This window comes from Hermetia illucens, chromosome 1, assembly GCF_905115235.1.
Source record: "Hermetia illucens chromosome 1, iHerIll2.2.curated.20191125, whole genome shotgun sequence".
NCBI lineage: Eukaryota > Metazoa > Arthropoda > Insecta > Diptera > Stratiomyidae > Hermetia > Hermetia illucens.
The window spans coordinates 746522-890700 of NC_051849.1; the positions used below are offsets into that span (position 1 = coordinate 746522).

The following is a 144179-nucleotide window of genomic DNA, read 5'->3' on the forward strand; positions in this document are numbered from 1 at the left end:
CTGCCCGGGTTTTCTCCTCCCGTGGGTTCAGGTCTGGGTTTTTTGGGAGCATTCCCTTCATGCGGGCTGATCTCTGCTGCTCCCCGCTTTCTCGGCTCCGGTAGAGATGGCTTAGGTCTGTCCTGAGCCTTCTTAAGGGCCTCTTCTGGTTTCAGGCCTTCCTTCAGATAGCGCAGGTACCATTTAACCCCGGCGCCACTGAGACCTGTCTCCTTCCTGACGTCTGTTATATTTATCTCAGACGTGCTTTTGCTGGTCCCTGCTCTTTGAGCAGTGGTGTTCGTTGGCTGTAGTCCATGCAGTATACCAATGGTCACCTTGGATCCACTGCTTGACGTCCCAACTTCTCCCTTCTTGGGTGTTGTCACCTGGCTTTCAGTAATTCGGAGACGTGCCTCCGCCTGATTAACCAGTTTTGGTGCGGTACGGGGCCCTGCTTTTTTGGATTTTGTTTTCTTTTCTAGTTTTGTACTCATTTGATTCCCACGAGTATGGGGGTTAAGAGGTCCGCCATGCCATAGCCCCCCGTAGCACGGTAAGATCTAACTTACTCACTGAGGCGACCAGGTATCAGTGAGGCTCCGTTCGAATACAGTCAGTTACCCCCGACTGCAAACTATCCAATGGGCACGGTTCGCATGACACCCTGGATTGGGGGAGGTGTTTTTCGACTCCCCAGTCTAGATCCGTAGCGTTTTGTTAATAGTAGGGTCACCTCGTACAGGGTGTGGCTATCACCACTCAGTAACGGTCTTGGTAGACGAGAGGCTTGGCCCCTGAAAAGGCACACACCGTCCCAGAGGAGAGACAACTCATCCTTAGAGAAAGATAGGTTGGCCTCAGGGAGCTATGTTCCGCATCAGTCTATCCTGCAGTACACTGCTTGACCCCACTGCTGGATTACTGGAAGAAGTGAACCAATTTGGTAATACACTTATCCTTGCACTCTGGAGCTCTGAGATGATGGTGAGACAGACGGGGAACTAAACCTGTTGGCCAAGCTAAAACAAGTGGCCGAGGAGAACCTCCATAGTGGTGCCACCGGGAAACACTGTATTCATTTTGGTTTGCTGACCGTGATGCAGTAGGCAAATGCTCCAAAGGTGTATTAGGGCGTTCAGACTCGAGTCTGCACGGAGACTGATCTGAAGTAGCAGTTGGCCAGGAAACGTCACCAGGAGTATACTAGTACCGAGAGAGCCTCTGAATTCACATGTCTCAAGAGGATTCCCGTCTCATGTGCGTTTAGATCGGTTGTTGCGGTTGGTCCGGTTGCGATTACGTTCAAGCGGGCTTCGGGCTTCAAACGTGGTGTTGCGTTTCAACACGAGTGCCGTAATCCAATGTTTGGTAGAGATTTAGGTAGGTCTTTCATCCACCAGTATGCATAAAGTGAGCCATCCACTCAATAAAGCCTGGTACCGCTGTGTATTTCTAAGCGGGGCTCTGATTGTGGTCACAAAATCAATCCGTATCTTATGAAGACCGTGGCGAGACAGATACACACGTGAAACCATAGAGACGTAACGGTCCTTACACTCTGAGTGTGGGTGTGAAATTATCATATTTTACAATATTCGTTACTCTGGTGACTTAATCAGTGGTGCGCAATTGACTTTGCCAACACAACGCTCTGCATCTACAAAAAATAAACGAAAATGGCAAAAATGGAAAATAGTTTCAGAGCCTTGGGGCTCCATGTCCATATTTAATAGTCAAATCTGTTTGTATTTCCTATTTATGGTTGGGGAAAATCGCTTGCATCCTTCTTCCAACAACCACCCGATATATAATCACATATTCGGGAAGGTATTGGAGTAATGATCGCATTCGGTAGTAGAGCTATCGATGGCAATTATCGAAGGCATTTCACCAAATTGGTATTTCACCTATAAACAGCACTCTTCCATCAAGAGTACTATTTCTCAGCCATGATTCTGTTTCGAATTTACATATAAACATTTATATCAAATATCCTCTTCTAAACAGCAGAGTCAGCGTATTCCATCAAAATAGTTGGAAAAGTCATTATGGATCAATGCGTCATTTTATAGATAAGATATATTTCGAAGTGAGATACAATATACTTTTTAATATATCAATGTTGATTCATAAATGCCATTCAACAAGTGGTTGGAACTTTGGAAGAAATGAGAGAACATGCGTACCAGCTCTGTCTTTTCAGAGATTCATTCCCCACGTATCTGAAAGTTTCACATATATTACTGGGAATACTATGAAATTTTCGGATGTTTACTTCAAAAGGTTGTAAACACGTCGGATAACTTATGCATTTTCTAACCCAATAAGCATTTCAATAGACGTCCTTGATTTTTTTGACAATCTGTTAAAACTAATGAGTAAATAACCATCCCATGTATGCCAGGATTAATCTGATTCTATGATAATATAATGTGAAAAGAATTTTTGAAAAATTCTCAACAAAATTTTGCCAAAATATGAAACAAATCAGCACAATCTGAGTAATGAATTGAAAATGGAAATTATCTATATATATAAAAGAAAGTGGTGTTAGTTACACTATTTATAAGTCAAGAATGGCTGAACCGATTTGGCTGAAAATTGGTGGAGAGGTAGCTTAGAACCAGGAGACGGACATAGGGTACTTTTTATCCTGCTCGACCGTGTTTCGGTGAAGTCCCTATAAAACGTGGTATAACAAAGACGCATCTGACATGGAATAACAAAACGCAATTGACAGCTATGTCTATGGTTAAGTAGAAAATTTGATAATATAAAATTTTGTCAGAAATATATAATCATCAGTAATTTGTATTCTCTTTGAATCATTATTAACAATGCCGCGACCAAGACGATCGAATCTTTCCCGACAAAGCCGTAATGCAAGAAGGATACGAAGCATTGCGAATGAAGTGACTGAAGAAGCACAAGGAATTGCCCTGAAGAGCGCCGCGTTAGTATGGCCTGACTTCGTGCTTCTCAATCGCAAGAGCAAAACAAGGCAGCCCGTAAAACGGCTCGGTTGGCAATGCGAAATCGTCGAGCGAATAACTGTGACCAACAAGTAGATAATTTTCGACGCACAAGAAGAAATTTATTAAATGCTGATTTGAATCGAGCAGCGTTTCGATATGATCGACGGCAAGTATTCCAAACGATAGCCACGAAAATTAACGGCAGAGACCGTCACTGGTTATCCACTGTATCGCCGTCGATCACCCGATGATAACGGTCGAACTGTCGCAACAAAAGTGAAAAGAATGGCTTTCGTTGTCGACAACGGTTGGATTGTTCCATATTCGCCACTTATTTCCAAAACGATCAAGACAGATTGCAACGTTGAGTATTGCAAGTCAGTAAAGTCCCTAAAATACATTTGCAAATATGTCACGAAAGGTATCGCTGCCTTTCGGTTTTTGGCATCCAATCCTCCAATACCAACGATGAAATTGCGCGCTGTCAAGTTGGTCGTTATGTGAACTGCAATGTGAAACCATAACTTTTGTTTCGTGTTTTGGTCGCCTCCTCCTCCTCCTCCTCTGAGCATTTCGAACATCTCAACCGCATTTTTCAACGTCTCCTTCAGGCTGGTTTTGTAGTTAATTTTGAAAAATACAGATTCATTCAGCAACAGCCACAGTTTTTAGGCTACACGATTTCTGCCGAGGGAATAAACCCGGAGCCGGACAAGTTTCATGCCATCACAAACTTCCCACAACCTAAAACAGTGAAGGAATGCGAAGGATTTTGGCCATGTTAAACTTCTATAGTCGTTTCTTGCCCAAGCCGCACAACATCAAACAATCCTCAACACCTACTAGTCTGGACTCAAGACCGTGATTGCGTGGTCCACAGGATTTTGAGCTAGCCAAACGACAGCTGGTGGACGCGGCACTACTGGCACTCCCTCAGCCATATGCACCCCTAGCCGTATTCGTCAATTTCCTAGCCATCGCAGTAGGTGCTGTCCTTCACCAAAAAGTTAACGAAATCTGCCAGCCGTTGAGCTTCTTTTCCGAGAAATTGAATACAGCGCAACAAAACTACAACATGTATGATCGTGAGCTATTAGCCGCGTACATGACATTAAATGCTTCCGATATTCCATACAAGGCAGGCCGTTCTCAGTGTTCCCGAACCACAAGCCTTTTGCCTTCACTTTTAAGCAGACAAAGCTTCCCCTCGACGACTTCCTTCCTTCGCCACCTGAACTTCTTAAGCCAGTTTGCTTTGGACATCCAGCCCGTGTCCGGCAAAAATAATGTAGTTTCAGACGCTTTGTAACGCGTTTAAGAAATTCAAATCCTTGCCACAGTCGATTTTTTGGCAATCGCCGTGGCATAGAAGGATGACGCAGTGCTTCAGAGCCTCAGGGACAACTCCAGATACAAATTTCGGGAGTTTGCCAATTTCGGCTCAGCCTCTGAACTACTCTGCGAGATCTCCGAAAGGGACCTAGGCCACATATTCCGGTCACTTTTCGCTAGGAAGTATTCCATGTAGTACACAATCTTGGCCACCCAGGCATTTGAACAACGACTCGGCTGGCCATAGGTAAATATTTCTGACCTTCAATGAATAAGAATGTTAATTCCACGTACAGAAAGAAGTAGGCTCATTCCCAAGGTTTATAAAGCGTTTTCACACGATCCACATCGACATAATTAGCCCTTTGCGGAATTCGCATGGATTTAAGTATTGGCTCACAATCATCGATAGGTTCACGTGATGGCCTGAAACAACACCTCTGTCCGACATTTCCGCCCAATCATGCGTCGAGGCCCTTTGTCGGGAATGGATCCCACGCTTTGGAATTCCAGCCGAGGTCATTACTGACCATGGAATATAATTTGAGACTACCCTGTTCTCGGAGTTAGGCAAACTCCTGGGCTTCAAACGACACCGGGCGACTGTGTACCACCCGCAATTAAATGCGAAGCTGGAACGCCCGCATAAGACACTGAAGGCCTCTATAATGACACACGATGACTCTTCGTGCTCGCAAGTCATGCCTTTTGTTTTACTACGTAAAACGCATCGTGAAGAGTTTGTCGCCAGCTCCGATGACCGGCAATACGGAGAGAATTCGAGACTTCCCCCTTTCCACCACTGGGCTTTCGAGCTTGCTCCGGACACCTTGTCCAAATTAAAATCACCCCCGTCATCCCGTCATTCCTCGACAAAGGCTAAAACCCCCAAGGGCCTGGACGTCTGCACACACGTCTTGGTTTGCGTGGGCGCTTCCCAGAAGTCCTTGCAACCACCATATGAGGGCCAATATGAGGCAGTACTTCTTTAGGCTTGATGTCGACGGTAGGCCCAAGAACGTCTCCGTGTCCAGGCTAAAGCCTTTTGTAGCCGGGGCGGAAATCTCGATGAAGAAAGGTGCACGGCGCGTGAAATTCGATTTGCGCCCCTAAAATTGGTGAATTAGGAGTCGGATTTGGTCGCTGAAATCCAGTATCAACTCCGTGCAGGGGTAGTGTAGAGGCGCTGCAGAGTGGAGCTGCTTAACGGAGATTCATCCGAGAGAACAATCAGCTGGAGTCGTGAAAAAAATAAAAATTGCGAATAACATAAAAATTAAGACGCATCTTAATAGCTGCAGTCTACGTAAAATGTAACTCTCCCTATGAACAACTGGGCCAAGATTTACAAATCTTGAGCGACCTCCAGTCTAAATCTAAATACCTAATTTTTGGTGGAGACTTTAACTCACGGCACACTTCCTGGGGCGATTTGGCAAAAAACCGAAATGGTGTTGCCCTCGAAAAATGGATCCATAATCAAAGTCCATTAAACCAGCTTGAGATGATCTTGCCAGACACACTCACAAAGCCTGCAAGTCAGTCAATACTTGACTATTTTCTAATGTCCGCAGACGCCACTCTCACACTGCAGGTGTTAACGTGCAAAACTTTACCAGGGATGTCCGATCACTATACTTTCCCTAAACTCTCAACTGCTAAAGCGAGTACCCAGCACAATAAAATCATTCGCCCTTACTAACTTGAATAAATTCTGGGCAGAATTAGCACCACAGCTAAACCCGAAAAAAAAATCATTGTCTCGCAAAACCTAACGGACAAAGAAATCGATGAGGCCATCATCTTGGCTACTGATGCCATCAACTCTGCTACACGCAGAAACACAAAGCTCCTCAAAATCGATGAGATTCAGTTCAATAAACTGCCGCACGGGATAATGAAACACGTGAAAGTCAGGCAAATCTGCCGCAGAAATCTCAAACGGAACTTCCACAAAAATGGCAACAGAACTAACACGGAATATAAAGTGTTAATTTCGCGGATTAACTGCCTTAGTACATTAATCCGTCAAATGGTGGAACAATTCCGTAGAAAGGAACTCACCCGCAAGTTAGCAGATATGAAAGGCGGATCTAATATGTTTGAACACATAAACAGGCTGACAGGCCGCAACAAAGACTTTCTTCATGAACATTCACTCAAACTAACTACCTGCTCCACCTTTAACCCATCCTGCAAACCAAATGACCCAAAAACCTTTTTGAGCTTATCAGAGCTCGCAGCCATTACTAAAAGCCTTAACGGCAAAAAATCAACCGGCCCAGATGACATAGCAAATATTGTCAAAAACCTCCCTAGGGCATCAATGAACTTCCTTCTTGCAGTCTTCAACAACTGCATCAATAATGGTTACTTTCCCACTACTTGGAAAGTAGCAAAGATAATCGCCATTAAAAAAAAAGGCGGCTCCCACGAACCACAAAACTTCAGGCCCGTCTCTCTCCTCTCCAACTTGGGCAAGCTCTTCGAAAAAGTATGGACAGTGGGATTAGTCCAACATTGCGATCGGAAAAACATTATTCCGAACCATCAATTGGGGTTCTGGACAAAGCACGGGACCCAACACGGACTAAGCTACCTTCACGATTCAGTGAGTAGTAGACTTAACGTCAATAATAAGCGCACAGTAGTGTGTGCATTAGACCTTCAAAAGGCATTTGATTCCGTGTGGGTCAACGGACTTATCTTCAAATTAATTAGCCTTGATTTCCCTATCCCGGTGATCAGACTTATAATAAGTTTCTTCGACGATAGGCCATTTTACGTCAGCGTGAGAAATGATTATTCCGATCTCCTACCGGTCGCTTCTGGAGTCACAACAAAAGTGAAAAGAATGGATTTCGTTGTCGACAACAGTTGGATTGTTCTATATTCGCCACTTATTTCCAAAACGATCAAGACACATTGCAACGTTGAGTATTGCAATTCAGTAAAGTCCATAAAATACATTTGCAAATATGTCACGAAAGGCAGCGATATGGCGGTTTTTGGCATCCAAGTCTCCAATACCTACGATGAAATTGCGCGCTGTCAAGTTGATCGTTACGTGAACTGCAATGAAGCGATTTGGCGTATATTCGCATTCCCTATTCACGAACGTCATCCTATTATTGTGCATTTGACGGTGCATCTGGAAAATGGTCAACGAGTATATTTCACGGCTTCGAATGTTGTTCAACGTGCTGAAACACCTCCAGCGACAACATTGACCAGTTTCTTTGCGATCTGCCAAAGCGATCCGTTTGCACGAACTTTGCTTTACTGGGAGGTGCCACGTTATTACACTTGGAATGCTTCATTGAAGAATTTTCAACGACGGAAGCAAGGCGATACGGTCCCTGGTTCTGCGGATGTGCGTTCTACGGATGCTCTTGGTCATATGTATACAGTTGATCCAAAGAATGATGAATGCTTCTATTTGCGGTTGTTACTGGTAAATGTGCGTGGATCAACATCATTTGAGTCACTAAGGACTGTTAATGGTACAATATTGCCAATATATCGTGCTGCAAGTGCAGAACTCAATTTACTAGAAAACGATACCCATTGGGATACGACAATCGTTGAAGCCATTATTTCTGCATCTTCAAATCAGATACGCACATTATTTGCTATCATCATTTCGACACGCTTTCCGTCCCATCTAACCTGTGGCATAGATACCAGGATAATATGTCAGAAGACATCAAATACGTGTCAGTTCCAGAAATCCTGATCTTGAGATAAATGAGGAGATACATAATCGGGCTTTACTCTTGATCGAAGACATGTGTTACCTTATGTGCGGTAGGTAGGAATGCCAGCGCCAAATTGCGAAATGAATGACGCATTTAATCGAGAATTGGAACGGGAACGTGAATATGATCACCAGGAATTAGATTTAGTAGTTCAAACGAATGTACCACTATTGAATCCCCAACAAAAGGAAGTTTATGATACATTAATGAAGGCAATTGATGATGGAAATTGTGGTTTATATTTCCTGGATGCCCCTGGTGAAACTGGCAAGACATTCCTCATATCAGTAGTTTTAGCGACTGTTCATGCGAGATCCAACAATGCGCTTGCAGTTGCTTCTTCTGGAATAGCAGCCATATTTTTTGAAGGATGCCGTACCGTCATTTAGCATTAAAATTGCCGTTAAATCTTCAAACTATTGAAGAATCAAAATGTAATATTTCAAAAAACTCCGCGATGGCCAAAGTTTTATCAGTATGACCATGACCATTAATAAATCACAAGGTAAATCCTTGAAAGTTTGTGGTCTGAATCTGGAAAATCAATGTTTTTCACATGGTCAATTATATGCGGCATCTTCATGGATCGGAAGACCATCTGCGTTGTTTGTTCTTGCGCCTGATTATAAAACAAAAAATGTCGTATATCACAAGGTGCTTAACTGAAGAGTGCAACCTAAAATCATTGAAATACTTGATAAATAAAAAAATTAACTTAATAAAATCAGAAATCTGCTTAGGTTTTGCCTCTAAGGCGGAGCAAAGTTCGCAGGGTCAGCTAGTTTACATATAAATCAATCTAGACAAAAATATTCCAAGCACTGTTTCTCTTTTCAGATACCGAAATGAATATCTTTTCGCGAAATAATTAACGGATTCATGGTTGAAACATGCACAACTCAGAATGTATTTGCTCGTGCAATTCAATTCAGTAAAAATCACAACAACGTTCTAGATCACTGAGCACTATCAATACCTAATCAAACATTGTGGAAATTCATTAGATGTTAATGATTGGTCGCAATTGCAGGCATTTACAAGTGTTTGCAACTTGTCATCATCCATGTAGTATCAATCCAACGTTTGACGAACTTATACGTGTAAGGAAATCCTAAATAAATAAAGTGCCCAAGAAGTGAAAAGTGCAAAACAGTAGAACTTCCAAAAATGGAGAACTCTATTTACGTTGTCGAGGACGCATACAAAAACTTCCAAGCCTTCGTTAACCATGCATTTCAAATAGAGCCAGAATTAGATATCACGGACAGTCGAAACGGAATAAATCGTGAAGGGCACCCGTGGTAAATATTTAGGATTAGGATTTTGCCATTATATATGTTTCTTTCATGTTTACGCGTTTTTATTTATTCGTGAACTTTTTCTTTTAGATGTAGAACCTTACATAACTCTTAAACGCATGGGAGATAGACTTGGAAGGTTTCCTTCATGGACCTTTCGTCTTCCACTTCCAAATATTAATAATGGTTAAAGAGTAAATCATTAAGAGTTAATCCTTAGAAGCATTCGATAAGCATACTAAATAAATTTACTTTGCATTCGCACAATTGTATAGTTATATACCCTAGCGACCTTGACCGAAGTTAGCCTAACGTTTCGGGAACCACTTGTTCCTTTCATCATTGCTAACAAGTCCAAGTTATTGTGGGATAAAGTACCGGGCATACCGTGCTATTCTTTGATCTACCCTGAAGCTCTCAATCTCAACAGTGAAGGATAAGCTCTCGGAAAAGTAAAATAACACCTTCCCGTTGGCAAGCAATACAACCAATAAACAAGTCGGGAAACCAGTAGCTTCGGATGTGAATGGTTTTGTGTTTTTCTTCTATTTGCACATATCTAAAAATGAAAAATATTCCTTCATGCAATTCCAAATTCCAAGATGCGTGCGTAGATATTTCTTCTTCAACCTTCGTCCCGTTCAGAAACGGGTTAGGGTCATCTGGATCATTTGCGCCATTTTGTTCGGTCAAAAGCCTGATCTGAATGGAGTCGCGAGGCTCTCAAATCACCATCCAGTATATCAAGCCATCAATTCCGTTGGCTTTTTGGTCGTTTCCCGTCCACTTAGATGTTCAAACCAATCTTGACAAGTGAATCCTAGTCAATGCGAATTACGTGATCATACCATAGAAGACACCTCTCTCGCAATTTTTCTATGATCGGTGCAACCCCATATCGATCGCGGATATAGTCATTTCGGATGTGACAGTGCTGACAGTGACAGCGCCTGTTTCATTCATGGGTCGCACAAAAATACTTTTTTATTCAAATCTAATCTGGGACCGTTTTGCAGGAGACGATCATTCCATTTTAGAATAGGTTGCTCTAGATCAACTTTGCTATGAGAGTGTATAGGGCGCTAGAATTTGGATGTCCCGTGTGACACTGTCCATTACAAGAACAAAAGAAGTGGTGAGAGGGCGTTTCGTTGATGAACACCAACAGAGAAACGAAGCGGTTTTAATAAACCTGCCATACTTCGAACTTTACTTTTCGAATCGTGGCAGAGCCATTTAACCCAACGCACAGGTTCTTTTATGTGTTGTCGCAGAGCATACTAGATGTTTTATGTGGCATACGGTCTAACGACTTTTCTAAATCCAGGCATGCTTCGCATGGTGTTTCTCCTTGAGTAACCGCGCAGTGTGTAGTTCAGTAGTTCCACAGTTCTTGGAAAACACCGATTGATTGACGCTTATTTGAACGATTCCGCGAAAATGGTTATCAAGAATGCTTACAAAAATCGTCATGGTATTCGACAACAACCGAATTGGACGGCAATTTGAACACTCTGCTGTAATACCTTTCATTTTTCATATTGATGCGATGTAGCCAAGTTCCGTTGCTTGCAGATTGATTTTGTGATCACAATCAAAGCACAATGGAACCAGTCTATACTGAGTGCATGGCTTAGTTTATTCATACTGGTGTAAGACATACCTAAGTCTCTACCGAACTTTGTAGTACGGCACCCGTATTGAAACGCAACACAATGTTTGAGCCCCGAAGGTCTCTCTTCACTTGGACGTAACCACAACGTCCATGACCAACTGCAACAATTCGGTTTAGAGGCTACCTCGATTCCGATGGTACCACCCCTGGTAAGGTTTCGTGACCAAAGCCACTTCAGAGAAGTCGCCGTACAGAATTGGTCTCATCGACCTGATAGGACTTGGAGCTTTCGCCTACTGCATCACGGCCAGCAAACCAAAGTGAATACAGCGTTTTCCGGTGCCACCTCGGCCAGAAGTGTTCAATATGCTGTGTCTGTTGGTGACGACTTTGACAGGTCGATAGTAATCTCTCTCTTTGTAATGGACCGCTCGGGTAGCAGCGATCGCGTTCTTTGCTTTCCGATTGGCATTCTTGTAAATTGCCAATTAGCCAGCTTTTTATCGTCGGGAAACCATACAATACCATAAGTAGAAGCGTTTCTTTTCACAGACCTTCATTTCGACATTTTCATTTCAAAGCCAAGTTGATGAACCGCTTCCCAAGTTTGGTGACCCCAGAGGTTGCAAACTTGCTTTGCCTGTTTCCACTATAAAATATAGAAACATGAGACAATCATTTAATGAACCAAGGGTGCTTGAGAGTTCCAGTGAGGGTACCAATATTTACTGCAGTGCTTCGAGACTTTTTACTCAATGCGATCATTTTTAAGGTTTTGTGAGAGAACACGAAATTTGATGGAAAGGTGGAAGGTGGATTCTGCGTCCGACCCGAGTAAGTTAATGTTATCCATTGCCTAGGTTCTATGTTCGCCTCCTGGAGGAGTGTTGAAAGTCGCTGTCTTGAGACCTAAGATACTTTCTTTTTGATTCGGTTTTCGATGAGGTTCCTGTTGTATCAGTTTTTCTTAGCTGTTTCCAAGATGTAGTTCATTTCTTTATTTCTTCCCTCCTCGTTGAGCGGTGTTGTGAATCATAAAGTTGTATGCCGCCATTTTATGGTGGAAATCGTGGTTTGAGATTTATATGATGGTTCGTTGTGTCTTGGTCGGTTTCCGGTTCAAAATCCCCTCTTTCCCGGATTACTTTTAAGTCCAAGAATGGTATCTCCCCTTTCTTTTCGATCTCTATGGTGAACTCAATGTGTGCCCGGTTGAGTTTCTCGAGGATTGTTTCTGTTTCTTCCCTTTTGATGATTGCTAATACATTGTGCACGTATCTGATCCAGAATCTCGGGAGTGCCCCAGGCCAATTCGAGTTCATTCTCCAGGTTCTCCATAAATACCTTGCACAGCAACAGTGAGACGGGATTGCCAATTGATGCCCGCAGGTTGTTTTATAAAATTTGTTCCTGAATGTGAAATAGGACTCACTTATGCATGTGAAGGCCAGTTTCTTATACAGTTTAGTCTTCTTTCTCCGTTCGAATGAGTTCTCGTGTTTCGTGATCCATTCTTCGAACAAATATAGGGCTTCCTTTATCGGTACGCTTGGAAACTGCGTTTTTACGTCGAATGATACAAGTATTTCATCACTTTGTATTCCCCCCGCCTTTGCAATATTTTGGGCTGGTGAATTCGTTGCTGCTATTATCTCTCTGACCTCGTTGCCTTCTTTATGTATTTTGAGGAGGCATTTGATTCTAGGCAGAGATGGGTTAGGCATTCTTAGTTCGATTGCTTTCTTAATAATGGGTTTGCATTAAGCCAGAGCCTTTTCCACTCTTTTAACGAAGTCTGGCAGAGAGTCCTTCCTGATGACGTGAAACTTATCTTCTGCTAACTTTTTTCGTACTAAGTCGTCCTATGCTCCTTTGTCCCTAATTCAAACCATGAACACAATAAGTGCAGTTTACTTGCGTGTTATTCACGAGATCCTTTCCTAGAAATATTCTGAGCAAATGTTATTTGGTTTCTCATCGATATCGCTAACCGTAAGGTTATTTGTCGCCACTAATGCTATAGACTGCTTGGTTATTTGTTGTTTTTAGTAGAAATTTAAGGTTTCGCAGTTTCCTGGAAGAATGTCAGCTTTTCATAACTGCCACATTTAGTCTTGGCCTTTGGTTAAATATAATTGGTCATGACTCTATCCACACCCAAGTTTCTTATAGCATTCACCCAGTTGATTTGGAATTGATATCTTGTAATCACTGCCACGTAATGAAAATGCTACTATCTACTATCTCTTCCTGCTTGGTGGTGGTAGCACTTACTATTCATCATCATCAACGGCGCACCAACCGGTATACGGTCTAGACCTGTCTTAATAAGGAACTCCAGACATCCCGGTTTTGCGCCGAGGTCCACCAATTCGATATCTCTAAAAGCTGTCTGACCTCCTGGCCTACGCCATCGCTCCATCTTAGGCAGGGTCTGCCTCGTCTTCTTTTTCTACCATAGATATTGCCCTTATAGACTTTCCGGGTGGGATCATCCTCATCCATACGGATTAAGTGACCCGCCCACCGTAACCTATTGAGCCGGATTTTATCCAAAACCGGACGGTCATGGTATCGCTCATAGATTTCGTCATTGTGTAGGCTACGGAATCGTCCATCCTCATGTAGGGGGCCAAAAATTCTTCGGAGGATTCTTCTCTCGAACGCGGCCAAGAGTTCGCAATTTTTCTTGGTAAGAACCCAAGTTTCGGAGGAATATATGAGGATTGGCAAGATCATAGTCTTGTACAGTAAGAGCTTTAACCCTATGGTGAGACGTTTCGAGCGGAACAGTTTTTGTAAGCTGAAATAGGCTCTGTTGGCTGGCAATAACCGTGCGCGGATTTCATCATCGTAACTGTTATCGGTTGTGATTTTCGACCCTAGATAGGAGAAATTGTCAACGGTCTCAAAGTTGTATTCTCCTATCCTTATTCTTCCTGTTTGACCAGGTTTGATGTTGTTGGTTGATTCGTCCTCGGTGCTGACGTTGCCACCATATATTTTGTCTTGCCTTCATTGATGTGCAGCCCAAGATCTCGCGCCGCCTGGTCGATCTGGATGAAAGCAGTTTGTACGTCTCGGGTGGTTCTTCCCATGATGTCGATATCGTCAGCATAGGCCAGTAGTTGGGTGGACTTAAAGAGGATCGTACCTCTTGCATTTACCTCAGCATCATGGACCACTTTCTCGAGGGCCAGGTTAAAGAGGACGCATGATAGGGCATCCCCTCGTCGTAGACCGTTGTTGATGTCGAATGGTCATGAGAGTGATCCTGTTGCCTTTATCTGGCCTCGCACATTGGTCAGGGTCAGCCTAGTCAGTCTTACTAATTCCGTCGGGATACCGAATTCTCTCATGGCCGTGTACAATTTTACCCTGGCTATGCTATCATAGGTTTTTTAGTGTCTATCTTACGCCGAATGAGACGATGCCGGACTTTCGTCGGAGGCTTGAGGCTTTGGAGGACGCTATCTTAAGCACGGATGGGCGGATCCTGATCGGGGGTGACTTCAATGCTAGGGCACTTGAATGGGGCATGCCTCACACAGATTCCAGAGGGAAACGAATTCTGGAAATGGCGGCGAGAACAGGACTGGTAGTTCTAAACACCGGATCCACCCCAACGTTCCGGCGCCCGGGCTGCGAAGGAAGCATTCCAGACGTAACCTTCGCATCGAAATGACTGGTGTCGCTGGTGGATGGGTGGCGAGTTCTGGAAGACTTTTCGGCAAGTGACCACCAATACATTGCTTTCGAAGTGGTGGACACAAACTCTCGGTGTGCGCCACCCCAGCGATCTTTCTGTGTATGGAACGTCGCGAGAGTGAACACCGGGAAGTTTGTTGAAACTCTGGGAACAGGTGGGGCCACGCTGAAGGGTACTCCTGGGGGCGGTGGCGCCGCTGCTGACACTGTCGTAAATTCAGTTATGAACCTGATAACGACGGTCTGCGGAGCCTCCATGCCCAGGAAGACATCGAGGCGCGGCAAACCTTCCATGTATTGGTGGACAGTGGAAATCGCAGAGCTCCGGAAGGAGTGTCACAGGCTCCGCCGCTTAACACAACGTCTAGGCGACCGGGAGGAGGCATGTACCATAATGATGGAGTACAAATCAGCCAAAAGGAGACTCCGCAGCGCAATAAACAAGAGCAAAGCTCGCTGCTGGCAAGATCTGATCGACGAGGTGAATGGGGATCCGTGGGGACTCGGTTACAAACTGATAACCCGAAAAATCGGGGCTCTGCGGAAACCCTGTTCACTTAGGGCCGAGTAGATGGACCGCACTGCAAGGGCCCTCTTCCCTGCACACCTCGTATGGGATGGCGACGTCGTCGCGGAGAGCGCAGAGGACTGTCCACTTTTCTCTGTAAAAGAGTTGGAACAGGCAGTCCTCTCTATGAAAAACAAGAAGGCGCCAGGACCCGATGGTATTCCAGCAGAGGTATACAAACTGGTATTCCAACACCGGCCAGACCTACTGCTCGGCACATTCAACGCTTGCCTGAAAGAGGGCATTTTCCCTGCTCGTTGGAAAGTTGCGAGGCTTGCGCTGATCCCTAAAGGGAAAGGGGATCCCGAACTGCCGCCTTCATACCGCCCACTATGTATGCTTGATACTGCTGGGAAAGTGCTGGAAAAGCTCATCAGAAGTAGACTCGCTGAAGCGATACGCGCTGCCGGAGATTTATCTCCCCGGCAGTTTGGTTTTAGGGCAGGGAGATCGACAATTGATGCTGTCATGCAGGTCGTGGACGCCGTTCGACGAGCAGAAGCACATAGCCGCCGAACTCGACGGGTGGTGCTCCTCGTAACGCTTGACGTCAGAAACGCCTTCAATTCCGTAAGATGGAAAGACATTCTAAGCACACTAGACAATACCTTCAACGTGCCGAACTATCTCTTACGGATTTTGAGGAGCCGCTCCCTGCTCTATGAAACACTAGAGGGTCAAAGGTGGATGGAGGTCACGTCGGGGGTAGCACAGGGATCCACCCTAGGGCTAGACCTCTGGAACGCTACCTATGACAGTCTGCTTAAACTCAACATGCCAGAGGAGTCGCGCCTGGTCGGCTACGCAGATGATGTCGCAGCTCTTGTTGCTGGACGCACTGTCGAACAGGCGCAAAGCAGACTCGGCATATTGATGCGACGGGTAAGCGGATGGATGACTACTCATGGTTTCAACCTTGCACTGGAAAAAACCAAAGTAGTCATCCTGACTAAGAAGAGAATTCCGACCCTGCGTCCCATATCGCTCGGCAAGTCGATAATCGAGTCAAAATCAGCGGTAAAGTACCTCGGGTTGACTCTTGACTCAAAGATGAGCTTTTCTGGGCAAATCCAAGCAGCAGCGAACAAGGCTGCGGCTGGAGTTTCGGCGTTAAGTAGGCTAATGGCAAACATTGGGGGTCCTACGTCTAGTAGGCGACGTCTCCTGATGAGCTCAACGCAGTCTGCCCTGCTATACGGCGCAGAGGTATGGGCTGGCGCTCTTAACAAGGAGGTATATCGTAGACGCCTCGCGCAAGTACAGAGACGGGGAGCTTTACGGGTGGCGTCTGCGTACCGCACAGTCTCTGAACCGGCCGTGATGGTGATCGCGGGAGTTATCCCCGTTGCCCTTCTTGCTAGGGAGCGTCAGGCCATATATGATACAAGCGGAAGGGAGATGAGCCAAGGGAGGTGGTTGCTCGCGAAGAACGGCAACACACTCTAGACGAGTGGTGGCTCTCTTGGCAAAATGAAACTAGAGGCAGATGGGCTGCGCGGCTCATCGGCAACTTAGGTGCGTGGCTGAATCGGAAACATGGTGAGACTGACTATTTCCTTACCCAATTTTTAAGTGGGCATGGAAATTTTCAGTCTTACCTGCACAAGATTGGAAAGACGCGTTCTCCGGATTGTGTGTTTTGCAATGGAGTTGTAAACGACGCCCACCACACTTTTTTTCTTGTGGAAGGTGGGATGAGGTTTGTCAGCAGCTCTATTTAAACACAGGGGATCTCTCTCCAGACAACATTGTCGAAGAGATGCTGAGAACTGCTGACAGGTGGAACCGTGTTGCCCATTACGTTCGGGCCCTTCTCGTTGCTAAGAAGATAGAACTCGACCGGTGGAGGAGCCGGATGGCAGGGGGTTCCTTGAACTGACAGTTCCCTTCCTCCTCTCCCCTCCCGTTGGTGAAAGGAATTCCCTGATTTGAAGGCCCCGCAGGGCGGGAGATTTCGGGGGCTGGCCCGAAGTAATGTGACAAACGGTTCCAGGCTAGCTCTCTGACGATGGGGAGGTGTTTAGTTGGTAGTCTGACGACGTACCGAATCGGGAGCCCAACACTGTGTGCGTAAATGCATTCACCTACCCTACCCCAAAAAAAAAAAAAAATGCTACCCTAGGCGGCTTTAAAGTCGATGAATAGATGGTGCAACTGTTGTCCATATTCCAACAATTTTTCCATCGCTTGCCGCAGAGAGAAAATCTGATCTGTTGCTGATTTGTCTGGAGTGAAGCTTCTTTGGTATGGGCCGATGATGTTCTGGGCGTATGGGGCTATCCGGCCTAGCAAGATAGCGGAGAATATCTTATAGATGGTACTCAGCAACGTGATACCTCTATAATTGCTACACTGTGTGATATCTTCCTTTTTATGTATGAGACAGATAATGCCTCGTTGCCAATCGTCAGACATTGATTCGCTGTCCCATACCTTGAGCACAAGTTGATGAACCACTTGGTGTAACTGGTCGCCTCCATATTTAACAAGTTCGGCTGTAATTCCATCGGCTCCTGGCGACTTATGATTTTTTAGCCGATGAATTGCACGGACTGTTTCTCCTAAACTTGCTGGTCGCAGTATTTGTCGGTCGTCTTCAGTTGGCGGGACCTCCAACTCGCCGATGTTCTGGTTGTTCAGTAGCTCATCAAACTACTCAACCCATCGCTCTAATATGCCCATTCTGTCGAAAATCAGATTTCCCTCTTTGTCTCGGCAGGATGAGCATCGAGGTGTATAAGGCTTCATCCTGTTGACTTGTTGGTAAAACTTGCGCGCCTGGTGCGGTTGCTCCCTGTACTTTTCTAGTTCACAGACTTGTTGGTTCTCCCAGGCTTCCTTTTTCCGTCTGTGAAGTCGCTTCTCCGCTCGACGGAGTTCGTGACAAGTCTCTGCGCGTGCCCGCGTTCTTTGAGAATGCAGCATTACTCGGTATGCGGCATTCTTCCGTTCCGTTGCTAGCTTACATTCATCGTCAAACCAGCCGTTCCGACTCCTTTTGCGGCTGGGGCCAAGTATGTTTGTGGCCGTATCGATGATAACGTTCTTCAGGTGATTGTGAAGATCATTTACTATTGCTAAACTTATTAACCATATTGAATTTCGCATATACCAATAGGGCCAAGTGATTTAAATATGCAAATCAAAAACACAAGCGCTGCCATCTATGCCTTCATATCGATATACCACGCTAATTTGCTAGCTTTCTGGTTCGTGTGCACACTGGTGGCCGATCATAACAAATCTTCTGTTTTAGCGTTACTTTCGAGGTCAATGGAGTACTTGATGCTTTTCAATTAGGCTTGATGCCTAAAATGTTGAATTGGTGCGAATTACGAACGAATTAAGTGTAATCGAAATCAGCTGGTTCCAGCTTGGCTTATACTCAAACCTCCCGGTAGCCGAGACTCATTTTTTGACTGTGATTCATTTGCCTTCGGGATGACTCGTGCCGATGCGCATGGAATCGTTCTATTCTGGGTCAGTGCTGCCGTCTTTCTCCTGTAAACAGAATCCCTGATTCCTGCCTTTGTCATGTTTAAATTTCATAGGATTCTCCTCAATTTACTCCAAAATCGATTTGCTTACTATGAATGTTTCCACAAGTCTTCTGGATATATCTTCTTTCCGTTGCCGATATATCGACGAAAGCACGAGCACTGCTGTTTGTCAATTGAATGGCAACACAGTGGACAGATTGACAGTTGACGAAGCAGTCGCTGAATCGCCATTACCAAAGTGGTTGTGTGAAGTGGAGGCGGTGTCGCAGTTCGTGTTCCCAATTTTTTTTAGAAACGCAGTACTGAAAGCCCTTGCCGTTTGGAGCTTGCTTGCGTTCCACTCGCCTTTTCCTGTCACAGTGTACCGACGATCAGTGAAAGCGATCAGCCGGATTTCCGGGCGCTGACATCGTCAATTGAGGAACATTGCGTGAATTGAGTTATCGATTTTGTGCAAAACACCCTTGCAGTGTTCAACCCCGTCTGTGTCGCCGTTCTGTCTCCGGGCTGATATTTAGGTAAGTTTGCTGTTAAAACGAAATCATCACGTAACGTTGCTTGCCAAGCCGTCCGCTGGCCCCCTTTGCTTGCACTCATCGTCCAGTACTTCACCGAGCTTAAAATTAGTGGAAATGCGACGCTAATTGACCCAGAGTCGTACCAGACCCCTCCCTGTCCTTTATAGTCGATGCTTTGTAGTTTAGTTGCTCATATGCTAATGAATGAGTAGTCGACAATTCCACTCTGTCCAGCCAACTGCCTCTGGCACTTCATTTCGCATTTGAACTCATTTCATTTCTAGTGCCCACATCCCCGTCTTTATTCCTTCATATCGATTGCTCTGTTGACTCGAATGCAGCACAGTTCCCTGCACGTTGCTTATCGATTTTTTTTCAACCATCAATCACACAGCGACAAGAAATTGTTCAGCCGGCAGCTCGGCGTTTGGCCCCTCTTTCCAAGCGGCCTTATAGTCCTTCTCTGTGGGACTGTTCTAGCATGGGGACTTCAGCCGCCACCCGCTCGGGCAGTCACGCCAAGGGGAAGCGCAGCAATTGCTAAAGTGTCCTTTCCTTGCAACGATTACATCACTTCATTTTGAAGAAGTCATTCTCCTTTCGAGAAAGTATGATAACAAGGGCCAAGTGCTCCCGTCTCTAACAAGAATGGTGTTACGTAAATCCACATCTCCAAGTAGGAATCGATGGTTCCTTACTCGATACTGTTCATTATTTGCATAGTTTATGGCTTTGGACTCGTTTCGACACAATTTGAAGCAAGTGCTAATTTCCTTTTCCAAGAAGTCGTCCAAAAATCGACTTCAATTTTCTACTCCTTGTTTCGGCTGCACAAGAACTTCTCATTATGTAATAAACGCTCGTTTCCTAGTTCAAAATCATCATCGTGTGAACCCCGAACAAGCCTTTTGTTCATATTGACGGTGCTTTCCTTTTTAGCCCTTTTTAGCGAACAAGCAGGCTTTCGTATTGCGACGATTTATAATATGATACCACTGAAATCCAGTGCTCCCTAAAAGTATATAATACGGAGTAATCATCTGTTAGCAGGAAACAAAGGATTGGAATATTTTACTCGGGAAAACTCGCACTAATTCCTGCTATGCTGCTGCTCGGGCTATGACTGGCGAGTGTAGATGCGTACATCGGTGACTCTGGCTTCCATCGGGAAAAACCACAGTTCGCGCCGGGAACATTTGCTGCAAATGTAGAATCCATTTGCAATTCTGATGCAAATGAGTGTTCTTTTAATTATCGACTTGGCATGAATTGTATGAGTGTTACTTGAAATGCAGTCGATAAAGAAAAATAAGTTCTACATCTCCAAGATCCAAAAGTGAAACATCATCGCTGCACTTAAAATATTGAAAGAGTTTTTCACGTCGGTTAAAGCTTTTTGGGTCTTCATTATAAATCCGCATTGTGTGCCAATGTCCGGATGGCTCAAGTGGTTAGAGCGCTGGACTGTCGTAGCGAAAGGTGGCGGTTCAAATCTTACTGGTAGCAGATGGATCTGTGACCGTGACTGTCGCTGTGAATGAGTACCTGAGTCAAATTAGGGTAATAATCTCGGTCAAGCGCAATCCTGCCCACATTGCCTCCTGCGATGCACTGTAGTGTGCCGTTACGGTCTTGAATGAAATGCTCGAACTTCAAGACCCTAATCCAATATGGATTGTTGCGCTAACGATTATTATTATTGTGTGCCAATGTTTTTGTAGAGGACAGTGATCGGTTATTAGACCAGCGTCCTCGTTCTCAGTTGACCTAGTTTCAGTTTCGTCTGTTTTATCCTGCAATCTATCCTGTACTATTCATTTGATATGCTCATAGTACATAGTGATGAATCTGATAACGACGGCGTGTGAGGCTTCCATGCCCCGGAGAGGCCCCAGGCGCGATAATCCTTCTATGTACTGGTGGACGGCAGAAATTGCCGACCTACGGAAGGAGTGTCATATGCTCCACCGTTTGGCACAACGTTTGTCCGCCAACGAGGAGGCATATGCCATAAAGGCACAATATAGATCAGCAAAAAGGAGACTCCGCAGCGCTATAAATAAAAGCAAAGCTCGCGGCTGGCAAAATCTTGTTAATGAGGTGATTGATGACCCGTGGGGACTTGGCTATAAGCCTGTCACTCGGAAAATCGGGGCTCTGTGGAAGCCCTCCATATTGAGCACCGACCAGATGGACCGCATTGTGCCGGCATTGTTCCCCAGACACCCTGTACGGGTTGATGTAAATAGCGCGGAAAGCGTCGTGGATTGCCCCCTTTTCACAATGAGAGAAGAAGCAGGAAGCAGGAAGGCGCCAGGTCCTGATGGCATCCCCTCGGAAGTTTACAAACTGGTGTTCCGCCAACGGCCAGAATTGCTGCTCGAAGTGTTCAACGCGTGCTTGAAGGAGGGCATTTTTCCTTGTCACTGGAAAGTGGCCAGACTCGCGTTGATCAGTAAGGGTAAAGGAGACCCGGAGCTCCCGTCTGCATATCGACCACTGTGTATGCTTGACACGGCCGGAAAAGTGCTGGAGAAGCTCATCAGGGGTAGACTCGCTGAAGCGATCCGTGCTGCCGGGGACTTATCCGCAAGGCAGTTCGGGCTTAGAACAGGGAAATCTAGAGTGGATGCTGTTATGGAGGTCGTAAATGCGTTTAATCGAGCCGGGGCACACAGCCGCCGATCTAGACGGATAGTGCTCCTCATTACGCTTGATGTCAGAAATGCCTTCAATTCCGTAAGATGGACAGATATGCTAGGCACACTAGAGAACTCCTTTTGCGTGCCAAGCTATCTCTTGCGGATATTGAGGGATTATCTGAAAGACCGTTCCTTGCTCTATGAGACGCTAGAGGGCCAGAGGAGGATGGAAATCACGTCGGGAGTAGCACAGGGATCCATCCTAGGGCCGGACCTTTGGAACGCTTCTTATGATAGTCTGCTGAGACTCGATATGCCCGAAGAGTCGCGCCTGGTCGGTTATGCAGACGACGTTGCGGCACTTGTTGCCGGACGCACTGTTGAACAGGCGCAAAGCAGACTTGGCATATTGATGCGACGGGTAAGCGGATGGATGATTGCTCACGGTTTCAACCTTGCGCTGGAAAAAACCGAAGTAGTCATCCTGGCCAGAAGGAGAATCCCGACCCTGCGTCCCATATCGATCGGCGAGTTGACTATAGAGTCAAAACCAGCGATTAAATACCTTGGGTTAATGCTCGACTCGGAAGATGAGCTTCCTCGAGCAAATCAAAGCAGCCGCGGACAGGGCTGCAGCTGGAGTCGCGGCCTTGAGTCGGCTCATGGCGAATGTCGGGGGCCCTATATCAACTGGGAGACGTCTCATGGGAGCAACGCAGTCCGTTCTTCTCTATGGTGCGAAGGTATGGGCTGATGCCCTTGACAAGGAGGTGCATCGCAAACGCCTCGCTCGAGTGCAGAGGCGGGGAGCTTTGCGAGTGGCGTCTGCTTATCGCACCGTCTCCGAACCGGCTGTGATGGTGATTGTGGGAATGATCCCCGTTGCCCTCCTTGCCAAGGAGCGCAAAGCTATCTATCGCCGTAAGTGCGAAAACTTAAGAGAAGTGGTTGCCCGTGAAGAACGTCAACGCATCCTTAGCGAGTGGCAACTTCTTGGCAAAATGAGCCAAGGGGCAAGTGGACTGCGCGGCTCATCGACAAATTAGACCCATGGTTGAACAGAAAGCACGGTGAGATTGATTACTTCCTTACCCAACTTCTAAGTGGGCATGGAGGTTTTCAGTCTTACCTGCACAGGATTGGGAAGGCGCGATCTCCTGATTATGTGTTCTGCAATAGAGTGGCGGATGACGCTGAACACACTTTTTTCTCTTGCGAGAGGTGGGACGGCCTCCGCCAGCAGCTTTATGCAGACACAGGGGAGCTCTCTCCAGACAACATTGTCAGAGAGATGCTGAAGAGCGCTGGCAGCTGGAATCGTATTGCGCATTATGTTCGGGCTCTTCTTACTACGAAGAAGATTGAACTCGACCGACGGAGGGATCGGACGGTAAGGGGTTCCCTGAACTAACAACAACTCCCTTCCTCCCCTCCCGTTGGTGAAAGGAATACCCTGACTTGAAGGCAAGCAGTGTCGAAGAGAGAGACAATGGCGGGTTTTAATGCAGAGCTCACAATTTGGCAAAGCCTTAAGAATGTGGCCAATGGGGTGGAGTTACCCTCCAGATAAAGTTGCCTCATGAGTGGATTGGGGGGTTTCTCCGTTCTTTCGAAGAATATTTCTAACAGGTTGAGAGCGAACTCTCGAAGAGGTTTAACTTTTGCTCGCCTGTACACTTCGGCGTTGCGGCCGCACTTCTTGGTTTTCCAATTGTACGACAAGCCAACGCAGTGTCTCAAAATTTTTCGCTCGAAGGACTCGCACTTCTTCATAGCTTTGGTCGAGCAAGAGATCCATGTAGGGGCTCCGTACCAAAGAATCGGTCTTATGAGGACTTTGTATAGGGCCAGTTTAGATTTAGTGCAAAGTCCTACTCTTTTCCGAAGAATAGAGATTTTACTTAGTGCACCGCGTGCTCTGCTGAGAGCAAGATTAAGGTGGGGGTCGAATCGTAGGTGTTCATGAAATAGCATTCCCAGGTATTTCATTTGTTGTGAACTGTTTACTACGGTATTCCCGATGTGTAGCTTTAAGCGTTTAGTTTTTCTGTGGATAGATCTAGATCCCAAATATCTGGATTTTCTCCGAAGAGTAATAACCTGTGTTTTGGCCTCGTTGATGTTTATCCTCCAGGTCTGGTAGTACTTGCAGAGATCTGTTAAGTATTTCTCTATAGCATTAGCTGCCTTACCGGGTCGGAGGCTCGACGAGAAGATAAGCGTGTCGTCAGCGAACTGTAATAGTTCTGTGCCGCTCTCTGGGATTGGAGCGTCGGCCGTGAAAATGTTGTAGAGTGTAGGTCCTGAAATGGATTCCTGCGGTACTCCAGAAATGACCGGTAGGAGATCGGAATAATCATTTCTCACGCTGACGTAAAAATGCCTATCTTCGAAGAAACTTATTATAAGTCTGATCACCGGGATAGGGAAATCAAGGCTGATTAATTTGAAGATAAGTCCGTTGACCCACACGGAATCAAATGCCTTTTCGAGGTCTAATGCACACACTATTGTGGGCTTATTATTGACGTTATTCTGCTACTCACTGAATCGTGAAGGTAGCTTAGTGCGTGTTGGGTCCCGTGCTTTGTCCGGAACCCGAATTGATGGTTCGGAATAATGTTTTTCCGATCGCAATGTTGGACTAATCCCACTGTCCATACTTTTTCGAAGAGCTTGCCCAAGTTGGAGAGGAGAGAGACGGGTCTGAAGTTTTGTGGTTCGTGGGAGCCGCCTTTTTTTTAATGGCGATTATCTTTGCTACTTTCCAAGTAGTGGAAAAGTAACCGTTATTGATGCAGCTGTTGAAGACTGTAAGAAGGAACTTCATTGATGCCATAGGGAGGTTTTTGATGATAATATTTGCTATGTCATCTGGTCCAGTTGATTTTTTGCCGTTAAGGCTTTTAGTGATGGCTGCGAGCTGTGATAAGCTCAAAAAGGTTTTTGGGTCATTTGATTTGCAGGATGGGTTAAAGATGGAGAAGGTAGTTAGTTTGAGTGAATGCTCATGAAGAAAGTCTTTGATTGTCATGTCTACAATCGAACTGACGGCTCAGTTCTTACTAGGTGAAGGGGAGTTTAGTTGATTTAGGAAAGACTCCGCGAGTATTTGAGCTTTCCTAGCGTCACTGCCGATGTTTTCATTGTTCTTGGTAAGAACGAAGTTTTTGGATCTGTTGCGGCCTGTCAGCCTATTTATATGTACAAACATATTAGATCCGAGTTTCACATCTGCTAGCTTGCGAGTGAGTTCCTTGCTACGGAATTGTTCCACCATTTGACGGATTAATGTACTAAGGCAGTTAATCCGCGAAATTAACACTTTATATTCCGTGTTAGTTCTGTTGCCATTTTTGTGGAAGTTTCGTTTGAGATTTCTGCGCCAGATTTTTCTGACTTTCAGGTGTTTCATTATCTCGTGCGGCAGTTTATTGAACTGAATCTCATCGATTTTGAAGAGCTTTGTGTTTCTGCGTGTAGCAGAGTTGATCAGTAGCCAAGATAATGGCCTCATCGATTTCTTTGTCCGTTAGGTTTTGCGAGACAGTGATTTTTTTCAGGTTTAGCTGTGGTGCTAATTCTGCCCTGAATTTATCCCAGTTAGTATGGGCGAATGATCTTATTGTGCTGGGTACTCGCTTTTGCAGTTGAGAGTTTAGGGAAAGTATAAGTTCAACTGCGAAGTGATCGGACATCCCTGGTGAAGTTTTGCACGTTAACACCTGCAGTGTGAGAGTGGCGTCTGCGGACATTAGAAAATAGTCATGTATTGACTGACTTGCAGGCCTTGTGTGTGTGTCTGGCAAGATCATCTCAAGCTGGTTTAATGGACTTTGATTATGGATCCATTTTTCGAGGGCAACCCGATTTCGGTTTTTTGCCAAATCGCCCCAGGAAGTGTGCCGTGAGTTAAAGTCCCCACCAAAAATTAGGTATTTAGATTTAGACTGGAGATCGCTCAAGATTTGTAAGTCTTGGCCCAGTTGTTCAGAGGGAGAGTTACATTTTATGTAGACTGCAGCTATTAAGATGCGTCTATTGTCGTTAGTTTTAACTAAGACCGCTGCCGCGGAACAGGTCTGCAGGTTTTTGATGGAGACTTCCTCAAATGTATAGTCTTTTCTGGCTAAAAGGGCGGAACCGCTGTTGGTGTCGTCCTGGATAATGTTATATCCGGTAAAATTAAAGTTGTGCCTGCTTTTTAAATGTGTCTCTGAAACACAGAAGAAGTCTGCTTTCAGGGAATCGACCAACTCTTGTGCGGTGGCACATTGAGACCAAGGACGCGGAGTTAAATGTGACGACTTTTAACTCCATAAACTCATCAAAAGTTGGATAGCGGCTAATTGTCGCTGCTCATTTGTTTGGGCCGAAGCGAGAGTTTCGACCAAGTTTTGGAAGGCCAATTTGTTGCCTTGAGGGGCTGTAGTTCTAGGAATAGTGTTCCTAGTTGTTTGGGGGCCTGTAGCTCTAGGGAGAGTATTCCTAGCTGCTTGAGCGTAATAAACGCCCGGTTTGGCCAAGCTTTGTGACATCTGAGTCACCGCCTGTTTGGATTTCATGGTCTCGGCATTTTTTTTCGCCCTACCAGCTTCCCTTCTGGCAACTATGTCCTTGTATGCCGGGCATTCGCGGTAGTTGGCGGGGTGTCCGGACTGGCTGCAATTGCAGGAAGTTGGTTTGTCTGCGGTGGGATTTGAGCACTCCCCTCGCACATGGGTTTTCGTGCACCTCACGCACCGGTGTACGATGGAGCAATTGATGGCGATATGCCCGAAGTTTTGGCAGTTGTAGCACTGCACTTCTTGAATCGGCTTGACTTTCTCAAGCGAAATTTTCTGGTGAAGGATATATTTCACTTTAAATGCTTCATTTAGATCTTGTTCTGGCTCGAAAGTAGCCATGAAATTTTGTTATTACAATCACCTTACCTTTCTTTTTTGGAGATTTTTGTATGCGGCTACGCGCGTATATACATTCGGAAATTCGATCCACATTCTTGGCGACAGATAATATAATTCTATTATTGATTATAGGAAGCGTTTCTCTATGAAATTGAGTATTTATGAGTCGTTTTGCGAACTTGGTAAAAATACTGTATTCTTTCCTGATATGTCATTTTTAACGCCTTTTAAGAAGAAATTGGTTCTTCCTTCTGCAAATGAAGTTAACTGCTCAGAGCCACAGCAAAACAACATGTTTCATCAACGAATGTCACAGTAACAACTGTTCTGAATCTTATGACGAATTGCCGAGATTCAGCTACTCAAAAGATGCTTCTGCGAAATTTTCAAAGTAATTTCAATATTATTCCAGTTGGTGTCATTTAGTTAACTTAAAAATTAATTTATCGGCAAATGTACCCAATTACAAATGATGCTTACATGGTTATATTCTATTTCGGTTCACCGTTTCCACTTCTCTTTCGAAGGATATTACGCACAACATAATGTAGAGCCTCGCCCTTACGATTAGCCGCCCAAAAGTCGCAATTTCGTATACAATAAGGTATAGAAGCAAGAACACGTATATATGTATAAAACTTACAGTTGTGTAGATTGTCCTGTCCGCGGCAATCAGTTTTTCCCGGAGCATTTTCTCTTACTAGACACCACACAACGACATCCTCCTTACTTTCGCCCAAGTTCAAGGACGATGTTCAATAAGTTGTGCGTGGTTCTTGGATGTTGGTTGAACTGTCGAGAATTGTTGTGCGTTATTTTCGGCGTCAGTCGTATTTCGTGTTAACAGTGGTTTGCCTATCAGAAGCTGGCTCCAGATAAATTTCAGAATAAAAAAATCAATTATTGGACATTTAGTGGAAATTTACAGTCAAGTCGAAAGAGAAAGTGAACTGTAAGGTGGACTTCGTTCCTAAGAAAAGGTATTACGTCCTCTGTAAATAGTTGAAAGCGGAAATGTGTTTTGTATGTTAAATTTTTGAAAGAGAAAGTGGTTTGGAATCTTACAACTGTACTAACACGCAATTTAGCCGATAGTGCTACCAGTTCTTGACCGTTTTAGTTTGTGGTTGATGGCACTCATTCATATATGCAATTGTTTTAGTTCTTTCTCTGGTCGGCGTTAATTTGTCTAAAATGTGTTAGTGTACTTTACGATATTCCACTAAAATAAGGCGATTTTAGTTAATTTTTTAATTTTTACAACATTGCATGAACTCCAGACAATCATCCCTACGAAATTATGTAGATTCAAGTTTTGAACGCACTAATTTGAGAGTAATCGATTTAAAATAAATTTCGTAACCAGCAGATTGGAAAAGCGTGCTGCTATGATAAGTTTCGAATGGGCAGAGTATTGCGCTTATTAACGTCTATCAGCTTCCTGATAAAAGCACTAGATTAGCCACAACCTAGACAAATGCTTACGCTAAAAGTTGCGCATTGAAGCTATTCCTAAGGCTCATCACATTTATCAGTGAATGAAGCATTCTCTTTAATATACCCATTAGTTTATCAGCAATATCTGACTAGCAAGAGACGGCTATCAAGGCAGATATTCTGTTGAAATGCGCAATAGCTTGTAATCTGTTTAATAAATGCACTAACAGGGGTATGTTTGCTAGACCTCTTGAATTCATGGGGGCTGAAATTTAAATTAACGACGGCTAGAGCGTCGACTACATTGGTAATTACACACTTTGTCTTGATGTAGGATGTAGGTCATAATCAACGTTTAGTGGCATTTCGCTTTTGACGGCACGGGCGACCGGCTTATACGGCTGATAATTATTTCAACACGAAGCGTAATAAGTAGTAAAAGGAATATATTCCTATTTTCGAGGTCAAAGTAACTCACAAGAAATCAGGCCAAATTTCTCTGTAATTGTCGCAATAGAGAGCGTGTTCCTTGGCAAGAAATCCGATCAAATTTTCACAAGGAACTTTATCCTATTGTTTTTAATCAATATATTTACTGAGTTTGTTACTTGCTCTCTTCCAGTAGTGCTTAAGATTTAATTTGGTAAATTGAAGAATTACCTGCTACCAACAAATGGGGGGAGAAACACATTTTTTTTTTTTTTTTGAGAAACACATTTTTTTTATTAAATATCGAAAACTTGTACAACGCATTCTTAATTCTAAACATGTGAACCTTAACAGTTAGCTACTTAATCTAAGGTCTATACTAAATGTTGAAATGATGTAATTGTGTTGATTGATGATGATTAACCGACTCTGAAAGAAACTGGAGGAAAACCTGGAAAGAAAACCTCCAAACTGTGGTAGTAGTAGATGGGGACAGGGAAAGGGGAGAGAAAGAATAGAAAGGTAAAGGGGAGATAGTAAGAGAAGGTGATAGAAAGAGGGTGAAGGTGAGAAAAGGGGGAGGGGGAGGGGATTGTTATACGTGGTTCATAGTTGGTTAGGGCTTCACGTATTGTGAAGGGGAATAGGGGCCTGTGTACAGGGTGACTCTTCCTTCTTCGTCGAACACGTCGCCGCGCTCCAGAAGTTCAAGGATGAGTTGAGGGAACTTACTGTGGTTTCAGAAATTGTCCTCGGGGCAAATGATGCCCATCGAAAATTTGACTAAGGGGTTTGTGTGATCTCTGCACTTCAGCTCTATGAATCTAACGTCCATTGTTGGAGGCTAGAGAGCTGACCATCATTGTAAACATGTCGAACAACTGCTTCATGTTAACATTGGCAGGTATAGCGTTAGAGGATCTGGTGTGTGTCGAAGAGGTCGACTGGGCGCGTGCGGCGTCTGCATACGACACAGATGGACGCACGAAGGAGGGAGTATTGATTGGGCGAGGTGTCTGTCTGGGTGGTGGTTGAGGAGTACGAGTACGTCTCTGTGCGTTGCGCCTAGACGTGACCAGCGTAAAGGTGGGGCAATTTCTATAGTTTGCCGGGTGCTCGTTAGAGCCGCAGTTGACGCATTTCGGCTTTTCTTCAGCCGTTTTGGGACAGGCCGTTGGTGGATGGACTTGGTCGCATTTCACGCAGCGGTAGTCGAGGTTACAGTTTGGCGCGGCATGGCCAATCCTCTGGCAGTTCTTGCACTGCAGTAATTGTCTGTTTCGAATTTCTTCGAAGCGGACAATGGTTCGTTGGATGGCTCTGACCTTTTTGAGCTGCTCTTCGGCGAAGGTATCGTCAAAGGTGATGAGCCAAAGATCGAGTGTGCGGTTTTCGGTTTTGGCACGTGTTGTCTGGTAAGGTTTTACCGAGAGGATGTTATGGACGCCTTGGTCACGCAGGTCGTCCATGATTTCCTGGGGGGAAAAGGTGCGATCCAGGCCTCTGATGATGAGGCTGGTTGTTTTTTCGCTAGGGAGTGTGTAGGTATAAAACTTGGTCTTGCTGTCGACCAGAAGTTTTTTGGTACTATCAAACTCCTCTTTGGTTTTAACGAGGATTTGATGTGACTCGGGACCGGATTTTTTTATAAGGAACTCGTGAGGCAAGGATTTGTGGAGCGTTCTCTTTGTGGATGAGAAGTCACTGGGGGGGCCTACTACCACTAGGGGGGGATTTTACTTACTCTGGAAGTATTGCTGCTGGTTGAGGTGGTGTTGCGACTAATTGATGAGGCTGTCTGGTTTGGCTTCCTGGTGGGGCGGTGTTGTTGCTCGATGGCCTCGGGTGGGCTGCTTGAGGTGGCGGGATGCTGGGCCTTGGAATGGCCGTTGTCCTTGGTGCTGTGGTTGTCGCTGCGGTCCGGTTGCCGGGAATCGCTAATTTCAGCGCGTTCACTTGCTGCTGCAGGTCGCGGATGATCGCGTGGAGTGATTCCACCTCCATTTCTTTGGCGCGTAGCTTGGATGCTAGGGCGCGCTTCTCTTTCTTCACCCGTACGAAATCTTGGATTTCGACGGCCGGAGCGCTGGCGCGTGACGAGGTAGAGCTATCGGAGTCCGTCGCATATTCAGAATCGTCTTCGGATGGCACGGAGGACTCCAACTCCATGTCACCCTTCGGGACTTCGCTGTTCGGGGCGTCATCGGTGGCGCCTCCGCTGGTTTTCCGGCGTTTGGAGCCGGTGGGTAACTCATCCTGAAAAACTTTTAGCACTTCAGCTAAAAGTTGAGATCTGAAAAGATATAAGAAGATAAATTAATTGCTTACCGTCGCCCAGAGTGGAACTCTTAGCGCGCTTTTAGTGCGGGATTTCCTTTTAACGCTGTTCTAGAGGACTGAAGTTTTGTCGTGACCGACTAGCTCCAGTGACCGTCTTGAACTGTACTGTGACTGAGACTGAACAAATGGGGGGAAAATCGGAAGACTGATTTAAGTACTTCAATTTATTAGGTTGCAAATGAAATGGCCGTTTTGGTACTAAAATTCAAAACGACTGTAAAGCTTACACAAATTTATTTATTTAATCAAAATAGGTGCCAGTCAATTCAAAATACTTCTTCCAACGAGATTCAAGAGCATGTATGCCAGTTTCGTAGAAGTCCAACTGTCGGGTGCTGATAAATTCGTCGAAGGCAATTTTGACAGCGTCTTCGTTGCTAAGTTGTTTTTCCGCCAAAAAAAATGATCCAAATGCTTAAGAAAGTGGTAGTCGGTTGGCGAAAGTTCCGGTGAATACGGTGGATGAGGCAGAATCTCATACTGCAATTCGTTCAATTTTTAAACCGTTGTTCTGGATACATGAGGTCATGCATTGCCGTGAAGGAGTATCACACCATCTCTGTTCACCAATCACGGTCGTTGAATACTCAATTTTTGATGCATTTCCTCGAGTTGGACACAGTATTTCTGTGCATTTAGCGTTTCTCCAGGTGCCAAAAAAGAATAGTGGATAACTCCAGCTGTAGACGACCAAAGAGTCAGCATTATCTTCTTCGGATGGCGGCTTTGGCATATGTTTCGATGGTTCATCAGCATCTAGCCATTGCACTGATCGGCGACGATTGTCGCATAATATCCACTTTTCATCACATGTCACTATTCTGTGCCAATTGGGATCGCTTCTGTTGCGGGAGACTAAAGAACTGCAAATGTTCATTCGAAGCGCCATGTTTTGCTCCGTAAGGGCTTGCGATACCCATCTGTCGAGTTTTTCAACTTTGCAAGTTGTTGCAAGTGCCGGGAAACTGTCGAATAGTGTACGCCCAGTTTCTCTGCACAGACTGATGTGTGTCGGATTCGCCTAGCACACGCAGCTCGTCGTTATCAATCGAGGGTCCTCGATGTCCATATGGCTCACTTTGAAGGTTTACGTCACCTGACCCGAATTTTTCGAACCACCGCCATGTGGTTCGTTCGCTTACCGGATCAGCTCTAAATGCGCTGTTAACATTCCTGTTCGCCTCCGCTGCTTTATGACGGATTTTGAACTCATACAGAAAGAGTATACGTTTTTGGCTCTTTTCCAACCTTTTTTTCTTTTTCACTCACTGTTATCATAACGATGGTCAAAACTGAAATGACTCCTTGATTAAATGTAGGAGTATTATCCGATACTAACAGCGCCAACTGGTGGTGGTTTGATACAGCAAAATCGCAACTAACTTCACTTGTTTGCTAAATCGGCCATTTCATATGCAACAACCTAATAAAATTCGAAAGTGTTGTAAAATGAGAATAGAATTTAATGGAATGCATTGAAAGTTTAGTTATATTTGGCCGTTTTTATATAAGGCCTACAAATAAGTTCTGTCGGTTTTTTTTTTTTAAATTTGAAGCTTTATTGGGAAAAATTGGTTATACATTCATTGTTCAAAGTATTGCCCATCGCTAGCCACAACTTTCTTCCATCTTTCAGACAATTCATAGATACCATCGCGCCAAAAATTGGCCGGCTTAGCCGCTATCCACTCATCGAGCCATTTTTTGAGTTCGTCGTAATTGGAGAAGTGCTGGTCAGTCAGGCCATGCTGTATCGGCCGGAACAAATAGTAATCAGAAGGAACAATGTCTGGAGAGTACGGCGGGTGGGGTAGGACTTCCCATTTCAACGTTTCTAGATATGTTTTAACGGGCTGTGCAACATGTGGACGAGCATTGTCATGTTGGAAAATAACTTTATCATGCCTTTGCTGGTATTGCGGCCGTTTTTTCTTGAGTTCGCGGCTCAAACGCATCATTTGACGTCGGTAGAATTTGCCCGTGACCGTTTCGTTCGGTTTTAACAGCTCATAGTATACCACACCCAGCTGGTCCCACCATATACACAGCAAGATCTTCTCACCATGAATATTCGCTTTGGCCGCCGATGATGAGGCATGGCCGGGGTATCCCCACGTTGCCCGACGCTTGGGATTATCGTAATGGATCCACTTTTCATCGCCAGTAACTATTCGATGCAGAAAACCCTTCCTTTCTTGTCATTGAAGCAGTTGTTGGCACGTGAAAAAACGGCGTTCGACGTCTCTTCGCTTCAGTTCATATGGAACTCAATTTCCGATCATTCCCATTGCTTTTAAACGGTGGGAAATGGCTTGCTGAGTGACTCCAAGTGTTTTTCCAAGTTCTTCTTGCGTTTGCGATGGATCTTGGTCGAGCAATGCCTCTAATTCTTCATCTTCAAAAAATGTTGGCCGTCCGGTGCGCTCTTCGTCTTCCAAGTCAAAATTGCCACTTTTAAACCGTCCAAATCACATCTGACACGTTCGCTCAGATAGAGCATGGTCACCATAAACTTCCACCAAAATGCGATGACTTTCGATTGCTTTTTTCTTCATATTGAAATAATGAAGTAGAACTCCCCGCAAAAACACATTATTTGGTACAAAATTGGCCATTTTCGTTGATGAAAAAAGTATTGTTGTTTACACTTCAATTAAATAATTTATACTGACGTTTGTGCTTATTGACAGTAGCTTTCCGATGAATGTTTGGAAATGTGGATCAATTGAATAAAAAACAAGCTACGCCATCTATTGTGAAAACCGACAGAACTTATTTGTAGGCCTAATATGTCCCATTCCGATATCTGCTCAAATAAATTTATTAATAGTACATTGTCAACTTTTAGAAATTGACTAAGAAACTCACCTTAAGTTCATCCTACGACATAGAGGACAGCCTCGTGCACACATGCCAAGTTTCATGAAAATCTAACTATTAGTGTCAAAGTTATATCAGTTCAAACTTATCAATTTCGTGCGAATTAACAGCATCCTAAGCCATACAAATAAAATGCTGACGTCATAATTAACGAGAATAATTGACATTCGAGTGAAATATTAAAATTCCATTCAAGAAGAATCTAATTCTCCCCAGCCCGTTTTTATATTTGATGTAGGTTAAATTCTTGGCATTTGCTAATAATATTAAACTCAGAGTGTGAAGCATATGGGGTTGACTATTATCAATACAGGGGTTTCCATCAAATGATTTATTTAAATCGCTTTCTAAAAAGTAGAGGGCAATGGAATTTTTAGCTATGTGACACGGAGCTGTCGTGCACACGTCGCTCCTCACATCTTTTTCTTCAGCCTTTGTCCCGTTCACAAGTGGGGTCGGCTCGTCATGATCGATTTCGTCATTTTATTTTATTAAATGCCTGATCAGGATGTAATCGCAAGGCTTTTAAATCCCCATCCAGCCTTTAAATTCCCTGATGTTTCGGCAGCTTACTATCGACTTCGATGTTCACACCAATCTTGGTAAGTGAATTCTCGATATTGCAAATTAGGTGAACCAGCGAAAACGCCTCTCTTGCAGTTTTTCCATGATCGGTGCAAACCCATATCGATCGCGGATATTCTCATTTCATACGTGATCAAAACGTGTTACGCGACCAGTGCAATGCAACATCTTCGTCCCCATGACCGCAAGACGTCGTTCGTTGTCTTTTATAGTCGGCCAACACTCAGAACTATAGAGTTGTGGAAAGCCACTTCATCCAGGTTGCGTTAAGGCGTGAAGTAATTTCATTACGCAGTTCTCCATTGGCAGACAGCATTGACTCGAGATATTTAAATCGCTGAGTTCTGACAATGGCAGTAACGTGCCCCTCGAAATATTTAAATCGCTGAGGTCTGGCAATGGCAGTAACCTGCCCAGAACTGAGCGATTTAAATATCTCAGGTTAATGCTATCAATGAGGAAGCGGAATCCACGGAGCATTTCCTATGTGAATGCCCCGCCTATGGACGCATCAGGCATCAGATCTTTGGTGCCGATGTCCTCCAATTGCGACGGGTAGCATCACATCCACTAACGGAAATCCTGCGATACGTTAACGAATCCGGAATATTCCGTTAGACGTGGGAGACGAGTACAATGGGCCAACACGGCCTGAGTGCTCAGAAGCTGTAGCTTCTCCCCCACCATACACACACACAGATAACACATCGTTCAATAAGTCCCGGGACTAACTATGAAAACAACATTTTATCGGCAAAATTCTTTATTATTCATCAACATAATCTCCTTCAAGGGTTATACAATCATTCAACGCTTCTCTAATTTTTCAATGCCATGTTTGTAGAACGATTTGTCTTTTGACTCAAAATGAGTCTCAGTAGCAGCGATCACCTCCTCATTTGAGCCAAATCTTTTTCCCTGGAGCATCCTTTTGAGATCCGCAAAGAGCCAGCAGTCGCTGGGGGCCAGATCCGGCGAGTACGGAGGATGAAGAAGCAGTTGGAAGCCTAATTCGTTGAATTTGGTCATCGTTTTGATTGACTAGTGGCACGGTGCGTTGTCTTGATGAAAGATGACTTTCTTCTTCTTCATGTGTGGGCGTTTTTTCGCTATTTCGGCCTTCAAACGATCCAATAACACCATGTAGTAGTCGCTATTGATGGTTTTTCCTTTTTCGAGGTAGTCAATGAAAATTATACCATTCGCATCCCAGAATACGGACGTCATCACTTTGCCGGCCGACTGTTGTGTTTTTGGACGCTTCGGGCGGCTTTTACCGGTCGTACGCCATTCAGCTGACTGCCGACTTGACTCCGGAGTGAAATGGTGAATCTATGTTTCGTCCACTGTCACATATCGACGCAAAAAATCCTGTTTATTGCTAGTAAACAGTGCCAAACAGCTCTCCGAATCATTGATACGTTGTTGATTTTGTTCCATTGTGAGCAAACGCGGCAGCCATTTGGAAAAAAACTTTTTCATAGCCAATTTTTGGTGCAAAATAGTAAATGCACTACCAGTTGATATGTTCACCATCTTAGCTATCTCACGCACTTTCATTTTGCGGTCACCCATCACGATTTTCAATACTTGCTTGGTGTTTTCGGGAGTTACTCCCTCATTTGGCCGGCCCGAATGTTCCTCATCATTTGTATCAGCACGACCGCGAAAACCACCGACAAATGGTTGTTTTCGACGGAGTAAAGTCCGGATAACGTTTTTCAAGCCATTGCTGAGCTTGAACAGTGTTTTTTCCCCATTAGAAAACAATATTTTATCAACACACGAAACTCGTTTCGGTCCATTTTTTCACGATTGCAAAGGTAGTGTCACTTTAACCACTATAGCTTTCTTGGTTATGTTTCGAATTACATCAAATTTTGACACATCTTATCTGAAGGTTGGTACTTCTGGACCTTGGTATATAAATGGCATTATTAGCGCCATTTCTACGCTAGTCCCGGGACTTATTGAACGATGTGTTAATGCTATCAGTCAATGGAGAACTACGTTATGCTCCTCACATAGGGATACACAAAACCTTTTATACCTAAAACGCCAAGCTTCCGATTTCCCGACTTTTTTATAGGTCTCGTAAAGTTACAGAGAAAGTAAAATTATTATTAACGACCTCTTACCATGAAACCATCCCTAAGTTTCGGCATATCTGCTCGTAAAATCATACGTGCATTTTTCTGGAGGGGAAACTGGTACAATATAAATCGCACAATATTTGAAATTTAGATGAATATTTATATTTAGTATTTTCCGTTTATGGTATTATTGTAGATTAGTTTGATGATGCTTTTATGATAGATGTGTGGACTAACGTTAGGAATGTACATTGCAGCCTACTAAATGTTTAGCAAATATTCAGTGTTTCAATTGTATATAAGCAAGTTCCGCTAATCCCCCACACATTGGCACTTGACATAATATAAACACGGTTCATCTTCACCACTGATTTGGATATTCATGCAGCGATTTCATTTGATTAATATTTTCGAAAATGAAATTAATTTATTTTGTTTCTTTTTTCTTTTCTTTTTTTCATTTTTTTGCGTTGCACTTATGTTGTTGCCTACTACAATGTGCTCTCAACTGTACACCACCATGTTAATACCCGTTTGGTCACCACTATTGCTACCACCACCGCCACGAAATCACGTCATGATACGATTGGGTGCATATTTTTTGAAAATAACAACACTTAAACGTTAATTTTTCTTGCAATAAAATGTTAAATTACATCATAATATTCGATTAATACAATATAATGTAAACATCACAATTTGCTTTGAATTGCGCTTAACTACACGAAATATTTATTGGGTTACAAAACACGAAGACACAATTGAAAGAAAAGACACCGCCACATTCAATACGCAGAAAAAATATAAAACTAGCGCATAATGCCCCAGGTGGAGGGCGGTTATATATCATTGGTCAATGGGACCCAAAATGTCTATAATGAAACGACTGAACCAACGGGGCCGCAATCAGTCTTTGATAGTGTCAAACGCGCCATAGGGCAAGTAGTTGGTAGCAATGGAGGTCAGGACGTTGCTCTTTTGCCTACGACGAAAACCTCACAGCCAGTCATTGTCGGATCAAGGTAAGCGTATAGTGTTCTATTTTTTACACTTATTTTTTCCAAGTTTCCAGTCAGTTTTCCACTTGAATCCAGTAAACTAATATTATAACTTTATGTGTTTCTTAATTATTATTTTGCACAAAAGTCAAATTTTGTCCAGTTATTGCTTTACGAACATTCAATTTTTACTTAATAATTTATGAATAAATCGAAATATCTAGATAAAAGTAACTAGAAGCAACATACTATCTGAGATGCTGTATATTCTTCTCCAACCTTTGCCCCATTCAGAGGCGGGCTCGGCTCGTACTTGAGATGTTGTATAAAATTGACAAAGGCTCTAGGGAAATATCAAATGACAAAACTCGAGAAAAATTATCAGATCAAGCCATCAAATGACCAATTTGATTTAATCTAATCAACGTTAAAATCGTGATACTTTCTAGACTTTTCAGTTCAAGTACACCAATTTGATTGTAATCGAAACGATTTGTAAAGTGTCAACAGAGTTAGCTGGGATAAGTTGAATTTTTGAAAAAAGAATTTCCAACGAAGAAGGAAAATTTACAATTATTGAGCTTTCTTAGTCGTCGAATGGATGGAAAAATAAGAATTTAATATAATATAATAAATTCATGTCAACAATTGGGTAAATTAGTATTTGGTGTGGTGATCATTAGCTTTTAAACTGCGGGAAGTCTTCTTTTCATCGACCTTACAAAACTTTCGATGACTTCCGCAGGAATAGAGCTCCAAATATCCTTTATATGATATTCTAAATCCTTTTTGTTCTTTATCTTTCTTTTCCGTAGCTCCTTTTCAACGTGTGCCCACAAGTGCTCTATCGAATTTAAATTCGTGGTAGAGCAGCTATACCTTAACTACCATGGCTGTGTGTTTCGGGCCGTTGTCATAAACTAACACATCTTCACATCGGAGGTAGAAAATCTTATCAGCGGGCGCGTGTGGGATTCGCACCCACTAAAAACCACCCCCGGTCTCTCCAGCCCCAGCCCCGCGGGACCACCATTGAGGTATTACTTCGTGGGGTAGGTTTGCTCTTAGGCACTCATCCTTCTCCTATTTGCAGCTTTCCTCCTTCTTTGTTCCTTCAGCAACTCCTCCTGCATTTGGATGATTGCGGAGCCAACCGCAAGCCACTTCTCCTCGGACTCCAGCATCTCAGTAACCAAGCTCTCCGGGGTCCCGCTCCTGCCCAGCACCTGATTTAAGCTCCTTCTCTCCATCGCAAATCGTGGGCAGTGAAACATCACATGCTCTGGATCCTCCGGTATGCCATCGCATCTGGGACAGTTCGGAGAATCATCCAACCCAAAGCGGTGCAGATACTGCCTGTAGCAACCACCGTGCCCCGTGAGGAACTGGGTGTGGTAGTTGGTCTCCCCATGTTTTCGCTCAAGCCACACCTTAATGTTGGGAATGAGCCTGTGCGTCCACCGACCTTTCGCAGACTCGTCCCATCTGCGTTGCCAGAGATCAAGCGACTCTGACCTTGCCACATTTCTACGCTGTGCATGCTCCTCCATATGTCTTGCACTGTGCAGAACACTCATTTCTTTGGCCAGAATGTCAACCGGGATCATGCCTGCCACCACCAATACTGCCTCATCTGATGTGGTTCTAAAAGCACTGCAAACCCTCAAAGCCATCCGCCGGTAAACCGAGTTCACCTGCTTCCGTCTCTGAGAGTTTGCAAGCGCCTCTGCCCACACAGGCGACGAGTAGAACAGGATGGAGCGCACCACTTCGGCTAGCACCAAACCTCCGGCAATGTTTCGGCCCACCAATATTTGGCAACATTTTTGCAAGCGCCGTGGTGGCACTGGCTGCCTTTTGGCATGCATACTCTAGGTGTTCCCTAAAACTCAATTTGGTGTCAATTATTACCCCCCGGTATTTAATAGCCGACTTTGATACGACCGTATGTCCACCGACCTCCACTTTCACAGTGTTATTTTTTCTGTGGTTCGTTATTAAGACCTCTTCCGTTTTCGCGTCCGCCAAGGTCAGCCCGACCTTTTCTAGCCAGGACTTTACCGCTCTCACTGTTTCTGTTGCGTAAACCTCCACATCTTTTGGGTGTTTTGCTGCAACAACCACAGCTAGATCATCAGCAAAGCCAACAATCGTAGTCCCTTCTGGGACGGGAAGAGCAAGCACCCCATTATACATGATATTCCACAACAGGGGACCAAGTACCGATCCCTGTGGTACCCGGGCTGTGACAATGTACTCTTTGGGGCCCTCATCCGTCCCGTACTAGAGAGTCCTCTCTGAGAGGTAGTTTTCCACCAAATTCGCTAAGTATCCGGGGACACCTATGTCAGCCAACGCCCCTTTAATTCTATTCCAGTTGGCCGAGTTGAATGCGTTTTTGACATCCAACGCCACCACGGCACAGCAGCCGCCAGAAATCAGTGCAGCTTTTGCCAGGTTTACCACCATGTTAATTGCGTCCACCGTAGAGTGGGCGCGTCGGAAACCAAACTGGCGTTCCGACAAACCATTGCTGGCTTCGACGACGGGCAGGAGTCTGTTGTAGATGACTCTCTCCATCATCTTCTTCATTGTATCCAACAGGCAGATAGGACGATAAGGCGCTGGGTTTCCAGGTGGCTTGCCAGGCTTCGGAAGCAACACCAACTTTTGCTTTTTCCACTGGGCAGGGAATATTCCTTCTTTTAGGCACGCCTCGAAGGTGTTGGCGAAAAGTTCGGGCCTAGTCTTCACTGCCAGTTTCAAAGCTCGGTGGGGGATGCCATCCAAACCTGGGTCCACAAATCTGATGGCAACCCTGATGGTATGTGCTGCCTTAGTACATTAAAATAGCCCACTTTAGTGAGGTTTTCCTGGATTATATATAGTGACCTTGGTCCTTTAGATGCCATAGCAACGTGCACCATGATGCTGCCAACATCGTGTTTAACTGCTGGTACAATGTTACCGTCTTCTAAGGCAGTGCTTACTCTTCTTCACATCATCTGCGGGCCATCGAAACCGAAAATGTTGCATTTCGACTCATCGCAACAATTAACTATTTTTTAAAACTCTTCTGGCTTATAAATGAATTTTCGAGCATATTCAAGTCATTTTTTAATATATTTTTGAGAAAGGAGTGACTTCTTCCTCGGAGTATAGACCCTGTATGAACTCACACTATACCCTTGTTCTTCAAATTATCATATATGCAATATACACTGCAGTTTTCTTCGAATTGTTCCTTATGTCCCGCAAGATTTGTCTTAATTTAATTTGGGCATTTAAATCGTTCCATAGATGCAAGTCTGCAGGTCCGGATGGCATCATCTCTGCGCTAGTAATAGAAGGAATGGATGCCTTGGGTCTACACATTCGGAATATATATCGTGCATGCCTAGCACATGCTTATATTCCAATTAAATGGCGGGATGTGAAGGTGTTGTTCATTCCCAAACCAGGAAAACCCACCTACACAGACGCAAAAAAACTTTCGACCGATCAGCCTAACGTCCTTTCTGCTAAAAGGACTAGAAAGACTAGTAGATCGGTTCATAAGGGATACACACATTGCTAAATGGCCACTTCACCATAGGCAACACGCCTACCAGAAAGGCAAATCCACGGAGGCAGTACTCCATGAACTTACGGCAAAAATTGAAAAGACGATGTCCGAAAAAGAATACGCCATAGGCGCATTCCTGGACATCGAAGGTGCCTTCAATTATGCCTCATTTGCGGCAATTTGTGATGCCGAAAGACAGCATGGAATCGAACCGCTGCTAATCAGTTGGATCCTTCACATGCTAGAGTGGAGGAAAATCCACATATCGGTCGGCCAGAAGTCTATTGAAACAGGAAGTCTCAGGGGCTGCCCACAGGGAGGGTTTCTCTCTCCACTGTTATGGCTCTTGGTGATGGATACCCTGCTGTGGCTCCTGGAGGACAAAAAAGTCTTCGCGCAAGCATTTGCGGACGACCTAGCCGTAATAATTACCGGCAAGTTTGCGGACACAGTATGTGACCGCTTGAATGCAACTCTGCATGTAATCCACAGGTGGTGCCTCCGCAATGGACTCACGGTGAACGCTAGGAAGACTGGACTAGTTATGTTCACTAGAAACGTCAGGTGGGGCAGCTATACGCTACCCACCTTAGCAGGGGCGGAAATCCAACTGGCACAAACAGTCAAGTACTTAGGAGTACATTTCGACTCCAAGTTAACGTGGAAGCATCATATCCAGGAACAATATCAGAAATCCTGCAGATTGCTCTGGTGCTGTAGGAATGCGATAGGTAAGACCTGGGGACTTTCACCTAAACGGATATATTGGATGTATACATCCATAATAAAACCCATTTTGATGTATGCATGCATCGTCTGGTCGCCAAGACTGAACTTTGCTAACAGCAGGAAGCTGCTAACGCAGATTCAGAGACTTGGTTGCCTAAGTATTACTGGAGCAATGAGTACTACGCCGACTGCGGCACTTGAAATTATCCTAAATTTACCCCCCATTCACTTGGAGGTGAAACGGAAAGCAGCTAACGACGCATATAGGCTCGATACCATTGGGGCGTGGAAAGGCGGCCAATCCAACGGTCATGCGTCTATCTAGAAATTCCTTGAAAAACATCCGGTAGCCCTGACGCCGACCGATCATATGGTTTCCAGATTCGCCTTTGAAAAGACATACACTGTCGTAATCACTGAAAGAGAAGAATGGTCGATAAGTGGCCATGAGTCTTTTCAGATTACAGACCTAATAATCTTCACCGACGGGTCAGTCACGGAGGATGGATCGGGTGCAGGTGTGTTCTCGGAGAATCCGATTATAGAACTGGCCCGACCCCTCGGAAAAATGACGACCATATTCCAGGCGGAGATATATGCGATTTCATTGGCAGCAGAAGAATGTCTGCGACAAAAATGGAGGGGTCGCACCATTCGAATCTGTTCCGACAGTCGGGCGGCATTATCAGCACTAAATGGCAACAACATATCAAGCCAGTTGGTGTGGAGTTGTCATCAGGTGCTGCTGAAACTTGGCCGACTGAACGAAACATTCCTGATGTGGGTGCCGGGGCGCTCTAACATCGCCGGTAATGATGAGGCTGACAGACTGGCTCACCGAGGGTCTGGACCCACAATGGTGGGACCAGAACCAGCTCTTGGAATCCGACCATCTACTGTCAAGTCTACTCTGAACGGTGAAATTGCAAGGATTCGCGCAACCGAGTGGAGAAATTTGGACTGTTGCCGGCAAGCGAAAATCCTTGTGAAGGAGCCTAGGGCCACTAGAGCGGCATTTGTGTTATCTCTTAAGAAGTGGGACATGAAAACCCTACCGTATGGAAAAGATTGTGGTAGTGGTTTCGGCTGTGTGCAGCCAATGTGAGGAGGAGAAGGAGACAGCCCTGCACTTTTTATGCAGCTGCCCGGCATCCTCAGATCTCAGACGAAGACAGTTTGGCAAGGTTTTCTTCAATGAAGAATCTGCACACTCTCTGCCTCTTGAGAATGTTCTCAGATTCGCTAAAGCCTGCGAACAACGTAGGCGGGAAGCCATTGAATAGGCAACTTACGGGGATAGTACAATGGGCCTAATAATGGCCTGACTGCTCGGAGCTGCGGCTCTCCCCAGTTAACTAAACTAACTAAGTATATTTGGCGAAAAGTGGCTGCCCTTATGTGTCTAGGTCCGGTGACTATGGTGGATGCTCAATCGCCCCAATAACGCTAAGTAATAATGGCTGTTTTACCATTTTCAAGATAGTCTATAAGTATAATATCGTGAAAATCCCAAAATATAAAGGCCAAAAGTTTGTTGCGTTTTCGGTCTCTTCCTTCACCGGCCCTCTCCTTCTTTCTTCTTCGATTCTAGTGTGTAGTGGTGGATGCAGGTTTCGTCTATTATTATACACGGACGGAAGAACTTCTTTATCTTCTTCTTTTTCTTCAGCCTTTGTCCCGTTCACAAGCGGGGTCGGCTTGTCGTGATCATCATCATCAACGGCGCAACAACCGGTATCCGGTCTAGGCCTGCCTTAATAAGGAACTCCACCTGGTCCACCAATTCGATATCCCTAAAAGCTGTCTGGCGTCCTGACCTACGCCATCGCTCCATCTTAGGCAGGGTCTGCCTCGTCTTCTTTTTCTACCATAGATATCGCCCTTATAGACTTTCCGGGTGGGATCATCCTCATCCATACGGATTAAGTGACCCGCCTACCGTAATCTATTGAGCCGGATTTTATCCACAACCGGACGGTCATGGTATCGCTCATAGATTTCGTTATTGTGTAGGCTACGGAATCGTCCATCCTCATGTAGGGGGCCAAAAATTGTCGTGATCGGTTTCGCCATTTGGGGCTCTAACGTTTGAAAAACTTCAAACAACAGCTCATGCACAGTAGTAAAGACATTGCCTTTTGATATTTTTTGAAAGCCTCTCGCCTCATCGGTGCTCTTACTCCAATCGTTGATTTTGACCGGATAACCCTTTTTAATCCATTTTAGTGCTTCCCATCAAGCTATGATAAATCAAAAGAATTCCGTCAAATCCATTTGTTACTAATAAAACCAATTCCCAGGGAAGCACGAGTAGATGGAACGACGTGAAGTTTTGATAGGAATCACTTAAAGGCTAACAATTTTCAAAAATGGGATGCTCTATTTCGCAGTTGTGCCATGTGTCTGTTAGCTTTGGGACTAATTGACTGATATGTTATTGTTTTAGGCATTTGTAACTCTTAACAAAACACAATAAACGAAGTTTTTTACCTTTGTTTTTCGCGTAGCAGTAGGAAAGGATCAAGGACTTTTTAGAAAAAGCCTGAAGTCGTGCAAAGTAAAGAAATAGTTTCTCAAGTGAAAAAAAAACACGGAAAGGTAATCCTTTTATATGAAATATAAATACTATATTCGTTTTGAGAATGAAGGGGGTCCTAAGTCCGCATCAACTTAATGCAGGACCGGACCAATTGAGGAGTAACTTACTCCTTCTTTTCTGGTCCACGGACCCCTCGCTTAGGGCTTGCACCCAAACTTTTTTTAAAAAAAGTCAAGCGACGACGGCTTTACGGTTTCTTACCAGGGCAGAGGCAAATCGTCAGACGCTGCCTCACCTCTGCCGAATTATATAAAGGAGCATTCAACATCTGCGAGCCGCTACGGTCACGTTGCTCCCAGGGCAGAGGTGAGGCAGCGTCTGACGATTTGCCTCTGCCCTGGTAAGAAACCGTAAAGCCGTCGTCGCTTGACTTTTTTTATAAATGCTATAGTTTTTTTCGTCATATTGGGCGAAAATTAAACCCGGTCCCATTATGTATGATGACGCGATGAACCACTCCTCTTTGTTATCTAGGATTTCAATAAGGTCGCTTTTCATCATTCCCCACTAGAATCAAATCCTCTCCTTTGCTAAATATTTAATTTTTCAGCTCTCAATAGCTACCATGAATGAACGAGAGACATTTTCTTGCGTTGTATGAATTTAATTTTCTGGGGATCAGAAATTCATCAGGCTTACATTTCTAATGAACAAGAACCCTAGACTATCGGCTTTACAACACTACCAAATAAAAAGCAAAACGATGTAACACTTTTTGGAAGTGTGGTTATGACGTTGGAAACCAGAGAGCCATGCAGAAAAGGTCAAAAGGCGGGTAAACGTACCCTCTTCCTCGAAAGGTGGGCACGCATCCCACGTTGGCCAGCACGATGTCCAACTCCGCAAAGGACTCCAACAGAATTTGACCTCTGGTGTTTGTCGATCGGCCTCCCCACTCCAGGGCCCACGCGTTGAAATCGCCCGCAATGATTTTAGGGCTGCGGTCTCTAGCGTCCAACACCAGACTGTCTAACATCTCCTTATATTGTGCTAAGGTTGCACTAGGAGAAGCGTAGCAGCTGTAAATATGGACACCGTTGACCTTCGCCCTTATAAAACCGGCTGCCGGGGGGGTCATGACTTCCTGTCTTCCGCACGCCCAGATTGCGGCGTAGATGTTGATCAGTAAAAATTGCCAGTGCATCCAAATTGCATTGTTTTTTTTTTTTAATTGACATCATTTTTGCCAGATCTGCAGTAAACACCGGCACAATTTCCCTACGAAATTACAGACAAAACATGGCCTCACTCTTCATATCTCTTCAACTCCCATTAAGAAAAAGTTGACTGGAAGCTATATGGGCTTCCCTCTATTCTCTTTTTCCTTTACAATCTGTTACATATAGAGCGTGGTCACTGTTAAATAATAACAACAATTGATTTTTCGAAAATTCGCAAATTTATTGATAATTTGGTCGTCAATACTCAATGCAAACACCTCAGTAGCAAGTCCAATCTCCTGCATTGTCAATTATGGCCTGGCACGGTCGGGGCATACTCTCCACTAGTTTTTCTGCATATTCTACCGGAAAAGACCTCCGAATTTGTCGAGAAAATTAATCTAAATTGAATGGCTTGCATCTGCGAAGCTGCATTTTCATCAGAGCCCACACATTTTCCATGGGATTTGTATCCGGTGACTGAGATGGCCAATCTAAAGTGACAACTCCGTTTTGCGCCTTCCACTCGCTACACTCTTGACTCTGATGTTGTTTTGAAGGATCCAGCTTTCATTTTCCTTGATATACCATTGCTTAGCAGATGGTAACAAAGCCTTTTGATATATTTTATTCATTTTTTTGGCATTTAAATTCTCGGTAAATATGAACAAAGTACCGAAACATTTGTTTGAGAAGCACCCCCAAACATGGACCTTGACATGGTGTTTAACAGTCCGTTGAACCATCCTATTGGTGGAGGTTGCCCAGGCGTGTTTGATGCTCGGCAATGCCCAGAAGGAGGATTCATCAGAAAAAATTACGTTGCTCCAATCACGGTCCAAGTTTTCCTTCACTTGTTTTTCAACGTGTTTTGCACTCAACATTGGTTTTTCGAAAGTACTGCGATATTTCAGTTTATTGGCAAGCAAGTGCCTGCGAATCGTTCTATAAGATATGTCAACACCCTTTCCTTTCAATTTCACAGCAGCTCCACGTAAAGTCAAAGTTGAATCTTTCGAGAACAATGCAAGAATCTTTTTTTCGTCTTTTTTTTTTGAGACTTTGCTTGCACTTCCGCGATCAGGAAAATCATCAACGTTACCGACCTTTTTATAGTGATTTATCTACGTGCTAACGAACTGCTTCGACTTTCCCATATACAGGGGGCGCCATTTAAATTGAAGGGATGTTTTTTTAAAAAAAATATAAATAAAAGACCAAATATTTTCAATTTTTTTACGTAGTCATTTATTTTGCTTCAGGGAGATTTGTTTTAACTACTTTTTGAAGATGATATCGCGTAAATGTTGGCCTTTGGACTTGATGGACAAATTGGTCCTTTTTTCGGCGTTTTGCATCACTTTGGCCAACGTTTCAGGCGTAATGGCGGCGATTTCGTTTCGAATGTTGTCCTTAAGTTGAGCCAGAGTCTCAGGCTTTCCAGCGTATACTTTGGATTTTAAATAGCCCCACAAATAAAAGTCCGGTGGTGTTAAATCTGGAGAGCGCGGTGGCCAGTCAAAATCACCATTTTTCGATATTATGCGACCAGGAAACAATGGGCGCAATAAATCCATTGTAGCACGAGATGTATGGCATGTGGCGCCATCTTGTTGGAACCAGAAGTACTCCAGAACATTTTCACGAACAATCGGCATCATAAAATCGGTTATCATAGCTCGATTACGGTCGCCATTGACGGTTTCGGTAGCACCAGCACCATTTTCAAAAAAGTACGGCCCAATGATCATTGTTGCACAAATGCCGCACCAAACTGTGACTTTTTGTTCGTAAAGAGGCTTTTCATGAATTATTTGTGGGTTTTCAGTGGCATAGAATCGACAATTCTGTTTATTTACACCTCCAGATAATGAGAAATGTGCCTCATCCGACATAATGATTTTTTGCCAGAAGTCACTTTGATTTCGAGCCATTTCCACAGCCCATTTGCCATAATTGACACGACGCACATAGTCGGCTGGATTTAATTTGTGTGCCATTTGAATTTTGTACGGAAATAACTTCAAATCTATACGAATAATGCGTCTCAAAGTGGTTTCCGGGATGTTCAATTCCTTAGAACGGCATTTGGTCGAAGTTGTTGGAGTGGCATCAACACTGGCTTGAACGAGCGCGATGTTTTCATCGGAGCGTGATGTGCGCATTCTGGACGCGTGGCTGGCATCATTAAGATTGCCGTGATCAATAAACTTCGCGTAAAAACGTCGTATGGTAACGTCAGTCGGTGCAGTTTTCACTTTCTTTATTTTTCGATATTCACGTTGTGTTTGCACAATTGAGAAGTTATTTTGAATGTATAGCTGCACAATTTCAGCACGTTCTTTTGGAGTGTATCTGTCCATGGCGAAAAATCTCCTAAGACTGACGTTTGTAACGCGGTATTTGATTAGTCGATTTGACAGTTCTGTCAAAAGTTATAGTGTTGCCAGATGCCTTCAATTTAAATGGCGCCCCCTGTATTTCGCAGCAGCAGTTTGCGTTAATTTGGGTCCTTTTTCATGCAAACATAGAAAAATTGCCTCAAAGCGAGAGGCGTAAACAGCACTCATTTCGAAAAACCACTCAATTGAAGACTAAATTTGACAGAGAGCTGACTTTTTACAAAAGAGCATGAAGAACTGAGGTGCCCTCTATGTCATAGAAAAAGAAACAGGACGCTCTGATTTTTTATCTACGTGTAACAGTGACCACGCTCTTATGTAACAGACTTCAGGCAGTTTAAGTTGAGTTGAGTCACATTTGTATATCTGCAAAACTCTCACTTTCTATATTCCCAATGGCCCAATTTGAATCGAATTTAATTCTTTATTTTTCTGAAATTAATTAGCACCATCTACTGAACGAATATCTATGACTATATAGACATAGGCATTAAGTATTAAACATGAATATGCCTCCAGTGTCATATGGCCGAATCGATTTGAATTTTAATATGAGAACCACCTCCATTCGCCTGTACACGTTTTTATTTAGTTTGAATCGGTATGTAGCGCATATTGTCAACAGTTAGGACTTTGCGTAAACGGCGCATGACTTTCGAATTGGATTTCTACTTTTCCTGATATAGCCACACAACCGAAAAGTAAATTGAAGTCCCTCAGTTAAAGTCAATGCTCAAAACGGGTAACATTTTCATAGTGGTCGTATAATATTACTCTCCTATCGTCCTTTGCTCGTGTTCATATCGCGGTCATTTAGATTCTTTATCGTCACGAAACGGTAATTACGCTGTGTCCCATGAAATTTGTTGTGGCCGATCAATAACAAAGTGACCAAGTATTCCTATTCTTCGAAGTTCTTCAATGCGGATTCCAAGGCTTCTTAATTTTCTGTAAGATCAAATTATTTGTTTGAAATCATTTTATCATTTCGTTCTAATGCACACATTTTATTAATTGTAATAAGTTTGCATCGAAGTGCGAGGGATTGAATCGCATGAAATCTGAGAGCACGTTCCAATGTTTTGCGTCACTATCGAGAAAGATACTATGCTGAAGAAGTCAATTAGATTTGATTATTTCTAGATGAAGCTGGTTTCAAGCAGCATTATTTCGGTTGGATTGTCTAGTTGCTTGAAATTCACTCAAATACAGGGTGCGGCAGCATAACTTCCTGTTTTCAAAACTCAATAAAAACTATTGTATTCATCGGAAAATATTTATTTATTTTTTATAATATGGGTACATGTCTAAAGTTTTTATTTACATTGTTTTGAAGATCAAATCTGTTAGGTGACGTCCCCCATTCTCCATACATTGCGTAAACCGATTTCTGGCGTTTGTCATGACTCTTGCTAGCATAGCAGGTGTTATGGTGGCAATTTCTTCTTGGATGTTGGTCTTCAAATCTTGTAGGGTTCTTGGACGGTTCACATAAACACGGGATTTCAAAAAACCCCACAGAAAAAAATCACAAGGGGACAGATCGGGAGAGCGTGCCGGCCATTCCAAATCGCCTCTAATTAAGATAAGGCGCTCTGGAAAGTGTTCCCTCAAAACAGCCATCGATGCTCTTGAAGTGTGTGCTGTTGCACCGTCTTGTTGGAACCAAGTGTCCTCCAAATCCAAATTTTCTAGCCGTGGGAAAAAAAAATTCTGTAGCATGTTTACATACCGGTCCGAATTCACTGTCACTGTAACCTCATTTTCCTCAAAAAACCAGGGACCAATAATTCCAGCTGAGGAATTTACACACCACACTGTGACTTTGGGTGAATGCAAAGGCTTTTGATGCAATTCTCGAGGCTAAAAAAAACAATAGCACCCTCGGGAACGACATCAAGAAGAAGCTCACACGCGTTCATCCGAGAATTGAAGTCACGTTCTGAAAGTTCCTGCACTATCGCCATCTTATAGGGATGAAAATGAAGATCATCACGAAGAATTCTTCTCACGATGTTTGCGCGCAGAACGCCGTGGCGATCGCAATATTGGCGCTTTGGCTTTGAAATGCGAGCTTTGTCATGGGCAGCATGAAACAGTATTGCATCCCGGCAAAGATCGATCGGGCGGGTCATACATGCAAGGGAGTATTTCTCATCACGCGGAAAACTCTACAAAACTTGCCCATTCCGAAACTATATTGCCCACAGCTCTAATAAAGATAAAGGCAAAGGATGGAAGTGTAATTTCAGTTCTGCTCTGGCTACCCTGGTGGACCAGTTATATCACTGAGGAGTTAGTTCAAAGGCTGCGACTAACTAAGAAGAGAACCAATGTAATGTGGAAGTATCCGGAGTGGGAGGAGTATCCGCAGGAAGAGTGTCTTCAATTGTCGGGTTGACTCTTAGTTTAGAGGATGGTTCAAACGTGGAAACGAAGGCGCTGGTAGTCAAGCGAGTTACCAAAGGGAGTCTTCCTCGTCCACCTAGGGGAATAAGCTCATTGTTCCCAGGGAAGAGGCTGGCAAATCCGGTTACAGATCACGTTTCGCATGTTCCGGTTCTTCTAGGTTCCAATGTCTTTCCTCAATTATTTTTGGAAGGAGTGCAAGTAGTGGAAGGATTTTTAGCGCAAAATACTCGACTTGGATGTGTAGTATCTGGTTCTGCAGCATTGCCTGCTTCTAAAGTTACGGCCTCATATGTCTCCTTGGAGGAACTTGAGCAAAACCTAAGATCTTTTTGGGATATGCCCATTGACAAAAATGAGAGGGTTGAATTGGATGAAGAGCGATGTGAACATCTATTCCAATCACAGCACTATCGAACTGAAGACGGTCGGTATGTTGTACCAACCCCGTGGCGTCAGGAGGATATTCAGTTGGAAAACTCGTTTAGCAAAGCAGTTTAGTATTTTCTCGGCCAGGAGAAACGGTGGTTAAAGAACGCCGAACTCAAAACGAAATCGGACGAGTTCATGTCAGAATATCGGGACTTGGGCCATATGGAAGAGGTCCGTACTGAACTCCGAGGTGATACTAGTGGAGACGTTTATTACATACCATACCTGAGTGTGATTCGCAAGGATGCTACCACATCGAAGCTCAGGAATGTTTTTAACGCCTCCAGTTCGACGTCGAATGGCGTTAGTTTCAATCAAGCAATTCTTCCTGGGCCAAAGTTGCAAATCCACATCTTTGACATTGTTACCTGTAGTCGGAAATTTGAGTTTGTTTTCTCCAGTGATATTACTAAAATGTATCGCCAGATTTTGCTAAGACCAGAGGACCAGTTAAGACTGAGCATCTTATGGAGATCAAACCCGAAGGAACCTATTCAGGAGTATTTTCTGAAAACAGTGACCTATGGGATTGATTGCGCTCCCTGGCAGGCGATTAGGATACTTCATTAGGTAGCCGAGGACAACGCGCCCGATGAGGAGACAAAATGGGTAGTAAAAAACGCCTTTTACATGGATGACTTGTTGTATGGGGCAACAAGCATTGGTGCTGCCAAGGAAATGATTAAAAAAAATGGAGTAATCGAGATTGAACGAGCGGTCGAGTAGCTAGGATAGTTAGAAAGTTGGTGTAAGATAAGGAAAATTAGTATATTATTAAAAAATTAATAAAGTATTAGTGAAACCAGAGAAGAGTGTTTGTGCCTTTATTGGAACCGCTGGAACTTCCAAAACAATTGGTAAGACCCTAACTTTGTCCTATCCACAGCTTTACTCGACAGACAGGGATAAAGGGCCAGGACTCCATCGCTCCCAAGAATTAAGCGCGCCGAGTTTAATACTGGGCTGGACTTGGGTGCGACCTGCGCCCTATTAGATGACTCCCAAGCAATTGGTCCCATATGCTATGGTGCTGGTGACGACATCGCTCAGTAGCAAGCCGGAACACGGAATCGCTTGCATGTTGCACATTAGCACATGGGCAAGGTTGCTGTTGTTTGTTGTGAAATTTAATTAGTCAACAACGCACGCTGACCTTGCAGCAATCACTGCCGGTGATTGCTGACGCTGTTGATGTAGACTTAGGCGATCGATGGCTTGTGGGAAATCACTCAAACACACTGCTTCAATATTCTCAGGTGATCTAACGGGCCGAGGGATTTCAGTTCTTCCTTTTGTCGCATTTGCAGTTTGTCTGAATGTAGTGACCCATCTAACAATTGATTTGGGGTCTGGAACGGGAGCCAACGGGGCTAAATTAAAGCGATTCCGAAATGCACGCTGTGTTGCAATAACCGAACATCCGCTTGAAAAGTAAACCTCAACGGCAAAGGCACGCTCCTCACTATACCAACGCATGATGGCGACTGAACCGTGTCGGGACAAAACTTTACAGTATCCCCTCTTGAACGAGACCAATTGCAAGCTCTTGGCCGCGTTCGAGAGAAAAATCCTCCGAAGAATTTTCGGCCTCCTACATGGGGATGGACGATTCCGTAGCCTACATAACGACGAAATGATCGTCAGGTTGTGGATAAAATCCGGCTCAATAAGTTAGGGTGGGCGGGTCACTTAATCCGTATGGATGAGGATGATCCAGCCCGGAAAGTGTTTAAAGCCAATATCTATGGTAGAAAAAGAAGACGAGGCAGACGCTGCCCGAGATGGAGCGATGGCGTAGGTCAGGACCCCAGACAGCTTTTAGGGATATCGAATTGGTGGACCTCGGCGCAAAACCGGGATGTCTGGAGTTTCTTATTAAGGCAGGCCTAGACCAGATACCGGTTGTTGTGTCGTTGATGATGATGAATCATTGAACTTGCATTATCCAGAACAATTCTCTATATATCGTGTAACTTGGTGTTCTCGAGGCTGAAGTTAGCTGTTAAATTTTTACTACTTGCAGATGCATTTTTGAAGATTTGAGGAATTTAAACATATCCTTCGTTCGCAGCGGATCTCCAAAAGCCTCCGCGTTCTTTATGATAAATGTCTTCCCAAAATGTTTAGGATCATTTAGACCACTCGTAGATAATTATCGTCATGGATTTTTCACATCAGTTTACACATCTCGCAAAAAAAATTTAAACGACAGATGTAGGACTAATAAATGCTCAAAAGATATTTAACCTTTTAAATATTTTCCATCGCATCACATCGAAAATTTTAGTATTTTTCCGGGAATTTTAAGTTATACTATACGACAATAGTTAAAAAAACGGATACTTGATAGTTGTAATTGCAACCACTAATTAATGACTACCATATTCCAGGCAGAGATTTATCTATTTCGTTGGTGGCAGAAGAATGTTTGTGACAAAGAAAGTCGGGGTCGCACCATTCGAATCTGTTCTGACAGTGAGCAGCATTAGCAGTACTAAACAACAAAAATATATCAAGGCTGTTGGCGTGGAGTTGTCACCACTTGCTGTTGAAATTTAGCCGACTAAACGAAATATTGGCTACCAAAGCACTCGAACATCGCTGGTAAAGAGTAGGCTGATAGACTGGCTCGTCAAAGAAGTGGATTCATAATGGTAGGACCCAGCATTTGTCAAGTCTACTTTGACGGCTGAAATTGCAGGGATTCCCGTAGCCGAATGAGGAAATTCAAATTTCTGTCGGCAGGCGAAAATCCTTGTGAAAGTACCCAGAGCCCCGGGAGCCGCATTTTCACTACCCTTTAAGAAGTGAAACATGAAAACTCTGGCAGAGCTTTTAATATGACGCTACTCCTTAAACTATAACATGGAAAAAATTAATATAGTGTGAGGCCCTGTATATCAAATGAACCTGCCCCGCCTCCTCAGATCTCAGAAGAACATGTGCACTCTATCTCTGGAAGATGTGTTCAGATTCGCAAGGTCTGTGAACACCACGGACGGAAGGCCATTTTAAGCGACATTACAATGTACCTAACAAAAGGTCTGAATGCTTGCAGGTGCGACTTCCCTCTCGAAGCTAAACTAAATTCATTTTGCCAAACTCTGATTATTACAATTAAAAGTTTAGATTCAAATTTATTGTCGTGTTATTAATAAATTATTTCCGGTGTAGTCAACGGTGTTGATAACTCCACGTTGGCCAGACAATTGTGCAGATCTTAAATTAAGTGCGCACTAGACCTAGCAGAGTTCCATCAAAAGGAATGAATCAGAATAGGGAATTAGCTGCCAAAAGCAATTACAGAGTGGTAATGAACTCAATTACTGCTTATTGTCGCAAAAAAAAAACAACTGATAATAAAAGATATACAATGCCCGACAAAAAAAATGTTCGCACAGCGAATGTGGAAGAAAATCCAAGTTCAAAAGGGGATTTTTCGGGTTTATCGTGAAGCTGGAGAATAAAGTTGTGCTTCGTGTGATTGCATGTGAAGTTCTTATTATTTACACCAGCAGAAGTTCTATTCAAAGAATATGGTGGAAAGGAAAATTGAAGTTTTGACGGAAATGGTACGTTCGTCGAAGATTTGTGTGTTAATAGTAGAGTACAAAAAAAAACGTCGAAAATAAACATACACACAAACAATTTATTAGACGATTTTTTTTTAATGAAAGTACATTTTTTTTTATTTTCGGTCTTTAGTATTTCGTATGACCGCCTTTCGTCCTAATCACCTCTGCAACTCGTACAGGCATCGATTGGTATAAATTTTCAATAAAATCGTTCGGAATTTCCTTAAGCCATATCTTTTCTAAAGTATTTTTCTAGATTTGCTTTGTTCCTTATCGATTTTTGTTGCAGTCGCCGCTTCATGAACGCCCATAAGTTCTCTATGGAGGTCAAATTTAGACTGTTTCCCGGCTATAGTAGCGACTGTATGCCAAGCTCCTCTTTCCAAGATGTTACCCGTGAATAAGAACCATATTGAGGGTAAAACAAATAAAAAATTTGACACGGAAAAAATTTCGTTTACTTACAGTAGTACAGTACAAGCTGTTTGGACTGTTCCGAATCGTCCTGAAACATTACTTCATTAAAGTGAACATGCAGTCCTTCTACCGTCTGAACAACGCAATCTTCGATAACTTTTTTGTACTTTTCTGTATTGACAGCATCGCTTAGAAACGAAAAACTACCAATTCCTTTGGATGTTATGCATCCTCACATCATTACTGAGGGAGAATGGCGTGAAGTTCGTCCAACACACTGGGGATCAAATTTATCTCCTTTTTTTCTTCGCACTCGGAACAGACTGTCAGTTCCCAGCAAATTGAATTTCGGCTCATCAGAGAACACAACTCGCCTCCAATCGTCCACAGTTCAATCACAACGTTCCAATGCCAAATTCAGCCTTTTTTCGAACATAGCCTTCGTTAGAATCGGCTTTTTCGCTGGTCTTCGAGCTCTGAGTCCTAATTCATTCGACAGTCGCTGCACCGTTCTCACATTAACTGATACATTTTTCTCGTCCAGCAATTCAGTACGTAGTTGACGAGCATTTGTAAATCTATCTCGTAAGGACGCTCCCTCTAATGACCTCCTGGCCCGGGGAGTAATCACCTGCTTCCTTGTTTTCGTTCCAGAATGCCATCTCTAGCATACTTTTTCAAAAAAATTCTAATACTTGCCTCAGAACAATTAAGTTTTCTTCCTATTTCCCCATCACTATCACCACGTTCCCACAAAATCAGAACACGGGCCTTTTCCCCAATACTAAACTTTTTCCTTCCTGACATTTTTTTCACACAAAATTAGGAGTTTCACTCTCTCTCCATCATAATTTCCAAGTAAACTGATACTGAACTAAATCTAAATATGGCAATCGTTTTATAACAACAATATTTAACTTTAAATCCCCCGTCGGCGTGAATTACATCTCCGCCAAAAAGCTAATTTCAAAAAGTCGCGTAAATAGTTCCTCAAACAGATTTTCTTTTTTGCTAAGTTGTTAGAAGTGTCGAACCTGGTATCAGCTGAATGTTATCATTAGTAGTTTTTATCAGTCTGCATTAAGTTTCTAGAAACAACAGTTGTTCTTCTTCTTCTTCAGCCTTTGTCCCGTTCACAAGCGGGGTCGGCTCGTCGTGATCGGCTTCGCCATTTGGCTCTATCGAATGCCTGATCTGGGTGCAATCTCGGGGCTTTCAAATCCCCATCCAGCGTATCAAGCCACCGTTGCTTAGGTCTGCCTTTTGGTCGTTTACCATCGATTTCGATGTTCAGACCAATCTTGGCAAGTGAATTCTCGTTTGCACTAATTGCGTGACCATACCATCGAAGACGCCTCTCTCGCAACTTTTCCACGATCGGTGCAACCCCATAACGATCGCGGATATCCTCATTTCAGATGTGATCTAAACGTGTGACGCCACTAGTCCAACGTATCATCTTCGTCTCCATTACTGCAAGACGCCGTTCATTGTCTTTTATGGTCGGCCAACACTCAGAACCATAGAGAGCGACTGGACGGACGACATTGCGATAAATTTTGGATTTGAGGCGTTGTGGAGCGCCACTTCATCCAGGTTGCGTTAATGCGTGAAGCAATTTCATAACGCAGTTCTCTATTGGCTGATAGCGTTGACCCGAGGTATTTGTTGGAACAACAAATTTACCTAATTTTGTTTACAATGGAAATTCTTATGTCGAAACATTGAGAATGTTGGAAAAAGTTTACGGTGTCTCAGTTTAATCCAAACCAAAAGCTAGTGAGCGATGCAACTCATCAACATGTCAATGTTCTGGCTATCCAATATAATTTTCAAGGAAAACGTTGATGAAGTAAAATAAGTAAGGAAACCGGAAGCTGGACGCTTCAAATATAAAAGGCGTTGTGTAGTTCTTATATAAAAATATTTGAGTAGACATTTGTTCCATTTGTACCTAGCACGTAATATATATGCATATATTATGTTAGAATTGACATTGACTTTCAAAGTCTTAGAATTTGCACTGAATCGACAAATTTGAACTACCATAACTTAGAATCATGCCTCATATTATAACTTATATTACTGCAATGATTTTAGGATGGACTTAAGGGTATAGTGACAGTTTCGCGGATTTTTTTTTTCAGATTTTTCGGTTGAGAATGGATCCGTGAAATAAATGATCGCTTTCCTGCCCCACGCCTGCATTAAATGTCAGAACTGAGGCCAGCATTTAAAAGTACTAATCGAGGTCTTTCATTTGACACACCTTATGACCACATTTGACGAAAAAAAGGTACACCTTTTGCCTGTATAACGAGTCTCTCCCCCTAAGTTCCACATAAAACGATGCAACTCACTGCATGTGCAAGCATTCACCACCACCATCTCCTCACTACATTTGGTGCCAATTAGTACAATAGTTTCTGATCAAATTGCGTGTGATACTTAAACCATAAACCGAATGTTTTACACAAAATTTTAAAAATAGCGCTCAAGAACAGGTGCCGCATCTTGTGAACAGAATGACTTCCACTAGGCAGTTAGGGATTCCGTAGCCTACACAATGACGAAATCTATGAGCGATACCACGACCGTCCGGTTGTGGATAAAATCCGGCTCAATAGGTTACGATGGGCGGGTCACTTAATCCGTATGGATGAGGATGATCCAGCCCGGAAAGTCTATAAGGGCAATATCTATGGTAGAAAAAGAAGACGAGGCAGACCCTGCCTAAGATGAAGCGATGGCGTAGGTCAGGACGCCAGACAGCTTTTAGGGATATCGAATTGGTGGACCTCGGCGCAAAACCGGGATGTCTGGAGTTCCTTATTAAGGCAGGCCTAGACCGGATACCGGTTGTTGCGCCGTTGATGATGATGATGATGAATCGAGATATTTCATTTAATATACCACGTGACCACATTTGGTGAAAAAAGTTTTACATCTTTTGCCTGCACAACAGGTTTCTCTCCTTAAGGGGGTCATCCCGTGTGAAGGCCGTTTTTTTGTTTTGGCTATGCAACTCACTGCATGTGCGAGCGTTCAGTTTCCATCTTCTCACTAAATTTAGTGTCAGTTGGTACAATAGTTTCAAAGAAAAGTGTGTGTGATTCTTAAACCGTAAACCGAATTTGATAAAATTTTGTTTTACACAAAATCTTAAAAATAGTGCTCAAGAACAGGTGCCGCATCTTGTGAACTGAATGACTTCCACTAGTCAGTTAAGGATTCGAACGTGGCTGTCTGAGTTTACATTCAAAAATTCAAATTGCCACTTCGTGGAACTTGTTTTCATACTATTGAAAGAATAGAATTTACATAAGAGACTGAAAGCAATCCGGAAAGTGCATGAATGTCTATGGAAATCCTTCTGTTCTGATCTAAGACAAAATTTTGGGTAATACTTCGGCATGGAAATCAAATAAATTGATAACAACTTCAACGAAAGGTAGAACTGGAGTTTCTCGCAACAATTTGCGTTATCGGGCATTAGTAAAGGATTGTTTATTATTTTGAACAATTTTGAGAAAAAATGTTTTTACCTTTGTAATGGGAGAACGCGGGCACAATTGTCTGTTGCAGGTTGCGTGAATTATTCCAATCACTTAAAGAGACCAAACTTCCGCCATGCTATTAACATAGTATGCTGGTCCCAAGCCCAGGTAAAGGAGGAGGATTTGAGGCAACGTACTCTGTACTATCCTCAGTAAAACAAAAATAAAATGCTGAGATCAGGGAAAGAGATAAATAGAGTATAGTTGGAGTTATTCTACTATGCTAAATCCTACCTGATCTCTCTTGGTGACAGGCCCCGCGACAGGTCGACCAAGAAAATGCATAGAATGTCGTTACAAACATGATGATCGGATTGAGTCACAAGCCTCGGAGAAATGCTAGGGCGTCCACCTCAGTCGACGCGGCAGGACGGGCCCCGGTCCTGTCGAGAAATGGGCAAGGGTTCTTGACGCATGGACGGCGTCAGGACGTAAGCAAGTTAGTCTGCACACAACGAACAAAACAAATACGTGTCTGCACGCTAAATGTTGGTACCCTAACTGGAAAGACCGAGGAACTCGCAAGAGCCCTTCGGAAAAGGTGCATTGACATCTGCGCTCTGCAAGAAACCCGATGGTCTGGTGCCAAAAGCTGCGACATTGAACGCGAACGCGGTAAAAATGGCTACAAACTTCTCTATTTTGGTAACCCACACACTCAATATGGTGTTGGCATTGCCCTCTCAGAGGGTTTCCGTGATGCCATTAAAGAAGTCGAACGATTTGATGATCGGCTGATGAAGCTCACCATTATATCACCTGATCGCACTATTCACTTCTTCACCGCGTATGCACCACAGACAGGTCGACCTGATGCCGAGAAAGATGCCTTCTGGCAACTTCTCGATGAAAAGACTTATCACGTGCCTGCTGACGATTACATAATCATTGCCGGCGACCTTAATGGTCATGTGGGTGAAAAGGCAGACGGTAACAGGTGCCATGGGGGAAAGGGGTTCGGAGCGTGCAATGAAGGTGGCGAGCGTATAATCGATTTTGCGGACACCCATGACCTTGAACTTATGAATACATGGTTCATCAAACGATTGTCTCATCTTCCCACATTTTATAGTGGGAACAATAAAACGCAAATCGACTATATTCTCATAAGACGCCAACATTTTACAGCTGTCACTGATTGCAAAGTCGTTCCCTATGAGACCATCGCACCTCAACATCAGCCGTTGATTGCCGTCCTGCGAATTAAGCCACCGATAAAACGGCGTGAGGAACGCACTGGCCCGCCGCGCATTAAATGGTGGCGATTTGGTGAGAAGAAAGAAGAAACGGTCTCACTCATACAATTGCCAACCATTACGAATGTGGAAAAATCATGGAACCAAATAAAAGACACGATCCACAAAGCGGCCTCTGCAACCCTCGGGGTCACCAAGCCGGGTAAGCGGTACATCAACCGAGATACTTGGCTTTGGAATGATGATGTTGAAATGAAGGTCCGTGAAAAGAAACGCCTCTACCACAAATTTCTCGACGATAAAACGCCTGCTAATTGGCAAATTTATAAGAATGCCAACCGGGAAGCAAAGAAAGCGGTCGCTGTCACCCGAGCGAACCATTTCAAAAATCTTTACGATAAACTGGACACTCGGGATGGCGAGAGAGATCTGTATCGACTTGCTAAAAGCCGTGATAAACGCACACAGGATATCGAACACTTCTGTTGTGTTAATGACAAGAACGGTACTTTGTTTACCAATCGTCGAGACGCAACGGATAGATGGCGAGAATACTTGGAGCAGATTTCAACTGAAGAATTTGCTCATCCTCCACTTCCACAATCATTGCCGACATTTGGAGCAGTTCCACCAGTCAGCGCAACTGAAGTCGAGGAGGCAATAAAACAAATGAAATCGGGGAAAGCAACAGGACCTGACGACATCGCATCTGAGCTCTGGAAAGCGAAGAGCTGCGACCCAACACTGTGGCTCAGTGAATTCTTTAACCGGGTTATTCAGGAAGGAAGAACACCATCTGACTGGCAAGAAAGTACCACTGTTCCAATATGGAAAAAGAAAGGTAGCCCAGCAGAATGTTCAAATTACCGTCCGATCCGGTTACTTTCCCATACCATGAAGATTTTTGAACGTATTCTTGACAACCGTATTCGCGAAATCGTTGAAATAACCGTGAATCAAGCCGGATTTGTCAAGAACTGCGGAACTACTGACGCAATACACGCTGCGCGGTTACTCACGGAGAAACACCGTGAGAAGCATCGCCCTCTTTACATTGCCTTTCTGGATCTAGAGAAAGCGTTTGACCGTGTACCACACGAACTCATCTGGTATGCTTTACGACAACACTTCGTGCCAGAAGAACTCGTGCGCTGGGTTCAATTGCTCTACCACGATCCGAACAGTAAAGTTCGAAGTATGGCGGGTGCATCAAAACCGCTTCGTGTCTCTGTTGGAGTTCATCAAGGAAGTGCCCTCTCACCACTTCTCTTTGTCCTTGTTATGGACACCGTCACACGGGATATCCAACGTCCAGCGCCCTACACACTGCTTTATGCAGATGATGTTTTCCTAGCATCTGATAGCAAAAATGATCTCGAGCAACTTGTTCAAAAATGGAATGATCGCAGAATTTTTGACGAGCGATCCCCATGAAACAAGCACAATCACTGTCAGCGGCAGTGATCTGCCCAGAACTGAGCGATTTAAATACCTCGGGTCAACGCTATCAGCAAATGGAGAACTGCGTTATGAAATTGCTTCACGCATTAACGCAACCTGGATGAAGTGGCGTTCCACAACTGGAGTTCTTTGTGGTCGACGTATCAACGAGCGTCTCAAATCTAAAATTTACCGCAATGTCGTCCGTCCAGTCGCTCTCTATGGTTCTGAGTGTTGGCCGACCATAAAAGACAATGAACGGCGACTTGCGGTAATGGAGACGAAGATGCTACGTTGAGGATATCCGCGATCGTTATGAGGTTGCACCGATCGTGGAAAAGTTGCGAGAGAGACGTCTTCAATGGTATGGTCACGCAATTCGTACAAACGAGAATTCATTTGCCAAGATTGGTCTGAACATCGAAGTCGATGGTAAACGACCAAAAGGCAGACCTAAGCAACGGTGGCTTGACACGCTGGATGGAGATTTGAAAGCGTCGAGATTGCACCCAGATCAGGCATTCGATAGAGCCAAATGGCGACGAGCCGACCTCGCTCGTGAACGGGACAAAGGCTGAAGAAGAAGAAAAAGAGACCAAACTTATCCTTTAATTGACTTCGAGCGTGTGTTTATCAGCTACTACGGTGTTCATCTAAAATTATTTTATTCAAAGAAATTATTCAATTCGAAAGCAATAACTGCAGAGATGACTTCACATGACATTGCATGATTTGGCCTTTGCATTTACACTTTCAAATTTTCTCTCCTTACACTTTGTACAGTCTGTGATTATTGTATATTTCCCTCGCTTTTACGTTGTTAACGATAATCGTCATGACTTCTGTGCACTTTTTACTATTATCTTTTAATTCCTTTAACTCGTAACAAAAAAAAAAAGACTTTTCCTGCATGTTTTATAGTATTTATTTCAGAGATCGTGACAAGTTTGGTCTAAACAGTAAAATGCCATCAGCACCTACGCAAACTGCCGAGGAGGCACGATTACTCGGGTAAGAAGCAAAGCAGTCGTTTTCTTATTATTTTTATATTTAGGTTTAGTTCAATTTGATTTGTTTAATTTTTTACATGGGTTTCATACTATTAAGTATCAAAATAGTATGTATTTTATTCTACACAAACCAAACTTCTATTTTCTTTTGTTTTGCTAATTTACATTGTAATTATTTTTTAAAATCTATAAATTTCTTATTGGTTTATGTACCAATTTTAGGTGAATATCATGTCCCTCTGAAAATTATACCACATTTATCAATCGTTAGACGCCTCATATAAATATTAGTAAAAATTTATGGCACTGGCGAACTGTTTAGAAATTTGTTTGTGCAATTGATTACAAATGGTATTACCCAATTAATGAATAATTTAAAAAAGTTTTGATACACAAACTGTGTTGCGCATTCATTGTCTGTGAACCGGTTTTTGTGTAAAGACTGTCAATTTTAAGGTGTCCCACAGCACCAATAATTGGGCAATAATACAGTCCCATATGGAAAATATAGTTTCGAACACTGCAATATTTGTGAAAAGCATTCCCTAACGTTGAGAAAAACATTAGAATCGGATATTTGAATTTAGAATTTTGATGAATTTAAGGGTAACCTCTGTTTGCGCAAAACAATTTTCCCAAAATTCACCGCTATCATGCAAAAATATCATATCGTAGATGTAAAATAGTGCTTTCTAGAGATTAAAATATTGGCTTGCGGTAGCAAACTATCAAAGTATATTCTATACAATAAATATTTAGTAATTTGTTGTATTATTTTTGTGATATATGAAAGTGTTACATGCGTACCTGAGAGCAGATTTGCATGTAAAAACTGTTGCCAAGCAATTAGGGTAATTTGCCACATTTAAAGATGATAGGAAAAATGAATTGAAAGCTAACGCAAGCTTTTGATTGTACAGAATTTGAATAAATAGAAGCAGCTCCCTTTTTTGTACCAATATCATATTTTGGGGAAAAAATTTCTTTATCAGTTTGAGCGGAAGAAATTTTTACTTTTATCCTGAAATATGAGGATGACACACTACTTTACGTGTCAGCGCTAGTTTTCAAATGAAAAACCACTGATTCGTGAACAATATAACAGAAACAATCGAAACATACCAGGTGTACAAGCTTAGATCCGTTTTTTTTTTTTTTTTTCAAGAAAAAAGCAAATAAAACTTTATTCAAAATGCTGGCTAGCCCTTGCTATCTACGCATTTTTCCACCTCTCGGGTAATTTATGGATACCATGCCAATAAAATTGTTGATCTTTCGAGGCAAACCACGCCATCAAGCCATTTTCGGACGTTTGCGTAAGAAGCGGTTTGCTGCCGAGCGAGCGAGTGGCTGGCCCATCAATGAAAACAGATAGTTGGATGGGGCCAGGTCTGATGAATAAACGGGGTGGGGTAGTATCTTCCAGTTGAGCGTTTCTAAGTAGTTTCGAACTTTTTTCGACGTGTGCGACAGAGCATTATCATGGAGGAAAATCAGTTTTTAATGTCCGTTTTTCATTCAGAGTGTGATTAACGTTTTAAACACTTCTTTATTTTTATCTTAACAATTCTTTATTTTTATCTTCTCTAAATGGTCTAACGTACGAATGCCAAACTATGTTACTTTATTTTTATAATAATAATAAAAATGATAAAACAACAACAATTATGTAGCAGCGCACTAAAATCTAATCAGACGAGGAGTTTGTAATGGTAAAAGTGGATATAGGAAATCAGGTCGATCATCCTGAGTGGCCGATAACGACCTAGAGGGCAGAGCTATCCCAAAAATCTAAACAAATTGGCTAAATTGACCGTGAAGGTCCGCCCACAAAGATTGAAGCTCCATCAAAGTGCTCGGTCGACACGTTCTTGCACGCCTCTGTGCTAGCCAGGCTCGGGAATGTGGGGGGGTCCTTTAAGCGCTTTGATCCCTCACGCTTCACTACTACAAAACAACGTGTCTATTCCGATGCGTGGGTTCGCACCGGATTCTACAATAGACGTTAATTAGGATTTCGCGACGGCCTATCGAATGATAAACAGAACGCGAACTAAAATTGGAATGTAGAAAAAAAACGGCTCAACCGCGCGCGTGAAGCCGTAAGTCTCCGGACCCGAGTGCCGCGATCAAGGAGGGGAAGATCCACGACGGATCACCGTCCCTATTATTGTGTCTTCCGCCTCAGATCTTGTATGAGGCGCGGCCTCTGAGGTTCCCACCCTTCCTCGACATCCTCAGGACAGTTATTCATTTTGAGAATGTCCCTTTTAGAAATTCCGCGGGAGAAAGGAGGATAAGAGAGGGAGGAAGTCCTCAAATTACGCTTAATTTATACTCGATTCATTTGATATTAAAAAGAAAAATAAATTATACATATGTAAGGTAGCAAAGAAATAGAGTGAAAGAAAAAAAAATTAACTTAAATCATGCAATGCAATAAGAAAATAAAAACAAGAAAAAAAAAACTAAAGGAAAAATAAGTAATGCAACAAAATTTAAAAATACTCACTGAAGCCGTCAACTTCGAGCTCGAAGGTTGGTGCTGTTGAATATTAATTTCATTAAATATGATGATGATAATCCTAAAAGTAACATTAAATTATTAAATTATTTTTGCTTTTCTTTCGTCAGTTGTCCTTCCGATTGGTGAGCGTGTAGTGGCGGGCAAAACTATTCTATATCCTTGAAGGCGAACCGCCGACTACATACAAATAACTTTTATAACTTGACGATTCCTTCTCGTACAAAATATGAAACACTTGGCACCAAGTAGGCGTATTGCTTAAATTCTTACAGAAACGATTAATATATTATGCTAGAATCTGCACGTTTCTTAGCTGTTCAAAATCTCTCGTTTCCTACGAACGAAAATTTTTCCGGAATTTCTTTAAATCACTGTGTATTTTTCATTTGTTAATCTTGTTAGCGATTTGAACTTATTCGGAATATTTCCTTTAAAATACACTTGAATTTTGATTTAGCACGATGCGGTGTTAGTTTTTTTGGTCGGATTCCTCTATTTTCCTCGCGAAAATCTTCACTTCTTTTTCAAACCAAAAAAAAAAAACGATCTTCACTTTTCCCATCCAACTGTCACTTCCTCTATCCCCCGTTCATCAGCCAAAAACCTCCTCTTGTGCACTCCTTCAACGCTCCTCCACCTTCTCAGAAAAGACTCTCTTCCTTACTCCCTAAATTGTCAACTCCTAAAATTAACTCTCGCAAAATTCTCGGATGACCAAAAAGCCATCCCAACCTCATAAATTTTTTCCATCTGTGTGCAGAAAACTTCCACACACAGTGTTTTTTTCTTTTATCATGAAGAGACAACAATCGAGTTGCTCCCCGTCGCAGAATATTAAATCAAAAAAAAACAAGCAAAAAGGGATCGCGAAAATTCAATCTTCCTCGTCTGAAGCCAGAGAACAAAGTGAAGATGAATCATTGAGGACGGAACGGCACAGCATATAGCCGACTACCTCCGTATTCCATCAAGGACTCATCTCACCCGTCACTTCATCCCTACGAAGAAGAAAGTTTATTTAATTTTCTTCAAATTCTGAAACGAAGAGATAGCCGTTTCACATAAAGGTAGGGAAGGACACTCCTCAGAAGCTCGGACGGCAATACCTTTCAGCTTATAGCCGCAAGGGCCTGTAGATCCAGAGGCTTCTGGGAGGCAATCACCTACGAGACGTATCTCAAGACAAACACAACAAACGACTAGCTCTTATGGTATTCTACCAAGGATAGGACAGGAAACTCTACGTTACAAGGTGGGAAAGGAAAATGAGGCTTAGGAACACTTGCTTCCGGGGAAAAAGGCGTGAAACCTAAAACTAGAAATCTGAAGGCAAGTGTACGTAGAGCCTAGCCGGGAACAATATTGAGAATCTATTGATTCTCTATCCGACACGAAGTTGTGAGCCGGAATAGGCTATCTTCCACTTGATTCAGAAAACCTGCAAATAAGAAATTAGGCCTGAATCCAGGAAATGTTGGGCTCCATTTTTAATGATAAATGTTTAAATTTGTATATCCACTTTTATCATTACAAGTTCGTAGTTTTCTATTTTTTCTTACGCTTTTGTCTTTTTTAAAATATGACATCTGTCGTCACCTACTCTGCTCTTCACTCCTGTAGCGAGGTTTAACTGAGTGGAGAACGCCGGTGGCGTCATCTGTCCGCTGATATTCGCAATAAATAAATTTCGAATGCCGCGAATCCTGTCGCGCCGCAAGAGCACGATGCAATTTGATGTGCTGTTGGTGATAACGGTAAGCATCGACAGTTTCGCCAGGTTTCAACATTTCATAGTAGACAATACGCTGCTGATCCCACCAAACGCACAGCATCGTCTTCCGTCCGAAGCGATTTGGTCTTGCAGAAGATGTCGCTGGTTGGCCGGCACCAACCCACGATTTTTTTCGTTTAAGATTCTCAAAATAAATCCATTTTTTGTCGCCAGTCACAATCTGATGCAAAAACATCTGTCAACGTGTCTGGTAAGCCAGATTTCGCATGTGTGCCGCTCCATCTGCCTATCGTTCAATTCATGCGGCACCCATTTTCCGATCTTTTGAAACTTACCCATTACACGTAGACGCATGGAAACGGCTTGTTGAGGATCACCTAATTGCTTGGCGAGCATTTTCTGCATTTGAGTATCGTCCTCGTCCAAAAGAACCTCCAATTCGTGGTCCTTAACACTCCCGGACCGATTTTCACGCTTCTTGTCGCTCAGATCGAAATCGCTATCTTTGAATCGACGGAACCAGTCTCGGCACGTTGTTTCCGATAGAGCATTGTCGCCGTAGGTCTCCACAAGCATTCGATGCAATTTAGCGGTTGATTTCTTTAAATTGAAGCAAAAAAGCAGAGCCTCCCGCAAATGCTTCTTTCCGGGAACAAAAGTGGACATGATTGTTGAAGAGAAAAAAATGTTTTTACATGAAGTTCCTGATGATATGCGCTGACAATTGTTGACAAATGTCGAACTAGAAAAAAATATGGCGCAGCTTGATACGCTCACTGGTGCCATCTGTGAGCAAACAGCGGATTTAAGCTTGTACACCTGGTATATGCGCTGGAATGGGAAAGTCTATACTTTGTATTTATTTGTATATTATTGATTCTGCAGTTCCGAATTTTAATATTTTCAAAGTTGACCGTGAATGATACGACGAGAAATGATAGTATGACCTTTGAAAAAACTACTATGCAGTCAGAACAATAATTAAGTAGGGAAAATTATGTAATGTACATCTTGGAACGCTTAAAATTTGAAGTTAAAATAGGCCTAAATATACATGAGAAATATCAAAAAGTTACATCTCTAGAACGATGAATTTAGTTACTTTTCTGAAAACTTAGAGAGTGCGTCAGAAATACGTACAAGATGTGATCATGGACAGATGGCAGCAGTGTCAGTAAAATTGCAAGATATGAAATAGACAAGTTTCGCTGAAGGGAGGAGTCCCTGAAGGAAAATTAAGCATATAGAATACTTTTATTTAAACATTGCATATACTGGTCTGTCTGTTAGACTAAGCATAATTTTATTCATATGTTAGCGCCATGCCTGTCGACCCGATGGATGACATTGAATTGCGATCAGTGCAATTGCAATTCCCGAACGCTCGGGGATCGTTGGCGGACTCGTGCGATCTTAGAAGAGTTCCAACAGACAAAGGTGACATTTTAGTCGCAATTCAGGGTGATACAACGAAACCACCAATTTTGACTTACCACGATTTGGGATTGAATTGTAAGTAAATGTAATAAAAACGGATAGCATATGTTGAAATACATGAATATGAATTACATCGTTCAGATGCCACAAGCTTCGCTGGATTTTTCAATTTTCCGGTGATGAGAGGAATTTTGGAACACTTTTGTGTTTACCACGTGACCGCTCCTGGACAAGAAGACGGTGCCCCAACGCTTCCCGAAGAGTAAGTTTGGAAGAAAATCAAGTGTTATGAATGCCTGTTGCATTTAAAGTTAATATCCGCGGTGTTGTCTTCATTTCAGTTATATATACCCAACAATGGACGAATTGGCTTCTCAAATCCAATATGTCCTTACACATTTTGGATTGAAATCAGTCATTGGCTTCGGAGTTGGTGCTGGTGCAAATATTATGGCACGATTTGCATTGCACAATCCTGATAAAGTCGGAGCATTGTGCCTTATCAACTGCGTGTCTACATCATCAGGATGGATTGAATGGGGTTATCAGAGTTTCAATGCCCGATTTCTACGCACTAAAGGCATGACTCAGAGTGTAGTAGATTACTTGATGTGGCATCATTTTGGCAGAAACCCAGACGAGCGAAACCACGACCTCGTGCAAATGTACAAAACTCACTTCGAACGTGCTGTAAATCCAACGAACTTGGCTATGTTCATCAACTCATACATACATCGAAATGACCTAAATATCGCCCGGACACCCTCCGGATCACCTCAAACGTCAACAGCAACTCTTAAGATGCCAGTAATGAACATTACAGGTGCTCTATCGCCACACGTAGATGACACAGTTACACTTAATGGACGCCTAGATCCGACCAACTCGACCTGGATGAAGGTAAGGAAACCAAGTACAGGGTGCGACAGCATAACTTCCTTATTTCAAAACTTAATAAAAACTGTTGTATGCATCGGAAAATATTTATTTATTTTTTATAATGTAACACATCGTTCAATAAGTCCCGGGACTAACTATGAAAACAACATTTTATCGGCAAAATTCTTTATTATTCATCAACATAATCTCCTTCAAGTGTAATACAATCATTCCAATGCTTCTTTAACTTTTCAATGCCATGTTTGTAAATGAGCCTCAGTAGCAACGATCACCTCCTCATTTGAGCCAAATCTTTTTCCCTGGAGCATCTTTTTGAGATCCGTAAAGAGCCAGTAGTCGCTGGGGGCCAGATCCGGCAAGTACGGAGGATGAGGAAGCAGTTGGAAGCCTAATTCGTTGAATTTGGTCATCGTTTTGATTGACTTGTGGCACGGTGCGTTGTCTTGATGAAAGATGACTTTCTTCTTCTTCATGTGTGGGCGTTTTTTTCGCTATTTCGGCCTTCAAACGATCCAATAACATCATGTAGTAGTCGCTATTGATGGTTTTTCCTTTTTCGAGGTAGTTAATGAAAATTATACCATTCGCATCCCAGAATACGGACGCCATCACTTTGGTGGCCGACTGTTGTGTTTTTGGACGCTTCGGGCGGCTTTCACCGGTCGTACGCCATGCAGCTGACTGCCGACTTGACTCCGGAGTGAAATGGTGAATCCATGTTTCGTCCACTGTCACATATCGACGCAAAAAAATCCTGTCTATTGCGAGTAAACAGTGCCAAACAGCTCTCCGAATCATTGATACGTTGTTGCTTTTGTTCCATTGTGAGCAAACGCGGCACCCATTTGGAAAAAAACCTTTCTCATAGCCAATTTTTGGAGCAAAATAGTAAATGCACTACCAGTTGATATGTTCATCATCTTAGCTATCTCGCGCACTTTCATTTTGCGGTCGCCCATCACGATTTTCAATACTTGCTTGGTGTTTTCGGGAGTTACTGCCTCATTTGGCCGACCCGAACGTTCCGCATCATTTGTATCAGCACGACCGCGTTTCAAGTCAGCATACCACCGACAAATGGTTGTTTTCGACGGAGTATAGTCCGGATAACGTTTTTCAAGCCATTGCTGAGCTTGAACAGTGTTTGTTCCCATTAGAAAACAATGTTTTATCAACACACGAAACTCGTTTTGGTCCATTTTTTCACGATTGCAAAGGTAGCGTCACTTTAACCACTATAGCTTTCTTGGTTATGTTTCGAATTACATCAAATTTTGACACATCTTATCTGAAGGTTGGTACTTCTGGACCTTGGTATATAACTGGCATCTCTACGCTAGTCCCGGGACTTATTGAACGATGTGTTAGGTACATGTCTAAAGTTTTTATTTACATTGTTTTGAAGATCAAATCTGTTAGGTGACGTCCCCCATTCTCCACACATTGCGTAAACCGATTTCTGGCGTTTATCATGACTCTTGTTAGCAGGTGTTATGTTGGCAATTTCTTCTTGGATGTTGGTCTTCAAATCTTGTAGGGTTCTTGGACGGTTCACATAAACACGGGATTTCAAAAAACCCCATAGAAAAAAATCACAAGGGGACAGATCGGGAGAGCGTGCCGGCCATTCCAAATCGCCTCTAATTGAGTTAAGGCGCTCTGGAAAGTGTTCCCTCAAAACAGCCATCGATGCTCTTGAAGTGTGTGCTGTTGCACCATTTTGTTAGAACCAAGTGTCCCCCAAATCCAAATTTTCTAGCCGTGGCAAAAAAAATTCTGTAGCATGTTTACTTGACCGAATTCACTGTCACTGTAACCTCATTTTCCTCAAAAAACCAGGGACCAATAATTCCAGCTGAGGAAATTGCACACCACACTGTGACTTTAGGTGAATGCAAAGGCTTTCGATGCAATTCTCGAGGGTTGGTATAAGCCCAGTAGCACATGTTTTGTTTGTTAACCGACCCAGACAAATGAAAATGGGCTTCATCACTAAAAAAACAATAGCACCCTCGGGAACGACATCAAGAAGAAGCTCACACGCGTTCATCCGAGAATTGAAGTCACGTTCTGAAAGTTCCTGCACTATCGCCATCTTATAGGGATGAAAATGAAGATCATCACGAAGAATTCTTCTCACAGAACGATCGGATAGTCCAAGGGCAGATGCGCGTTTGCGCGCAGAACGCCGTGGCGATCGCAACATTGACGCTTTCACTACTTCAATGCTCTCAGGTGATCTAACGGGGGGGGGGGGGACTCCAGTTCTTCCTTTTGCCGCACTTGCAGTTTGTCTGAATGTAGTGACCCATGTAACAATTGATTTGCGGTCTGGGACGGGAGCCAACGGGGCTAAGTTAAAGCGATTCCGAAATGCACTCTGTGTTGCCATAACCGAACATCCCCTTGAAAAGTAAACCTCAATGGCAATGGCTCCTCACTATTCCAACGCATGATGGCGACTGAACCATGTCGGGACAAAACTTTACAGTATCCCCTCTTGAACGAGACCACTAGCGCTCCGTTATGACATCAACTAACTGAGTGGCGCGCATTTTTTTTTTTTTTTTTTATTCTACATTTTAATTAATTACAGCAATAATTAGATCATTACTTAGACCTCTAGCTTACTTTGTTACAATTCTTAACCTAGGATTTAAGCGCTAACAGTGCCAGTGCATCTGTGAGCTTTTTGTTTAAAAAAAAAATTTTTTTTTTTTTAAAAATGGCCTCAAAGCATCATTTCTCAAGATTCAGGGTTATACCTGTGGAGATTTAGCACTGCCCGAGCTGATTATGTTGGATATGTTGGATATGTATCTCTTTTTCAGGCTCCTGCGATAGTCCTTATAGATCTGATATCCAAAGGAAATGCCGACAAGCGATGTTAATATGATTAAGATAAGTTCTATTTGTTTTGACTGGACGTCTACCGGGTTAACTACTACTGAGTTTATCACCTCGCCGGTATTGTCGACTTGTTTGGTTTGGCCGCCACCCATGTTCTTTGTGGTCTGTTGTTTAACTGTAGCGGGTCTGTTCTGTTTAGTCTTATATACGGTTTGCTTTTAAGTATAGTTCTTGCAGTTACATTACGATGGGTCTGTAGTTTATTAAGGTATTTATTGCTAACTTTCATGGCCTCGGCCTCAATCGTTGCGATATTTGTGTCACGTTGTATGATTTTATTATTTACGTAATTTGGTGCGCCAAGTATTGCGCGAATAATTTTTGTTTGAGTTCTTTGAATAATCGCTAAGTTGGATTTTTTTGCAGAGGCCCATAGTTGCAGTCCATATATCCATATTGGTTTTAGTACCGTCTTGCAGATCAAAATTTTTGTTGTTGTGTTCAACTTTGATTTTTTGTTTAGTAGCCAGTATAGTTTCCTAAATTGTATGTTTATTTGTTCTCGTTTTTTGTTAATGTGCGTCTTCCATGTAAGTCGTCTGTCAAGGTGCATACCGAGATACTTGATTACTTTCGTTTGTTCGATTGGTTTGTTATTTATGACAATTGGTTTGCATGTTCTTTTCCTCAGGGTAAAGGTAATCTGTTGGGTTTTTGCTTGGTTTATTTTTATTTTCCATTTATCCGCCCAATATAGGATTTTGTTTGTTAGTTCTTGTAGTACCCTTGAAGCAGTTTGCGGATTTATATGGGAAAAGAGTATTGCAGTGTCGTCTGCGAATGTGGCTGTTAATATTTTTGCACATGTTGGAAGATCAAAAGTGTATAGTAAGTAGAGAATTGGGCCAAGGACGCTACCTTGGGGCACTCCAGCTTTTATCAGATATTTTCTGCTTAGAGCCTCTTTGTATTTGACGTTGAAGGTCCGTCCTTGAAGGTAACTGAAGAGGATTTTTTGTGAAATTTCGTGGGGAGCTACCTAGCTATTTTGAGGAAGAGGCCCTGGTGCCAAACCTTATCAAATGCTTGGGAAATGTCGAGAAAGAGTCCTATGCAATATTTTTTCTCTTCAAGGGCCAGTTTGATATAATTAGTGATTTTGTGAATTTGTTCAATGGTACTATGACCGCTTCTGAACCCAAATTGATGGTCGGGTATTATTCCATTCTCATCTAGGGAGGGTAGAAGCTTATCTAACAAAAGTCTTTCAAAGAGTTTGGATAGAACTGGCAGCAGGCTTATTGGCCTGTAGGATGAGACTATAGATGGGTCCTTGCCGGGCTTTGGGATCATTATGACCCTAGCATGCTTCCAACTGTTTGGGTAATAGTTTAAGCGTAGAATTGCGTTGAAGATGTGTAAGATGGCTACTAATCCCATTATAGGTAATTTGTTGAGCATCTTTCCAGTGATACTATCATGTCCTGGGGCTTTATTGGGGTGTATTTCGGAAAGTTTGCTACGTAGCTGGGGGAGTGAGAATTTCAAGGGCCTTCCCTCATGTATGGTCGGTGAATCTATGTTTGGTTCAAGATCCGTGTCCTTTGCTTCGTTATTCATTACCCAGTTTCCTGCAGTGTCTTTTATATGTGTTTCCGTTTCTACAGGTTTTTTAATTTTCTTTGTTGCTTTCCAGATTGAGTAATTGGTATCGGCTTCGTTGGAAAGGCCACTGATAAAGCCCTGTATTTTGTTGTTTCTGTCTATATAAAGCTCTTTTTTTAGGTTCCATGAAGCTTTATTGAAGGCTGCTTTAGCTGATGGAGAACGTGTTTTCTGCCATGCAGCTTTTGCCTGTCTTTTAATTCTTAGTAGGTCAAGAATTTCTCTGTTGTAGTGACATGTAATTCTGTCATCATTTGTAGTGATTGTAGATGTTGCAATATTTGCGCTTTCGGTGATGGTGTCTGTTAGGTAGTTCAATGCGTTGTCTATGTCTTCTTGTGTTTTCAGTCTAATGTGAGGGCAAAAGTCTTTTTCAAAGTATTTCGTGTATACAATCCAGTTTGTCCTTGCGTTAGTCAGTCTGATTTCGTTATTTATAAGCGTTGGCTCAGAGTTAATAGTAATAATCGTGGGTAGGTGGTCAGATGAGAGTTCACTAGTAGTTACTGCGCTAATAAGCCTTGGGTTGACATTTTTTGCAACTCCGAAATCGATTAGATCGGGAATTTTAGACCTGTCTGTTGGCCAGTAGGTTGGTGAGCCACCAGAAATGCAGTGAAGATTATTGTTATATATGGACTTTAGGAGTTGCTTTCCCTTCGGGGTGGTCAGTCGAGAACCCCAATGGGGGGACTTTGCGTTGAAATCGCCTGCCGTGAGGAATTGCGGTCCCAGGGTTCTGAAGAAATCGTCAAATTGTGCGGAGCTTATCGTTTGCTTGGGGGGGCAGTAAATTGCTGCAATATTAAGTGTATAGTAACTATCTTGCATGCTAATAACCGTGTGGTGGATATTACTGAGTTGGGTAGTAGGCAGTGGAAAGTGTTTTATCCGATTTCTGATCAGAATCGCTGTACCGCCGTAAGGTTTGTCCTCGGGGTGATTATTGCTATAACATGTATAACCATAAATTTTAAAGAAATTTTTGCTATTGAGGTGAGTTTCTGAAAGTAACATTATATCAATACTATTTGTGTGAAGAAACGTTTCTAGTTCTAACTTATGTTTTAGGATAGCGTTTGCATTCCAGTGTGCTATTGTTATTTTCCTCATTATTTACCGAGTAGCTTTGATAATATCTCTGTCTGCTTGTTGAGAGCTGCTTGCATTTGATTCATAGTGCTGGTTAGCTGTTGAATATTGTTTGTTAGTGATAAGAGGATTTGCATGATATTACCTTGGAAATTTTCATTTATGAGGGGGGGCTGCTGTTGGTTACTTTGTTTCGCTGATTGATTGTCTTGAGTGTGGTCTTGGCTTCTCACAGCGTCCGCATAGCTAGTATACTCGACAGGCCGATGCTCGGAGTTTTGATGGAAGTGGGTGATGTTAGTTTGCAGGTCGTATTTCAGGTTTCTTCTGTTTCCAATGTTATTCGTGTTTCTGTTGAGGGCTACGTATACTGGGCATCCACGATAGTTAGCGGTATGGTTTCCTCCGCAATTGCTACACTTTCTGGTTGTTGGGTCATCCTTCTTCTTTTCGCAGTCTTTTGTTGGGTGTAGATCTCCGCACGCTACGCAGGAGTTCAATAGTTTGCAATAGGATTTCGTGTGACCAAATTCTTGACAATTTTGGCACTGTACCATTGTTGTTCTTTTATAAGGCTCATCAATTGTCACTTTTCGATGGAGTATGTACTTGACATGGTATATTGGGTGTATCCTTCCTTTAGGTATTTTGCTAGATTCGGGGGTTAGTTCAATTTTGAACATGGGCTATGGTATCTTGGGTTTGTTAAGTACATTATGGGCTGTTTTTACATCAAAACCTTTCGTTTTGAGGTCACTGATTATGTCATTTGGGTCGACATCTGAGTCTATTCCCTTAATGATAACACGAAGACCTTTTGCACTTTTTAATTGATAAGTGTAGTAGTGACTTCCTTTGCCATCAAGCCAGCTGACAACCTGGCAGTATTTTACTTCATCTGATATCTGGACTTTTGTTTCTCTTATCTTGCCTCTTTTCAAGTCGACAAGATAAAAATTGTTTTTACCAATTAACGATTTGAGTTCTGCTACTAGCTTTGAGCTACTTGGTTCCCTGATGTATATGGGTGGTGGTTTGTGTTTGGGGCGAGGGGGGTCTTGCCTTGTTGCTTGCTCATTTTGACTATTAGTCATGTCAACATATTGTTCGGTGTCTTGGTCGAGGATGCTGTAGTAATTGGATAAGTTTTCGTTATCTTTGACTATTTTAGCTGCTCGATCTGTAGTAGGACTGCCTTGTGGGCTTCTCTTTCTTTTCTCGACAATCGTCATGTATCTTTCTAGGCCAGTCTGAATGATGACCTTAGGCTTGGATAATTCAGTTCCTGCATTTCTTGAGGTACTGGGTTCAATGGTCGTTTGATTCATTTTATTGGTATGTTGCGTAGTCAATTCATTCGAAGGTTCAACGTTCATTGAATTAATTTCGCTGACCTGGTTGTGTGTGTCAGGCATAATCATGTTGTATGCACATATTGATTTCATTTCTCTTGGTGATTGTCTATTTTGCACTTTTTGCACTTTCGCGAAATGTGTTGCACACGGTCTATTTTTCTTTTCCACTAAAATGCACTTTTTGCGAATTTTGCACTTTATGTTTAATGTTGGAATTATTTTCTAGAGCTACTGAAAAATGCGACTGTTCGCTACCACAGCTGGGATCTGAATTTTAAAAAAGGAAGTTATGCTGCCGCACCCTGTAGCATTAGCAGAAAGTTAAAAATATTTTTATATAAACTTGTTTTTCGACAGATATCAGATTGCGCTATGGTTTTGGAAGAGCAACCAGCCAAATTGGCTGAAGCCTTCAGGCTGTTCCTTCAAGGCGAAGGATATGGTAAGTGTTGAAGCATATACACTCACAAACCATTGAGCTCAGTCGCAATAATACAAAACTAAATACAAAGTATTCTTATAAATTAAACATTATTATCATAACACATCTATCTTACATTTTTAATAAGACAAATAGAAAGTATTTGTAGATTTTTCTTTGAAATCACAGCTTACTGAATACCCGCGATTAAAAAAACGCTTTCTATGTTTCTCCTGATTCAAATCACTACTTTACATAGAAAAGCCCACGTCACCCACGATGTCTTGAATATATTGCATAGTATCATTTTAATTTGAGTTACTATTGTTCATTTGATAGTATTCTCGGCGTCGTGCAAAAGACAAAAGTTGCTCTCTAAGCTGATTCATATTGCGATAATAACCGCAAGTTAGATGTTCAAAATATGAGTATGTTATTCGTTCACACTGGAAAATTTTTCTTTTTTTTTTTTTCTTTTAAAACTGTACAAAGATAAACTAAATGTACCAAGTTGGCGCTAACTTTCTTCTAAATCAGTGATACACTGGCAACTATATTTAAGCTGTTCTGTTATATCGCAGGGAAGTGATTCTGTGCGTACATGATTGCTACTTAGGTGTGGTTTTTTTAACCGTTTCCAATTGTCTCCAATCACGAAAATGTTTGACAAGCACAAACATCTTGGATTTCCAGAATGCTGCTATACATATTGTGTTTTATTGTTGTAATTCCACTTTCGAAATTCTCGTTGGTTGATTCGGAAATATTTCCATTTCACTTCATCGATTACATTACTACTAAGTGCATATTCTGTTTTTACATCCTCTATCACGGCACACAAGTCTATAGCAAAGCACATTCACATTCATATGCGTCAGTTGGAAGCACTTTCTCAAAATTATATCATAACTGAAAACATTTCGCTTCTACGTGTGAGGATTTAAAAGGAGTTGTTCACCTAACTATTATCTCAACAAGTCTGAACACTATATTAAGCTGTTGCAGCAATAGTTTACACATTAGCTTCAACTGGATACCATTTGCAGGCGAACTTGAAATATTCGTTCACTAATCAATTTAAGAACTACAGAAACACTGCCAGCACTCACAAAATCTATAACGTGTAAAATTCCACCCGAGAGTACAACACACAAATCGAATGTATCCATAAAATGGCCGTTGTCAGTAGTATCATGCTGCTAGTCGCTTCTAATGGTGGGGGTTCATATGTCCTGGTGGACATTCCGCCTTTGCGAAAAGCCGACTTTGTTAGTGGCAACATTCTGTATATAGTACACTTTCATACTGAATTGACTTTTGAGTTTGAATACGATTTTTGAGGCTGTTTACATAACTTGGTACCAGCTTGGCTTTAAATTTTTGTATAATAGAAAATAGAGTAAATATAACCCAAGCAAATTATGAATACAAAATGACGAATATTGAAAAACTACTATATTTCGTGAAAAAAGATTTTAGTAACTGATCGATGTTTATATATACATGTATTATGGTATTATATACAAATTGTCATTATATTTACAAAAAAATGGCGTCTAAAGCACATTGGAAGCATTAACATAATACAAGTTTTGTTATACGAAAATATAGAGAAATTCTACTATTTTCCCTGTTTTATACACAAATTTTTAATTATATAAATTTGGCTAGTTGATATTTTACATATATTTTACACCAACTAATAGAATATTTATTCGCTTAGTTATTAATTGGTATATTTGAAAAGATATATTATAAGATAAGAAATGGAAAGTAAATGATAAATATTTGATTCTTGTTGCTTCAAATAAAGACTATATAATGAGATTTAAAAAAATTAATTCGAAAAGATCTTTTCAATTGCCTTAGGTTTTCTATCATTGGAAATTTTAATTTCTGTTTAGTGCAGCGCAATAGGCGGTTTTTAGTTGCTTGATGCCTCGCGGGTCTGATATAAAATTGAAATGCACAAACCAACTGACGGATCAAATATATAGCTGAAAAAGATCCTCAATGTTGCAGTTTTGAGGCGGAGTCATTATTGGGTGTACAAATAATTTATGAGGAACTTTTAATTAGAAAAACCAGATAAAATGGAAGGCTCTTTTACAAATATATATAATGCAACAAGGTAGACTACAACCACCTCGGATAATTCACGAAATTCATGTTTACAGAAGTGCGGTCATCTTGACTGAATTCAGTGATCTTTTTTATTCATTAGGAAAAGGACACTGCTTTCCAGAAAAGTAGAAGGAATAGTAATTTGAAGTAACTATGTCTGGTAAGAATTACGGTTGAAGCAAAATCTCATATTTCATTCCACTTGATTTGACATCTCCGTTTTTAAGGTTAAAAAACCTTATTAAAATCGGTTTACTGTCTGTCCGTCTGTCTGTCTGTCTGTCCGTCACACGCATTTTTCTCGGAGATGGTTATAGCGGCTGCCACCAAATTTGGTAAAAAGGTGGGAACTGTGAACGCTCACGCATATAGTAAGTTACATCCTTTTACGACGACCTTTAATGAACCCATTCTCAGAAACTACCCAACCGAAAAATCTGAAAAAAATCAGGGGGCTGCCACTATATGGTGCCTAGGCTCCGAAATACCCTCCATACCGATATCTGTTCAAATAAAGTTAATAATAGTACATTACTATAATTTTTAGTAATTGAGAGGAAAACCCCCCTCAAGTTCACCTTAGAATCACAAAATTTTGCAGCAATATATATACAGTATAGAGCATGATTCTGCCAAATTTGGTGAAAATCGCACTATTACTAACAAAGTAATACTAGGTCAAAACTGTCGCTCCTCTGCAAATTCAAGACTATGAATGTCAATATCACTTGAAAGTGGATATTTTCACATAATATATGCATATTTTACGTGCTACATGCTAATGGGACAAATGCACACTCAAATCTCTTTATAAAAGAAATACACAAAACCTTTCATACTTGAAGCGTCTAGCTTCCAGTTTCCCGACTTGTTAACGTCTGGTCAAAATTAATAGTAGTTTCGTCCATTAACTCATAATAAACTACACACTGAACATTGCTTCATCTAGCTTCTGCAAGTGAAAATGATTTTACTATTCCACAATTTCATATTCAAACCAGATGGTCTAAATATTACGATCTGTCGCGGCGATCAGCGATCGCGCGATTGCCGTTTCGATCGGCAATATGGCATTGTCACACAGAATCCGATATCTTGTGGCCGATCCAGTATTGTGATTACTTTCTAACGAGTAACATCTAATATTTCTCATAAATTTTATGTAAAAATGAGTAAATAAAATTAAATGCATAGACAAGATTACTTCCTTTATTGGCTAAGAATTTGGTGAAAAAAAAAACAAATACAGTATTTCGGGGAATAGCTGCTCCCTTCTTCAGTTTCGGAAAAGAAAAAACACTGCAGTCCCAGAAATACTGACTTTGTTTTTTGCTTTTATCAAATGCTTAGCCAATAAAGGAAATTATCTCCTCAATTCGTTTAATTTTATTCAAGTTTTGGCTAACTAACCACGTCCTAACTCAAACCAAAACTGAGTAGTGCGAGAGACCGCATTGTGTGTGGCATGTGCAATGCAATATTGATCGCCGCTCGTCGCCGCAGATCGCGTTATGCGCGACGAAGGCTTTAAACTTGACCCAAAGTCGTCTAGTATCTCATAATAATATCTCCCTCAAAACTTGTTTGTACACCCAGTTAGAAGTTAAGAAATACATCAAAATACGAAATTTAGTATCCATCCCGTAAATAATCATAACTACCCAGCAAGAATTGTCGAAGTCCACTTTTGCTATGAACTAATACTTTTGATGTTTCGTTGTGCTTGTTTCCTAAGCGTTCAATTCATCTTGCGAAGAATCTACTTTTAATAACTACACCCATTTTTTCCAAAATAAAATAAACCTTGTTTATCCAAGGTGGTTTGTATTATTTCACCTTATAAGACCACTAATTGGCGATGCTAAATTTTGAACTATAGCTTATCCTGAAATTACGGGAAATGTTGGTAAATGCCTTTCTCCACAAGGCAGAACCGACTTTTCACTTATTAAATAATAAAAGCTACAAGAAACTTGAACTTATAATATTTCAAAATACAATTATCGGTACCTCATATCGCAGGCAACCAAATTTACGAGGGATCTCAAGAGCTAGGCCTTATGGAAATAAATTCAAAGGCTCCATTCAATATGTGTCTGCCAGTTTTTGGCGATTTTTACTGCTTTCTAGAAGAAATTGCTTAATTGTTTTCTCCATAATTGACATGCAAAGCATTACCTTAGTTGTGGGCATTCTTCTCGTTTTACTCATGTTAATCTTGAGCGACAACGACACGTCATCCATCGAATAATGGTTATATGGCAGGTGGCTTCAATTAAAGAGAGATCTGTAAGGTGTTTTTTTTTAACTTTGATTTCTGATATTACCCCCGCTACAATTTTAAAATCGGACATATGTGCTCAAAGCATGCAACAATTGAATTTTATTCTATATTATAATCAAAAATAAATATGTGCAACAATGAAAAACTGACATATTAAATGATGATGTTAGGACTTTGGGAAAAGATATTCGATTATATCATTTGGGAGTTTTCAAAACTTTCTGATTTTATCTATTACGGATATTAGATGGCATGTAATCTGGTTTGGCCAATCTTGTCCATCACAAAAAAAGGGGGTATGGTTGTATGCCCAACGGTGATTCAATGGGAAAATTCGCCAAAAAACTCTTGCATTATTAGCGAATTCATTTAAATCGTGATGGTACGATGTTAGTTCGTCCGGTGCACTGTAAAGTCACCATGACTCCCATTATATGCCATCTCATTGGTTTTGAGAAATTTTGTGTCTACTTCACTCAATAAAAATTATTAGCATATGCTACAGCTTTTGCTGGGTTTCACCAGAAATAAAACAATACAAAAGTTATTGTAGATCCTTTAGTAGTGGGTTTGTTTTAAAGGGAAAAGTTCAAGCACTCAGGCCTTCAGTAGGCCCATCGTTCCCGTGGGTGAGGAATTTCAAAATGGAGTTAATGAAGTTGCTATTCACTAAATAAACCTTTTATTCTTCTATTGAAATGAGATATAATTCATTCCGAATTGATACCTTATTTGAGTTCTGCATTTTAAGGTTTTTTTTTTCTATATAATACACGATGGGTATTTAGGTAGATGTCAGTGGCCGCTGCGAAGAGCCCAATTAGCGATGTGGTGCGCCGTTTTGATACCATAAACTCCTAAGATCGTAACTGCTGTTATGAGAGCAGGGAGGCAGAGTTTAGCTGGCTCGGATCTTCAGAGCCAGCCCGTAGTTTTCACAGAGGAAAGCAGCTCTCCCATCCTGCAGCTAGAAATCTCTCTGAGGCCCCAAAGAATGGTTTACCCAGTGTCCGTAGCCTGACTCTAGCTAGAGTTAGGCAATCGCAGAGGAAGTGCCTGAGGGTTTTTCACCCGCTTCTCCGCAGCTTCGGCAATGCGAATTGTAAGGTAACCCAAGCCTGGCGGCATGGTCCCCTATGGGCCAGTGCACCGTGCAACCCGCCGTAATCTTGATTGCATTTGAACGTTATGTTATAAGCGGGCCAAATTCTCCTTGACTTGGCACAGCTCGTAAGCCTTTGCCATCCAAGGCCCGCGGATGCTAGGTAGTGCGAGTAGACTTCGCCCCTGACAGTCGCCAGCGAAACACCGACTGTATTCACCGAAGGGCTACCAAGTTCGTCAGCTCGCTCATTCCCAGAGGAGAGTGACCTTGAGCCTGCCGCCCAGACGGTTCAGCGCGTCTCTGCACTGCCCCACCAGCCTGGAAGATGTCGCTAAGTACAAGGCCTTGGTGGACACTTGGTTGTCGGTCAGAATAGCTTGGGGTTCAAATCTCGCTCGCTCCAATGCGTGATATTTCTAAAATGTATTCTGAAGACATTCCACTTTAAAAATATAAATATAAATCGATTTCTGGAGACCGTCACATAGGAAAACCCCCTTGAAGCTCCATGTGAAGTAGCCTTAATAAATAGTTTGCTAACACGATTGTTTCGCCATTACCTGTTAAAACCAACCTCGTTGACAACTTACAATCAATTTTCTTATTGGACTATCATTGGTGGTGCCCATTGTTTCATACTAGAAAGGTTGTTGCTATATGCGGTAGGGTGGAGAAAAAATTATTGTTGTCAATGTGCTATATCTCTAGGACTTTCCAAAATGCCACACTTCTCTTAAACCATTCTGTATCAAATAGCCTTTGGACGATTTTTAATATTCACAGCGCACACTCTCAGTACAATTGCGGTTTCCAGGGGGTCTGCTACTCCTCTTCAGACAGGAGCCACGTATAGTAGGACATATTTGCGACTGTGTTTCGACATTCTAATATTAGGTATAACCTTTCCTAGAGATGAACTAGTCTTTGCTGACTTCTTTTGCAAATAGCCTAAAGCCCTTTGAAACTTACCTAGGTGTTGATTGTTACCTCAGGAATGTAGCAATTGATTTTGGGACGATCCATGATCATGAATGCAAATATTGACAATGCCGTTTTTCTTGCGTTAAGCAGTAGCGGCCGCCTCCATCTTCATTTACTGCCTAATTTGACCATTCAAAACTACAATTTGATTACATGAATAATTTTTATATAGTTTCATGTCCTCAAGGAAGTCCGCAGCTACAATCAGGTTACAACAAGGGTCCAAATACGGGCCTTTGTAGAATACTTTCTCTCGAAAGGTGTTCTTTCAACCCGTCATCTGTCTCGTGCAAGGGAAGCATCTTGGAAAGGCGACTCTTGATTAACCGAGCTAGGTAGCTAGGGAAATTCAGTTTAGCCAAAGTTCCCGTAGTACAGTCATATTTGGCAAAATTTAAAGCATTATACGTTTCCACCGCAGAGCACTCACTAGCGGTCATCGCCACACGAGAAAGTTCCACGACCGCAACTGTTGCATCGACCGTGAACGATTGTGAAACGCCCTCAAAAATCCCTATACTATCGCTCTGATAATACCACCTGCTAGCTCGACAGTCGGATGAATATTTCCATGCACAATATCTCTATAGTGTCTAAAAGACACACCGGTAGTCTGGTTCTAGATTGTAACGATGCACAAGGAGGCAAAATGTTGAGCATTGAGCTTGGGATTATTATCTCGATTTAACTTAGGTACTCATTTTCAGATAAGTTGACTGACACCTGTGATCCTTCCATGCGGACGATATCTTGTCCGATGCTACATGTGTCATCATTTGCAATATTATTTGGTGGGGACGGCGACATCATTGAATTTAAAGCATTATCGTGTCTGTTTAGTGTTGTAGACTTTTTTCTTGAAATACTTTGCTTATCGAGCAAACTTGATGTTTTTTTTAAAGCGAGATACATACCTACAATGAATTTCTGGATTACCAATGGGCCATCAATAGTAACGATGATATACAAATATTTCATTAGAACGATACAAAAAAAAACCCGGAAAGTAAAGTTCAGATATTCTAGCACATAAATCAGATATTTTTTGTTAGAAACACATCTTTCAAATTATTCGCAAATCGTCTTTTTTCCCCAAAGAAGGGAAAAACTCTACTTTGAACATCGATATCTCGCGGGCCAAATTGTGCACACTGCTTCTAGATTCAATAAAATTGCGACCACATTAACGTTTTATACATCACATTTCCTTTCAAAGAAAATAAAAAAATTCACTTTGAATAAAATTTCTATATAAAAACTAAAATAATTTTATTTTCTTCTTTTTCTCGATCATCACCCACACATATATACTAAATTATGGGAATAATATATAATAAAACAACACAAAATATGTTTGTCCATCTATCATTCATCTGCTTTGAAATGAATACAAATTTGTGATATTTTCAATCATATCATCCTCATTGCGCTCTTCATGATGCTTTTCATTTCACTGTTTCCAACGCGACTCTCAATCATCGAAATTCTACCAACGCAACTTTCATTCTGTCTATCCGTTTTGCCAAATATCAACAAATTTGTACCTTTTGTTTTAATATTTTCAATGAAAACCAAAAATATTAGAAAAAACACAGTAGATTTGTTTGAGACTTAGTTGAATATTTTTCTAAAAATTTGCAGCCATAGTTATTCAATGTAGAGTTTGTTACTTTGCCCTTTTCTCGATATTGGCTTGCTAAAAGTGCCATATGATATTCGTGTGTGCACATAAATGTGAATCTTATCGCGTTTTGACCTGTCTACAAGGCACTAACCCAACGGCACCAAAACGGCAAAACCGCAGTCTTCTACTTCCACGCTGCTCATAACTTATTCTCTTTGTTTATATCGTTCCTTGAGCTTGGATCAAATCATTCTTGCATCATTACAATTTAAGGTTATTATTAAGGGGAAAAAGTAATGTCGTATTTGTGATCAAATTTTAACGCTTTATTTAACATACTTAGAATTATCCGATTTAAGTAAAATATGCGCCGTTTTGTTCACAAACTTGTTGCCATTTAGAAGGCAACTCCATTATCCCCCCTCTTATAAAAATCCCACCCTCCCCTCCTTATTTGCAAAAAACTCAGACAGCCAGTTTTCGCAAGCCTTTTTTGAGGCGAACTTAGTAGCACCAAGAGCGTTTTGTATGGACCGGAAGAGATGGTAATCACTTGGTGCCAGCTCCGGACTATACGGTGGGTGCAATAGAACATCCCATCCGAGCTCTCGTAGCTTCTGGCGGGTCATCAAAGATGTGTGAGGCCGAGCGTTGTTCTGGTGGAACAGAACACCAATCCTGGCCGCTTCTGGTCAATCGCCTGCTTCAAACGGTCGAGTTGCTCACAGCAGAGGACCGAATTGAGGGTCTGGCCATAGCTCAGCAGCTCATAGTGGATTACTCCCTTCCAATACCACCAAACAAAGCAAAACCTTCCTGGCCGTCAATCCGGGCTTGGCGATGGTTTGGGCCGGCTCGCCGCGCTTCGACCACGATCTTTTTCGCTTGAGATTTTCCTACTGTGCATAACAATGTAGCCTCAACATCATCTCAGGAGTCTATGCAACAGGCCTCTCAATCTGTGTTGAATTCACCTGCAATGCCTTCCTACGTCAGGGTTGCTTCCACTGACTCTACACCCCTGATCCAGCGGCCCCCATACGACGAGTTACGGTCCACCGAGCCTCCGATCGTCCTCTTCATCTCCAAGCTAGCGTTCACAACTTCTACGGACGATGTTCTAGAGTATATAAGGAGCAAAGTTGGTTTACTTTCTCCTCTGTCCTGCATTAAACTCACAAAAGACAACAACACCGACCGGGTGATTGCATCTTTCAAGGTTACTTATCCACACGAAATTGATGTCCTCGGCAACCCTTCTTTCTGGCCTGAAGGTGTATTCATCAAGCCATATAAGCGCCCCCATTCGCGGGTAAATTCCAGGGCAACCCGCCTGCCTCGCCGAGCTATATAACTGGATCCATGTTCACTGTCCGTCTGTTTTATCAGAACGTCAGGGGTTTAAGAATTTCAATTTATCCGCGCTGGCTCAGCAACACCATGCCATCTGTATCTCCGAAACCTGGCTAGACAATGCCATATTAAACTCCGAGCTCCCCGAAGGGTACTCAACTTTCCGCTGTGACAGGGACCGGGATGCTTCTCGTAAGTCCACCGGCGGTGGGGCCTAATTGCTATAAAGGATACACTCCCCGCCGAACTCGTCTTCTCCTCCCCTGGCTTTCCTTTTGATTGCGTTGCACTTCGTGTCTCCCCGTCCAACTTCATCCCGTTCATTGTTTCTTGTGTATATGTCCCCTGTGCTAGCCCTTCTCACCTGTATGAAGAATTGTTTGACAGTTTGTCTGAACTCCTTACCGTCAGATTCCCTTCCTTCCCTTTTTTCCTTTGTGGAGATTTCAACCTCCCGATGCTCAACTGGCCTAATGATCCTAGCCTTCCAATTCCTTCCAACAACCTCTCCCATTCTTCCCTCCCACTTTCTCCGTTTATATACACTTGCTCTGTCCTGAATTTCAATACCACCAAAAACTCCTTGGGCCGCACTCTCGATCTCTTCCTTTCCAAGCTCCCCGAGCGCCACCTCTCTTTATTTCCTTGCACATCCCCGTATGTCAAAACCGACGCTCACCACCCCACGGTTGAATTTGAAGCGGATCTCCCTCGTTGAAAACCCAAAACCAAGCATAAATCCACTAAGTTCAACTTCCGCAAAGCCAATTTTGACGGTCTGAACTCAGCTTTAGCGTCTTTCAACTGGGTACATATATTAAGCAATTCATCGTGTGATCAAGCTCTTAACACCTTCTATAATATCCTCTCTGATCTCCTCTCCTGTTATGTCCCTTCTTCCCCTCCCTGCCTACGTTCGTACCCAACTTGGTTCACAACGGAACTTCATATTAACATTCGCTTGAAACATACACTGCGGAAGAAGTTTCGGGCTTTTACAAATGACGCCGACCTTGCTCATTTTAAGGCTATACGCTCTACTGTGAAGTCAATGGTCAGAAAAGCGCGTAAAAGGTACCTATTGAGCATCGAAGCCGCCCTTACCCGCGGTAACTTAAAACCCTTTTGGTCTCACGCTCGCAATTCTCGTAATCCAACTCAATCTTTCCCTTCTTCTATCAGCTTCGCTGACTCCACTGCCAACTCCCCACAACAATCCTGCGACCTTCTCTGCACCTACTTCTCTTCTGTGTTTTCTCCCTCGAGCCCTCCTCCCTCTACACTTTTCATAACTGCAGACTTCTTCGAATCTCTAGCTATTCCTCTCCTTACGCCTTTCTTTGGTTGAGTTCCTCATTGGTAACCTTGACCCCAATGTGGGACCTGGCGCCGATGGACTTCCTAATCTCTTCCTCCTTAATTGTAGAAAATATATTCCCCCTGTGTATAATCTACAACAAAAGTCTAGATGAATGCTACTTTCCCCGTCTCTGGAAAGAGGCCCTTATCATTCCTATCCTCAAGAGCGGAGACCCTTCCCTTGCTGTGAACTACCGCCCCATTTCTATTCTCTCCTCTTGCTCAAAAATCCTAGAAAGATACGCCAACGACTGGTTGACCGCACACTTCGGTCACCTTATTGTCAAAGAGCAGCATGGTTTCGTGAAACATAGATCAACGGCTTAAAATCTTCTGGTCTTTACCAACTTTGTTGCTAAACGCTTGAATTCACGACAGGAGGTACATGCTATTTATACTGATTTCTCCAAAGCCTTTGACACCTCATCTGTCCGTATTTGCTTTACGCAGACGACCTTAAATTGTTTGCCTCTGTTTCGTATCTATTGGACTGTGCTCTCTTACAGTCCAACCTTGATAATTTAGCCCGTTGGTGTTCGGTCAACAAGCTAACACTAAATGTCAACAAATGCCACTGGATGCGCTATTCCCTTAAACTCTCCCCATCATCCTTTTCCTATTCTCTCAGTGGACAACCCCTTTCACTACTGACCTCCTTCAAAGACCTGGGTGTAACATTCGACGATAAACTTCATTTCAATTCCCACTTCGTTGACATCATCAACAAAGCTTCCAAGATGTCTGGTTTTGTCCTACGTTCTTCCTCCGACTTTACCTCAATCCAGCCCTCCTTAACACTCTTCAATTCCTTTGTCAGAAACATCCTTGAATATTGCTGTGTAGTCTGGTCCCCCTGCCGCATCCGTGACGGGCGCACTCTTGAAGCTGTACAACGCGAATTCACCCGGACCCTCTTTTACAAAAAGAACCTTCCACGAGTTGATTATCCGTCACGACTCTGCACCCTCAATCTCCCCTCCTTACAGCAACGCTGTATCTTCCTTGATATGTGTACTCTTTTTCAAACTCTGCAATGCTCTGATGGACTGCTCCGCCAACTCGGATATTACTTTCCGTGTCGCCTCGTCTCATAACACACGTAACGCGGACATTTTTTATGTACCCTTCGCCGAGCTCGAGATTTACTTTCACTTTCCTATCCCGAGGTTTTGCCGATCCTACAATGCCCTACAGCTTGAGTCCTTTAACCCTATGCACCTCTCTAGCTTTAAGCGTAAAATATGCCATTTACTTGCTCCTCCCTCTGAGGACAATATGTAATAAGAAATTTGCTTTCTGTGTATTGTCCTCATTAAATAAATAAATAAATCTATTGACAAAATACGACATTACTTTTTCCCCAATCTAATATTTAGTTATTTTCGTAGTTTATAATTATTTATTCAAATCTTATTAGTTTTATATATTTTTTTTTTTATAATTTCTTTAGCGGTTGGCGCACTTCAAAAACTTAGTAGACGTTGTACCATAGGCTCATTGAGTTCACTGAAAGAGTAGCGCTTTAACGGAAATGTAGTCGTGGGAAGGAGCAATAAAACTGAGAAATTGACTGAACTATCGAACAGATGGTTGCAAACACAATCCGCAGCTGCGGATATTGTTTGGTTTTCCCTCGTGCGATAGCATTCAAAACAGAAAGGCCGAATAAAATATGGACAATTAGCTTTTATATGATTTCGCACGTAGCTTAATATTTAAGTTATTCGAGTGGCATTCTATGTAGTATGTACCATAAAATGATAGGTATATGATTTGGTCTGTTCTATGAAAGAGATGCTTTTTACTTTTATATATGCACCTCTTTAGATATTAACCCTATTCAAGTATTTGTCTACCAATAAAATAAATCATAATTTATGTTGTCAAAATTTATAAGTTTGTATATATCCAAGGATAGTTTAAAATTCCTCTAAGATTCCTACGGAGTGAGTTTTTCTATGAATGGTGGTATGCATTTAATAGCAAGTTGAATGTCATTCTTATTTAGTAAACAAAATACAAAGAATTGGATTATTTCCGCCGCGAATTCAAATTTTTAAATTCATGGGTAAAATATGCTCTTCATATTTCTTGAGGACGAAATATGAAGTACTACAATATCGAAAAATCCATACTAATAGTAAACGAGAGCTTCATGCTACAATCTGTTACATAAGAGCGTGGTCACTGTTAAATAATAACAATTGATTTTCCGAAAATTCGCAAATTTATTGATAATTTAGTCGTCAATACTCAATGCAAACACCTCAGTAGCAAGTCCAATCTCCTGCATTGTCAATTATGGCCTGGCACCGTCGGGGCATACTTTCCACTAGTTTTTCTGCATATTCTACCGGAAAAGACCTCCGAATTTGTCGAGAAAGTTGATCTAAATTGCATGGCTTGCATCTGCGAATCTGCATTTTCATCAGAGCCCACACATTTTTTATGGGATTTGCATCCGGTGACTGAGATGGCCAATCTAAAGTGACAACTCCGTTTTGCGCCTTCCACTCGCTACACGCTCGACTCCGATGTTTCGGATCGTTGTCCTCTTGAACAACAAAGCCTTTTGATATATTTTATTCATTTTTTCGGCATTTAAATTCTCGGTAAATAAGAACAAAGTACCGAAACCTTTGTTTGAGAAGCACCCCCAAGCATGGATCTTGACGGGGTGTTTAACAGTCCGTTGAAGCATCCTACTGGTGGAGGTTGCCCAGGCATGTTTGATGTTCGGAAATGCCCAGAAGGAGGATTCATCAGAAAAAAATTACGTTACTCCAATCGCGGTCGAAGTTTTCCTTCGCCCATTCCACTCGTTTTTCAACGTGTTTTGCACTCAACATTGGTTTTTCCAAAGTACTGCTATATTTCAGTTTATTGGCAAGAAAGTGCCTGCGAATCGTTCTATAAGATATGTCAACACCTTTTGCTTTCAATATCACAGCAGCTCCACTTAAAGTCAAAGTTGGATCTTTCATTTCGAAAAACCATTCAATTGAAGACTAAATTTGACAGAGAGTTGACTTTTTACAAAAAGCATGAAGGACTGAGGTGCCCTCTATGTCATAGAAAAAGAAACAGGACGCTCAGATTTTTTATCTACGTGTAACAGTGACCACGCTCTTATGTAACAGACGTATGATGTAATTTGTAGTATGTGTAATATTGCTTTCATTCCAAAATGTGAAATAAATAAGCAAAGCACCGTTGTTTAGAATGTTTTTGTTGTTTTTTTTTCTTTGTACTGAACGCTGCAAGACCAGCATGTCTTATTCCTTGCACCCAAATAGAGCAAAAGGAAAACGTGAAACACAAAATGGCTTGCAAAAAAAATGTAGAAATGCCCACTTAACACAATTTTTTGCAAAGATTGGTTGTCTTAATTCAGTTTGGTTATGGAAAGTATTTTACATATTGGAAATGCGTAAAAAAAATTTGCCGCCTTCCTATCCCTACCTTCCGTAGCAGAAAAAAAGATAAAAACAACCGACCAATTGTAATCAACTTAGCTCCTTTGCGTCTCACCAACATATCGCCATCATCACTATCATTATATATTTCGAAAAATCGGCGGCAACTGTCCAACCTGATTTCATCATTCCCATCAAAGAATCATAAGCTCAAAAATATGGATACGATAGATTCAGTATTCGAACCAAAACTAAAAATTTCGAGTTCAAGGAGTACAAATAGATCGACCTTCGCAACCATTTCCATTCATCACCAGAGCAAACATTCTCCATCTGAACCTCCGTCATGTTCTTCATCATTTCGAATTTACAACACTCCAACCACTACATACAACACTGCACATGGTCAGTCATTGAAGATGATCAATAATAACAATGTATATGAAATCTATGGGCAAAAACCAGCACCATTGGCAACTTCAGCTTCATCAACAGTTTCTAGCGGAATCGCGAAAAGTATCAGCCGATTGGGATTCATATTTCAACAGCATCAAGTAATAATGGATAATCAAAATGGAAATGAAAATTCTCCCGAGAATATCAATGGAAACTTTTTAGAAGAAAACCTCAATCATATAAATCGCGATGAAGTCCGTGCCGCTGCATTAGCGGCGGTCAATAGTAGCACCAATTCCGCAGCAGCTATTGGAGCGATTCGAATCACTGAGAACCCGCTACCTGAGACTGTGGTCTGCTAGAAAATCAACTTGAAAAATTCATCAAAAGCTGATATTGCACACTTAGTAGGTTGATTAAAGATTTGTAATTCATTTCACAGAAACATGTGCAGCGTAAAATTATATTTGTCACAATGAAATGAAGCTTCTTTCAAGGATACATATCAATTAAGCCATTCAAAATCAATGATAGTTTGCTTTTTCTTAAGGGGGTCATCCCGTGTGCCGGATTCGCGGAATCGAATTTTTTTTTTTGGCATCAATTGTATCTAGATATTGTGTAGAATATATGGGCAAAGTGATTTTTTGATATTCGAAGTCGTTCGGAAATTACAGTGTTAAACACGTGATAAGCCACATGCCAGATTTATATCGATCGCCGTAATAAAGCTCGTATTTATCGATCCGAATGACGTTCGAATGACTTCGCTAAACGGACAAGAATTGAAGCCAAGGCTGTACATGTGTTTCTTCAAGAAACCTAAGTTTTATGGACCTAGGCATAGCAGAATAATGGTCAGTTAATGTTTCATGGCTAAAAATCGCATCCTACTTTTCAAATGCGTTTTTCTCGAAACTGCATGTTGAAAATCGGCTGCCACCATAGCCCAAAATCTATCCAACGAAATTCTTTGAAATTTTCACGACTTATTCAGAACATATTTCTACGGTCCGCAAACTAGGATAATTGCGATTCATGGAGTAGTTTTTTTTTTTATTCATTGAAGGAGTAAAAAAAACACCAAAATTCAAAAAAAAGTTCAACAAGCCACCAAAAATTTAGTTTTTAATATTTTTTAATAATCCTAGTTTGGGGACTGTAGTTAAGTCTGTACGTTAAAATGTCGTTTTCTTTTTTTTTTCCTCTAAGATGATCGCAGCGCCCTCTATCGTGGCAGCAGAAAAACACCTTGTTTTGGAAATGGGTGTATAAATTGCTCTGTATTTCAATAACGAACTATGTGATTCGGTTGGAGAAATTTTTATGCACGCTCAAGATATTAATAAATCTATGGTGAAAAATTCGTATTTGCACCTTTCTCCAGTTCTTCACAAAATAATTCTAAAAAAAGCCAAAAAAAAACGGTCTTCACACGAGATGACCCCCTTAATCATGGTATAATATACAAGTTGGTGGCACATTTTTTCGACACTATGTTAATTTTTCATCTATGAAATAATGATTTATGTAGTTGTACTATGATTTCATACAGATCCTGTTGAATAATGTGCCCTCGACTTGGTATTACAATTTTACTGTTGACTTTTATTCAAATCCAAAACAAAGAAGAAAAGAGCGTCTCTCAGTCTTACAATTGTATGTTTTTTAATTATAATTGGGAGGTCTGTTTGATGTGATACACTAACCGGAAACAAAATTTAGCAAAGTAGGAGTAAAGCAGTCAACCAAATGAAAAACTGTATTAGCTTTAATGAATCTTTCAATACATAGAACCAGTTTCAATCGAGACGTTTTGACATAAGTGCATAATGAGTACACCGAAAACACATTTTGTTACATCACAATAAACAGACCTATTGGCGTTACGTTCGATGAAAAATGAAATAAATCTCTTATAAACCAACAAGACAAACTAAGCTAAATAATTTTTATAGTGTAATGAACGCTTTCTCAAATAAGTCGATATACCTTTGTATCAATGAAGTAATTTCTACAGAGGCCTTGGAAAAATGTCGAACAGAGCTATTGGAATCAGTATATGACGAAGTTGAACGCTTTCAAAACCTATGATTAACTTTTCACATCGATTCTGTTCCTGAAGCTAGTCCACAACGAACCTAGCAATAGTAGCCCCCAGAGCCAGCATATACTGCTTCCAAAACTCCATGGACATTATCTTGCCCTGAGTCACAGAGATGCAACCAAAGTCTGTTTTAATTGACAAACCACAAACAAGTAGTTGTATAAAAAATACACTAGTACTGCCATTAATATTTCTTTGTACGGTCACTACTGAAAATTAAGAAACATCTGAAAAATGAACCATCGTCAAAAGATGTGGTGAATAATGCATTTCTGTTCATTGCATCTACATTACCATAGAAATATTTGTAAACGATAGTTTTGATGCTTGCAAATGCGTTGAATTCATTACTACAGAACCGTCATTTAATCCTTCCTGTTTTAATGTTTCCAGGAAGGGGCGGAAGTGAAAGTAAATCTCACAGATTCATTATCAATTATACATTTGCGTAACCAATTAGGGTTGCTATTTTCTTTACAAGGAGAAGAGATGTATTGCTTACAACAAAAAGTACGAGGGTAGTTCAATAAGTCTTTCGAATATATATATATATATATAATTTATTGCCAATAATGTGTTACAAAGTTGTTTTTTTTTTATACAACAAAATTTCAAATTCAGAGTCCAGTTAAACTAACTTTACATCTTACAATTACAAGTGTTGCATGCGCGCAATTTGTACTTTATACATTATGCGTTAATTAGAGGAAAATGGCAATTAAAAACCTCTAGAACTTGAAGTAAAACTAAAACTTATTCTAACTTAACCTAATTAAACTTTATAAGCTAATTTTTTTTTACGTTAAAGAATTTATTAACGGATTATCCACAAGTGCAATCCCATCATAAAATTTCTTATTCAATACACTAATTACTGAATCAATTAAGTCAACTTTAGCTAAAGAGTGCAGTGCTTTCGTGCTGAAAAATTTCGAACGGTTTAAGATTATTTTCAGCACTTTATTTTGTGCAATTTGAAGTTTTGTAGTATGTGATTTAGCACAAGTAGCGAAAATTGGAGCTGCATAGGACATTACAGGCTGGAAAATCATTTTAAAAATTAACAGCTTATTTTCTATGCTTAGTTGGGACTTTCTATTAATTAGTGGGTACAGAACTTTAATCAGACTATTAACCCTATTTATCGTCTGAGTAATGTGATCTTTATAAATTAAAGATTTGTCGAACGTAAATCCCAAATACTTAAGCTGCTTAGTCCACTTTACTTTACATCCATTTATGGATAAATCTGAAGTAGGTATGTAAGGAATTGATCTTCGTTTAGTAAAAAATATGGCTTGAGTTTTTTGTTCGTTAATTTTAATTTTCCATTTTTGGAAATATTCTAATATAACACCTATTGCATGTTTCACTGTTGTTTGGATTTTAGAATAGAGAGTGTCTGCTGTATAAATTGCAGTATCGTCTGCAAATATTGCAATTTGTACACCGTCTGCCTGAGGAAAATCATGTGTGTAAATAAGGTACAATAGTGGGGCCAGCACTGAGCCTTGTGGAACTCCTGCCCTAATATTCTGGGGCTCCGAAAGGTTATTATAAATGTGCACCTTAAATGACCTGCCACTAAGGAAACTATTCACCAGATTAATAAGGTAAGCCGGAAAGTTCGCCTTTATGAGCTTGTAGAGTAAACCATTGTGCCAAACTCTATCAAAAGCTTTTTCTATATCTAGGGACACTAAGGCCATAGATTGTTTTGAACTGAAAGCTAATTCAACAGCATTTTTTACACGCATTAACTGATGGTTTGTTGAATGCCTTTTCCTAAATCCAAATTGCTCGTCCGGTATCATTTTTTGACATTCCACGTGGACAGAAAGATGTTGTTTGATGATCTTCTCAAACACTTTTGCAAGATTGCTCAGAAGACTTATAGGTCTATAACTGCTAGCTACATGAGCAGGTTTTTGTGGCTTCAAAATCGGGATGATTTTTGCGGATTTCCAAACAGTTGGATAATAACCACATTTGATGCATGCATTGAAAATGTGCATAAGAAATACGATTGCTTTCCTTGGCAACTTCATTAAGCAAATGTTGGGAATATTATCAAAGCCCGTGGATATATATATCCCATATAATCTTTGGTTTAATCGTTGGGAAGCTTCCGGACATGGAAAGTGTGTTCCACTCTCTAATTGTCCGTTCAACCTCGACTTCTGTTGTTGCATCATGCAGTTCCTCATTTTCGCTAAAATTTTTAGCAAATGTACTTGCTAAACGATTCGCCTTCTCTTTCTTAGTTATAAAAATTTGACCACAATCTTCTAAAGTCGGAATATGTTTATTTTTGTTTTTTAAAATGCGAACAATGTTCCAAAATGGTTTGTTTCCTTTTTTAAGTTTGCTCAGCATATTATTCCACTGATTGTTCCTAACAATGATGAGTAACTCTTGAATCATTGAGTTTACTTGCTTCCACCTGAATTTTGAGTTGGCATTTCTGTGTCTCTGCCAGTCACGTCTATAGGCGTTTCTGAGCGCAATGAGCTTTTTCAGTTCAGGGGGAAAGGAAATGTGAATGAATTTTTTAACAGGTGTTTTCGGGACACTACGATTTATAGCTTTATGTATCAAGTTTTCAAAAGATCTGAGATATTTGTCAATTATGTCGGTGGATGCAATATCTGATTTGGAAACCTGTGTGAGGTCAATATCAGTATTTAGACTGTTTTGAAACCTTGTCCAGTCCGCAGACTTAAAATTATAAAAGAATCGTTTGGTTAATAGCTCTGGAGAACTATATAACTTAAAGATAACTGGCAAATGATCAGAGTTTAGCTCGTTAACTACATCTAGTGCAGAACAGATATTGTGGACATTACACAGGATCACATCTAGATTTGATGGCGAAACTTTTTTGTTAAATGGGACATACGTTGGTTCATCCGCGAAAAACATTGAAACGGGGTGAGTTTGAATGTATTTATATAGAATATTCCCCCATTTGTTGTTCCTCTTGCAACCCCAAATAGTATTTCTGCAATTAAGGTCACCGCCAATTAGAAAATTTCCATTTAGGTTACATAATTTCCGTAAATCGCTGATAAATAATTTTTCGCTAATGTCGTTAGAATTACCACCTGGAAAATAAGCTGCAATTATATTCAAATCTGTGCCCCACTGAAGTTTAACCTTTACTCCAATAGATTCAATAGCTATTGTTCCTAGGTTAGGCAATAATTCATGTTTAATATTTCTTCGTATAAAAATTGCAACACCACCACCCTTAGATTGCTTTCTATCTTTTCTATATACGAAAAAATTTGGATCCGTAAAAGCACTGTCACTCTTTAACCAAGTTTCCGAAACTAAAGCAATATCAATATTGCTCGACGATAAAAACTCAAAAAATTCGGTTTTCTTATTTGCTAGACTTCTAGCGTTCCATATCAAACATTTCAAAAATTTGTTAATTGTATAAGAATTTGATAGTCAATTTAACTAAAACATCGAATTGTTCATTTTTATTTTTACAACTCGATAGTTGTTGCAGCAGTTCCCGTGATAGAAGCAGAAGCTCTTGTGCAGAGAACAGATTATCACTAAAATTATCTGACTCAACATTGAGTTGAGTATTTTCCGTACGTTGCGGAATATTACGCGTAACCTGGCTGTAAGTAGGTTTGGATATTCCACTAATTTTAGCAACGGAGTTTGTACCCACTAAATTCGGAAAAAAAGCTTCGGAAACTTTGAAATGTTTATCTGAAGCGACATTCACCTGCTTTCCACTCTTCCGCGACAGCTTTTGTTTTAGATCAATATATTCAATTCGACGTTTACAATTTTTGTCGCTGGCTAAGTGATGTTCTCCGCGCGCATTTGATGCGATCAGGTTCTCGATCGTTAACTTCGCATTGAGAAAAGTGATGATCGCCACTACAAATCATACACTTCGTAGAGAGATGACAATGAGAGGAACCATGCCCATACATTTGACATCTTCTACATTGCGTGGGGCCACGCCTTTTATTATTGTAGTAACTCCAATGTACCAATGTGTGCATAATGGCTTTATGCGCTCTGAGCGAACTTATTTTCGTTCCCCTTTCCAAATAGAGGAGATAAACGCTTTTATTCAGCACCTCCTCTTTTCTATTGATTTTTTTAACTTCTAAGCAGGGAATGTTGAGGTCCGCCTTCAAATGCTTTTTCAATTGTTCACAGGACATATCATGCAGCCCTGATAACAATATTTTAATGGGGCGCAATTCTGGCCGTTGGAAAGTGAAAAATTTTACGTTTTTGGCCGTTAAGTAACCCAACAACCTATCATAATCCGCAATATCCTCTAGCAAGAGTCTGCGTCCAATTGAAATAATTTTAAAGGAAAATTTATCAATTTTCAATTCTCCAAGCATAGCGAGAATAGTCTCACGTTGTAGCTCTGTGAAAGTTACTGGCGGTATTTTAATTTTTTTGGTGTTTGCTCCTTTTCGGGAATTATGGGATCAATAACCTCATCAGCCAAAACCGAAAAGCGATTTTGTGACGACACTCCAGCACTTTTAGCCATTTTAGGCATTTTCAACTTGTCTCTGATGAGCACTTTTTCCGGGGAATCCTCCCGGGACCGTTTTATCCCACTCGCTACTATTGGCACTATAAACGTTCACTTGACCTTTATTGAAATGTAAGTTCTAGTAACAAAACGCCTCGAATAAGATTACTTCGTAACACTTGAAATTTCAAAACTCACTTCCGACTTCAATTCTGATGTATTCAAACGGACTACCAGACATCGAATCCAAGTCTTTCGAAAAGAGTGTAAAAACAATTCTTTTGAGTAAATTTTTTTTTTATTTTTCAACATAATCTCCTTGGAGCTCTATACACTTGATCAATTGTTTTTCAAGTTTTTTTAATCCTCCAGAAAAGTGTGTTTTCGGAAGTTCCTCAAAATAAGCACTTACAGAGGCAATGACGTCTTCGTTGTCCGTAAATCTCTGTCCACCGAGCGATTTTTTCAAGTTTGGAAATAAGAAAAAGTCACTGGGGGCTAAATCTGGTGAATACGGTGGGTGTTCGACCAATTAAAATTTTAATTCTTCAATTTTAGCCATTGAAACGAAGCACGTGTGAACTCGGGCGTTGTCGTGATGAAAAAGAATTTTTTTTTTCGCCAAATGTGGTCGTTTTTTTTTTAATTTCTTCTTTCAGCTGCCCTAATAATGATGCATAATACTCACCAGTAATTGTTTTACCCTTTTCCGAGTAGTCAATAAGGATAATTCCACGGTCATCCCAAAAAAACTGTAGCCATAACCTTACCAGCTGACTTTACGGTCTTCGTCTTCTTTGGAGCTGGTTCACCCGTGCCGATCCACTGTTTTGACTGTTCATTCATCTCAGGAGTGTAGTGGTGTATTCATGTTTCATCAACAGTCACAAATCGACGAAAAAATTCCTCAGGATTCCGACTTATGCGCGCCAAAAGAGCCTCAGAGGTGACCACTCTATTTCGTTCATTCTCAGCTGAGAGCAAACACGGCACTCATCTTGCTGATAGCTTTCTCATGCCTAATTTTTCATGTATAATTGAACAAACTGTACCTATCGATATCCCTGTGGACACAGCTAACTCGCGTACTTTTAATCGTCTATCCTTCAACACCATATCGTGGATTTTATTGATGATTTCGGGAGTAGTCACTTGTACGGGCCTTCCTGAACGTGGTTCGTCACTTGTTGATTTACGACCACGCTTAAATTCATTTACCCAATTATAAACCGTTGCTAAGGCGGGGGCAGGTACCATGAACCGAGTCTAATTCATTTTTATCTCATATGGAGTTAAGCCCTTTAAATGAAAATGTTTTATTACCGCTCTGAACTCGTTTTTTTTTCCATTTTTTTTAACAACCACGTAAACTCAGAATATGTGGACTGTGGCTGCACTATATCGGGAGTGACGCTGATTAAAAACAGATGATTTAGGGCGATTCGCGCGCCATCCATTGGTCATTCTAAAGACTTATTGAACTACCCTCGTACATATATACTAAAATCATACACACGCGCATGTCACTCCGATATAATAGAAATAGATGAGGTGACAGAGAAACCTTGTTAGTATCTTTACGATTTTCACAAATACCAATTGTTAAACCTGAATGGTGATTATAGAGTTAATAGAACTATACTCAGAAATGCATAAATATACAAAACTGTTGACACAAAATCAATATGAGTTGTTGCTTTTGTAGTGTTATTCGCGTAGTGTCGTGTAGCTAGAATAGATACCAATATAATCCGTAAACACTGTAAAATCATATAGAAAGTACTATTGTTTTAGGTATGTAATATTGTATTAATTTTTGGAAGGACTCCATAGTGATTTTCCTTAGCAGATTAGTTAATTTTTCTGAATTTGTTCTTTCGGCATATTATTGAGAGAAAGTTTCTGGACAAACTGAAAGCTCCCATAAATTATTTGTAAATTCATACTCAGAGGCCTAAAGCTTATTATATCAGATATATCATAACGACTCTTAGATTTATTGAAGAAGTTGAACTTGAAAAAAATAAGCTACATGTATGAGACTTACATTGTATTTTACTTTTCTCGGCGTTTATTCAATTTATTTTTCAACAAACCATATACAATCCTAGACATAGTGTTTTAATTAATTCTACAACGATAGACCACAACCATTATCAAAAGAATAATATAAAAATGAATGTAAAATGTAATTTCCCCAACTTCAGAACTGACGCTTCGTTAACTACATAATGAGGATAGCTGAACTCTTCACGAATTATATGCTATACATAAAAAAAAAACCTTTTTTCATTGTGTACAATGCTATGCAAAAGCGAAAATGATTTGCACCCGATAAGTACGTAATTGATTTTCGAAGTGAAGGAAAATCAACTTCTACTTACATATTTTGTGATTTTTGTACTTACAGGTTTAATGAAAAAAGTACATGTAGCCATTAAGGATTAAAACATTTATGAACTTAATGAAACATGTAACAAGTGTGTATGTGTGACACATAGTATTAAATTTGGGAAACACCAAAATTGATTTTGCCTTGCTTTTGTTAAAACAGAAAGATAATTATAAATAAAAACAAAAAAACATTGCCAAGTGCGTTTCAATATGTTCTACAACTTAATAAATTTTTTTCAGGATACATTTTTTCCCCTGCGTAAATTCTAATCACTTTTTCATGTGCATACGAACTTTTTCTAATTTTTTTTCCAATAAATCTCTGTTAATTTTACCTTCTTTGACATAAAGAATTCACAATAAGTTTTCAGATCTTAAAAACTACTCAGACTAGTTCTTCGAAGAACATTATATAAAACCATTCATCATCATCATCAACGGCGCAACAACCGGTATCCGGTCTAGGCCTGCCTTAATAAGGAACTCCAGACATCCCGGTTTTGCGCCAAGGTCCACCAATTCGATATCCCTAAAAGCTGTCTGGCGTCCTGACCTACGCCATCGCTCCATCTTAGGCAGGGTCTGCCTCGTCTTCTTTTTCTACCATAGATATTGCCCTTATAGACTTTCCGGGCGGGATCATCCTCATCCATACGGATTAAGTGACCCGCCCACCGTAACCTATTGAGCCGGATTTTATCCACAACCGGACGGTCATGGTATCGCTCAACCATTAGGATTTTCAAATACCCATGGATCTCCAAATTCCTCTAAGGTCTATTTTTCTGCTGTTGGATGAGGGTAAACACTATGTATCTTTTCAGTACTTCTTGTCTAGAAATTATGCTTCAATTTTATGGGCGATTTACATTGTTGTGAGGACTTCATTCCTTCGTTCCAGAGCGAGTAGTCAAACACTGTTTCAAAAGGTCCAAATAATCGATACGAAAAGCATCAAGATGGGTCTCTTCCTTTGAAATCGGAATCAGATAACCTCGCTGCTTGGCATGGTAAATATAGATTCAGCACAATTAGCAAATACTTGCTCCATTTTTCCCTGCATTTTGCGGAGACAATATTTCCTGCAACGTTAAGATGATCATCTGTATCTGTGACTATTATTGTTTAAACAGAGGAAAAGTTCCTGAATTAGTCGCTGGTGTACTTCTAAAATATGACAACACGTCTAGTGCGAATTGATTGTACGAGACAACAAGTGAAGTGCACCCATTTCATTTACACGAATCTCACTTAACACGAGTTAAAAAGTTACCTTTTTACTGTTTTAGTGTTGTTTATTCGAATTGTTTTGCTTCAATATTTCTAAAAAAAATTATGATTTTTTTTATATAAATAAGACTATGTAGCGTTTCCTACTACAATATATTTTTTTTTATTACCCATATATACGTCTTTCGGGAGCTACTATAGTACTTTAGCCCCAGGTTGCAGCAGTGTGTGGGATTCGCACCCACTAAAACCACCCCCACTCTTCCGCCCCTCCCCGCGGGACCACCGTGAAGTATTACTTCGCGGGGGAGGCTCTGGTTCGCTATACCAGCTAGTCCATGTCACGTCTCCGTCGCGCCGCCTTCCGAGCTCGATCCAACTCCAGGAGTTTTGTCTGCACCACGGCTACTGCCTCATTTACCGCCATCCAGTTTTCCTCCGACTTCAACATCTCTTCCACCAGGTTCGAGGGCTCGATGTCCGCTCCTAAGATGCTATTCAACCTCCTTTTCTGCTGCAGAAATCTGGGACAATGGAACATAACGTGCTCCGGGTCCTCGGGTGTAGCACTGCATTCAGGACAGTTGGGAGACTCGTCCAACTCGTAGCGATGCAAGTACTTCCTATAGCCACCGTGTCCCGTAAGGAACTGTGTCAGGTGGTAATTCAATTCTCCGTGCTTTCGGTTGACCCATTTCTGGATACACGGGATGAATGTATGGGTCCACCGGCCCTTGTCGGAGTTATCCCATCGTTGTTGCCACTTGCCACACAACTCTCTCCTGATGGCTTTTCGGAAATCCGCATTCACCTCGGCTGGATTTGCCTTCCGTTTTTCGTAGAGCCAGTGTGCCTCGCCCGCTAGAAGATCTATAGGGATCATTCCTGCGATGACACACACTGCCTCCGTCGACGCCGTCCTAAATGCGCTGCACACCCTTAGCGCAATTGGCCGGTATGCCGAACATATCTTCCTCCGGTTGACAGCGTGGTTCAACGCTCCCGCCCAAACAGGGGCCGCGTATAGCAGGATCGACCTCACCACTCCCACGATGAATAACCTGCGACTATACTTCGCCCTCCCACGTTAGGCATCATCCTTGCAAGGGATGAGCTGGCATTTGCTGCCTTCTCTCGCGCATAATCCAAGTGTCCCTTGAAACTCAGCTTGGCATCGATCATCACCTCCAGGTATTTGACAACCGATTTTGAGACGACCTCACGATTACCAACCTGGATGGTAACCGTGTTGTTCTTCCTACGGTTGGTAATGAGGACCGCCTCCGTCTTTTCGTCCGCCAGGTCCAGCTTGGCCATTCGTAACCGTGACTTGATGGTGTGAATGGCTTCATTTGCATAAAGCTCCACGTCCTCGGGATGCTTTGCAATTGCAACTACCGCCAGGTCGTCCGCAAAACCAATCAGCGTTGTCTGCTCCAGCACGCGAAGGCCAAGCACTCCGTCGTACATTATGTTCCACAGCAGCGATCCCAATACAGAACCTTGAGGCACACCTGCTGTCACAATGTACTCCTTCGGCCTGTCGTCCGTCTCGTACCAGAGAAGTCTGTCCGAAAAGTAACTCTCGATGAGCCGAGCCAAGTAGCTAGGAACACCCAGTTTGGCCAAAGCGCCCTTAATCCAGCCCCAGTTGGCTGAATTAAAAGCATTTTTGACGTCCAGCGTCACCAGAGCACAGCATTTGCCCATGGCCATTGCATTTCGAGCCAATTCCACGACCTTTGCTACTGCATAGACCGTAGAACGGGCTCGCCGAACCCCATATTGCCGCTCCGAAAGACCACCCGCACCTTTAGCTACTAATCATTGGGAAGTTTACCTTATTTATTTATTAAAAGGTCAAAGATACATATTTAAGGACAAATTGTAAAAAAAAATAACACATTCAGGCAGAGATGATGAAATTATGCTCTTAACGTTAATGACCACCAATTAGAAGGTGCGGTTCCTACATTTGTAGGCAAGTTCTTCAATGAGTCTTGATGCACAATTCCCCTTGTCTGCGTTCATCAATTTTGTCGAATCCTTCCGCAATATTTCAAGGATTTGCCATTCGTCCAAGGTGTGCGGCTTATTCACTTGCCGTACAAACTCCAGATTTACCCTCTTCACAGAATTTCCCTTCTCGATGACGTGCATAGCTACCGATTATTGCAGCGTGTTGGTTCCTCGTCTCCCCCCTTGTTTACTTCATTTTTATGTTCTTTGAACCTCATTGTGATGAGCCGTTTTGTTTGGCCAATGTAGAACATCTCATAATAATTGCAGTTGCACTTTTCTCTTCTTCTTTTTAGTGTTACGTCTCTATTGGATTTGACCACTTTTATATTATATTTTCCTAGAAAAGATTTAATTCTGTAAAAATGTTTGGACAACGGTGTGCTAATCCATTTTGTTTCGTCTAAAGTGCTGGCTTGTTCGGAGAACGTTGTGTATTGGTTCTTCCATATTTAGTCTTGCTTCTTCTTCATCAGTTTTTCCATTGTTTCGGCGGTGCAGCCGTTCTTCATTGCTCAAGTATGTACATCCTTCCTTTATGGAAACCTGCCTTGGTTAAGGGACATGTGCAGAGCTGGTGTACCAATTAAAATAAAATTCGGTTCGAGTCCGTTTGGGAAGGATCGTATGACCTTTTTATTTAAATTCCAAACTTAGACTAAAGACTACTTACAATATTTCTTACAAAGTAACCTATCTTGTAAACATTATCCTATCTTTATCATGTGTCGCGCACATGTCCATATTGCATTTTACAATGCGCAGGTCAAAATGTCTTCACACATTTCTTACGAAATAGGGTACAAGCAATATAAATAACATTATGCTTGTACCATTTTTATTATCAGGCCCGTTCACACATGTTACAAAACAAGATGCGTTCTTCGAACAAGGTCCTGTTATTATCTTAAGATAAGAATATGTCTACAACTATGGTACAGGCAATATAAAATACATTATGCCTGCACCCAATAATATTTATTCTATATGTATACCCTAAATATTCATATTGTGCTATTACTTACCATTGAATTGTAGGCAGCCATTTTTTGTGTTACGATATGAGCCGAAGTTGCTATTATTGTTCTTTGAGCCGCCGTTGGTTTTCTATATACCTCAAATTCGAGCTTCCCACTGTTGTTCATTATTCGCAGGTCCAAGAATGGTAGAGATCCAGTTTCTTCCCTTTCCACTGTAAATTGAATATTCGAGGGTATTCTGTTAGTTTCTGTTAGAGTGCTGTCCACCTTATTCTTTTCTCCAATGACTGATTCAACATATGCCATAAACATTTCCGTCACAAGTGGTGACATTGGGTTACCCATCGAGACTTCTGCTGTTCTTTTATAGAACTTTCCACGGAATGTAAAATAATTTTCGCTCATACACATTGTCGCCAATTTTATGTATGTTTTCACTTTTGACCTCCAATCTGGCGTGTTATTAAGTTTCTTTAACCAAACTTCTAGTTGGTAAATAGCTTGTTTAACCGGTGTATTTGGAAAAAGCGCTTTTACGTCGAATGATGCTAGCACTCCGTTAGTGATTATGTGTCCTGCTTCCTGTAGCTTGCTGGTGAGTTCAGTCGTGTTCCTTATTGTGTGTTTGCTATATGTGTTTCCCAGGGCTGAAAATTCTCAGATTAACCATTTTACGATGTTGTAAGTTGGTGAATTGGAATCGGTGATTATCATTCGCATTTCGTTTCCCTCTTTATGTATCTTGGGCTGACATCTAATTCGTGGTAATGATGGATTTGGCATTCTTAGTTTTGTTATGTTGTTGAAGATCGTACTAGCATCTTTGAGGGTTCGATCTACGCGTTTGATGAAAACAGACATCGGGTCCTTGCGAAGTTCAAAAAAGTTTCCGTTTGTGAGTTTAAACACCACAGCATCTTCGTAATCGGTTTTATCCATTATAACCACGTTGTTACCTTTGTCCGCTTTCAGATAATACACTGACTTTTCTCTTAGTTGACGGATTCTCCTGATGTTCTTCTAGTTTTTGCTTATCTGTCTTCAAGATATTATATTTTTGCTATCCCACTTCGAATCTCTTCATTCTTTTCGTTGCTAAGCCATTTTATTCCTGCTTGATTGTTGACGATGGCTTCTTCTAATCGAATTGTGACTGCTAAAGCATACCCTAATCCATTGTTCAAAGCTGTCAATTTTCTGGGAGTGAATTCGATTGATGATTTGTTTATCACGTAGTTCGATAGTGTGAGCAATAGGTTTTGCTTCTGTATCCTGTTTTGTGTCAGCTGAGCCCATTTGCTTTTATGCGCTTTCCGTTTCTTAGCCACTTCACATTCGAATGCTCTATGAATTTTTCCCAATATTTGATCCAACGGGGCTCCAATTGATGTTGCTTCTATAGCCAGTTTTAAATAGGTGTTATATGCTTTTAGGTTTTGTTTTGCTTTGCTTTGTTGCGCGTAGAGTTCCGAAATTGTAGTATTCAGGGCTTGTATTTCCATGCGTTTCTTGACCTCACCAGTTATTCTGCAATTAGTTTTTATATGGATTTGATGGCATTTTGGTATCATTCGGTGTTTTCTACATATCTGTAAAAATGTTCTCGTTATTCCTCCCCAATGATTTCTTTAGCCTCAACAAAATGTTGAAATCGGATTTCTGGTTGAACACCATTTTAATTTTAAAAGAATTACAAGCATCGGAACGATGACTAATTTTTTTTTATGTTTTATGAATTTCTTCTGTGTCTGAATAGGTCGAGTGTTTAGAGTGCTGGGCTGTCGTAGTGGAAGGTCGCGGTTCAAATGTCACTGGTGGTAGAGGGATTTGTTATCTTGACTGGATGTCGGATGCCAGTTGACTCAGCTGTGAATGAGTACCTGAGTCAAATCAGGGTAATAATTTCGTGCGAGCGCAATGTTGACCACATTGCCTCCTACAGTGTACTGTAGTGTACCATTACGGTCTTGAATGAAGTGCTCTAAGACACTTTAAGGCCCTGATCCAATATGGATTGTTGCGCCAACGATTATTATTATTATGAATTTCTTCTATTCTACTACTAACCCCAAATTATATAATTTACGACTCAGTTTAATCTAAAAATATAAGAACAAATTGAAATTGGAATTGTTACAAAAACATTTCGATACTAAACATACTTACTACATATATCGATTATATACGTATTTCTTCTTTGAGTGGCATTCCTCGAATTATAAATAAAGTAAAAACGTAATTTTTGCAGAATAAAAAAAAATTTAGGTAATCATTTTGAACAACATGATCCTGGTAAAGGACGAGCTGCGAAATTCCAACGTGAACTGAAATTGATAATGGTAGGCTGTGGTACAGGAAAATTTATAATGGATTATCACGGAATCAAACAAAATCTTTAGTCATTGATTTTGTTCTATGAACTGCTGAATTATCAATAATGGAAATGATAATAGAGAGATAATTTTCCAAAATGATGAACAAAATAATTCTAGTGATAGCACTGATATTGCAGTCATACGCAAACGTATGCGTTTGTTGTCAGGAAGTGACGACGAATAAAATTTTGTAATGTTTATATTAGTTTTACTCTTTTTATATTAATAAATTTCTGCTATTATTTTCTTTTATCCAATTCATAATTTTTTTTATAATATATTTAATGTATTAAAGTGGGCAAGAACGATCTTGTGTCACTATCACTTGGTACAGATGTACAACGATTTGTCATTCTTCTTTTTTCTCCCAGTTCTTTGTGAATTCGGTAACCATATGCTTTCTCGCTGGATGCGAGGCCTGTCTTTCAACTTATGCAGTTTTCTGAACGTCGCTCCAAATACACAACTTTTTCACGTCCTCAAAATTCCGGAGTTATTATTCCACAATCAAATGGATGCTGCCGCTAAAAGTTTTCAAAATTACCCTTACGTTTTTCATGCTGCTTGAGTTATTCGTCGTCGTACTACGGGTATTGGTAACGTAGTCTCTGCTAGTTTCTCCTTCTTGTACGGTGTTGGTCGTCATTTGTGATTTCATCATTATTACCGTTACTAGCTTTGCCACCTCTTGCTTTATTTCCTCTTACCCAAGTCAGAGATCTTCGGTCGTTGTCTTCGAAATTCAAATTTGAGTTCTCGTACTCCTACCTCAGCTACTTTGTATTTGATCTAGGCCTACCTTAGCAAGGAGCTCCAAGCATCCCGGATTCGCGCCGAGGTCCAACAATTCAATATTCCTAAAAGTTGTCCAGCGTCCTGCCCTACCACATCCTCTCATTTGAAACAGGGTCTGCGACGTTTTCTTTCTCTATCACATGTATTGCCTCACCCACCACCACCTATTAACACGTTTGACTGCCAACTACGAGATAACTCGTAGATTGCGATCTTTTTTAGGACGCCAACTACGAGTTATCTCGTCCTATGTTTACTTACCATTTTTGTGCATTTACGATTAAACTCGTAATATATCAGTGCTAATATAGATAGATGGCTTCTAGGAAAAGAACAAAAAATCAATGCTAGCTTGCACGAACAGAAAATTTATTTAGAAACTAACAAAAAATATAATTATAAAAATTAATTAAAATTCAAGAGGTTGCATAATATTTTATTGTTTTTTGTGTAAATTCTTAAAACAATTTTCCACACAAAGGGCTGGCTTCTCTTTGCAGACTGGACAGAAATAACGCGTTTCTCGGCATTTTTTTGCTTGGGTACATATACGACAAGGCTTTGTTGGGCGCTCTTTTTTTTCGGTAGGTGGCAAACTCTCTAAATAATGTAGCTCTTGCAATTTAATTTTTTTTGAAACTGGTTGAATTTCTTCACCAATCAACGCGATGAGGAATTCTTCTCTGAACTTTATTAGTTTTACGTTAGAAGAAGTACCTTTTTGAAACATTTTGTGAGCATTGTGTATATATATCTCTATAATATGTAATGAAACCTTTTTGGGCCATCTAATACTCTTTCTTAGAGATGAGTAGTATGAAAGCATTTGATCTGATCGGTCTATGCCAGACATTCCATTATTGTAATCTCGTATTATATTCGGTTTCATAGAAATTTTTCCATTGCGATTACAGACCTCTACCATTTCAACAGCATCCATGTTTGAAATGCTAAGGACATCTCGTTTGTCCTTTCATTTGCATACAGTGACGGGTCCATTTTGCTGCCAAATACACTCCCCTTTTTTCAGCTTGCGATTTACCACATCTCTGGGATTTCCTTTTCTATTACTTCGTAGGGTTCCATACACATAAGTTTTTCGTGTAGTTAGCAGTTTTGTAAGAGTAACAGAATTATAAAAATTATCCATGTACACTGCGTATCCCTTATCCAGATAGTCCTCCAGTAAATGTAAAACAACGTCAGCAGTGTGCCCTACTTTATTATCAGTTTCCTCACATTTTCCGCTATAAATCTTTATTTTCATGACAAGACCGTCGGACTCACATAGATCATACAGTTTGATACCATATTTGTGTTTTTTATTTTTTATATATTGGCGGAAAAGCAATCTTCCTCGCCATAGTATCATGGATTCGTCAATACAAATATTTCTATCTGGTACATATCTTTCACGCATAACATGATTGAAATGATTTAGTATCGGTCTCACCTTGTATAATCTGTCGGCAGATGGTATTGACTTATCAACCAAATGAAAATAACGCAGTATCAACTGGAATCGATTTCGACTCATATGTGAGCGCCAAAAGTTTACATTATATAGCTTGTTTGTGCTCCAGTAATGTTCGATTGATGGAAAAGTGCAAGGTCCCATTTGCAACAAAAGTCCACTAAAAACTTTCATCTCTGCAGCACTGACGTCTTTCCACTGTGATAACCTGTTATTTTTTTTATTACTTTGCGTTTTTCCATTTCTTGCGCAGCATATAAATTAGTTTGTTCCACCAGTAATGCAAGAAATTCATCCGAAAAAAATAAGTCCACCAGCGTATGTACCGTAAAATTTGCCGTATCCAATTTCACACCAATATTTTCTTGGAAAATAAATAATTCAGAATTTTGTTGAATTTCTGTCCACAAATCATCATTCGCATTTGATGTTGTTGTTTGAGAATCATCGTTATTATCTTCAGGTTCAGGATCAACTTCACATTCGGAGACGACCATATCTTCACTATCACTTGAATTATCAGAAGGTTCATAATCACTACTATCGTTATCATCCTCATCAAACATCTCGTCGAATTCTGAATCACTGAGATTTGCGTAATACTCCATTTCATTTTGAGTCAGTGGTCTTTTCTTTTCCATATTGGGTTCTTGATAATTTAATTATAACAATAATTATAAAACAAAACACTCAAGAGGAACGTAAATGTGATGTACTCGACAAGTTCTGCAGCACTACTGATGAAATATGATGAAATATGCACGCGTATCTATGATTCAGAGATTAGAAAAGCGACAGGTAGAAACGTGTCTGTGCACGAATTATCTCGTAGTTGGCTTCCGCGAAGAGATTTCTGTTCCAGAAGCCAACTACGAGATAATTCGTATGCCCTTTTTTTTATGAAAAAAGCAACAAAAAAATTATTTTTATGATACCTACGTACTAGAATTTGAGTTTTTAATAATATAATGTGATAAAATCAAATTGCCATTTTTGGCCAGATTTCTGAAAATTGCCTTGGCAGTCAACGTGTTAACCCAGATTTTATCCACAACCAGACGAGACTGAGGCAGATGGTTTCCTAACAGCTTTTGTTCGATTTTAAAGAAGCTGCTCAGAAATTGGGAACAACAACAATCATCAGAATTAAAAAAATATTTCTATCATGACACAATATAGCCGTTGGCGACGTTGATTTTCAATGCACCAGACACACAGAAGTGGGAGATAGATGAAAAGTCAATGAGAACTTATTGGAAACGGACCGCAATCGATACATTCCTAATCTATTAAGAAATAACCATCATTATCACTGGTTGAGCATATTTTGTTATGTTAGGCACTCATGTCATCGGATTATATAATAAACCCTTTTAACACAGGAGCAAGCTAACATTATTGACGCAGGATATTGTTCCTTGTCGCAAAAATGCCAGCAAGGGAAATCATTGGGATCAACTATTATTCGTTTACAGAATTGTTTAACAACTTTGAATAGATGTATACATATCATATATCCAATAGAATAATAATAATAATAATAATAATCGTTGGCGCAACAATCCATGTTGGATCAGGGCCTTGAAGTGTGTTAGAGCACTTCATTCAAGACCGTAACGGTACACTAGGAGGCAATGTGGTCAGCATTGCGCTATCCAATTATATAAATGTTTCCAAAAAAATAGTTCTGCAATTGTTTACAAGTATAAAAAAAATCTACTTAACAGGATTCTATTTTAACCTTCATCCGTCCCTCATTTCCCCACACATTAAAGTTCCTCGCGTATCAAATTGATACCCCATAGAAAGTAGACGTGTTTCATGCATTTTTATTTATTTTTATTTGGAAAAATAAAATAAATAATAAAATATTTCGAAAATATTTTATTTAAAAAAAATTGAATTCAGTTCATAAGTATTTATTAAAAAAAAAGTCGATTTTCGCAAAAAACTTTCAATCCCGAAATGTAAAAAATGAAAAAATGAATTAAATTATAGTTTATCAATGCAGTTTGTGCATAGTTTGAAATGATGTGCATTGCAAACATAAGTTATACACTTATCACAGCGATTGCTGTATAAATTTTTGTTGTTTTTATATTCGCAATGTGCACAACGACTTCGTTTTCCTGCTGACGGAGCATGCGTGAGTTTTTGAGAATTTGGTAAATTCGATTTTCGCGATGCGTTTGTCGTTGATGTTGGCGCTGCTGATGTTGATGTCGTTGGTGATGATGATCTTGATGAAATATTCTGAATTTCATCTATAACAGCATTTGCATTTGGTGTTCGAGGACGAGTTTTTCTGTTCGCAATATATGGTGTAACTAATTGCTTTCCGAGCTCCACTAAGTACAAGCGACGGCGATACTTTTTTTTCTCATATTTCCAATCTGCGTTGAGATGAATAAATATTACGAAACTGTTGTATGCTGAAGTATCAAGGATGTTACAGAAAAGGGCTAATGGCCAACGATTCACCTTGCGTTTGCAGCGATAAGTGCCTACGAGTTTATCTAGAGAATCAACACCACCTTTCGTCGCATTATAGAATCGAATAATTTCCGGCTTTTTTTGTTCGTCGTTAGCCACACTTTTCTGGTCATGAAGTGTACTAAATAGAGTGACAAAACGATTCTTTTTTGGTACGTAAGAGACCATTGTGCTGCGCAAATCATGATCGAACACAAATTCGGAATGATATACTGGTTTGTTTTTCATTTGCAGCAGCAATGGTGGAATTTCTTTTCGATTTTTTCTGATCGTTCCAATCAACTTGTTTTGTTTCTTTTTCAATTCTAGGGCCAACTGCCGTGAAGTAAAAAAATTATCTGTTGTGATGTTACGACAACTCAGTTGATTGCTTAGAGTCAGAATAACTCTTTGGCCTTGATTTACTTCTGCTTTACAATTTCGATCGCGACCCGTATATACTTCAAGATTCCAAGCATAATATGTACTTGCATCGCACAAACACCATATTTTGATACCGTATTTATGCGGTTTTGATGGTATATATTGTGTAAATGGGCAGCGACCGCGAAATGGTACAAGTTGTTCATCTACTGTAACGTTTTTCCCAACAGTGTAACACATTTTCAATCGATTCACCCATTTGTCGTAAACGTTTCGTATTGGTGCCAATTTATCTCTTGATCGAATTCCCTTTCTCTGTTCTTTGTCATCGAAACGAATGCATTCATTTATTAGTTTGAATTTTTTCAAAGTCATTGTGGCGCGGAAGATTGGTGGTCCTGTTTGGTCATCCCACAATTCATTTATACATTGCCCATGCGATCTGTACACGCCAGCTAATATTAGCAAACCATAATAGGCGCGCAAAGAAGCAATATCAACTGGTAACCAAAGTTCCTTGTATTTTCGAGATCCATATAAATTTGTCATTTCAACTATTGTCTTTTCGATTGGTTCCATGAATAATAGAAAAGACGACAAAATATCAGTACATCGTGACGACGCCAACAAAGTTCGACCTGTTCAAGCAAATATCACAAGCATAACAAGAAAAAGTAGAATATGAAGAAAAATTTACCAGGTGTTTCATGTAGAGCAAATGAAGCATTAGATCTATTCGGCAATTGTGGCGGCGGCTCGAAATAATAACAATATTTTCCATCTTTCGATAACACAAACTCCTTCGGTTCAGAACAAGTAGTTTCATGTTGCTGTGGTTCATTATCTACAACATCGTCGTCTGACTCGTATTCACTACTTTCATCATTTTCACCCGGTTCTGGTAAATATTCTTCGTCGTCACTACTAGTTTCAAATGGATGAAAAGCACTTTTTTCCTCGTCGTCTTCACGAGGATCGAAATCAAATAAATTCGACATTTCGACAATAACACGCGAAAGTGAACACAAAATACGCTTGGCAAGCAGACAGAACTGTGTTCGTTTGATAGCTACAAGAAAACAAATGTCGGTACTGTACCTCTGTTCCGAACACATAACATTACGTAGTATCAATTTGATACGCGAGCAGCTTTTACGTGACTTTTTTTATTGTGCCAATTGGGTGAAAAATAAAAAAGAAGGAAATATATTATCTAATGAATTTCATAAAAATATTCCTTGGGCCAAAAAAGCAGGTCAAAATATTAATATTACTACAAAATACAGAACGTGAAAGTAGCGATTCGTATCAAACTGATACGAGGGACGGATGAAGGTTATCGAAATATATCGAAATATATTTATTTTTTTTTTTTGCTTTGGGATGGTTATAAAGGTTAAGGGGGTTCCCTCCAAGTAAACCACTTTATGCGTGTAGTAGACCCCAAACCAGGGTGAAAATTATTAGGGAGTCTGGTGAAAATTGTGGTGACATTTTTACTCGAGCCCTGGGAAGCCCCCCCGCCCCCTTCCACCTTTGTTTCAAATACAATGGACGATTACAGTTTGACTACTCGAAGGCTGAATCGATCATTGAGCGAATAGCTAAACAAATATCATCAAGAATGGGGTTTCCACTAACAAGTGATTGTCTATTTTCTGTTTTCAGGTAGTATTATTTCTAATGTGGCATAAATTGCTTTGACTCTTAAAACTAACATAAATTCCAGCCTGTTTCGAATGAATATCCTCCGTGCAGGGTGTTGAAAACAGTTACCAACTTCCTCCCATTCAAAAGAAAAACATGTGTTACAGTTAACATATATCTTTATTGTATATTTTATTCATGTCGACTGACTATATGTTTCATAGTTTCATTACATCATCTGCTTTACTCATAAAATATATGGAATAGTTAATAATTTTATAAATATTTGTAGTATATATTCATATATATATATGTAAGGTAGAGAGAGCAGTATGCTGTTTTGGAATGTTCATGGTTGCGACTTTATACATGTTGCACTTTTATGTTTTCCCACCTACGTAAAACTATTCGAAATAAAATCCAAACCGACAAGTGGACGAGGGTATTTTTGCAGATTGAATTTCGAAGGAGTGTATAAGTTAAGATAATGGAAGGCTTCGTAAGTAAAAGCGAACTGAAAATTAGTTCCCATATTAGTGCTGTACAAGAATTATAATCACTAGATCAATCTATGTTAACTCCTCTATTATTCAATAATTATTCCAGACAGTTAGACATTACATATATGTAAGTACCATATCATATAATTATACGTGTATGTTCAATATATTTGACAATAATGATTATTTTCTGAGATGCTCCTCATCTCATGCTGGATATTCAATTCAATATTCTTCTATTAGAATTCTTCCCTCTGCAGTATCTTAAAGCTCATCATTCATAATTTGGTACGGCGTTCGAGATAAGTGAAAAATGTCTATTGTACTATGCTGATAATCCATTTCTCAAGCGTCCACTGTGCAATTAAATTATTCGAGTGAACTGACTTTATCATAAACAGAGATTTTAGGAACCGGGCAAGAGAATTTGAAGGAATAATTTGGTATAAAAACTACAATCTTGTCACAATTTCCATGATCTCAGTTGAATATTATTACTAAGAAAAACGTGACCCCTATTTATCCATATGACTATAAGATTTCGGATGACTGGAATCCATTTCGTACGCATATGAAAATATATTATTCCTTTAAACACTATCGCTTTCAACGCCCAAATAGTTTTTTAGAATAAGTTTCCAATTGAGAAAATTAGGCGCATTCTGATTTCGTAACTAAAATACAATAATATAAACATCTCTGCAATAGGCTTTTAAAAGGTAACTTGCATAGGCTCGGAATAGAGTTTATTGACTATTAGATTCATAATTTACAGGCCGTCATAAGCTAGGCCTTAAACATTTTAAATTGATTCTCTTAATTGTTTCACGCTTTTGATATTTTAAAAGAAACGAATTGACTTGAATTACCAATAGTCTTGATAGTTTTCTTTAGGATGCTTCCCATTTTTGAACTCATTATTATATGATCTAACTGAAAACGATTGTGGGTCAATTTTATCACCTCAACTATAAATTGCAAAGTTATATTAAAAAAAAGTCAACTCGATTACTTTCCACTTTTTGGCTTAGTGTTATCATCGGTAATCGTGTCAGAAGGTTTTTTGGCTGTTGCTTTCTTCTGTGTTTCCTGCTTCTGTTGGGATGGTAGAGGCGACTGTTGATTTTGTACTTCAGTAGTAGTTGTCGAGGGTGTTACTGGAGTATCATCCAAGAAAAGGGGATTTTTCACTTCCATTTCACCAGTCTGAAAAAAAAAAATTAAAGCAAATATTGGAAATATTGTATAATTAGAAACAGATATTTACAGGGGCGAGCCCAGGACATTCGTAAACAGTATAATCGCCTTCCTCATTCTCGTCATCACTTTCAACATCAGTCAAGCCTCCAGGGTTTTCTCCACTACTCCTATTCTCCATTGCGATGATCTGCTGCTTCTGATGTTGATAATGGTACATTTGAGCACTTTGTGCCAATCGTCGATCGCCTGAAGGTGATATGTCTTTATTTGGCCCAGTCACTCCATACGCCGGATACTCAACATCTGCTGCTGCCTTCGCTTTTTTGTGCAGTCTAAAGAAAACATTTTTTTGATAAATTCACAACTTTTGCAAAACTCTGCATGACTTACGTGTACCAACCAATAATAAGTGCAATAAGTCCAACAGTAACCGCAGCACTGATACCGGCTATTAATGCAACCACATACATCCCAAAAGTGTCGTCCATGGTCATATGCTTCTTTACTACATCCGTTTTGTCCAGTCCAGCAACGCCACTATTGACGATTGCATTCGATTGTCCATCCTTTTGAAGCTTATCTAAAAGGGCCTTCAAGTCTTCACGAATATTATTAGCGGGAACTTTTGGATTAACATCCATTGGTGGCTTGAGCTTATAGTAAGGAACATCCTCCGCTGGCTTCGACACTAAATGCTCCTCAAGTCTTCCATCTACATCTCGAGTTCCATCCAAGTTAGTCTTAAAAACATCCTGACTTTCTAGATCCACGACATTCTTTTCATGATAACGAGGATCCGACGGATTAGCAGCGAATTGAATAGGTTCGTCTTTGTTAACAGAGTTTTCAGGGAAACGATAGGTAAACCCTGGTTCTATTGCCACCTTCTGTTGTTGGTTTGAACCATGTTGGTGCTGACTTTGATAGTATTGTTGCTGTGCCAACTGTTGTTGAAACCTACGCCTTGCCTGCTCTTCGATTAGACTGCTAAGTTGATTGAACAGGTCATCAGTTTGGGGCTGAGGCCAATTTGATAACCCGGTAGGAGGTCGTCGCAGACCTTTCGAAATAAAATCAATATCAATCAACTTCCGACCTCACTCAACTTATTTATTTATAAAATTAAATCATTATCTGAAACGTTTTTGCTGTAATGGTCAACATGAATGCAAGCATAATGATGTAGAACCTATGCGCTGATCAGAGAAACAGAAATTGACATGGTAACGATTTCGGTTCGCTATATTGCATTCCGAAAAAATTGCCACATTGGAGTCGTGAATCTCTTGACGGTCCGATTAAAAACGTTTGCAGAAAAGAAAGAAAGAAAAAAGACATAGAAGGAGCAGTTGACAATTCTAAACACCACCTCTCATTGGTTAAATGCTTCGTCAAAGTTACATGAGGATACGCACTGCATCAACTAATAAAGTCAAAATTTAAATTTTTTCGTGCAATCTCTCTAACAGATAATGAAAGAAGGGAATGATTCTTAAGATCTCTAAAAAGACCTCGAGATTTTGGCCGGGAAGGGTGTAAGGAGAGAGGTCACCCTCTTAATACTCTCGCATTAACTATATCATAAACTGCGAATCCCAATGCGAGGAGCTTGTATACCTTCATCTAGAAAGCTCCTGATAGCAGCATGTATCTGTACTGTAATGTATTGTAGATATTTGCATTGCGTTGAAAACTGCATGGAAATTATAGATGGAATCAACCAAAACATGTAACATTCTCAATACATTCGCTAGAGACTTTTGCTTTGGTATTGACTTTATTCTTCGCTGGCTTTATTCTTCGCTCCTCCTCTGATTTTGACTCCATCCAACCCTCCTTAGCTCTCTTCAATTCCCTCGTGAGGAATACCCTCGAGTGATATGGTCACCCTCCCGTAACTGTGATTGTCTTGCCCTTGAAAATGTGCAACGTAAATTCACGCGTTCCCTTTTCTTTAAGAAAAGCTTCCCTCGTGTGGATTACCCCTCCCGCCTCCGCTTTCTGAACCTTCCCTTCTTACAACAGCGTAGATCCTATCTGGATCTATGCACATTCTTTAAACTTTCCTCGGGTCTGATGGACTGCTCCGCCGCTGACGAGATCATCTGCCGTCCTGCGTCTTATAACACACATAACGCAGACATTTTCAACGAGCCCTTCGCGGAGCTCGAAGTCTATTTTCATTCACCGATTCCCAGGCTTTGCCGAAATTATAATGCAAAACAGCTTGGTCCTTTTAACTTCCCTACTTTAAGTAGTTTTAAACTTAGGATAAGTTTTTTGCTTTCTCCTCCTCCTGAGGACAATAATTAATTGAAATTTTCTCTGTTTGTTGTCCGTTAATTAAATAAATAAATTGATGATGTAATGGCTTTTTTGTTTTCATGGACTGCCTGCAAGAAGATGGTTGGATTTTGGAACATCAAACCATCAGAAAGGAAGTGCACACGTGATGGGGAAATATACAGGGGGCGGCAGCGTAACTTCCTTTTTTAAAATGCGCGCCACTCTGTTAGTTGATATCATAGCGGAACGCTAGTGGTCTCGTTCAAGAGGGGATACTGTAAAGTTTTGTCCCGACACGGTTCAGTCGCCATCATGCGTTGGAATAGTGAGGAGCGTGCCTTTGCCGTTGAGGTTTACTTTTCAAGCGGATGTTCGGTTATTGCAACACAGCGTGCATTTCGAAATCGCTTTAATTTAGCCCCGTTGGCTCCCGTCCCAGACCGCAAATCAATTGTTACATGGGTCACTACATTCAGACAAACTGCAAGTGCGACAAAAGGAAGAATTGGAGTCCCTCGGCCCGTTAGATCACCTGAGAACATTGAAGCAGTGAGAGCGTCAATGTTGCGATCGCCACGTTCTGCGCGCAAACACGCATCTACCCTTGGACTATCCGATCGTTCTGTGAGAAGAATTCTTCGTGATCTTCATTTTCATCCCTATAAAATGGCGATAGTGCAGGAACTTTCAAAACGTGACTTCAATTCTCGGATGAACGCGTGTGAGCTTCTTTTTGATGTCGTTCCCGAGGGTGCTATTGTTTTTTTTAGCGATGAAGCCCATTTTCATTTTTGTGGGTCGGTTAACAAACAAAACATGTGCTACTGGGCTGACACCAACCCTCGAAAATTGCATCGAAAGCCTTTGCATTCACCCAAAGTCACAGTTTGGTGTGCAATTTCCTCAGCTGAAATTATTGGTCCCTGAATAAAATGAGGTTACAGAGACAGTGAATTCGGACCGGTATGTAAACATGCTACAGAATTTTTTTTCCCACGGCTAGAAAATTTGGATTTGGGGGACACTTGGTTCCAACAAGACGGTGCAACAGCACACACTTCAAGAGCATCGATGACTGTTTTGAGGGAACACTTTCCAGAGCGCCTTATCTCAATTAGAGGCAATTTGGAATGGCCGGCACACTCTCCCGATCTGACCTCTTGCGATTTTTTTCTATGGGGTTTTTTGAAATCCCGTCTTTATGTGAACCGTCCAAGAACCTTACAAGATTTGAAGACCAACATCCAAGAAGAAATTGCCAACATAACACCTGCTATACTAACAAGAGTCATGACAAACGCCAGAAATCGGTTTACGCAATGTATGGAGAATGAGGGACGTCACCTAACAGATTTGATCTTCAAAACAATGTAAATAAAAACTTTAGACATGTACCTACATTATAAAAAATAAATAAATATTTTCCGATGCATACAATAGTTTTTATTGAGTTTTGAAAAAAGGAAGTTATGCTACCGCACCCTGTAGTATCAACACTCACTGCAAAAGCAATTTCAATTTTGTCTCAGTAATGAAATTACAAAAAAAAAAAGGTAACGCTAGTTAATAGCATATAATGGAGATATGAGGCACACTCCGCTATTAGGTTTGATGTCGAAGGGCTCCAGGATAAAGAAACGGCCTCCAAACATATCGGAACATAAAAAAAATCCTATCCTATAGATACTCAATTAATATCAGAAAAATGATAATATTAACAAGAACTGGAATCGCCTAAAAGGAACACGTAGAAAATTATCGGATAGCAGTCCCGGCAAAGAATAAATGAACGATTTGGCGATGAGTATCAACATGCGTTTTAGGGGAAACACGTCTGCATGGGAGAACTAAAGTTGATCCGCAGGAGCCAAACGAGAAAAGTACCCAAACACTAATTAAATTTACAGAAAGAAACAAGTCGGAAGCCGGAAGCTTAACGTTTTAACGTATTTGAATTTCCATTATCGCGAGGCGCCGTTCAATGTATGACTCATAACTGAAGAGAGTGCCTTAAATCGTTCATCTCTCGGCAGGTCACTGTCCTTGTCAGTAATAATGCCAGTTTTATTAGTGTCGGCCATCATCAATAGGTATGCCTATACAACGCTATTTCCGCAGCAGAAGGAGGTAACCACTAGACGGATAAGTATCCCATATTCCTACCTATTTAACAACATCAGGAATTGGGTAAAAAAGTACCAACTGGAAGTCGTAGGTTCGAGTCAATCGTCCACCTTGCGGAATTTACTGGGAGGCGTTAAGGATCCTTTGGCAGCGGACGAAAAAAGCGGGATTTACCGAATAACGTGCAGCGACTGCAATAAATTATACATAGGACAAACGAAACGCCTGATAACGACGAGATTTAACGAACACATCAAGGAAGCGGTAAGTAGTGTTCGGAAACAAAAGTCGTGCATAAGGTCATCAGTGGCAGCGCACATAGTAGAAGAAGCCCATATCATTCAACGCGAAAACCTTGAACTCTTGCGGCATACAAACCGAACCACAACCTTGGACCCTTGGGAAAGTCTAGAAATTCTGAGAGAAGACGCGACGCGGTTATTAAACACAGATTCCGGTTATTGCCCCTCAAAATTAATAAGACTTGCCGCGGTAATTAATAGATAATTAAGTTAATAATTTATTTTTTTTTTTTTGTCGTTAAAAAGTAATTTAGGTAATTAGTGTTTTTAGTATAAATAGAACCGTAGAATCGCAATTGTTTTCAGTAGCTTTGAACTGATGAAGGGAGTAAGTTGCTCCTGAAACATATATACATCATAAAATAAAATTGTAGACTTAACTACAAAGAGAAGACAATATCTAACGTTTCAGTATGAAGTGTTTTGAGCCCTTTTAATGATTTTGTCAGGTTTTTCTGTAGGGTAATTTTTGAGAATGAATTGTGTCTAACTTCAAATTTATACTTTTTGCTCTCTCAATATCCTATTTTGCAATCGATGTAAATTCCTAGTCAAGATCCTTCATTTGATACCCCTCACGACTATATTCAGAGGAAAACATTTTAATAAATAACAACATTATTTTTTTTTACAAAATCTTAAGAACGCAAACATATAATAATAAATTGATAACATTAAGACCCACCTACAACTTGACAAAGGGAACCACATTAAAAGTCCAAGCAAGAACAACAGAAAGGAATTTGATAGAGGACGTAAAGGAGACTGAAAAACTGCTGAGCCCAATAGTTCAAGTGTAGCTCTTTGAGCCATTACTAAGCGCAACGATATAATTAGTACCGGCAAACGTCTGACATGCCCTATAAATAGAACAATAAGCCCGGATTCGAAAATTAAAGAAAGTTGTAACATGGTGTCAAAATTATCTAGGAGAGGCTGGAGCCTTTCGCAGGAAATATAGTGGGCAAAGACCAGGGAGATTTCAACAGGAAAATCAACAATTGGGCAGATTTTCTTGGCAAAGCAAATATTTGAACATTATTAGTTGACCTAGAACAAAAATACGACAGTGTAGATCGCTAGATCGCATAAAATACTTAGTCTTAATTTTTAGAGCCGATCAAGCCAATTAGGCTCATCAAAATTTGCTACCCAGGTGTTTCAGAACAGATTACGGAATGAAGCACAGCACCCGAAAAATGCCAACAATTTTAATGGACCATTGCTGGATAAACAGCAGCCTATGCAAATGATTTCTTGGCAAGGGAAAAAGTGAGCGTCAAAAGAGTCTTTGTAAAATTTAACGAGACAACGAAAGATTTCGGAACAAAGATAAACAACAGATAAGAATAAAACCATGATACAAACCAAAAAAGCAAACAAGAGACGAATCTTGCTTGCTAATCAAACCTAATCCTATTCTACGGCAACAAGGTTTACACGATGAACCAAGCTCCAGAGCAGGCAATCAATGTATTCGAGTGGCGAGATCTCGATTGAATTCTATATTTTATACATATAGCGAGTAGGAATACGCCACCTATATCAAAATTCGCAAGCTCCAATGAGCAGACCATGGTTATCGAATGGGCGACATGAAAATCCATAGATGCCTATTCGAAAGCAAGCTAGGAGGTAGACGATCGCCTGGAAAACGTTAAAACAGATGGGACCATAGAGTAACCAAATTACAATGCGAATTACATGCTGCCCGGTTTTTGAAATTATAGACTGTCATTGCTCGGCCGAGAAGAAAGGCGGAGAATTTAACAACAATCCAATTGGAGCAGGGCCTTGAAGTATGTTAGAGTACTTCATTCAGAGCCCTGTAGGAGGCAATGTGGTCAGTATTGCGCTCGCCCGAGATTATTACCCTGATTTGATTCAGGTACTCATTCACAAATGAGTCGACTGATATCCGCCGTCAGATCATGATACAAATTTCACTGCACCCGTGAGATTTGAACCGCGTCCTTCCGTACGACAGCCTTGTCCTCCAACCACACAGCCACCCGGACACCCACATGCAAATTGACTGAAATTAACAACTGAGTTGTTAATTGTGACACGAAAGTCCTGGGGGTTTAACGTGAGTACCTGCCGTGAAGGCTTAATCCCACGATCCTCTTCGGACACGGATTGATTTTGGGACTACAATCAGAGCCCCGCCATGCAAGCCCAGCGGTCCTGGTTTATACTGAGTGCAGGCTCAGCATTCATACCAGTGGATGCGAGGCCTATCTAACACCTCTGCCGCAACTAAGGGGTACGGCACCCGAGTTGTACAGCGAAACTCCACGCTTGAACTCCGAGGAGCTCTGCCCGCGATGTAGGCATAACCACAACCACCATGAAACTCCCACTAGGGGGCCAACCGCAAATAACCGGGCCGAGAGCACATTCTCCAGGATTTCTCCTGGAGCATATGCTCTCAGAGGGCCATCCCGGTTCCCATGGTACAAGATAACCTCCGGTGAGGCTTCGTGGCAGAGCCACTTCAGATGAGTTCCTTGCAGACTCGGGTCTCGCCCTCCTCGAGTACGTGGTGACGGAACTCCCCAACGGGTTAACTGGTGTTAATTGTGACAAAAAGAAATTGCCGTTTTCACCAGTAAAGCTCGTTTAGAATTGAGCAAATTTGCCGTCAAATATTGCTGATAATTGATTTGCCTCCCCAGTTTCTTCAGAACTGTAGCTTAATTATTATAGGAGAGGATTCTAAGCTATTATCTCAAGAGATCCTCCTTTCTTCATGAGCCCGACGAATCAACACCTTCAACCCCAAGATTTTTGGCACTTTTAGCAAATATTTTTGTGCATACAACGCGATAAAGTGTGAAACGCAGGGAAAGCATGTACGTAATATATTCGCCGTCTGATAAACTGAAGGTAATTGTTCTTCTTCAATTGATAATATCTCCTTTGTTCACACGATGTATAGTTCAGTTCATAAATGGCTGACACGGCAATAACACATAATGAGTACCCAGACAATATAACCCAACTTAGACTTATCAGATAAGCCCTATTGTTCGAGCAAACACTAGTTATTATTATCGCCCACTAACGTCACCCGTAAAAATCTTGTTTATGCGGCCGTAGTTGCTGATTTTTATTCAACGACGACGAATTATAAATGCCACACCAGATAGTGAGGAAATCCACAACAAAACAAAGAGTCCTTGTTTTGAGTTGGTTTCGTTCATAATAGGACCTCAATACAATACAGTGTAAAGATTCAATGCTAAATATTCATTTTATAAGTTACTGGCGATAAGAACAATTGTCCTTATCTCCCGGCAATTACCTGGAAAGTACTCCATCTCCGTCGTTGCTGGTACCACATGAAGAAGGATTGCAATCAAAAAGATTCCGCCGGTCAAGCCGAACATTTTTCCAATTGCCATTTTCAAGTACACATTACATCCATATGGTTGTCCATTATAAAAACGCCCTCCGCGCCGAATGTCAGGGAAAATCGATAGTGAGCCAACCATACAACACCACCAATTCGTTTTTTCTCTCACGGTAGATTCAGAATTTTCGCAGACGTCGCGACTTTCTAATCGCTACCCGCACTCGGAACTATTAAAATCGAAGGGCCAACATCGCGAGGATTGTTAAAAACAAAAAAGATAAGCAAGAAAAGATATATTCTTCGCGAACAGACTTGTACGTAACCGGGGATCCAGTCCGCTCCAAGTAAGTTCAGCAACTATGAAAAGCTATGAACATTGACGTAGGTTGAAAAGTGATTGTTGCTCGTATATTGTTCAAGACAGACGGCACATGCGTTGACTCCAAAGTGCCCACGTCTTGGAAAGTGGAAAACTTGTTTACGTATTGACTTCGACGTTTGGGTTTTCCGAAAGAAATGGCTTGAATAAATCGACTGCAACACTTACCACGCTTTCATTAATGAATTCTTCGGACCGGCGCACATCCGAAAGCTCTCAAGTAATTCAAAATTTGCATAAGTGAATGAAAGCGCTTTCAGGGGGTGAATTCCCATTTTTCTTTACAAAAGATGCCCCCACCCACTAAGTTCCAGCATCATTATTCAGTATCTTATAAAGCCCAGGTATCGTAGGTTCAACAACTACAATAAAAGAAAGTCTCAAGCTGCAATTCAGCCAACTAATAGAGTTGAAAGGAAACTAATTTTGATTGGATTCCCGACTGCGATAATTGGAGAGAGGACTTTATAGAAAAAATCAGCACCAGAAGAGGAAAGATTCGTTCACAACTAAGCACAAAACACTACTTTAGGAAAGGAGTAAACATCTTTATTATAATACGCATTTTATTATTAAAAAGATTTGGCAATCAATTCGAAATAATTTAAACATAAAACCTCTTCTAATCTTTTTCAACAAAAAAAGAAATCTTAACAAATAAATCGATTAACGTAGTTTAAAGCATTTCCCCCACACGCACTTGGAGGTTCATCGTCATTATCTCGATTATCACCTCCCCCGTTGCGGTTATTCTTCGATACCGTGCTGGCACTCCTGCTCGCTGCCGAAATATTCAACTTTCGAATCCGAAGTTCCTCCTTGAAAGCCAAGTTATCTTTATTAACAAATTCTCTAAGATGTGGCGGCAATTCCTCTAGATTGGGAAAGTCGGACATATCAACACGAATCAGTTGATTTGAACTCGATGCCTCCGACGGACTACTGTTACTGTTTTCACACGTCTTTGATTTCATTTGATAAAACAGAATGTATGGTGTATTCGGTGGCTCCAGATTATGTAATTCCGAAATAGAACAAGTTGTTACAACGTTATCGTTGAATTTAAACCAAGCGTCCGGCCGCTCGGAGGCATATGTGCAGTAATGGCCTGAATCCATACTAACGCCCGAGTGCACGACACTTGCATATAGATTGTAGTGCACGGAGGATGTTTCCGTCAATGTATCCGGTGAATATACCTTGATTGATACATTTTCGTCATGGAACACTTTATGCATGAGCTTGGCTCGCATATGGTACTTTTGGTCGTATTTGAAGTGCTTCAATGTAAGAATCAGATTCTTTGGCGCACTCACGAAATTTATGAATCTCTGAGCATCGCTCAACTTCTTACATTTGTCGCAAAAATACTTGTTGTCACCGCACAATTTCTCAGGCGAACAGTAGTAGTCAAGCAAATCCTGGACGGAGTAGTTGGTTGCACAATCGCTTTTCAACTCGGGGAACGCTAGCTGAAGATCACGAAATGTATCTGTATTTTTGCTTTCTCCACTACATGATAGACATTTATAAGTTGTCGTTAATTTCCCTGTAAAAGTTTTCTCAACAGCAGTTTGTCGGGTAGTCTTCTGTGATGCTTGGCTTCCGTTGAATGTCTCTTTATAATTTTGCGAACTACTCGCCCCTTCGCTGACTTCAATATCCGTACCATTGTCTCTCGAGGCTAACGCCATCTCATCCAATTTCAAGGTCGCATGCTTATAAAAATGTTTCTCTTGCTCATGTAACGTTTCTAGCAAATAACCCAAAAACTCTGAACTGTCTTGTTGGAAACCCGGAAGAAAACCAGGTGGTCGTGTAGCATGTAAAACTGCACCCGGTGTAAGTTCAGGTCTCTTTGAATGCAGCATCAAAGCCAATAGCTGTTGTATTTTGAAAAGCATTGGAGATTTACTCGTAGACAAAAGGATATTTCTGCTAAATCTGAAAATTGATTAGAACAATAATGAGTAGGTGGATGACGCTTCATACGAACTACTTACTCTTTGGTCATCACTAACGTTTGTAGAACGCTGTTCATGTAACAGGTGTTACCCAAATTGACAAGTCCAACACGAGCATTTGTATGCGAAAATGGTATTTCTGCGGTATCAGTCCATGACGGGTACTCTAGTATGGCTTGATAATCATACGAGGGTGTAAATTCCGCCAACGCTTCTTCCTAAATTAGATCAATTATAAAATTGTCAACATGAATGAAAGCCACACTCAATATTCTTAGATGCAATCCGCCTTGGCTTTTATGTTTTCGTACTGCATAAGACAACGTAAATCTTACAGTAGCTCACCTGATATCAAGTTGTAACAAATTGATACAACCAATAAATCGCTTTAATGAAATCTAGCTTTGGATTTGACCATTAAACATACAAATAGTAGATGGCGACTCAGTAGTGACTCACATCCTCAAACAAGGCAGGTCGGCAATGGCCGCAACCTGAAGATTTCATTACTCATTATGATTCATAGGCATACCATGTTTATGAATCAATAAATCAATAAAAATAAATCTAACCACAGTTGCAACACCTGCTGAGGCAGTTTCTGCAGAATTCCGGAGCATTGATCAGTTTTTGAAAAGAATCGAATGGCGCTTGTATACGCTAACTTTGTCAGCAATAATTATGCAGCCGCATTGAATTGATCAATCCAGATATAGAAATCTCATTATGAAGGCAACCACTTAGCGAAAACATCAAATTTCTCCTCCTGCTTGAAATTTTGTGCCACGCCTATGTCACGTATAATTAGTTTATTTTAGTGGGGGGAGCCGCAGCCCCACTCAGACCTTTGCTAGGCCCATTGTACTATCCCCGGGGATCGCCTATTCATCGGCCTCTCACCCACGATGTTCGCAGGCTTTCGCGAATCTGACACCATCCTACAGAGACAGAGAATTTGCAGACTCTTTGTTAAAGAAAACCTTACCAAGGTATCTTCATCTTAGGTGTACGGAGGCCCGTCAGCTGCATACGAAGTGCAGGGCAGCCTCTTCCTTCTCACATTGGGCGCCTATGGCCGGGACCAACACAGTTAGTATTAAGTTAGGCTTCACATTGCCTTTGAATCTTACACGGACAGCTGAGCTGATGACGTCAATTAAATGAATGGAAAAGGCCTTAAATGGATGTTTTTTGAGAGTTTTGAATACAAGTGAGCTCCGGATGTCAAACCCTTCTTTACTTAGCATTGAATCCCAATCGAAGAATTTCGAAAAATAAGGGGGACGAATCGCCAAACAACAGGAACTGATAAAAAGATTGAACCAAATGGGGCACTGGCTTATAATGAACTCTTAGATATCAAAATGTTAGGCGGTGACGGCTTTACGGTTTCTTACCAGGACGATTTGCCTCTGCCCTGGTAAGAAACCGTAAAGCCGCCACCGCCTAACATTTTGAAAGTTTGAATGCTAAGCCCTAAACGAGAGGTCCTTGGACGAAAAAAAGAGGGACTAAGTTGCTCCCCATTTGGTCCGGTACGACAACGGGCTTAGGACCACGCAATTCTTAAAATATCGTAAGTATCGTTCGATAACATTCACACCAGCTTTTCCAGGTAAAGGCGCAATTTCCTAATGAAAGGAATCACAAGGCAAATGTGTCGCATTTATAATACTGTTCGAAATGTCCAGAGGTGTATATTGGACGAACGGAAAGGCTTGTAACAACCAGATTTAAAAAGTACAGAAAGCAGAAGTGGTAATCAAGAATTCGAGAAAAGCCGATCATGGCCGGTAGTATCAAAATACATCGTAGAATATGGTCTTAGAATAGAGTCATCAAGAAAGAATAGAGGGGAACTCCATGTTATTTACATAGCATGCTGGTCCCAAGCTCAGGTAAAGGAGAAGGGTTTGAGGCAACGTATTTTGTACTATCTTCAGTAAAACATAAGTAAAAAGCTGAGATCAGCGAAAGAGATAAATAGTGTATAGTCGGAGTTATTGCACTATGCTAAATTAAAACGAAATGATCTGATTGAGTAACAATGAGTCCCGGAGAAATGCTAGGGCTTCCGCCTCAGTCAACGCGGCAGGACGAGCCCCGGGTCCGGTATTGGCATTGCCATCTCAGAAGATTTCCGTAACGCCATTAAACAACTCGAACGACTTGATGACCGACTGATGATGCTCACCATTATATCAGCTGATCGCACTATTCACTTCACCGCGTATGCACCACAGACACGTCGACCTGATGCCGAGAAAGATGCCTTCTGGAACAGCTCGATTCAAAGATCTGCAACGTGCCTGTTGATGATTATATCATCATTGCAGGCGAGCTTAATGGTCATGTGGGTGAAAAGCCAGACGGTGACATGGAGAAAAGGGATTTGGAGGGTGGCAACCATATAGTCAATTTGGGGGCACCTATGACCTGGTACCTATGAATACATGGTTCATCATCTTCCTGCGTTTTATAGTGAGAATAGTAAAACGCAAATCGACTATATTCGCATCAGACGCCGATATTTTACCACCGTCATTGATTGCAAAGCCTTTCCCTATGAGATCATCGCATCTCAACATCGGCCGTTGATCGCCGTCTTGCGAATTAAGCCACCGATAAAACAACCAAACTAAAGACACGATTCACAAAGCGGTCTCTGCATTCTTCGGAGTCACCAAGCCAGGTAAGCGGTTCATCAACCGAGATACTTGGCTTTGGCATGATGATATTGAAATGAAGGTTTGTGAAAATAAACGCAACATTGCCGATATTTGGAGCAATTTGACCTGTCAGTGCAACTGAAGTTGGGGAAGCAATCAAACGAATGAAATCGGGAAAAGCGACAAGCCCTGACGACATCGCATCTGAGTTCTGAAAAACCAAGAGCTGAAACCCAACACTCAGTGAATTCTTCAATCGGGATATTGAGGAAGGTAGAACATCATCTGACTGGCAAAACAGTACCACAGTCCCAATATGAAAAAAGAAAGGTAGTCCAGAAGAATATTCAAATTATCGTTTGATCCGGATGCTGCCCCATGCCGTGAAGATTTTTGAACGCATTCTTGTCAACCCTATTCGCGAAATCGCGAATCCGTGAATCAAACCGGGCAGACGTCAATTGCGAAACCAATAATATTTGTTTGAATCCATCGCGCGTATGTTTTGCGTCCGGGTGTAGTTGTTTATTTCGCCCGAAATTTTTCCTTTATTTATTAAGTGATATCCGTTCGAGAATTTCTCAGCAACAATCTACGTAACTGGCCAAGCATGACTTTTCTGGCATGTCGAGTCTTAATAGACTATCGTAAGAAGCGTTTCAGAGGTCTGCCCCAGAATGAATCCCTCTGCTCCCGATACCTTCAGGTAAGCGTCGAAGGCGCGGTCAAGGTACCGTTCTTATTTGTCATATTGGGAACTCCCTCTTTAAGCTCTTTTATGGTGAAAAGCTGGCAGTCCTCTACACCTTCCGTGCTGTTGTGATCAACACGTACGAGATGTCTAGGTAATAATGTCCATACAATGAGGTCCATTTAGTCGAGATTATGTGAGCAGGGCTTCCGTAGTGCCTCCATATATCGGATGACAAGTTTATACCCGAGTCCCATGGATACCAATTCACTTCGTCAAGTAGGTCCTGCCAGCAGCAAGCTTTGCTTTTGTTTATCACGCTGCGCTTACTCGGTCATTGTGGTGCATGCCTCATTCCGAGCGTTTAAACATTGTGCCAAACGGCGGAGCAGCCCAGGTTGCAATTTTCTGCCGTAGATACGAGTCTTGTGGCCGGTGGAGGTTCTCACTATCAAGTTAATCACTGTATTTACGACAGTGTCAGCTCTCCTCGAAGGGCTCTCTAGTGCGGTTCTGTCTATTCCAAGAGTTTTCGACGAATCTTTTGCTATTGACCTTCGCGTCGTTCCATGCACAGAGAGTGCCTCGAGCTGGTGCAGACCGACAAATTGCGTCAGTTCCTTTGAACAAGATCTAGTGGTGGTCACGTCTTCCAGAACTCGCCACCCGTTTACCGTTGGTGCTAGTGATTCCCTTGCAAAGACTTCATCATGGATGCATCTTTAGCAGCCTGGGTACCAGAACGTTGACATAGATATGGTATTTAAAGCAACGAGCCCGGTTCGTATCTAGATTTGCTTGAGGGAGGTGTTCAGTAGTAAAAATGTGCAATATTCAACAAGAAAGGCCCGTGGCTATGAGATTCACTTTCCCCGGTCGACTAACACCTCGCCATTGTCTGTTACGCACTATTCCAATGCGACTATAAAAAGTCGCACCAGCCCGACGTTGTCCCCCAAACCTAATTAGCAATCGTCCTCCATACAAGGGACACGTTGCTTACTTGGCACCAACTGTGTTAGGCAACTCCGACGATCGTCCTACTGTCGCAGCATTGACGGCGCCGCGCCTTCCCTCCTGCGCCCCATCAACGCCCGCCACCGGTGAGCCGATCATTTCCATTGCATGTCAGCCCAGCGGCTCCTGCTGAACATCACCTCGCCACGGAAAAAAATAATCGTATCGAAGTTAGTGAAGCGGAATATCCAACTTCCAGTGGCCTATACGCTACTTTATGCAGATGATATTTTCCTAGCAACCAATAGCAAAAATTATCTCGAGCAGCTTCTCCACAAATGGAATGATCGCCTCATGCAACATGGTCTCACATTGAATCTGAATAAAACTGAGTTCAGTGAGGGTCAATGCTATTAGTTAACAGAGAATTGTGTTGTGAAATCGCTTCACGCATTACCGCCAAGTGGCGTACCACAACTGGTGTTCTTTGTGATCGACGTATCAACGAACGTCTCAAATCTAAAATTTACCGCAGTGCCGTCCGCCCTATCGCCCTTTATATGTTGGCCAACTATAAAAGACAATGACGGGGTCTTGCGGTAATGGAGACGAACATGCTGCATTGGACTAGTGGCGTGACATGCTTTGATCACATTCGAAATTAAGATATGCGAGAGAGGTGTCTTCGATGATATGGTCACGTAATTCCCGCTAACGAAGATTTACTCGCCCAAATTGGTCTGAGCATCGAAGTCGATGATAAGCGACCAAAAGGCCGGCCAAAACAACAGTGGCTTGATACGCTAGATGGAGATTTGAAAACCTCGCGATTGTATCCAGGTCAAATCCCCATATAGCCGGCCTGTTGGTCGCTTACCATCGACATCGATGTTCAGATCAAAAGATTGGTCTGAAAACAAAATGGCGAAACCGATCACGACGAGCCGACCCCGTGTGAACGGAACAAAGGCTGAAGATTCTCTGAGTAGTCAATGAGCAGGTCGATAAGTTGAAATTTATCATCTTGTCAATCCTAAAGGAACATAATTTTCGAAAGGACGAAACTCTCGAGTTCACAAAAATGCAACTTTGGTAGTTTCGATGTTAAATCAATTAATGAACGAATGTTTGCGATACAGGTAAACACAAAGTTCTTAATTTTTGGCTTCTAAATGTATATGCAACTAGAGAAGGAAAGGACAACTGTTCACGATAAAACAATGACCACTATGTCAGAGAATCGAACGAACGAACAATCAAAGTGGAACGAACGCATTGAATCCTTCGGAGATTTTACGTCAATGCAACACGAGACATTTTATATGGGCCACTAGTCACTTTTTTGTCCATTCATTATCATCATCCTTATTCATGTGCAGGTGACAAGCCTATCTACTAACTCCACCATCGCATTGTGAACGAAATTACTTGCGAATAAAGTTAATAACCTTGTATTGCTTACACAGAAGGATAATGAAGCTTATACAGGAAAACGGAAATCGGCGAGACACAAAATAGTAACTCCACCCGTCCGGTATCATGGCTGCGGACATTTATTATGAAGCAAGCTGGAGCAAAAAGAGAAGATGGCAAATGACGAATAAGATACAGAGTAGAATTGCATCCCATATATGACAAGACAAAAAAGCCTTTATTTTTGTATTAATTCTGGAGCTACAATGGACCAATCTCGTGAAATGTTCCAAACGAAATTTCCCGGCTGACTGAAATGAAGAATAGAAATAAAATGACGACGGAAGGGGGAAGAAGGAGTTTTGGCATTGAGCACCACAGAAGATAATTGTTTGTATAACACAACCGCTGATAGTTTTTCCCGTTAACTGAAAAAGAAACTTACGCAAACAATCTTCTTCGCCGCAATCCAATGCATCGATGAAACCTCATGTGAGTATAAAATTCATTAGAATTGACTTTCATATACTCCCTCATTTCATATGTCTTTAATGACGCCAACGGAGCAGATTGCTAAGTGTAAATATCACGCTTTTTGTCAAGATAGCACATCATTCCATTCGATCAAACTTAATGTGTTCATAATAAACTGAAAATGATATTGATTTACATATGAGTCATTCGCGCAGCATTAGCAACGAAATGGCTAATTTATTGCTTAGTCAGCGCAAAGTAAACGATGGTTCTCTAACCAATCAACGTGCATTTTCAATAAAATTCTCTTCAATCACAAAATTACAATGAAAATCTCCCAATCAATGGTGCTAAGTTGTTTGCAATCAAATGCTCGAATTAAGGATGCAGTAGGTCACTGCTAAAATCAATGGATGCATTGATGACTGGGATAATTTTTGATTAGGAGAGAAGTCAACACTTGAATAATTTGATAAGCTGGAGATGAACTTTCACCGATGTGATTGATGATGTTAGGTAGGTAGGTAGGTAGGTATCAGTGGCCGCTCCGAGGAGCCCAATTAGCGCTTTGGTGCGCGGTTTTGATGCCACAAACTCCTAAGACCGTGACTGTTGTTATGGGAGCAGGGAGGCAGAGTCCAGCCGGCTCGGATCTTCAGAGCCAGACCGTAGCATTCACGAAAGAAAAAAGTTCTCCGACTCTGCAGTTAGAAATCTCTCTGAGGTCCCCAAAGAATGGTTTACCCAGTGTCCGCAGCCTGACTCTAGCCAGAGCTGGGCAATCGCAGAGAAAGTGCATGAGGGTTTCCTTTCCTTCTCCGCGGCTTCGGCAATGCGAGTTGTAGGGTATGCCGAGCCTAGCGGCATGGCCCCCTATGGACCAGTGCCCCGTGCAGATCGCAGTAATCTTGAATGCATTTGCACGCGTCTGGCACAGGAGCTCTCGTGATCGGGCCATGTTATAAGCGGGCTAAATTCTCCTTGACTTGGCACAGCTTGTAAGCCTTCGCCATCTCAGGCCCGCGGCTGCTAGGTAGTGCGAGTAGACTCCGCCCCCGACAGCCGCCAGCGGAACACTGACTGTATTCGCCGAGGGACTGCCAAGAGCAGAGCCTTGCCTGGCCAATCCGTCAGCCCGCTCATTCCCCTCTATGTTCCTATGTCCGCGAACCCAGAGGAGAGTGACGTTGAGCGTGCCACCCAGATGGTTGAGCGCGTCTCTGCACTGCTCCACCAGCGGGGAAGATGTCGCCGTTGAGTACAAGGCCTTGATGGCCGCTTGGCTGTCGGTCAGAATGGCTATGTTACGCTTGGGGCTCGAATCACGCTCCAACCATCGACAGACTTCCAATATCGCCAGTACTTCCGCCTGGAATACACTGGCGAAACCTGGGAGACTTGGATACACCCTGTGTATTCGAGAAAACCCCCGCGCCGACTCCATAGGCCATCTTTGATCCGTCCGTAAAGAATACCGTGTCATAGTCTTGCAACACGCCGCCGGTCTTCCACTTTGCCCTGGTTGGAAGGTCCACAGCAAAGTCTCTCGTGAAGTTCAGCTTGCGTGTGACATAGTCCGTGGGGGATGCCCAGAGTTCTCGAGGTATTGCTGTGCCCGTAGGACTTCGCTGCCCAGCACCTGGACTCACGTAGTCTGACGGCACTGCACGCTGTAACATATTTGATGTGGAGGTCTAGGGAGGAGATGCAGGAGTACATTGAGAGCATCTGCCGGGCAGGACTATAGAGCCCCCGTAGCACCTGCACACGCGGTTCTTTGAATCCTATTAAGCTTCGTTCTATTGTATTTCTTCTTCAAAGCCTGCCACCATACAATAGAGCCGTACGTAAGGATCGGACGCACTACAGCGGTGTACATCCAGAGAACCATCCTCGGCCGGAGACCCCATTTCTTTGCAAAGGTTCTCTTACAGGCATAGAAGGCTATACAGGCCTTCTTAACCCTCAGTTCTATGTTCAATCTCCAATTTAGCTTAGGATCCAGGATTAGACCCAGATACTGATTGATGATAATATACAGAGTTTCCTAAGGGTCCTTTCCTTCCTTCGTTGTTGATCAAGGGACTCCAAATAAATTCCCCTCATAAGTTGAAGATTAAGATCAAAAACCAAATCAATTCCGTCCGCGTTGCACAAACAAACCCTCTTACCGTTGCCTTGTACAGATCTTCATATCCTGGAAAATGTGATATCAGGGCACTTAGTACGTCCACTAAACGTTGCAATATTTTTTTTGTCTCTTCCGTATTCATTGAATCATTTTTCAATTGCTTTATAACACTGGGCACACGGTTGATGATCTGCAAGTGAAATATTCGTACAAATGCGAATTCCCTTGAATCCTTAAGTGAAACTCTACCTTATGAAAAACTTCTGGTGTGTGCTTGACTGACGATAAAACATGAAACAGCACAGGTGCAATCATCGGCCGCAGGATCGGTATAATGAGGGCTAGAAAAAGTGGTTCCACGACATCCAAGGCTATGTCAAAGAGCAAATTGTATTTTTGCTGCTCGCGTAACCGATTCAAAATTGCTAACACCCAAAGATTTAGATTCTGACAAAATGCACACAATCGCAACCAGCGGCAAAGAACGTTCACGGTCTTGCGGATTGCATCGTCAGTTGCATGCTCAGTGCTAGACAGGATTAACGCCACCGCCTTCGATATCCACTCAGCTGGGAATAATTGGAACACGATTGCCACCGTTCCCGATGGATTACCTGTGAAAGCAGAAACTCCATGTAGACCGGCAGAACATTCAATTAGGGATTCACGTTTATACCTGGCCCGGTGATCACGCTGCAAACGATCTGTATGTAACTCAGGTACACTGAAAACGCGTTCGCCTCGCTAACCTTCGACAGGAACTCCCCTATCTTGCTGATGTCCTCCTTGAACTGTTTCATCTCCGAAGCCTGCCTGGGCATTGGCACGTTGCACAAGTTAAGTACAATATGCTTGTAGATTTGTACTATGTCCGCCTCCGAAATCATCTCGCCCTGCTGATGCCTTGCGTTGACCAGCTCCATGATTTCTATCATGCGAGCCAAATCCAGCGTCTTCTGACCGCTTTCTGCATTCGAATCCTGGCCACTGGCTGACGAAGAGCCACTTCCCTCGGAGTTATTCTGTTTCACAGCCATCGCTTATAATTCGCAAATATTCTGACAGTCGATCAAATTGAGTCTAGCCCGAGCCTCACGCCGATCCCAATTCAATCGTTTTACCGAGTTGCCGCAAAAACACTCGTCCGAAGGCCTTCGAGACTAGATTGATCTACGGTAGCATGCGTCCCGCAAACTTCGCAGTTACTCGCGTCCAACATCAACAGCACCCTCGAGCCTGAAATCAAAACAATTTCTTAGTGCAATGCTTGGGGAAAAATCGCCACTTGCTATGGTTGTTCTTCATTAACCTTCGGCAGTTTTTCGGCAGCCACGCGAAATTCTACAAATTCTGTTAGTCCTTTCACTTTTCCGTCCTTCGATGTTCCGTCCTTTGTTTTCCGAGAGAAAAATTTTGAAAATTGATCGAAACTCTATGCAGTTTAATGGCTAATAAAACTGCAAATGTCACTGAATTTGGCAGTCGAAAAATGAGAATGGATTAGAAAACTGGAAGGCGAACTGTCATTGTCAATTGGAATTGTAGTAGATTAGATCAGAGAGTAGTGAATTCCAATTGCAATATTGGAAGAAGCAATTGGAGCAACGGCTGTTTTAAAGGATGCCTGCCAATTGGAAAGAATATTTTTAATGGATACGCTGTTATACTTTCATAAGTAAAATCCTTACTACATATATGGGCATGCATTACGCAGACAGTGTGTACTACGGTCAATTTTCAATTTTCAATTTTAATTTCAACGGAAAGCACGAGTGTATGCAAATCAATCAGTGACGGTTTCTGGAAATACATTTCAGCTCGCTAATGGACTTTCGGAGAAGGCCAAAATTGTCGCCCTTTCTCATCAACGTAACTGCAGATATCTGGCTTGCATCCCAAGGTAATTATTCGATCGAAATTATGTCGGGCTAGGGTACATATTCCAATGCGATATCAAATCAATTCAATCAAATTACAGTGGCAGTCATTTCCATGTGCTGCTCCTGTATAAGTAAAGAGAGGGTATTCATAATCATCAACGGCGCAACAACCGGTATCCGGTCTAGGCTTGCCTTAGTAAGGAACTGCAGACACCTCGGTAGGATATCGATTAGCCAGATATGCGGGATACTGTCGAAAGCTTTGGCATAATCGGTATAGCAATTACTTTTATTATTGAAATAATAAAACTTGTTGTTTCTTTTTCGTTGGTGTGGGTATTTATTCTTGCAAATACCGATATTTCGGGAACCACTTGTTCCCTTCAACAAGTGGTTCCCGAAATATCGGTATTTGCAAGAATAAATACCCACACCAACGAAAAAGAAACAACAAGTTTTATTATTTCAATTAATTAATCGTTGGAAACACCGCATAATTTCACTCTACTTTTATTATTTTCTTTTAACGTGTATGCCGTATGAAGGATCCTTTTGCAATTTGTTCGATAGTTACAAAATGGCCAGAATTGCTATTGACTTATAGCCAAACCTTGTGCGATAAGTACAGTCTTTTATGAGAGCTGTACAAAATTTAGTGAGAAATACCGAAACCGATTGTCTGAATGACGCACCAATGTTAACTTTGGAATAACTGCGGCATTGCCTGCGAAAAAAATGTTAATCTCCCTTTGGAAACTTCAACGCCTGGTCTCGCATCATTTTCCCTGGGAAAATTGCTCACGACCGTGCATGTGTAGTTAAGCCTCAACTACGGCAAATGTTTGTTTTAGGCTGTAAACTTTATCAATAATCTTTCAACACGCTTCTATTCCCTTTCAGCTTTGATGGCGGTAGTGATATCTCTATTTCATATCCGAAGGATGAACACCTAATTTAGACTTAGATCAGCATTGAAAGATATACTCTCATGGACTAAATGACATGAGGGTAAAAGGCGATGGTGCTTAAACTGACTAAACACCACCCCTTTTGCATCAAGCGACAAAGGTAAAGTTCTTCCGAAGACTGAAGCTGAAGACTCCCAATTTGATGGACTTTTGCTCACTATAGGTATGGCCCATTGTATGTTTAAATCATGTGCTGCATATACAAAAACAGTACAAAACTCCGAGTAACCACGGTGAAAATATTTGTTTTTTTTTTTATTTTCAGACTAGTTGAATCAGCGACGAACAACAAAACGTTTGAGGGAACTGACGGAAAACATCATCTTCCTTATTCTCCATAATGGAATAAACTTTCATGTGATAACTGGGAATCCTACGACGATTTGGTGTTTTATACTGAGGTAGGTGCTGGAAGAAAGTTAAGATTTCTACTTTGTCGATTAAATGTTTATAGAGCTAGGGTAAGATCCAGGATGTTTGATCAGCAAACCACCGATGTATTAGGGAAAATATGTAGCTGAAGGGATTGTTTCAGTTTAAGTTTGTTTCAAAAGCTTGACTGTGTCCCTTTCCACGGAAGGTCATTATGGAACTCAAAATCCGAGTGGTGTCTCATGTTAAAGGGGTATAACAGTCTTAGTCCCTCTTTGTATTGACACGATTTGGTTGCTTAGGTCAATAGTATATACCTATGATCAAAAAGTATCGATAATTTTTATTTAAAGAATCTGAGCATGGCAGGCAGTTATTTTTAAGTTGGTATCGCCTTGACTGTCGTACATGTCAATATTTAGCGCTAATGCAGCCTGGCGTCTGTCTGGATAGTTTTGTTAAGCAAAGAGTTTATTTGAAATTTTCAGTTGTTAACAAAATTTCCTGTGCTGATGCATTGAAAATCTTGCTAAAAGCTTTCGGAGAGTCTGCTTTATCGAGAACTGGGACATTTGAGTGATACAAATACTTTAAAAATGGCCGTACAGTGGAAGAGGATCATGAAACGCATAATTACTGGTGATGAGACGTGGGTCGATGAGTTTGACATAGATACAAGTCAATAATCGTGCGAGTGGCGCTTTGAGGATGAGCCAAAAACAAAAAAGTAGACTGCGACGAGAGAGCTAAACGCCATCCCTTTGGCGGAAGGAGATCAACTTATAGCACGATGAAGAAAATACCAACGTAATAGGCAGGAACCGACACTAACCGGAGTGATTCCCAAAACCTGATTTAAAGACAAACGACTGGGCTCAAAATTGGAGAAACATCCCAACTTGATTGTCTAGATAAGCCGCCTGTTGTTTGAAATCGCAAATTGGAGCGTGATATGTTAAGTGGAAGGGAGTGATATAGAAGGCTAAGAACTGAAATTGAAATTAAGTCGACTGAAAATGCCGACAGTTAGTCTCCAAATCTCTTTAACGTAACATACAGCAAAATGACTCCTAAACATTAATTATCCATGGTTCAACCGTGTTGGTAGTTGATCTCAGAACATCAGAATATTTGGGTATGAATAAGACATTACACAGAAAATTCTGCATTACTTGCCTGCTGTGAGGGTGATGTGTGTGGTTGAGTTGTTTTGGTTTGTGTGGTCGACAACTTGCATTCTACATTGCAAGCTGGCTTGACCCGCGACTATCCGCCTGTGACCATTATTAAGTATTCTCGTTCTGAGATATCCACGAACTCCAACAGCTGTTACTCTCTTACAAGGTCCCGCTCCCTCACAGTACCGAGTCCTCGTCGTCGGCAAGCACTTTTCTGTTGTGTTGTGGCTACAAACTCATCCTATAATTTGTTGCTATCAATGACTGCCGTGTGTCCGGATAGCTGAGTGGTTAGAGCGCAAGGCTGTCGTATGGAAGGTCGCGGTTCAAATCTCACTGGTGGCAGTGGAATTTGTATCGTGATTTGACGTCGGATACCAGTCGACTCAGCTGTGAATGAGTACCTGAGTCAAATCAGGGTAATAATCTCGGGCGAGCGCAATGCTGACCACATTGCCTCCTAGTGTACCGTTACGGTCTTGAATGAAGTGCTCTAACACACTTCAAGGCCCTGATCCAACATGGATTGTTGCGCCAACGATTATTATTATTATTATCAATGACTGCCGTAAGGCTGGTGTAGCAATCTTAAATGCGTATCTGGTTTACCATATTACTACCAGATATTCATATTGTAGGGTGTAATTGCACAGTAGGTGACTGAGACTACTCGTATGGGAGCCGCCGCCCCTCTCACCTGGATATAGTAAGAGAGTCCAATGTTGAGGCGCAGCTGCATTTCACTAGAGGCAGCCCGATGTTAAGGGATTAAATAGAGTTTCCAAAAACCACAAACAACATAAGAAGGAAGCCTCAAAGAAGTCCCTTGAAAACTTAACAAAGTGTTGAAGGAGATTCCAAGAGGATCCACAGACGTCATCTGAATAAATCTTGGAAATTCTTAAGCGTTCGGGAGCCCAACTGCTTTCAGAAGGGGTGCCTTACATAGTCTGTAAGGCCCACGATACTAGGTAAAATTAGGGAGGAGGAGTAGACACCCCAGTAGGACATCAGCCTCTTTGCGCCTGATGACTTCATGATTACGGTCTCAATGTTATGAGTGGAAAACCAATGTTAAAAGCTCAGAAAATGAACCAACACCGAGAATTCAACCCACAACACGCAGAAACTTACACCATGACTCTCAGCGAATTCTCAACAAGAAGAAAAAAACGTAAGATTGCCGTTTAAGCAAAATTAGGAAAAACAGGCATATGGCTAATATGACCAGGATCTATCATGCTACAATGATGAAGGTCATTGCCATGAGGAAAGTTAATAAGGAGAGGTTGTACTCTCGGTATTATATTGGAGTACCCCAGGGGGAACAGGTCCCAACTAACGACTCAAACAATATGTTCTCATCAACCGTAAAGGTAAATCAGCATAAAAAATTATGTCCTGGTAAACAGTGTAATTTCCCGACGCCTCCGACTTGGAGCCAGACAGACAACCCCACAAGACAAATGACAAAGAAAGGAAACTATCCCAATGGATAGGAATAGTAAGACTATTTCGGACATAAGTAATAAGCTCTTGATGAGAAGCAGGAAGATGGCAAATTATCAACCAAAAGGAGTGATGATCAGCCATGAACTAAAAAATGCAAGGAGAGTAATGGTGGTAGAGAATACTCTATCTTGCTAACTACGTGTGGGATAAAGAGACAAAAAATTCGAAAGGTGGTATTTAAGGGAAAATCCCTCCTTGCTGCTCCAACCCACCTTACTCCTCTTTCTTTTGCGATACTGCGCTTTTGTAGTGTAAAGTTCCTTGCACGTCGTCGCGGATCGATTCCTGTCTATTCCGGTCCGATTCCAGCCTATCGCGGCAGGTTTCCTAATCTAGGGGTATAGGTTTCTGTCACGAGCTAGCAGGAGCGAGCAATTTGGACAGCTGTGGCTCGACACCCAGAAGATAAAACACTGAAGAAGAGGACAGTTGGTCCCCGAAATACGTATTTGTATAAATTAGATACTTTTAGCCAATAAAAAGGAAAAATATCTTCCAAGGCAATCTTTCATTTTAAGACTTCGGCTAACAAACTACCACTTAATTCAAACTCTGAGAAATAACCGATATTCAACATTGATAAAAGAAAATACTAGCGCGGAAATTTGACGAATGAAAATTTCATGAAGTGTCGTAAGGAGCGACGTAATTTTGGGACCAACATAAAACTTATGGTTTGGATTAGAAAGTTTGAAGGCGGACTTCTCCAGAGAATGCTACCAGTCAAGTAAAGACCTACATACATGAAGAAACCCGTTCCAAGTGGGTACTTGAAAAGGACTAAGTATCAATGAAAACAAGTGGCAATCTGAAACTAAAAAAATGAACGGGGTCCTTGTCCTTCTCTTTGCAAAGGAGGCCACGATAATCAGTTTCGCAGATGAGGAACCTAAGGACGATGAAGTGTACGCTAACGAAATCATTAGTGCCATAAAAACGTGGTTGGAGATGAATACAGGGCTAGCTAGCACTCTGATTGCTGCGGTTCCCAAGGGAAGGAAGGAGAGAGTGGGTGGGTGAGGAGTCTACACACTGCTACAACTGGCGTGGCGGTGTCTTTTCAAAATTTCCACCTCAATCCATAAAAAAAATCAGACAGCAGATAAACAGCCAGTAAACTGATTTTAGGCATTGTTTTATACAAAACCTGGAAACCACACCGCTGGCAGGATCTAATCAGTGACAACAATAGATACCTATGAGCGCGCTGGTATGAGTTCATCATCTTCCTTTCTTACCAGCGGTGAAAAAGTTCCGTTGGTTGGAGACAGAGGGACCGCATGGAAAACCAACCGGTGTCTTCTGCTCCAACTATCCTACAGTGTGCACGCAGTCGGTGAAGTATTCAAATTAAACATATTGTAAAAAAGGAAAATAAGGAAAACGCTTTTAGTTAGTGCGAATTATATTATTTTGTGTATCTAAGAAAAGGCTTGAAAGTGGAAAAATGATCTTTTGTGGCAGGAAATAAACATTCAGGTAATCTAATCAGGTTCCTTGGAATTGTGATCTGGAATTAACACCACTCTGTTGTGCAGCCGAGACAGCGTTCTTACCGGAGTTTGATTGTAGTGATTAAAGTGATGACCCCGATGTGATCACGACTTCTGTCATGGATAAATGTTCTGGGGCTAGCACAACTGTTTGTCCCTCCTGAAAGGTTTGATATACTCGACAGATTCTTAATGCCACTGTCCCTGGCCAAGTAGTCTGTGCGATCAGACTGTTGTTGTTCTGGCGGCAGGTGATCGTGTTTCTGCGTTTCCATTTCAATAAAGTTCAGCTTTTGTTTGCTTCTCCTAGCTGTACATTTTATAAATCAATTAATTTACTTTTTCTGTTTACTTATTCCATCGATTGATCATCGATTACAATCTCCTATGGCTTCCCCATTTGCATATGCACGATTGGCGATCGTATCTGGCAAAATAATGATGGCAATGGGGGATACAGTCAATACCACAAAGCATGAGTTATCACTAGGCTAAAGTGCTATGTCTTCTCGTTACTTTGAAAAATGCATCTTCAGTCGGCAATTCCATTGAAGCTTACGATTGCTGCACACTTTGATTGGAAGAATTTAAATTTGTACGTATGAAATTGGCTTGTAAATGAGATCTGTCCCTAATATATTTGAGATCGTTTTCCATTAAAAAGGTGCCCAAAATCTATTTCAGTGGAGATTTAATCCCATTACCAGCGCAACGATCTCCTCCCAATTATTGACAGGTTTGCGCGGTGGCCTGAGGCAATACCTCTGAAGGATATTACGGCGCAATCTTGTGCCGAAGCCTTCTGTCGAGAGTGGATACCTCGCTTTGGCGTCCCTGCACTGACCAGGGAATGCAATTTGAGTCCATCCTTTTCTCGGAGTTAGGCAAACTCCTGGGTTTCAAATGCCAGCGGACTACTGCATATCACCCGCAATCCAATGGGATGTTAGAACATTGGCACCGGACGCTGAAAGCCGCCATTATGGCACATGACGATCCGTCCTGGACTCGAGTCTTGCCTCTCGTTCTACTCGGCCTATGAACAACCCGCCGAGAGAAATTTGCTGCCAGCCTCGCGGAGCTGGTATACGGGGATTACCCAAGGCTCCCAAGTGATCCGGTCTTCGACAAGAGATCGGGTCTCACAGTCAGGATTGCTACGTCTGCTGAGGGACAATCTTCGACGCATCAAAGCCACATCTGCCATCCGACACTCGTCCGGACCTGTCTGTGCGCCCAAGGAACTGGACACGTGCACGCACGTGCTGGTCAGGACGGATGCCGTCCGGAAGCCGGTTGCAGCGGCTTCCATATGAAGACCCGTACCATGTTCTCGAGCGGGGAGAGCATTTCTTCCAGCCCGAGATCGGAGGACACAAAAAGACGGTCTCCTTATCTAGGCTGAAGCCCGTGTGCATCCCAAAGCAACGACGCGTTCGCTTCAAGGACTGATGGGGAACACAGTTCCGGATTCGGTCGCTAAAACCCCTCGGTTTCATCTGGGGGCGGAGTGATGTGGCGCGGCAGGATTCGCGGCATTCGAAATTTATTTCGAATGTCGCGGACAGATGACGTCACCGGCGCTCCACTCAGTTCAGACCTCGCTGTGAGAGTGGAGAACAGAGTAGGTGACATTCTGTCGGAAATCAGATTTCCCTCTTTGTCTCTGCAGGATGAGCATCGAGGTGTATAAGGCTTCATCCTGCCGACTTGTTAGTAAAACTTCCGCGCCTGATGTGTTTGCTCCCTGTACTTTTCGAAGAGAGGACATTATGGCGGAAAAATCTCAACTTAGTATTGAGGTATCTTAAAGTTTCTCCGGATAGCTACGTGGTTAGAGCACAAAACTGTCATACAGAAGGTCGCGGTTCGAATCTTACTGGTGGCAGTGATATTTGTATCGTGATTTGACGTCGGATACCAGTCGACTCAGATGTGAATCTCGGGCGAGCGCAATTCTGACCACATTGCCTCCTACAATGTACTGTAGTGTACCGTTACGGTCTTGAATGAAGTGCTCTAATACACTTCAATTAGATCTATGCCTGACGAACAAGTGGACCAAGGCATCATTGAGGAGCAAACCATTGACTATGTCGTTTCGAGACTTTTGCGAATCCCAGCATTCTCTTCTTGGGATGAGAAGTGAATTCGGGAAAAATGACGGAGAAACCCTTCCCTATTTTCGCATACGCTACTGTTTTTAATTTTCCAAGATTAAACGATCTGACCTGATCCAATCCTAACTTTCTTCTTTTGAATCTCTGGTTGCAACGATGAAGGGCTCGTCTGCTTTTGGGAAAGTCTCCACCTTGACTGCGACATTGGAGTGCAAGAACATGGATGCATGGATTGAGCAATTTTGCACTTTGCAAGCAACATTGCGGCATTCCGTAGTTAACAATGATATCACTATCCTCTGAATGCCGTTAACTTAAGGACCCAAATTAGAATCTATGATAATTCATTGATCATCAGAAGAGAACAACTTTATTGTGAAGGCAGCACAAGAGCAGGGAAAATCCCTTAAATCACATTTATTGTACTGATTTTTAGTTCCTTGTAGGAAAAGTCAATAACTATTGATCTCCCACGCATCGGTTTGAATTTCGTCCGTCCGTGGCGAAAGCATTTTCTAGAAGATTGCCTCGAATTATTTGGAGTTGCGGCTATTGCTAAGCAAGAACCAAATATCTTGCCATAATGCAGGCTTGGCAGACCCACTTTGACTAGGCATGGGCAGATCATCAGTAAGTCGACTCAATTGTGCTAGTCAGTAAGTCAACTCACCACAAAAGAGGCGAATCGACGACATCGAACCGCCTCAGAATAGTCGACGGTATCAAACAGTCTCAATTGATGCGACAGTACATCGGCACAATGAGCACGCTCCGCATCCGAATTCATGAGGTGAATTTGAAGCCTTAGACGTTATTCGATTATTGGAAAAGATTTCTAGGCAAATTCGCTTGAATTTTAGTCTCTGTAGAATAGAATTGGATGGGGTGATTGCATGTGAATTCAGCTCGCTACGAAGTTTAACCTCGATGCAACATGCGATATATATTGTTTTTATAATAGCTGTTAACTTTTCCGTGGCCACTCCCATTCTCAGCATACGCTTGCGGCGCTACCGAAGGCTTTATGGAAATCGATGGAGCGGCGAAATTTACCACATATTGTTTCACAATGACCTGAAAGTTGTTGACCAGAGCGGAAACCAATCTATCAAGCCGATCCAGCTCTCGA

General features: G+C 41.5%; 4 protein-coding genes across 14 annotated transcripts; 1 reads left to right on the forward strand and 3 right to left on the reverse strand.

Moving 5' to 3' along the window:
* Positions 1-18953: 18953 nt before the first annotated feature.
* LOC119646899 (protein NDRG3) lies at positions 18954-91338 on the forward strand. 11 transcript variants are annotated; one of them, XM_038047557.1, is made up of 8 exons: positions 18954-19254; positions 37323-37589; positions 61968-62057; positions 67634-67827; positions 67894-68014; positions 68094-68652; positions 75972-76056; positions 90747-91338. In XM_038047557.1, the coding sequence occupies exons 2-8, from the start codon at positions 37387-37389 to the stop codon at positions 91037-91039; spliced, it is 1545 nt and encodes a 514-aa protein (XP_037903485.1). In that variant the 5' UTR covers positions 18954-19254; positions 37323-37386; the 3' UTR covers positions 91040-91338. The 11 variants fall into 11 exon arrangements, with proteins under 11 accessions (XP_037903485.1, XP_037903495.1, XP_037903486.1 ...); XM_038047558.1 differs by having other exon boundaries at positions 18955-19254; positions 61980-62057; XM_038047561.1 differs by lacking the exon at positions 90747-91338 and adding an exon at positions 88316-88752 and having other exon boundaries at positions 18955-19254.
* A 19230-nt stretch (positions 91339-110568) lies between these two features.
* Positions 110569-112430, reverse strand: LOC119661571 (piggyBac transposable element-derived protein 4-like). The gene is made up of 3 exons (XM_038070969.1): positions 112130-112430; positions 111353-112070; positions 110569-111241 (listed from the first exon to the last, which is right to left on the reverse strand). Exons 1-3 carry the CDS (start codon positions 112428-112430, stop codon positions 110569-110571), a joined length of 1692 nt encoding a protein of 563 aa, XP_037926897.1.
* Positions 112431-113238: 808 nt separating this feature from the next.
* On the reverse strand, positions 113239-123314 carry LOC119650171. Its single transcript, XM_038052727.1, has 4 exons — positions 122799-123314; positions 115170-115839; positions 114847-115111; positions 113239-114785 (listed from the first exon to the last, which is right to left on the reverse strand). Exons 1-4 carry the CDS (start codon positions 122986-122988, stop codon positions 114588-114590), a joined length of 1323 nt encoding a protein of 440 aa, XP_037908655.1. The 5' UTR covers positions 122989-123314; the 3' UTR covers positions 113239-114587.
* Positions 123315-123755: 441 nt separating this feature from the next.
* On the reverse strand, positions 123756-135029 carry LOC119650163 (ubiquitin carboxyl-terminal hydrolase 38). The gene is made up of 6 exons (XM_038052713.1): positions 134837-135029; positions 134204-134763; positions 133777-134141; positions 133568-133717; positions 125232-125410; positions 123756-125172 (listed from the first exon to the last, which is right to left on the reverse strand). Exons 2-6 carry the CDS (start codon positions 134562-134564, stop codon positions 123879-123881), a joined length of 2349 nt encoding a protein of 782 aa, XP_037908641.1. The 5' UTR covers positions 134565-134763; positions 134837-135029; the 3' UTR covers positions 123756-123878.
* Between the last annotated feature and the right edge of the window lie 9150 nt (positions 135030-144179).

Bases quoted from the DNA above. Each gene is read 5' to 3' on its own strand.
- LOC119646899 (XM_038047557.1), top strand. From the start codon at position 37,387: ATGCCCCAGGTGGAGGGCGGTTATATATCATTGGTCAATGGGACCCAA. The intron at 68,015-68,093 runs GTAAGTTTGGAA...TCTTCATTTCAG, and splicing joins GCCCCAACGCTTCCCGAAGA to TTATATATACCCAACAATGG. The intron at 76,057-90,746 runs GTAAGTGTTGAA...GGCAAAAACCAG, and splicing joins CCTTCAAGGCGAAGGATATG to CACCATTGGCAACTTCAGCT.
- LOC119661571 (XM_038070969.1), bottom strand. From the start codon at position 112,430: ATGTCGAATTTATTTGATTTCGATCCTCGTGAAGACGACGAGGAAAAA. The intron at 112,071-112,129 runs GTAAATTTTTCT...TTGCTTGAACAG, and splicing joins TGCTCTACATGAAACACCTG to GTCGAACTTTGTTGGCGTCG. The intron at 111,242-111,352 runs GTTGATTGGAAC...TGATTTGCGCAG, and splicing joins TTGAAAAAGAAACAAAACAA to CACAATGGTCTCTTACGTAC.
- LOC119650171 (XM_038052727.1), bottom strand. From the start codon at position 122,988: ATGGTTGGCTCACTATCGATTTTCCCTGACATTCGGCGCGGAGGGCGT. The intron at 115,840-122,798 runs GTAATTGCCGGG...TTATTTCGAAAG, and splicing joins GGAGATGGAGTACTTTCCAG to GTCTGCGACGACCTCCTACC. The intron at 114,786-114,846 runs GTAAATATCTGT...TTTTTTTTTCAG, and splicing joins AATGTCCTGGGCTCGCCCCT to ACTGGTGAAATGGAAGTGAA.
- LOC119650163 (XM_038052713.1), bottom strand. From the start codon at position 134,564: ATGGCTGTGAAACAGAATAACTCCGAGGGAAGTGGCTCTTCGTCAGCC. The intron at 134,142-134,203 runs GTATAAACGTGA...CTGCTTTCACAG, and splicing joins CAGCGTGATCACCGGGCCAG to GTAATCCATCGGGAACGGTG. The intron at 125,173-125,231 runs GTAAGTAGTTCG...ATCAATTTTCAG, and splicing joins ACGTTAGTGATGACCAAAGA to ATTTAGCAGAAATATCCTTT.